Source organism: Patella vulgata, chromosome 2, assembly GCF_932274485.2.
Source record: "Patella vulgata chromosome 2, xgPatVulg1.2, whole genome shotgun sequence".
Lineage (NCBI taxonomy): Eukaryota > Metazoa > Mollusca > Gastropoda > Patellidae > Patella > Patella vulgata.
The window spans coordinates 70290623-70434801 of NC_065880.2; the positions used below are offsets into that span (position 1 = coordinate 70290623).

Genomic DNA, 144179 nt, shown 5'->3' on the forward strand with positions numbered 1-144179 from the left:
CAACACGGGATCTCCAATTTATCGAGCCACCGTCTTACTTGCTGCGCCACTGCGGCTCCACATAGACAAGAGGATGAGCTAATATCACCATATAGTAACTAATCATTGATAGGTGTTGTAGAAAGAATGCTGTTGGCATGTTTTGATGTCGCGTGGCACGAGCACCTATCGTCAACGATTTAGTTTGGCATCAACCGCAGTTACCTAGCAACCCTTTCCTATTCTTAATAACGCGCCATCGAAGAAACGGCTATATACATTACTAGTATACTAAATCAATTGCTACAGAATATTTGCTTTGCAAATTTACAAATTTTGTTGCAGTGCGTCTTACCGTCTTTAAATAATACACAGGAGGTAGGTGAATTTGTTTAATTAATAATTGGTCGCATTTTGATATTATTTATCGATGGACTTAGATATTGATCGATATTATTGTGCTAGAATCGGCAACCCCAACCGTGCGATGTCTAACTATAGATATAGATTAACCCTGCGAGATGCTTCACTAACACATAATACCTTGTCATTGTTGATAAATAAATACACCTACACAAATAATAAAATACAAAATATTTTACGTTATTCGGATAAAATACACATAGTTTTAACTATTTGTTGATATTTGTATTACATGCAATTGTTTGTTAGTTGTGATTTATCATACAATATGGTATGATATTTAAAGGGTGGCTTGTGTACATTCTTCGTTGTTAACATGGTTACAAGGGACAAAGATCACACGCATTCATGTCTGGACGGAAGAAATCAAGGCACATTGCGTAGGCTGATGTATAAATATTATGAATGTTTCGAAATTAGATTTTATGACAAAACAAATAAAATGTGGAAAAGGTCTAAATATCAATATTTTCAACCTTAAAATTTAATTTCTGTTGTCAGCATGGGGTATAAAAATTTAGTGCATTAAAATGATTGATGTCAGATGACCGAGAAAATCATTCGCGAGAGAGGTCATTTTGGGACTTGCGTGTTGGGTTCTTTAGCAGCGGGAGATAACTTTTGGTTAAGAAAAAAAATGTGGCTCATGTGGAGAATTTATTGGGAATCTCCCACTGGACTGAGTATTTTCACTACTTGGCTTTTACAAGTATTATTGCTCCGTTATTTTTGCTAATGTTAAAGATACATTATGGAAGATTCGATAACGAGTTGGCTGTTCTCACTATAATAGTTAAAAACTAGATAATGTAAAGGCAATTTGCTGAAAATTTCATTCAAATTGATCCACTATGAACCGAGAACTAAGCGGTTGTATTTTCCGCCTAGCCTCGATCATCATTACTAAAGCCAGTAATATAAACAGCATAGTATCGATTGTCCATTTAATCGTTAAATCGAGAAAGAAAGTTATGCAGTAAATCAGCTCATAATCCACTAAAGATCGCAGGCTAACATGGTCTGGATAGGTTAATTAATGTCTAATTAATAATTTAGATAACATTTCAGGCCTAAAGAAAGACCTGCAATAGACAGATTTAGCTCTTGCATAATGTATGTTTAATGCCCTGTAGCAAATCCTCCTATTTACTGAAAAGCCGTTGAAATCAACTTAAGGCAAAACGACCAAAAAAGAAGTCAAAATTTATCTAAATATATATGACTGGGTTCATATTAAATAGCATATTTGATGAATCGTTTTGATTTTTAATAGCCGTTATGAATCAGTCAATGTTCGTCTGGACAAAGATTTTGCGTCCCTTTATGGTTTAAGGGCATTTCATCTATAACCCCTATAAAGCAAGCCTGTGCCATCGTTAAGTTTCGCTGAAATCTTTTGATGGAGCTACTTTAATTTGACTTATTCAAAGAGATTATTTGCCGTGTATATTTAGATTTAGTTTTCTTAATTATATGTTAAATATCCAATTTGAGTATATTTTAGCGTGAATTAAGCCGTGGCAAATTTGATATCTCCCGAATAATGCAAATGACGCCCAAAGCCTTTAAAGTATAGACAAAGTAAATTTTAGCTTCGCGATAAAAACTACAAGTTACTAATTCCCTCAAGATCTTTTAAGTATGTGTCAACTTTCATCTTAATCCACATTTTTCAATAAAGTTTGGTAATTTCCATCCTATCTGAATTTATTCTCGGATCCTGTCTCCATTAACCCCGTTGGATTCCATTCGTTCATGATGCAGTCGAAAGAAATAACTCAGAAAGGAGGGGGAGCTTAATCGGATACAGACCACCGAAACAAATCCCTTCTATTTGTAGCCTTTTAATATACTATTCAAAAAAAGTAGGGGATATTTGATTTTTAAGTGTTATTAAAGTCACCTAATGAAACTGACGAAGAAACAAATGACAAAATGAAATGAAGTTCACATTCATCGATTTATTCCAAATGATCGTTAGACTAAGTAAGGCACAGACTGACCATTATAAGGGTAAAATGATACCCGGGGTCAAACAGCAAAGTTACCACAGCATCACAACCAAGTCAGTAACGGGTAAATCCTCCTCTGTTTGCCAAACAAGCATTGATCCGACGTGGCATACTCCTAATGAGACGTCTAAGGTCATTTTGGTCCAGATTGTCCCATTCCTGTTGCAACGCAGCAGCAAGTTCTTGGACATTGGCAGGACGTTGTTGACGTTGACGTAACCTCTGTCCAAGCATGTCCCAGACATGCTCGATGGGGGAGAGGTCGGGACTCAGTGCAGGCCAAGGTAATGTGGTGATGTTCTGTTGTTGGAGGTAACCTGTAACGATCCTGGCCCTGTGACATCTTGCGTTGTCATCCTGGAAGATGAAACGGCGGCCATGACGTCGTGCGAACGGCACAACATGGACTGCCAAGATGTTGTCCCGGTAGTACTGGCCTGTAACACGCCCTGCAACAACATGTAAAGCCGTTCTTCAAGCAACAGTGATGCCTCCCCACACCATAACAGAACCACCCCCAAATCGATCATGTCTGATGACGTTAACGTCTTGGAAACGCTCGTTTCGACGACGCCACACCCTCCTACGTCTGTCCAAAAAATCAACAGTGAACCTTGACTCATCTGAAAACATCACATTGCTCCAGCGTCGATTATCCCAGTGTTGACGATCCCTACACCAACGACGTCTTGCCTGAATGTGATGATCTCTCAAACAAGGGATCACGCGAGGACGTCGTGCGCGAAGGTGACCCCTATGCAGTCGATTCCGAATCGTCTGGCCACTCACTCTCACACCAGTGTCTGTTTGAAGACGAGCGCTGATCTGATTTGCTGTGATGACACGATTTCTCAAGGCCAAGGTACGGATAAATCGATCCTGGGCTTGAGTTGTCGCCCTTGGTCGACCTGAGCGTGGTCTGTCCTGTACAGATTGTGTATCACGGTATCTGGACCATAGCCTGCTTATGACAGACTGAGAAACATTTATCGTCCGCGCCACAACCGCCTGTGTTGTGCCGATCTGTAGCATGCCAAGGGCACGTAACCTTTCATTTTGGGTAAGCCGACGCATATCAAAATTTGTTTTCTGGTCACTAAAACAATTAAACTGATGTTTCCACCCTGGAATTCAATGCCACAATGACTGTAACATTCAAAGTCAGAGTCGTGCAAATCTTGGGTTGGACCCCCATGATGATCCCAAGCATCACCTGCATTCCATGCGGTAGCTATTGGTGCGTTTGGGCGTCACATGTAACTGGAAATGTTTCTTCTGTTAGGTTCTATAGTGACTTTTTTCGTAGTCATTTGCATATTTTAGTATTATGCCCCCAAAATCAAATATCCCCTACTTTTTTTGAATAGTATAGTATGCTACTTCCAGTTTGTGAATCCCAAGATATCCCGTGTGAACCCCATACTTGCTTTTGAGGTTGTCACTTTTTGCTCCATCTGTGACAGAAAGGAGTCAAACCAATAAGAATTTTGGAAAATCTTAAAGACGGTCAAATAGACGAGAATTAAAATCAGAAATGGATAAGTCAAAGGTGAACTGTTATTTGTGGTCCGCAAGTTGAATAACGATTACATATTTCCACTTTGGACTGCTGATGCCCCCTTTAATTATAAGATCATTACAGATGACAGCTAATGTCTATAATTTTTTTTAAAAATGGAAATTGTTATGACTCACGCAATGTCACCTAAGTAACCTTGTTGAATAACAATCTTAGAGTTTTCTTCCTCTTTTAGCGACAGTTTGATTGATTTAAAGGGGATATCTCTATAACTTATCATTGTAAAGTTAAGATAATAATAATAAGTTGACTGAATAGAATATTAGGATTGTCTTCAGCATTAGGTTGATTTTATTTTAATTTGTACTGCCCAGACACCCTTATTATGACCACGGTAATAGTTCATATGATTCACGGTTAAAATGTAAAATGAACTCTCCAATACCAGTTCGTTATTCGCTGGTTGATTAATGATCTATGGGGTTTTCGTCAGCTTTAGGTTGATACTTTATTTTTACTTGAGACTGTTGAGGTACTTTTCTTTTATTAAAGATGCATTATGTAAGAGTCAAATATGTCAGTTACAGGTCTTTCTCTGTCTTCAAATGTAAATTGGAACACCGCGGCCATTTATGAGTTTAACGATAAAACAGATAATCGAGACCGAGTCTCGGTTTTAAACTATCGTTACTACGATACTAAACAACAACCTAAGCTATACATTTTGTCAAAACTTGAAACCCTCATAACTTCGCACAGAAAAAAAGTAATTTGACTTGGATTTTCAATATATTCATGTTTCATGATCTATTATAACAAGAACGACCAGCTCCTTATTTATATCTTACATAATGCATCTTTAACATCATTACGAAGAATGACGAAAGTTTATTTGATTTAAAGTCTGGTAAATTACCGAATCATCTGACTGGCTCAGTATTCGTGATTTACTGGATGAAAAATGATCTGCGGTTTTCCTTCTTCTTAGTACGATAATTTTATTTTTACATTGGAGCGGTGTGGTATCTGTATTATCATCATTACGAAGAAAGACGGTGTTTTATTTCATTACAAGTGAATATAATTATCTTTGAGTTACCGTTGTAAATTATTAGTTTATCCCCAAGTCCTGTTTCATTATTTTTCATAGCACATGGAACACTGCAGTTGACTTACTTTTTGTTAGATTGAAATGTCAAGTGTCCCAGTCGGAGTTTATTTTATACCTTCACCTGTGCTCGGTGAATTCACAAAAATATCCCTAATGTTCTAACGTTTTATCTATTTCTGTGGTTCATGTATGTTTAGAACTAATCGCTTTGATCAAGTTAATACGTTTCAGAAGTATTAACGCGCCATTTTGGAACGTCAGGATATTTTAAGTACATCAAACGTACCCTATTTGTAGAACAGTTTTAAAAACGAGGATATTTTTGAGATCTTTTACTGTGATTTAATATGAAAACACGTCGAGAAAAGTGTTAAGCAAAAGCATCTATTATTGATCATCGACGCACCTACAGCCACCTTTGCAAAAACAAAAGCCATTTCGCTTCCTTGAAAATTAAATGAGATATTTAATCTAATTTTATATTTAATCGAATTAAAAAAAAAAAAAAAAAAATACTCGGTCATTATAGTCACGATAAACATAAAGACAAAATGTCGTTTACTAAAGGTTTTGTACACTATTTTTAAATTTCTTTGGCGGGTGTTAGGGACACAGTGCTTAAAAAAGGTTAATATATCGAACATGGTTCTGCCTTAAGCCTCGCAGTCCCCTACTCCGTCTCTGTTTGATAGGAAATAATTGATTCAGAAGTTTCGTGTGTTGTAATTTGAAGTAAACCGTGACAATTTTACCTCTTTGAAACCTCTAATTATTGTTGGACCATGAATTGGTCTCCAAGCGCTACTCATCGTGCTATTGTTGTTTAGTTCGACGCTCTTCGACAAAACATGAAACTGGGCATAATTCTTTTTTATATGATGTCAGAATTCTAAGATGGCGTCAAATAAGACACCATGCTCGGTTCCTGGTCCATTGTGTGTCCATTTTATGCTCGTACTTGCTGGAGTTAATATGGGATCAACCATGTACCTGCCTTAAACCGGAAATTGCAAATTTTCTAAGAAAGTCAAAACGTAATTATTATGTCTTTTGCTCAATAGGTTGTCAACTCACAATTATACGATCATAGGTGTCATTCTCACACTTAAAACTCATTTACACAGGAAATAATAACACAATTACCTCCAAATTACCTCCCTTGTTTTCTATTCTCCACCATGGAGTAGCTTTTTTCTAACGTTTGAAAATGAAGAGGAAAATGATATTTTTGCCAATTTCTCAGCTGGCAATAGTGAATTATAGGATTAATAGGATTATTCTTTAACAAGGTAGGACTGTTTATGGATACCATCTATTTTCAGGCTTTATTTTAATAAATTTTAAAAATATAACTTAAAAATTTGCAATTTCCACTTTAACATAGCAAAAGAAGGCGCAACACAGTTAATGCTACACATGGTCAAAATGCAGTTCAAGTTCACTTCAAATCCTCCATGGCCGTGTTCTAGAATGTTTGTGGGGTTTTTTTTGTTTGTTTTTGAACTCTTTTGGTACAAGAACTTGCACCACGATTGATGTAACATATTATCCGGGATTATAATGCATTTTAAAGAATTTGTATAAAATTGAAGATTTAAAAGGCAAATTAAAAGATCAAGGAAAAGGGTGATAAATTACGCATAAATGATTATGTAATGACATCGGGACTGTAGTAAAAAAACATTTTTTAAAAAGATATTAAAGGGTTTGTAGTTTGACAGGCTAAAACCGATTTGTGAGATTATTCGTTAAATAATGAACCAATATGTCAGTGTTTGGATGTACTTTTTTTACACGCCAATGATTGGTAAATATGCCTTTTGTGTATGTCATTGAGCACAACGATATCGCAACGGACCTTAAAGACTGTGCACAATTACAAAATAGGTCGATTTGCTAGATTATTTGCTAAATAATGAAAAATAATATGTGTCATGACCTCCGCTTGCCGCACCAATAAGTCAAAGACTCGATGCCAGTGACTGGTTAATCTGCCCTTTGTTTATGTCAAGGATATTACCACATATCCTATGGACTTTGTTCAATGACATGCTAAAACCATTTCCATTGGAAAAAAAGGAAATAAAACCGATTATTTGTTAAATAATGGAAAATAATATGTGCCAATGACTGGATGTACCTTATTACGTGCCATCGATTGGTTAATATGTCTTTTGTTTATGTCAATTATCGTTTGTCTTCATTAGTGAAGTATAAAGAATTATCTAGATTGTATCGAATTAAATTATAGCAGTATCAGTGGCCCCCAGCTCTGGTCTCCCAGACGGATTTTATAATATAATTATGACAGGAAGGATATAGTTAGAGATGATTTGATTAGATCTTGGTGTTCCGGTTACTTACTGTACAATTGATCGTGTATCACATGATGTCTTTATCCCGTATTTATGAAAATATTTGATGGTCTCTTTCATTTAATCAAAGGAAAGATAAAATGGTCTTTAGTTCTAGGCATTCAAATTCTCACAAAGAGAACTATGCAATTCACACACACATACTTAGAAGTCACGTTACAGTGCACGTTGACTTTGAGCACACGCAAAGTTGAATGGTCTTTTCCAGAAACAGGCATATTATGTAAGTCAACCATGCATGTCACACAAACATCAAATCTGATTGAAATTATCGGATAAACGTGAATATCTGGCCTATTTTAAACATACGTTATGCAAGGGCTAAATCTGCCTATTTCAGGTCTTTCTTTATGCCTGAAATGTTATCTAAATTATTAATTAGACATTGATTAAAGATACATTATCGGAGATAAGATAATGAGATGGCAGTTCTCGCTATAATAGTTAAAAACTAAATAGTGTAAAGGTAATTTGCTGAAAATTTCAGTCAAATTGATCCACTATGAGCCGAGAAAGAAGCGGGTGAAATTTTTGCATAGTCTCGGTCATCATTACTAAAATCATTAATATATACAGCATAGTCTCGATTATCCACTTTTATTGATTTAATTATCAATAGCCGTTAGCGGCATATAGGAATCTAATCCAGCCAACATCGAAGGCTAGCCTTGACATCGAGAGTTTATTATGGTCTGGATAAGTTAATTAATGTCTAATTGATAATTTAGATAATATTTCAGGCCTAAAGAAAGACTTGTAATAAGCAGATTTTGCTCTTGCATAATGCATGTTTAACTTATCCAGACCATAATCAACTCTCGACGCCATTGTTAGCCTGCGAGATTTAGTGGACTTGAATACATTTTGTGATGGATAATTCAAACAAAAATGGACAATCGACTTTGTTTATTATAGTACCAACGTTAGTAATGACGATCGATGCTAAGAAGAAAAGTTCCAGTGGCCAGTCCTTTTTACTTGAGACAAACACGGATGAAATATATATGGGGCGATAGCAGCCAAACTCTAAATAAAAAAAAATTCTTTACCATTTTGTTAGTGTATATCTACATGACAAATAATACACATTTCGATATTTATATGATTATTACCATTTCCTTTCGAAAAAGCCGACATATTAACAGCTTCGTTCACAATTTCACTTCCATCTTGTTGTTTTGATTTGAAGCTAATTAGTGTAGGTATCTTGTTGGCTTACTCTAATTTTTTCTGATCAAAAGGGCACAGGGACATGGCCGCATCAGTTGCTCTGGTTATGGCATGACAAATTCTAAATATGATTTAAATTAAACCACTTTTTTTGTAGACCACGTTGTCATATTATTTATTTTATTATGTAATAAATTGTTTTATTTTATGACGCTATGGGATTAAGGAGCATACCCCTATAATAAGCATTTAGTCACTGTGACGTCACTGGTGTTTGGGTAAATGTAGAGTGTATTGGATAATTGGCAATGCATTTTGTCAGGCCAGATCTATATTTGTGACTTTTAATGTAAAATGTAAGCACTAGCTTTAGGTTCATACCACTTATACATGGTCATTTGATGTTCTCTTTAATGATAAAATGAATAATTGACACGGGTCTACATTTCGGAAAAAATCAGAGTAGTCATCATACCGCCAATGCCCAAATAAATCGCTCGACAGTACCCTAAATTCGAGAAATACAACCAGCTTCAACAAATTGCTTTAAAAAACCAAAACCCAAATAGCAATGAAATTACTCAAGGATCTAAAACTTCGTGTATACATACATTATGGTCTCTGTATGAAATAGATACCGTGGTAAATGTTTTAATCTGTGTCTGTTCCTTGCTGCTATTTGATTATAATAACCAGAGATGTAGGCAAGGAAGAGAATCATGTTCTATACTGAATCTAGACTAATCAAGTATATATTATTATATTTATTTACATCGTGATAACCAATAAGATATTAAATAAGGTTTAACGTCCCAGTGTTCTGATCCCACTGGGCTAATGAAGACGGACATACACCATGCAATGGATAGCTAATAAGACTGCGAAATAAACATAACTCGCCTAATTAAAAACGTGCTTCAACAATTTTGAAGTTTGCATATTTTTGCCAACACACCCACCTTTTTGCGAATTCTGTAAGAACGATGGAACACCAAAATGTACACAATGCAAGAACAACGACACCTTACAAGATGCATAACGCAAGAACAACAATACATAACATTGAACATAAAGTAAGAACAATGACATAGTACAATATACAGAAGATAAGAACAATGTCATAGTACAATATACATAAAAAGAAAACATTGTCATGGTACAATATACATAAAGTAAGAAAATATACATAGAATAAGAACAATGTCATAGTACAATATACATAAAGAGGGAACCATGTCATAGAAGTTATTCATAAAAAAAGGGAATTTCATAGTATGATAATGATATACATAAAATAAGATTAATGGCATAGTACATTATACATAAAATAAGAAAAATGACATTACAATATACAAAATGTTAGAACGATTGCAGCCTTATTGTCTATAAAGCGCCATTTGTTGGGGATTTGTCTTTTCGACAATTGGCTGGAATAATACATGTTTATATAAGACCAATATCTATAAATCTGTAATTTGTGACTGTCGCTTCTCTGTCTGTCTGCCTGTCTGTTCAGGGTTGGCCGCCACAGTAGGACCGTCCGGAGAGTAACATAGGCGTGGTGGCGATGGACTACCACTTCCGCTTTTTTGAGTTATGACCCCAGGCTTTGGTTCCCTCTAGTGGCTTATATAATTACAGCATAATCTAGTCTGCAACACCACCCTAGGTGTAAGCGAACGTTTGGCCCGACGAACGAAGAAACCGGATAAATGTATACCGCCTCTAAAACCGATTAAGTTATTTCAGTCTGTGTTATATGTATTATAGATTTATATGTGGGTGTTGTTATTTGTCTAATACTTACTTTATATATTTACAGCATACGTAACACCTGGTTTATATTGTATATCATTTAGTAATATAAAATACAATATGTTTATAATGCAAGATCAAAATGTGTCAGGTCTTGATACGAATTATAGTCCCGTGTAGTTAAGTTCAAGAAAACGCTTAATTCGTGACAAGGACTTTGGTCGCACATCTAACGTCATGGTTTTAACCCACTGCTAAAGACCCCTGCTGCGTACACGCGATATATTTTTCTGATACAAGAAAGACTTGTAATAAGCAGATTTTGCTCTTGCATAATGCATGTTTAATCTGTTCACTCCGCACCACCACTCGCTCCCTACCCATGGCCTACATAGCTTTCTGAACAGGGTATAATAACATATATTAAGATCTATAAAACATGTAGATTACAGAAAACTCTATATAGCCACCTGTTACATCCTTGATTTGTGCTTTTTATGTCGATCACCTGGTTTCTATCATTGTTAACATGTTAGGAAGGGTCAATGAATATTTTGTCAAGTCAAGCGGCAAATTGGTGTATATATTAAATTATATTTTCTTCGTATTATTTCATATTTTGCAAGTACTTAAAGCGAGTGATCCTTATTTTAGCGATTTTTAAAGACCTTTAGCTACAATATTGGAATCTCTGAACGTAATATGAGTTTAAAAATGGAAATATTCCGTTCATTTACTATGATATGATGACATGAACGCTAATTCTTTTCAATCCGATTAAATCTAAGCTGCCAGATTATCTACCGTTGATATTTTATATATATTTTTTAAAAAAATTAAATGTTAAATAATGAATTCGGGTATTATAGAAGAAGAATTAGCGTGGATTAAGCCGTGAAAAGATAGACATTTTCCTAAAAATGCAAAAATGACAGTAAGCGGCTTTATAAGAGAGTTATTCGTTGTATTTTGTATAAATGTATATGTCGAGCTAGCCCTTTTGTTTCTGTGATAAACCTGACCTCGTTGAGAAGATGCCAGAGTTCAAGGTTTAAAATTCTGGGTAGATGTTGTGGAAATTTTGAAAAGTCTAATGTGAAATGTTAAATGACAAAAAGTAGATGTCAATTTACTCGATGTAATAGAGCTAATTCTTTATGTATAAAACACAAAAACTTTGGATTTGTCAGTATTACAAGATTTCTTTTTACATTTGACTTGGTCCAATTTACACGTAACATTCAACATTTGCAACATTGGAGATGTAAAAGCAATAACAACATAGCACTTTTGACCGAAATCCCCCGTCATAGTGTAACAGTCATTGGTTTAAAAGCAACAAGGTCAATAATATGTTCAATGCAATTTTGTTTGTTTAAACAGTTACTAGCAGACATAATCAGATACACGAAGAAAAGAAATATCATATCAAGCTAAACTAATGTCATTTACTAACTGATTTAGATAAAGAGCTGACCGTTATTGCTATAAATAGTACAGAAACAGATAAAGAATAAATGTGAAAATATTGAAAATTTCAGTCAAATTACCCTTTTCTGAGCGAAGTTATGGGTGTTTGATGTCTTGACAAGAAATAGCCGATTGTTAAGTACCATTGTCATGATGGTTATAAACGATGTCTCGATTGTCAGTCCTTTTTATTGAGTGGCGTCTATTTTAACGTCTATTATATGTCGCAGGTGGTCTAATCCATTCAATATTTCAGTCATCTGATTGTCTAGAGAGTTGAGCCTGTCTTGTGAATAAATGTCTAATTAATAGAAAGAAGGCCAGGAATAGGAAGATTTAGCTATTCCAAAATACATCTTTTACGTAGTTGAACCCCTAACTCAAAAGTGAGTGCATGAGGACCGCACCACACAGAGACAATTCCCATAAGACGAACCCGTGGACAAGACACAAAAACCACACATTGCAAACAATAAACAACTAACGTACATATAAAATCAAGTGAATGCTATCCAAAATCTTTGACATTAAAAAAATAGAACTACAATAATATTGGTTAATGGCCATCAATATTGATGTTTTTTTTTAAAAAAATAAAAATCACTTCCCGAATAGAAGTCAGAACATCCTGCTGAAAAGTGTGGAACATTTATTTATTTATCAGCTATTTAGGGTTTTATGATTTTTTCGGATTTGTGGGTTAATTCATAATATTAATAGATGAATTCCGATCTGTGCTACGTGTATCTATCTTTAGTAACATTTCTATATTTTGTAATAGTTTGTAATAGAATATATCCAAGTTTCACGTGTCGTACCAAAATGGGAAAAGTCAGTGATTTCTTTTTTAAACTATATTATGAAATCGAATTTTAGAAATCTAAGAATAGGTTTAATTTGGGTATTAAATTTAGTTCCTTGTAAAGTGCGCCTACGTTTTCATATGGAAGAATCTAATTTGACGCAAAGCTTTTGTTTTTTATCTGAAATCTTATTTTAAAAAAAAGTACCCATTTCTTTTAGACCGATTGTTCGTGCAGATGTTCTTAAAGACTCTTGTTATTCAAGTTCATGTGTAATCCATCTCATATATAATGCATATAAATGTACATAATAACTACCGTTATTAAAACTTAATACATTTTCAAATACAATAAATCACGCGTATTGAAAGATCGGATATGAAATGGAATGAGCGGTTTAACATCCCATGTGTCTGTACTTTGATAGACAGGCACACGCCATGCAGGTCGGTGTGTGTGTGTGAGTGGGTGTGTGGGTGTGTGTGTGTGCTAATGGTTAACGTTGAATCACATGGTCTGTCTTTTACGTGAATTCCAATATATACACGGGACCTCGGTTTTTCGTCTCATCCGAAGGACTAGACAGCTGCCCTTGTCAGGCCCTCCGTTCTGCACCACTGACAAGGGGACACCACGTCGGAAAATCTGGATGTACTTTCTCCGCCAATGCAGGGATCGAACACCCGACCTCCAGACTAGCGAGCCAGCGTCTTAACCACCTAGCCACTGTGGCTCCCTATTCGAATCCAACTGTCATCGGTTCTTTTACATGCATTCCAACGTGTACACGGGACTCCTGTGTCTCGTACCATCCAAGCGACTAGACATTGTTCCTTGCTAGACTCTCCGTCATGCACCATCGTTAATGGGAAACCACATTGGAAAGTCCCGGCTAACTTTTTCGGCCAACACCTGAATCTAAACCCGGATCGCTCCCATACACTGATCTGCGCTGTAGATTTAATATAAGGTGCGCCATTGTTCCGAATATTCTAGTTTCCTGCAACTTCTAAAGACTAACACATGTGCTTTAGATTATAAGGTCTGTCGTTGAGTCAAGTGGCGTGGCTTCCGGTTTCCACCAATGAGCGTAAGAAACTCATTAAAATAGATATATGCACCATATTTTAGTCAAGAAAGGACCTAGTCTTTAGTTGATAACATTTCGCTCACTGGTGTTTCTGAAATGCGAATGGTATAGATTCTGTGGCGTTATTCAAAGCACAACAAGTATAAACATGACACAACACAACATGTATAAACATAACTCAACACAACCTGTTTAAACATAACACAACACAACATGTATAAACATAATTAAACTGTTGATACTCTAGATAATTATGTTATTTGTATATCGATGGCTTGGAACACACCTGTACTATGTCCATTTTTAAGGTTTGAGAAAAAAACGTATTTTAAGATTTCAATAAGCTATAAAAAAGTAAGTTATCAGTGGATGTATATGGTTTCAGGAAAGGTTATTGCTTGAATCAATTCAAATAGGCTGATAGAGACGCACTTCAACTTAAGCACAGCATACAGCTGATTTTGGGATAAATGTGATCCACAATGACTTATGTCCGTACTTTTTTGTCAGAATAATTGCACAAAAGACTTATGTCCGGACATGGACTATGTGTGTTCTAAAGAAATATGTGGGTAGTGCACAACAAATGACTTATGTCCGTACTTTTTTGTTCAAATTGATGTACAAATGACTTATGTCCGCACTTTTTTGCCAGAATAAATGCACAAAAGACTTATGTCCGGACATGGACTATGTGTGCTCTAAAGAAATATGTGGGTAGTACATAACACTTATGGTTATTGTGCCTTTTCGACAGCTTTAAATTGTCAGGGGACTTGTATCTTTTTACACAACAAGCGCCCTGGAATAAGGATTTTTAATAATATCTAAAAATCTTATTTTCACCAAAAATGGACATAGTACAGTTGTGCTCTAAGCCATCGATATGTTTCTGAATGGTCTAACGCATGCAGTAACTAATACACAGCTTTTGAAGTTTACATTTCTAAAATGATACCATTAGCCAGAGCTTGTAGATTTTATGATGACTTCTTGGCTAGAAGTACACTGTTAATATGTAAACTACAAAACCATTTCTATTTAAAACTTTAGGTTCAATCTACGTGTACTTTCAAAAATTGTTATTTTCGTCAGCTAAATATTGTTGACTAATATTAATGTTTGTAAGACCTATGGATAGGCATAAGTGCGGAAAGTTTGGGGTAGTTGTTGAGCCAAACTTCCTCAATTTAACCAGGGCATTCATGAGCCAGTATTTTTGTTGTTGCTGCTGATTGACAGGCGAACCTAAAGTGTACTAGCCAATGAAAGCCTTCAATATAAACGAAATAGGTTATACGAATAAAGTATACGTCGTAAATACTGTATTTATGAATTACGATTACCGCATTGACGATCTGACCCTAGGTCATTGAAGCTACCCGATATATTGTGGTTACGAAGAACCTCTTCCGGTATAAAGTACTGTAGTTAATTTCACACAACATTTACATGATTCCATGTATTACAGTAGATCTAATAAACATGATTCCATGTATTACAGTAGACCTAAAACACGATTCCATGTATTACAGTAGACCTAATACATATGATTATATGTACATGTATTAGTGTAGACCTAATAAAGACGATTCCATGTACTACAGTAGACCTAATACATATTATTCTATGTATTATAGTAGACCTATACACATGATTCTATCATTACAGTACACCCAATAAATTGCAACCCCTCAATAGAGGAGGTGCGTGTGCAGAGAAGTCAGTGAATTCAGGTACAGTTTGCGATGAACAGCGGTACAGCCAACTGCCCGAATAGGCGCCTATTGGCATCGACCATGACATGACGGTGTAATATAGTATATTTTACAAAGTCATAGAACTTTGTAGCTATCTAAACTTTCCCTTTTTAGTTTTTCTGAAGAAACCAAGCATATCCTGTTCCAGCTCATTAAACGAAAATGTGACTATACTGTTATAGGAAAGGGTCCCATGTACAGGTTGGTGGTGTTCGTAAAAGATTCTCAGGAAGTCGGAATTCAATGAAAAGTTGGCCGAAACACCACTGTCCGGGTACTCCCCCCCCCCACGCCCCGCCCATTCCATTCCTATTATGACCATAATTCATGATTATTTGCCTGAGATTAAATAACAACCGGTGCACTGGTTGTAGGATAGTTATCTAACAACTATATACTATGTTATACATGTTTTACAAATATTGATGACAGGCATTATTCCCACGATAGGCCTATTTCTTTGCCTAGTAACCGTAAACTCGGTCACTAGATTATTAACCATAATGTTATATTGGCGCATATAAAGTCAAATAACATGTAATGTGGACAGAGACAAGCATTGTGTGACAAGCATTGTGTGACTTTTCTGTAACCTAGTTCAGGAATCGGTCAAAATGTTTGAACTAATCTGGGTCTAAAAGCAGATTGTCTCCGGGCAACAGATGTCGTTGAACTCTTATAATTTCCATTGCATGTCAGTAATAATATGTATGTCATCAAAAATATCATTTGGAAGTCATTATAGATTCAACAATTCTGTTGCCACGAACCTATATAACAATATCAGACGATACCATAACACGGCTAGGTTATATAAGTGCACAGACCGATATGTCGTCGTCTGCTGCAGCAGTTCTCAGCACACCGCCATATTATTGATTTTCGAACGTCAACATCTCAACTGCTACAAAGACCTGTACGTCGCGTTGAATGCCATTATTTACATCATTGTTTTCTAGCTGTGTACACGTCTTTGCACAGTACTTGATACATTTGATACAAAACAAACACGAAAATTGTTTCAAGATTTCAAACTAGTTTTATTTGGACCTTTTTTTTAACAAAGAAAACATTTTGGTTGACAGTAGGATCCTATCGATTTGCTATTGGTCAGTTACAGGCGAGTCCCTTAGTGAATATAATTATCTTAGCTTGACCCGGAGTGACTATTTTGATCGAAGCTAGAGCAGCTTTTGTAGACAGATGTACATTCTTTTGTAGATTAAGTACTATTTTTTCTAAAAAGCTAGTATGATGTGTTTATGAAGTATTTTGTTCACCTGTGTTGAAGAATAGCATGCGGATTTAATTTCTTGTTTTTAAGGAAGAAAAACATCATTTGCATTTAACAAGGTAATATTAATAATTTTTCACATTTTTACAGTCATGTATGTATATTGGAGAGGTCCATAAATTTTATTCGGTGCCCCGAGATTTTTTTTCCCCGAATGTTAAGTCATTTCGACCAGACTGTGTTAACAGGTTGCTCGTTTCATTGACAAATGCATGATCATCCTTAACCTCTCTACCTCTGTGCATAGAAATTTTTTTATCATGTAAGTTTATATGTTATGCCCGCAACGTCTGTAGTCGAAATATCCTAAGCCGAAACGTCATTTGCCGAAATGTCCTTTTCGAAAAGACCTGCTCTGAAACACAGTTAGCTATAACAAGTGAAGGGTGTCGATCGCTTATGCGACAGGGTACGTTTTCTCTCTACTTCCTTTGATATCACACCGAATTTTGTACTCGAGTAAAAATAATTACTAGCACGTGAGAAAAAACAATAACAAAGATCATGACAGTTTAAAAAGACGTTGGAAGATTATTTCATAAATGGACCCTTTGAAAATTGTTGCAATGAATGTTTTAAGACCTTTGGGATTATATATCGTTTGCTCTAAACATCATTTTTAGATTACATATCGTTTGCCCTATACATTATTTTGGATTACATATCATTTGCTCGACTAAACATTTTTTGGGGGATTACATATCGTTTGCATTAAACATTATTTTTGGGTGATATATCGTTTGCAATAAACATTATTTTTGGAATTACATATCGTTTGCAGAGGGTTTCTGGTCTATGTTGTTACAATGTTTTGATTGCATAGTAGTAGGACACTGTTTAGATTTTACTAGAATTACAATTTCGATTAAATTTGCCCAACATCGTTTTTTGATTAAATTGTATTCACATCGTTTTCTGAGTATATCGTGAAAATGCGACGATTTATTACTTCAATCAAGATATGTTTCAATGACATTTCTTTCTTGACATATAAATCATTATAAAAAGTCATAAGATCATTAGATTATAATTTTTTATATTATTAAACATACATTATGCAAGAAATAAATCTGCCTATTTCCCAGTCGGTGCAGAAAAGTAGGACGTTAAACCCCATTTCATTTCGCTTCATTTCTTCATTTTATCATTCGAAAATTTGATAAACTTTGATTTGATAAAGATGAGTTATTCTTAAGACAAAATCACTTAGTATATTATGCTAATTCATTTTTCACAAGAGACTAGTTCATACATTCGACCTCTGAAATTTGTCCATTTATCTATGTCCATTTACGTATAAGAATTCTTGTTATTTTCAGAATACCTTCTCATAACCTTTTATGGTACTATTATATTTGAATACAAAATTGACCCCATTCTTTGCAATTACCAATAAGAATATTGGTATAGAATTATCTTGATTCTTGACACTTATCATTTACTTTAATGATATAAAAAGTTTCCTTGACAACTGGATTCTTTCCTTGACACGACTTGTTAATACCTGATAACACGTTCTTGGTTCCATTGACGTATGACAGCCTTATTATCTAAGTTCATATTTCTCAATACATCATTGATATTTCTTAATGTTTTCTATAATAGGATTGCAGGAAAGAGTTCTGTATTGAAATGAACCTGCTGGCTCTAGGCCATCCTAGACGCGTATTACAATTCACCATTGTTGCTATATAATCTTATAAACTCATGACGCCAGTCTCCTTTGAATCAGGGGGTTAATATTCTGTATGCGAATTACCTTGGAATCTTGGAGTTCAGTTGAATGGCTAGGTGATTTTTCTAAGGCGTGACTTGGTGATTGAACTTTATAATGCATGACTCGGTGGTTAAACTTTGTAATGTATGGTCAGGTGACCAAACTTTATAATGTATGGTTAGGAGATTTTCTGGTGTATTGTAGGTGGTTCAACCCCATAATCTATGGTTAGGTGGCTAAACTTTATAATGTATCGTTAGCTGGTAAAAACTTTGTAATGTATGGTTATAGGTGGCTAAACTTTATAATGCATGGTTAGCTGGTTCAACTTTGTAATGTATGGTTAGGTGGTTAAACTTTATAATGTATGGTTAGCTGGTTCAACTTTATAATGTATGGTTAGCTGGTTAAACTTTATAATGCATGGTTGGGTGGTTAAACTGTATAAGATTTCTAGAAAAAATTTGACGTCACGTAAAACTATGCTTAGATATGGATTGGAAGAAAACGATGTGTATGGTTTCTGTTATGGTGACCTACATGTACATGGGCTACATGTCAGACTTCATTTATAACGTCTGTTAATGAAAAGAATGCAAAATTATTAGTGCACTGTATCTAAAAAAAAGCACGATATCGCCATTAATGAATAGAGGTGAGTTTTTTTCTACCCCTCCTACCTGTTCCCAACCTATGCCGGACTATACCTGTCATTCACGACGGGTCCGCCAGGGAAGTATTGAAGAAACATACCAAATTGAAGCGGACGTTTAGCTCGAAAAAAAGAATAATAATATTATTAATACATTTGGCAGTACTGAAAAAATCCTGGAGCTTTTGTGTATTTAGTATTGTGTGTTCATCAAGTTGTTTGAGTGAAATAATGGTGATTTCTGCGTGCCGAAATAATCTAACTAGGATGGCTCCCTCTCAACGGAATAACTTTAGTGTGCGTAGAATTTCTTTTTCCTGTTTTTTCTTAGGCGTAATTAGTACAGTTTTAATAGTTGTTATTAGTTCATTAAACAGGCATTATACAAGAGCTAACTCTGTCTATTGCAGGTATTTCTTTAGGCCTAAAGTGTTATATAAATTATTAATTAGACATTAATTAACTTACCCTCGATGCCATCGGGTGGCTGTGATTTAAATACGTTTTGGGATCGGTGCGGTTACCGTAAAAATGGATAATCGAGACTTTGTTTATTATCGTAACAACAGTATTAATGACAGTCGAGGTGAAGTAAATTGACTGAAACTTTCAGCATATTCTCTTTTTATTATCTATTTTAAAAAACCCCAACCTATTATAGCGAGAACTTTCAGCCCTTTATCTAATCTTACCTAAAGCCACTTTAAGTGTATAGCCTATAAAGCATTAAATAACGGTGTTATAGCGACGATGACGTCAATCCCGGGATGATTAACCCCATTTCTTCCTCAAGGATCTCAGAATTCTAATCAGCACTCTGAAAATGTATAACGATCCTCATGAATATCAAAAAATAAATTGAAAACGATTGGAATACTTTAGAAATTCTTGTTTCTTTTAGGAAATTACATTATATAACTTTTAAACTGTTTAAACCTTAACTTTAAAAATATGAAAATGAAGGACCAGTGGGAGATAAGTTGTAGTTATACTGGTTATTGTGAATATAAGGCTGTTTTATTTTGTATCAACTATTGATTGATATATCAGTACATAATAATAACGTAGGTGGTAACCATATATAAGTAGCAGATATATATAAGAAAATGGCATGTGTATATCGAATTTATATAAACGAAGAAAGTGTCGTTCACATATAGAAAATTAAATGTCTGTCCAAGTAATCCCTGTAAGATTCTAGGTCAGGAGTCGAGATGAGTTTTATTCGGGAAGAAATGGTGCTTTTTGAGGACTAAATTAGAACATCTAAAGTAGGGTCAACCTTTTGTAGCGCTGCGATAAATGAACACCAAACCCAAAAAGATTTTAACCATTTTATTGATTGTCTGGTTTTATTTTTGAAAACAGAATGTTTTGTTTTATTCTATGATGGCATGTAAAGTATCCCCACCCCAATCGTCTAAAAAAAACACAAATTTCGAAACACCTCACAAGACAATACTTTTTCAATTCGGTCCATCGAACAATGGTCTTACATTTTCGTAAATAATTCCTTAGGAGGAGATGAATTTATATTACATCCATCTTGTTTTCAGATCCTGTAATTATAATATATTGTATCTTTATAATATGTAAATATTTAATGAATAAGTAGTGATAAAATTGCCTTTGCTTTAAAATTGTGAAAAACCAAATCAAATTGATGTATAGCAATTTCATCTTTGAAACCTAGTAATCGTGTCATGTGAAACTGTCTAAAGTTAAATGTCTTAGGGTAAAATGAATATGGCAATAACACGAACATAACACGAACATAACACATCCATCAACCTCCATTTAATAGGGAAACAAAAAAAGTTCATATTTTTATAAACATAAGAAGACTTTAGTCTTCACATGATATCATGATCTAAATTTAATCTGTTTATCCTGATTGCACTGATTAATCGCTTTGGGTTAGATTACATGAAATTAGATAAATAGTCTTTTAATAAAGAATTACTTACGACATTAAGATAAGTAGGTTTGTCCAATTCATACATTAAACCCTTGATAATTGGATACGTAAATAACTGAAATTATAATAATGGTGGTTTAATGAAAAGCGAGTTTAACTTTTGAAAGAAGATTTCCATGGTTGACATTAACTGAATTACCTAATTTTAAAATTTAATCCATTTCCACAGTGTTAAGATATATAATATGATGTATTGACTACATTAGCCGACTTGTACTACGAGATTTGTTTGTAGATTCGGCTCGTTAAATTTACAAAAAGTAGTGACATAAATCGTGTACGAGGCATAGTGGCATAGTATTTCTGATACCAATCTCTATTTCAAATGTTAACATAGTTGGAACGTTTTGAGCATTTGTACTTTGTATCACAACATGGAACCTTCATTCGGTCGTTCGTTCATTCGTGGGATTTAAAGCTCGCTTCCATTGAGTGTGATATCGCAGTACATCATTGTAATATACATATTAGACTTTATAGGTTTTTCTTTTTCAATTTATAAAAACAAAAAAACCAACAAAAAAAAAACCCAACAAAAAACCCCAACAAACCCAAGGCCTACCAATCTTTGAGTATAATGTGTATAATATATTTCTTTTAATGACTTATAACCCGCTATTATTGCTCAAATGACTGTACTGAAACAATTCAATATAATACTTTTACTTAAACATACATTATGAAAGAGGTAAATCTGTCTATAGCAGGTCTTTCTTTGGGCCTGGAATGTTATCTAAGCTATTAATTAGACATTTATTAACATGGAAAGACCATAATCAACTCTCGATGCCATCTTATGTGTCCGATTTTAATTGAATTTGAATCCGTTGATGATTAAACGCAACAATGGATAATCGAGACTTTGTTAATCATCGTGACAGCGGTAACAATGACAATCGAGGGTACAGTGATTTTAAAATAAGGGTTTCTCGGCTTAGAGTGAGGCAATTTGACAGAAATTTTCAGCATATTCCATTTACATCATCTAGTTCTTAACTATTATCTAATCTTCCATAATGTATCCTTAAATGAACGATTTAAGAATATGTCTAATTACATTAATGTGAAAACTTAAACTTTGTAAGGCCATGGCGATTCCGTGCTGGAAGGGACTTAAAACTATCTGTTCGTGATAAAAGATTACAGGATTAGTGTAACTCCATGTTATTGCCGTTTTAGACCCGTTTTATCTCTCTTGTGTTTTGACAATACATTTTAAACAGAACAATCTGAACACGTAAATACCAGGTGGTCTGAATTAATAGTCACATTATATCTATTGACCAAAAGACTAGAATGTTAGACACATTTATTTATACCCTGTCCAAATTTTGTACAGGCTACGTCATGACGATAGCATTCTGTAACAGTTGGCCACAGTACACCATTAATTGCCACATTGACTACATAATGTTACTTCTCGTCGCTTTGTGTTTTCAGAATTGAACCTAAATTTAATATGCCATAACTTCTTTGCATTCTTAACTTAACCTGGCATTAATTTCCTATACATTAAAGGCTCAATACCACTCTTGTTGTAACTGAATAATATGTCTCAATCTTTATTCTGGTCAACAAATTGTACTATTTTAGAATATTTCAATTAATTGATGATACAAATTTCATCTTAACACACCTTATTTAAAAATTTTGAAAAATTCAACATAATGGTTTGAAACGTCTAACGTAAACCTTTTCAAATGAAACTTCGATTTAAAAATATTTTCGAACCCTCTGGACAAGTAAAATAGGATGTAATGGATAATTTACACAACAGGTAGGACACTTAAACATCTAGTACTGAGATATAGATATTATTTATTTTCTGGAGCTTTCAAGCCAGCAAGAGTGTTATTGTCCATTTAAAGAAAAGTAATATGCAAGAGGCAATTTTAAAATATCCCTTAGAATTCAAATTATTTAAAAAAAAAAAATCGTAAAAAGGAAAAAGAAATCCACCGATCTATTCACGTGGAACTGACATGATCAAATATCGTATTTGACATTCTTTTAACGACTTATATTTCTTTGATCCACCATTCATCGATTTAAGACATTTACTATGGTTCGAATATAGCTTATAACTTCCTTTTGACAAGATATTCCATGAATAGTTTCTATATTATTTGATCTCTTTCCATAATTAGTAATCTGCTTGATATTTTGTTTAAGATTAAAATTACCATAAGTAAATCTTATTTGGTTATTTATCTATGGCGTTTAAGATATTTTACTGAATGATGTAGATTGTAAGTATAAAAGCCGTTAATCATATCTGAATATTTCACGCTTATATGTACTCAAATTGATTATTTAACATTTGATTAACAAAACAAAACGAAAATATCAACGGAAGAAAATCTTTCGGCTTATCAATAAAGAGACGGTCCAAAGATTTGACCAACTGTAACACTATTTTAGTGATAACAGATATCAGTTTAGTAAATACAGCATTTATTTACAACGGGAACAGAATATCACACATCTACATAATTACAATAGCAATACAGGTACTTAAACTATAAAAGAACTAGTCTACGTCAGGAACACATCTAACAATATTAAATCCACCATTCTGCCACTCTGCCAAGGCAGCGGCTGAACTCTGGTGAGTCCATACGCCGGTCTCTGTCTCTTCTGCTCGGTCTGTGTTCGTTTCTAGTTGTCTTCAGTTATATACCTTCTGATCATAGATAAGCTCATGGTTATACATGCAATTGTCTCTTTTATCTCGTCATGGCATGCTTACTGACCAGTGCATATTCCTTTGAAGTCCTGCCGAGTGTTGCACATATGTGCAGCCCGTAAATGACACATTGAATTAATTACATGTTTAACTACAACACAGACAATCGTGATTTAAGAACAGTGCATACAGAGTTAAAAGGTCAATATTATATATATCATAAAGTTCTAAACACCTAGATGACCGTTCAGTTTGATGAAAGTTAAACAGTACTTTGTTACACAACAACTGGGCGCTGATGCCCAATTTTGAGAAATTTTTAAATACTTAACGGAATTGTAGTTTGCGGAGGATTTCAAATATCGCAAATATCGATCAGTGGTATCCGACAAAATAATAAACTTACCCGGCATCGTGCTTAGAATTTAGAAGCCGAAGGTGTTAGATCTCAATGGCGACCGAGAAACGAGAGAGAGAGAGAGAGAGAGAGGTTAATCGAAACCTCGACACTTGACCCAATGCGAACCTTAAGATATACAGCGCACGTCTTAGACCACCTGTCCCAGGATCTTTAGCTAACATGTTGTTGGCTTAGCGCAGATATAAGCTATATTTTGTTAAGTTATGACCCTGTAACTACTAAAGAAGATGTCGTGTAGGCTAAATCTTAAATCTGGCTAAGCTGCAAACTAAAATTCCCATATCTAATTTGGATGTAATTCAATGGACGTGACGAAGAAGATGTCGTGTTAATTGTAACAATGTAAATCCACCTGCTCATCTATTTTTATTTTATCTGTGAAATGTTCCTGATTATTACGATTATTGTGATATTTCATCAATGCTCATATCTTAACATGCTACGGCCTTTAAATAATTAATCTAACAGTTCCAATAATAATTTATTCATAACAGATGTGTGCATTACGAACCCAAACCATTCTTTGAAGACTACAAGTAGGAACCATTTATAAAAGCAATAACCCATTTTAGCATACTATGTCAGCTTAGCCTTCTATGTACAAGGAAGGCTGATATATACCCCCTCCCCCCTCCCCATCCCCCCCCCCCCCCAAAAAAAAACAAAACAAAAAAAACAAAAAACAAACCCTCAAAGAAAACGATAACGTGCAGGACAATACCCACGCGAGACCATGAAACCTTAACTGCAATGATCGATTAGTTACCCGCTCGCATTTGGAAACCCTAATGATAAAGGATTTGACTCTATCGACTCTGAATCATTTGATAACGGGAGTGAAATTACCAGCTCGGAGCTCAGATCCACAACCCAGTGACAGCGAACTTGATATACACAAAGAGAACCCAAACCCCAGATGATAACGCATTTGACATTACTAGTCACTAATACCCTAAATATAAAACATAATTCACTGAATTAAACATTTATTGTGGCTTTACGAATAAGAAGTACTTATACTATTATAGTGATTTTATTGATTGTATTTATAGTATTGTCAATAGTATTGTCACATGGGTCACGTGTTAAAATAGTCTTTCAAGCTGGTAATAATGAATTTAATATTCTGCAGTATTCATTTAAATATTCGTTTCGTTAAATGATCAGAAGGCTTCTCGCGACATATGTCCATTGATTAGGCAACAGTTCATGTCTTCAATTAACTTCGAGCTGCAACCTAAATACTTAACCTTCCATTTTGCATTTCGGTCACGCGCGGTATGTCAGCATATCGTGCACTACCAGTTAGCTTATAAGGTGTTAACTGTCGTAATAACCCGTTACCTAGGTAACAACAAGTTAATATTTCAACAATTACCATAATGACACTTTTTACCGCTATAAGTCACGCGCTCATATCGACCTCAAATTTCAGGAGTCGTTATATGGTTCCAAATCGTCTGCTTCATCCATTAGTCGACATCTTGTCTGTTGGTCCATTTTCAATAATTACGTGAGAGATGCGTGTTCATGAATTAATCAGGCTGAAAACCTAATTTGCTTCCTAATTATTCAAGGTATTGTGACTGATGGGCCACGAAACTATAACTCTGCAAATTCCTTCTGTTTTAATTCAATATTCATCAATCACGAACCACTTCCGTGTTTCAAATGCACTTGATTTGATCAAGGTTACAATGGTTTAATGTCCCACTTTTTTCTAATGTGGTGAATTGAAGTACGAAATATTATGGCATCCAGACCAGGAAAACCACAGAAATGTGTTTTGTCTTTGTACGATAAACCTATTTAAACACAACGGTATTTTTTACTCATTCAAATTCTGAAGTAGGGCAGGAAACCAAGCTATATGAATCCCCTCGACCATTTGAAGATTTGTAATGTAACACAAATGTGCGTAGAACTAACACAATGTTGTGTTGTTAAATATGGGCGCCTTAAAAAAAAACCACATACACACAAACGCGTGTCAAAGATATACACTGAACAAATACATGTAGTTGTAAATAGTTCCGTTATGTAACATGTCCAACGCTTGACCTTCCTCTATGAACCGACACGCGCTTGACATATCAATCTACCTGTAATTTAATGTATAGACCTACTGGTTTGTATTAAAATTATGTTTTCCTAGGCCAAATGTCGATCCAGCTGTGATTTACTTTAGGGGACCACCGATACGTAAAGTTGACCTTTAATTAAGGTACATGTAATTAAACAATAAAACAGGTCATACCTCGAAGGTTAGAAATTGAATATCGATGTTTAATGAGGTTGATAAATGATCATATACTATTCAAAAAAAGTAGGGGAAATTTGATTTTTAAGTGTTATTAAAGTCACCTAATGAAACTGACGAAGAAACAAATGACAAAATGAAATGAAGTTCACATTCATCGATTTATTCCAAATGATCGTTAGACTAAGTAAGGCACAGACTGACCATTATAAGGGTAAAATGATACCCGGGGTCAAACAGCAAAGTTACCACAGCATCACAACCAAGTCAGTAACGGGTAAATCCTCCTCTGTTTGCCAAACAAGCATTGATCCGACGTGGCATACTCCTAATGAGACGTCTAAGGTCATTTTGGTCCAGATTGTCCCATTCCTGTTGCAACGCAGCAGCAAGTTCTTGGACATTGGCAGGACGTTGTTGACGTTGACGTAACCTCTGTCCAAGCATGTCCCAGACATGCTCGATGGGGGAGAGGTCGGGACTCAGTGCTGGCCAAGGTAATGTGGTGATGTTCTGTTGTTGGAGGTAACCTGTAACGATCCTGGCCCTGTGACATCTTGCGTTGTCATCCTGGAAGATGAAACGGCGGCCATGACGTCGTGCGAACGGCACGACATGGACTGCCAAGATGTTGTCCCGGTAGTACTGGTCTGTAACACGCCCTGCAACAACATGTAAAGCCGTTCTTCCAGCAACAGTGATGCCTCCCCACACCATAACAGAACCACCCCCAAATCGATCATGTCTGATGACGTTAACGTCTTGGAAGCGCTCGTTTCGACGACGCCACACCCTCCTACGTCTGTCCAAAAAATCAACAGTGAACCTTGACTCATCTGAGAACATCACATTGCTCCAGCGTCGATTATCCCAGTGTTGACGATCCCTACACCAACGACGTCTTGCCTGAATGTGATGATCTCTCAAACAAGGGATCACGCGAGGACGTCGGGCGCGAAGGTGACCCCTATGCAGTCGATTCCGAATCGTCTGGCCACTCACTCTCACACCAGTGTCTGTTTGAAGGCGAGTGCTGATCTGATTTGCTGTGATGACACGATTTCTCAAGGCCAAGGTACGGATAAATCGATCCTGGGCTTGAGTTGTCGCCCTTGGTCGACCTGAGCGTGGTCTGTCCTGTACAGATTGTGTATCACGGTATCTGGACCATAGCCTGCTTATGACAGACTGAGAAACATTCATCGTCCGCGCCACAACCGCCTGTGTTGTGCCGATCTGTAGCATGCCAAGGGCACGTAACCTTTCATTTTGGGTAAGCCGACGCATATCAAAATTTGTTTTCTGGTCACCAAAAAAATTAAACTGATGTTTCCACCCTGGAATTCAATGCCACAATGACTGTAACATTCAAAGTCAGAGTCGTGTAAATCTTGTGTTGGACCCCCATGATGATCCCAAGCATCACCTGCATTCCATGCGGTAGCTATTGGTGCGTTTGGGCGTCACATGTAACTGGAAATGTTTCTTCTGTTAGGTTCTATAGTGACTTTTTTCGTAGTCATTTGCATATTTTAGTATTATGCCCCCAAAATCAAATATCCCCTACTTTTTTTGAATAGTATATAAGATCAGACATAAAATGTACCCTTAGATGTATTGATTAATCGATTTCAGCAATCGATAATATCGTTTATATTGATTATTTTCATATTTTTCATGATCGAGATCAGTGATTTATTAATGTTACAAACAGTTACTTGTTAGTTTACGGTCTGATTATTGACATAAATGTTGTTGCCAATACTAAACTGTGTTCTCTCAGTTGTGCCAGAAGCAATGACATCGTTACAAAAAGCAAGCATTTGCTAAAATATTAAACAGTTTTTAGATATTCAGACTAAGGAGACGTGTCTAAATTGGACCGTCTCGATTCTGTAAGTAATTTCCATTGTAGGTCCGAATTTAATTCATCACTTAATCCAATGCCGTTTGGCCTGTGGACAACGATGGATTTAAATTATAATAATTTGAATTGTTAGATAATATTTATAAATAATTGTTGTGTTAACTTTGTTTTATTTTCAGACGATGCGATATTTTGAGAAGATTCTTGAGGCTTTCTGTACAAAAGGTTGTAAAAAGTGTTGTGATTGCTGTTTCCAGGATGATAAAAAGGAAAACAAGATTGAGATACGACATTCTTTCCGTGATTCCATATTGGATTCTACCAGTAGTAACGCGGAAAGTCTGAGAAGTTTCCGTGAAAGAAACGACTCCGAAAACTCCCGAACAGATTCCGTGTCATCTTCGGGAACCCTTGATTATAAGAGATACCACACGACGCCAATTATTGACATGAAACCCATTGAGTTTTGGACGGCGAATAGAGAAAATGTCCAGCCAAAGACAAAGCGACGACTACCCAGTGAAAGTGAAATAAGCGTGGAAAATTTCCAAAGAGATTTGTATGAGATTTTACCGGAAGAATCGCCATGTTTGACTGACGAGCAGAAATTGGCACAGTATCAATTGGGTCAAATTCATTTTGGACTTCAATATGAAGTTTCCTCGAAGACTTTAGTAGTTAAGATTATCGAGGCTAAAGATTTACCGCCGCCATATTGTTTAGACGAGAACAAACAGGACATGTCTCATTCTAACCCTTACTGTAAAATATCGCTTCTACCTGATCAGAAGAATTCCCAACAGACGACAGTTCAGAGAAAAACACAAGATCCTATGTGGAACGAATATTTCTCGTTCGAAGTTTCGTATAAAGAGGTTCAAATGAGAACGTTAGAGATTTTAGTAAAAGACTTTGATAAATATTCGCGCCACTGTGTTATAGGACAGATTTATCTCCCCCTGAATAGTGTTAATTTGATTAAAGGTGGTCATATGTGGAAACCATTGATACCCGGAAGTCCGGTAAGTGTCTTGTAAAATGTGATTTATACCATCTTTTACCATAACTAAGTAGTTGTTAGCCATGTGGATTCCTTAAAAGAAAAGTGTTATTAGGTATTCTAGAAAGAGCGCCTGGTATTTGGAATTTGAAAAAAAACTGGACCGTAGCGTAGTGGTCCGGAGAAAATTTCCCGCGTAGTACATCACATGGTGTCAACCCGTCTTCATTTTCCCAGTCGGTGCAGAAAGGAGGACGTTAAATCACATTTCATGTCATTTCACTCATTTTAGTCATGTATTTACTTAAGAAATCGTCGTTTTTATACCAGAATAAAAAATCTCATTATTAGGCTATAAACGTAATTGAATTATGCCTTGTCTTATTAACAAATAGTTTCTTGTATAATTTAAGAACTCTTAAGTGATAATGTATGGGATAAAAGAAAAGAAATCAAGGAAGTAGGCCTCGTACCGCTAATTACGCGATGTTCTTAATCTGTTCATAACTTCAAATTAACCTAGATACAATGTTAAAAGTTTTTGTCGTCCATAGAAAGAAGTATTGCCGCTGGTATTTAAGACATTACAAACAGTGATAGATTAGACTCCATGACGAGAATTACTGAAACATGGATGACTGTGTTGAACTTAACCACGGTTATTCGTATTATACACTTTTATCATTCTTACACCGAAAGTGCAAAAAACAGAATAAAAGTTCAAAAGAATATTATTGTTAGAAATGACAGACGACTCCTTTGGTGATGCCAGATTAGAAGTCTCAGTATTCGATAATCCAATGGTCCAATGGCGGTAAGGTTACAGAACCGTCCGATTCTGAACAATTTCCAAAGCCAAAATGAGTTAACGGAAATATATTTTAGTGAATGAAACTCACTACATCTAGATAGCCACATTTATGACAAATTCCTAAAGAAATAATAATATTTGGCGGATTTAAATCTTAATCGTGTGAAGTCAACATTTTATTTAATAAATGCATGACGCAATTTATTTTTTGAAGAAATTGGTCTATTTAATACATGTATATATAATGGAAAATTCCTGACGACATGATTCTGTTTAATACATGTGTATATAATGGAAAATTCATGAAGACATTATATACTACAGAAGTTGATTTTTTTCTTGACAGCCAAAGAAGATTAATTTTTCAAAAATAGCTTTCTGATATATCTATAAATCACGATCTGTTTTGATAATAATCGTGTAGCGGAAATACTACAGTGTTTAAAAAATAAATCTAATAAATCAGCATTTTTACACGAATAATTAGCCCACTTATTGTAAGTTACATATTTATGGAAGAACATCAACACTACTATTAATACTAGGTTAAAGTAAAATGGAATTGGGTTTAATGCCCCACTGTTCTGCATGGACTGGGCTAATCCAGACAGGCATACGCCATAGTGTGCTAGGAGGGAACTTTTGCTCGGACACCGGCACTACGGCCTACTCTTACAGTATATCGAATTCCAACTGACAAAGGTCCTTTTACGTGCACGTCAATGTGGACATGGGACCGCGGGTCCCATCAAAACGACTAAAAACTAAGTTAAAATAAAAGTCAGAATTATGTCGTGACTTGCCCTCCATAAACATCGGTATGTGTTATTTTGAAGGACATATATTGCATTGTTCAAGCCATATGGGCGTCTTATTAAAAACATTTGATTTATGAAACAGATCATATTATGGAGATGAATAATATAAAATGAATCCCAATGACGGAGATACAGATTGAAGCCTTATATATTACGCTTACTACAAGGATTCTTTTAATATCTAGAATGTTTTTACGTGACCACACATCATTTCATTTAATATTTCACCGTGCTGAATTGGGTCTCCGTAATTAGCAATACCTAACACACACGGGCGATTTTCTCAGTCATTTTGTAAGCGATTTTTAATCTCTACCGAAATTGCTAAACAATAACTGCCCCTGTGCATGTCATTGCGACGTCGCTCTATAACCGTACACTAATCGCTGTGGCATCAAGCAATCTCTGTTTGGTCAATGCAAGCTAAAATATTATGTGATCTTCGAAAATGGCGGCTCCAGAATCTGTGCAAGTGTGATTTCTACGGCATTGTGGGTTGCCTAACAATAAACCGTGTGTTTTAAGCTGTAGGGAGGAGAACTGTTAGGGTTCCATTAACATCTATCAAATGTATTGGTATAAAAGAAAAGAGAATAGACCAACGTCCCGAACTCAGCAGAAACTAAACCCAAACATACGCTATATACTTTTAATAACTTCGACTTTTGTCTTGCAAGACTAAGCAATAATTTCGTTTAAGGCACGGTTGGTTTTCTCATGGTTAGCAATTTGCTGTATGTTTGTATTGCAGCTACCATTTGGTTTTTTTAAACATTGTTTAATTCTTACATAGTGTCTTACTTATGGAGTATTTTAATTGCAGGAACGTCAGGATCTTGGGGAAATCTTACTCTCCCTAAATTACCTACCCAGTGCTGGTAGACTCAATGTTGATATTATCAAAGGGAAACAACTCTTACAGTCTGAATTAGTTGGAGGTGCAGGTTAGTAGAAAACTTATAATTTCTATTTAGCTAGAAATATATTGCGCTGTAAACGGTCTTTCTGCGATTGTTATGCAAAACCAAAGCGCCATCTTTGGGAATGACCTGACCAGACGCAACCGACATGCAAAGATTCATAATGCATGAACTAAAAATTTCTAATCCATAATATTATCCAGAAAATCTTCTTATCATAAAATCCTCTTATATATTTAATCATAGTCTAGGAGTGTGTAATCACAGATAGGTCTATCTAATGTTTAGAGTACCATGCAGTAAATCTAAATCGTAAAATAGACAGTGGAATTAATTCACGTTTCTTTTGGTTTTTTGATTTTATTTTAGTATATCACGCTTTGTTTGCACACGAGACATTATGATTAAATACGATACAATCTAATAGTAAGTACAGCACAAAATTTACACAAAAACAAATACACGGACAAGACATCATACTCAGAAAAACACAAACAGACAAACAATTCAAAAAAAGTGAATGGATCCGGGGGGCTAGCCGTAAGCGTCCACTGCGCTGTACAGTCCCGGGTCTGTAGTGACACAGACTTCACTCATATTTGAAAACAATAAGGAATGCAACCCAAAGAAACCAGTGTGTAATGCCAGCATGAGTCATGATCTGTTATATGCCACAAGAAATACGAATACAAGCATATGTAATCGGTTGACATTGACTATGATTGATGTATATTACTCATTAATGCAACGCTCCTCGCCTTCAATAATAATTTAAAAAATCCAACCAAAATTACCCCCCCCCCCCAAAAAAAAAAAAAAAACCCCAAAAAACCCAAACAAACAAAACAAACAAACAAAAACCAAAACAACAACAAAATCCCAAGCAAACAAAACAAAAACCTAAACAAAAAAACAAAACAAAAAAGCCCCCACAAAAACAAACAAAAAAATAATAAAATAAAACAACAAATCAAAACAAAAAAAATAAGGAAACAATCCAACACATTCCAAAGCGACACCAAAATGCAATATGTAGCTTTCCGATTTAAAACAAAAAAGACTAATGATTTGTTAGTTATCATTCTTCTTAATGTCTACATTGACTAGAGATTTATTGGCCTTGGCATTTAAATCCCCATTGGTATATTTCGAAACCATAATCTACAAAACGTGTTGTTTGTTTTCACCCTTATACAAAACAAAAATTTAGCAGGGTCCATTATTAAAGTGCATTGTTAAGAATTGTAATAGTACAATAGAACCACACAACAGTAACAGAAAACAATGAACCAAGCCCGCGGATAAGACACACGCAATACGAACATTGCAAGCAATAACCAATAAGAGTACTACTATCAAATCAAGAGAATTGGTCCGGAGACCACCATTAAGCGTTCCCCACTGTGGTAAATAGTCCTGGGCCTGTGCATATCCATTAAAGAACAATATTGGTGTCAGCCATTATCACATTGTGATAGAACTGGTTAAACACGTTCCAATTATAATTTTAACATAAAGATTTGCCACGATAGATGCGTAACGAAGATTTGGTGAAACGGAAGTGACGCAAAAAATGGAAACACGCGCTATATAACTGAATGAGGTGACGAGCGATAATATATACACGGTCGAATTTCTGCTCACTGATAATTCCTTCGAAGACGAAAAGTTGTTATATGAGACTGCAGAGGATATCTGACAATTCAAAAAAATAATTGACTGTCACTAGATAAGAGAAAACTAAAAAAATCTAAAAAAATCCGTACATTACCATGTTTTTATCAAATATAGAAAAAAATAAAAACAAGTGACATTCAATTATTTTCGCTTTCGAGCGAAATATCAGTGGAATGTGTTTAACCAGTCCTATCACATAATATGTGATAATGGCTGACACCAATATTGTCCTTTATAATGACCAAACCTAGTTTTGTTTGAAATCGCATACGTATAACATACGTCATCAATGCTTTTTAGAATTTAAACATTCCCTAAAAAAATAAATTTGTTTAAATATCAATATTGCCCAAACACAAAATTACTTTCATTTGTTTTTTTTATTATGCATTTCAAATTATTTTAAAGTCTTGTAAACGGAAGTAAAGGAATATCAGTATTTTTTTTATTTCTATTGCTATGGTTTGGGATAACAAGGTCTTGTCTTGAACTGTAGAATTATACATTTATATATATTCTGAGGCTTTAATATCCATATTCTGTGAATTATTTCCAAGGTTAAGCGTAATGGATGTTTATTTTGTTGAGATTTTAATCGAAAACATCTGCTTGACTTATACGACCAATATCCTGGTCATGACATTCGGATTGCATAATTACCAACTTCCCTAATTGGCCTAGAGAATAAAAGCCCTTCTCAGCCAGACAGTGAGGTAATTAACTTGGCTTAGTTGTAGTTAGTCACCAAGAGGTGTAGGAATTAACAGAGACATTCAGTCTTTCCCGTCTCTCCAATCTTCTTGGCCACTGAGACCGATGAGCTACCGGTACCCGCTAATAAGCTTCCTTCACCACAGTAATTGATTTAGACACAAAATGTTGGTGACTTCAGCCCACGTACATGCCATAAATAACCTATAAACTGACCACAGGCTTGTTACTATGGTTACGTAGCAGGAATCGATAGCTCCATGTTGTGTCACGATGTTACAGGTGCTATATACACTTCCATTGTACTTTTTATATACCACATCAATGCATTTGTTTTCAGGCCAAGAAAACATTAATTATTTTTACAACAGATCAAATTTTCTCTTTTTGTAATAAACCAAATATATTAGAAATGTTTTGATGCGCTAAGTCAAAAATATTAAAAAAAAAATAATAATAATTTGCGCTAAAACAAAAATATTAGAAATGTTTTTTTTTCCTTATTAAATTGTATATTTCAAAGATATTCACAATACAATATTTACGAATTATCAATATTTTGTTTCAGTATATAGAAACACCAGGTTTGATAGATTCAAAACTACAATAAAAATAGAGTATTCTAGAATAGCACATTTTAAAGTGCGCACGACAGTCACCACCAAGACCGCTTCAGTGTACGCATACTCTGCACCGCGTATACACTCTTAAAGGAGCTAAACATGTTTCATTAGGAAATACAAAGATTCGATTGGGTTGATTTGATGTGTTATTTCGGTAAATTATTGTTCTTTCTAAAATAAATTATACGGAAGTTGTTTTGCTTACTCATTGTAGTTTCACTTTTCGTTTATCTTGTCGACAGTCGAACACAAAATCGTTTATATCTAACACGAGTTTTATCGATATACGTAAACTTCAAAGTCTTAAATTTTTTAATTTTGCATATTGAGGAGACCAGGTTTCTGAAAGTAATTTTTAAGCATTGTTCAGTAATTATAGAATTAAATGGAGATATACAGAAATGATAAGCGGGACTGAAGGTATATATCTGTAAGTCACGGCCATGAAGGTTAATTATGACGTAGTAACAGTAAATAAAAATAACGTATGAAAAATATGAATTAACACACCTTACGCAGATTCAAACTATGTAATTGTTTTGTAAGGGACCACAAGTATTACCGTGAATAACAATATCAATAATATGCGGAAAGGTAGACACCAACAAAAGAATACCACATTTTTAAATCAATCGGAAGATAACTTTAGCCAACGGATCGCCCATGTGATTTTATAAGTCATAAAAGGCAATAACTCTCAAATCAGTTAAAACCAACAGGTTTCATCGTCTCATGAATATAAACACTTTGCATAAGTTTCAAGTCAATTGTGTTGGAACTTTAGCGGCTGCAATATTTAGCATTTACTTTAGCCGCTATACTATGTTTAGCATTTACTTTAGCCTCTATACTATGTTTAGCATTTACTTTAGCCGCTACAATATTTACCATTTACTTTAGCCTCTATACAATGTTTACCATTTACTTTAGCCGCTACAATAGTTACCATTTATTTTAGCCGCTAAAATATTTACTTTAGCCGCTACAATATTTACCATTTACTTTAGTTTCTACAATAATTACCATTTAATTTAGTTTCTACAAAAATTACCATTTAATTTAGTCTCTACAATATTTACCATTTACTTTAACCGCAACAATATTTAACATTTAATTTAGCAGCAACAATATTTAACATTTACTTTAGACGCTACAATAATTACCATTTACTTTAGTCTCTACAATATTTACCATTTACTTTAGCCGCTACAATATTTACCATAATTTACTTTAACCGCAACAATATTTAACATTTACTTTAGCAGCAACAATATTTAACATTTACTTTAGCGTCATAATATTTAACATTTCTTTAGCCACTATAAAATGTTTATCATTTACTTAAGTCGGTAAAATATTTACCATTTACTTTAGCTGGTACAATATTTACCATTTACTTTAGCCGCTACAATATTTACTTGAGCCGCAACAATAATTACCATCATGAAAACTACCATGAATAGCAACGGCTATCGAAGATTATAACCATGAAAATACCGTTATAAAAAAACCCAATGTAGATACATGAATATTGAGTATGTATAACAATTACAGTATTTACCACTCACAAATAACAATAACAAAGAGCTATCAATCAATAATTATTATTCCGGGACGAGTAAATATGATGTTTTGGAAAACCGCATGGACGGCATGAAAAGACGTTTTAAAAATAATCATCTTGAGATGGTTAAGTATGAAGTATAAAGTATAAAGACGTGCATTGGAATTCATCTACATTAATATATTCATGATATTAGAAATAATGCTAATCCATGATAATCCGCCATCTAACTATATTAAGCAGCTATAAATCAAATTATACGACCTTCTCTTTGTTTACAGTTAATGACCTTGGGTATAAATTTAAAAGACAGGACCTTGACTTATTCCGTGGGCGACATATAAGATAGTTTGAATTGATATGTCCTAAGTATTGGCATGTGTGGGGTGGACTTAATGTTGATGTTGACAGGAAGCTGGATAAGCCGTCAATCTTCTCCACTGTTCACCAGTTAAGACGGATGTTATCGATCAAGCAAGCAATCAAACAGGATAAAATAGGTCTTTGATCATTAAACTCAAATGCCAGCACACCTTTGAAAAGTGCACCAATGGAATATCCTGTAATGGTGCTTAGATATTTACTTTTATACAGACCTGGCTATGATATTTAGTTGTGACCAAGGAATGAATTGAGTAGGGTTTAACTTCTGACTTTTCTACACTAACCGGATCAATGAAGAAGACTTGTGGCCAAAGGCTATTGGTGCAAGTTACTTCCACTAGATGACCTTCCATCACACATATTAAGTTTTCTAATACAGCCCTCTGACATTTAGTTTGGACCAAGAGCTTTGGTCTTCAGTTGGTATTGGTGTATACTGATTCCACTGTGATGACCTTTCATCACACATATTCCTCGCATATAACATTCCTTCTGTTATCCTGAGGGTAAACGGATTGGTGGTTGGATATGACGACCCTCTTTCCTGAATCAAAGCTTAAATGGACCTTATGTTAGATTAGATTCAATTTTATTCTAGCCTCGAACGTAGTGATAATAAACCAAGTCTCGATTATCCATTTTTACGTTAAATTATCCATCACAAAATGTATTCAAATCCACTAAAGATCTCAGGCTAACGACGGCATCGAGAGTTGATTATGGTCTGGATAAGTTAATTAATGTCTAATTAATAATTAGACATTTCAGGCCTAAAGAAAGACCAGCAATAGGCAGATTTAGCTCTTGTATAATGCATGTTTAATATTTCTTAATGTTTAGTAATGTTGAAGATTGTAGTGTTTATACACTCATGTTACATTTTAGAGCCAATTGTTTTATAAGCTGTTTCTATTTTCAGATCCACTTGTTAAAGTTACTTTGATACATTTTGAGAAACCAATCAAAACAAAGAAGACATCTATAAAAAGGAACACAATAGATCCGGTATTTAATGAATCAATCAGTTTTAATATAACTCCACAACAACTTGAAAACACCAGCCTCGTCATCAGTGTATGGCATCATCCATCAAAGAGCAAGGATGAGTTTGTTGGTAGAATTGTTATCGGCAAATATGGCACAGGTCCGCACGAATTCACTCATTGGGCAAGAATGCTCCAGGCCCAAAGGTCACCTGTGGCGCAGTGGCATTCACTGCGCTTGCGTCAAGAGTGTGACCAAGTATCGCCTGCGTCGATTGCCGTCCAGTAGGAGCTGGTTATTTCTGCAGTTAATGGTTATCAAATCATATAATTCCTATCGAGAGAGAGAGAGGGGGAAGAATTCTGCATTCTTACGTAACTGCTGAAAATGGCTGAGGTGGCGACTGTACTGTTCGTTCATATATTGCTTTAATAATATGAAATGCAACAATTTATATACAGAAGTCTTTTCAGGTACCTTATTAATAGAAGGATTTAAATATATGTAAAGAAACATATTGACGAACAAAAATAACTCAGTTATTTAAATGATATCATAACACTACGACAACAACAACAACATGTAAACACAATATAAAGATCTGGAAACGAATACTAAAAGTTACGACCCTTACGAATCTGATAAATTTGCTTCGATAGGTTCGACTTTGGATGATTATATCTTTGCACTACCTACTTTAAAAAAAAAATCATTCGAAAAAAGTAGAGCTTTAAATCATAGTAGGCAAAAATAATTCCAAAAAAGGGAGAGAACTCTTTTGTCATTAGAATTTTAATTAAGTATTTTTAAATAAAAAAATACAACTCTCATTGGACATAATATAGCAATAATGATATTATGAACCCCGAATTTAAAAACAACAGAAGATAGAAAGAAGGTCGCGTAGTAAATTAAGGAATATATTTCTTGTTATTGGTTATTGTTATCGAGAGAATGACAGAAGAATGAATGGAAGTATGATTGCTTTGGAAAAGAAAAACGTATCTACCCAAAGGGTAAACTCATTTGCAAATATAGATATAAAATAGATACTGATGTAAATAGAAATAATAATTCGTGGCTTTTGTAATATGTCACATAATTATTTTCTTAAATGTATAGGTTTTTCAAAAATAAATGTAATTTATATTATACTCCATTATGACGGTATATTATTTAATGTTATTAATTGTATATATATGTATTAGGGCTATTATCTTAACATAAGAAACACGCAAAAACATATTTTTCAAGGCACGTGTTTGTGGATTTGATATAATTAAAGATGTCAGTTTTATATATTATATAGTATACAATTATATGATTATTCAAGGCACTTGTTTGTGGATTGAATACAATTATACATGTCAGTTTTATATATTATACAAATACATTAATGTTTTGATATTAGAGATGTTTTTGTTTGTACATTGTGATTATACGGAATATGTTTTAATTTGAATGTAAATTGATGTATTGAATTCTATGTTCAGGTGTATTTATATATTATTGTTTGTTATTATGATCTGAATTGTTATGTAAATTATAATAAACGTTGTTATATTGTTATTCAATTATCGTAGTTAAAAGTTGATTTTAATATTACAAATAGGGCAAACACGATTTTAAAATTTAATGTGATTCTTGCTTATTCGAGTTAATATAGTTCATATATTCTTTATTGTCACTCCTGGTTCTGTTTTGTGATAAGGAAGTTATTTGACTAAAACGATAGACCCAATGTCTGTTACCACTGAACTTATATCATTTTGTCAAATAATATACTACAGTAATAGAAACACTATGGATTTCCCATATTATTTATGACTTTAAATATTTTCGAATTACATACTTCTAAAACCAAGAAGCTTTCATTAAAGCTTAAACCAACTAAAGTCAAATCTAGTACACCCGTTAATCAATCAACTGCATTTTTTTTTTTATAAACAATATGTTATTCATAAAACCAATTGAATTGGAGAACAGGCATGACCTATTTAACCTCTCATCTGCATTAACCTGAATATGAACAAAAAACTGGACAGTTATCAGGTTAGAGCGATAAGGTCATATAATTCGAACTTGTTAGTTAGGACTGTATAATCGATGATCCGGCATATATATCACGATAACAATCGGTCAATAAGAACGTGCTGTGAATTAGAAAGTTTGAATTACTATATTCATACTGATTGAATGCGAATTAATATTAGACATCTAGGGCAGTGTGAAACATGTGAATTAGACCAGTAGGTCCTTGGTTTTAGAAAAAAATGTTAATCTGGAAAAATTACATACATAGGCCTAGGATTATCAAAGTTATTCGTGTACTGACATATTGGGCATTGTTACTTCATACAAACAATTGAAATGGTGTGAAATTTCAGATTTGCACGTAGTATTAAAGGTGTATCTCCTGTTTCAAAATCCTTGTATCTAAGGGAGATGTCGGGTAGGATGGTCAAGTGGTCTAACGCGTGCGCTTCAGATCACCATGTCCTCCGATTTCCTCCCAATGGTAAAGGCCCAAACGTGCAATCGAATTATTGAACAAAAAGTACCAAATGACCCAGTTAGTGTTGAGTGCACGTTAAACCCCCATCTCTTATCTCTCTCTTGTATCTCAAAATAAAATCTGTTGTATAATAATTAATAATAAGACTTGAGTTGTTATGATAAAGATATGTATATATAATAACATGTTGTATATTATTGAACTATTGTTTTGTATATAAAGATTATTATGTTGTATTATATATATCTACTGTATATTTATAAGATGAATTATTTTGTAAAGCTTATCAAATTATTAAATATTTAGATTATTTATTTCGCCCATTGATTGTCAGGTCACTTTTGGTTTCTGTCAAATTACTTTGCCACAATTTTCCTGTTATGTGACTTTTTTTGCCAAAAGTATCGGTGATTCATAGATGATAAATATATTTAGATTTAAATAAAACAATAAAACATTCCCTTGAATTATTTATTTCTTACTGCTGTGGGGTTCAATGACGTGTGGTTGTATAGGGGTCACGGTGGATCGGCTGGTATGGCGCTGGTTTTACTAACCAGGATGTAACGGGTTGGTAAAATATGTTGCTCTGGATTTTCCACCCTAGTTTCCCCTTGTCTGTCCAGCAGGATGGAAGACATGCATGGAAAGGCGTTTAGTATTTCGGGTTGGAAAAAAAAAACCCAACAAAAAACCCCAAAACAACCGAGGTTCCCACGAGTAGTCATTGGCGTACATGTAAATGATTCCCTGGCAGTTAGAATTAGACGAAGAGTGGGCAAAAACGTCACTATTCGGGACAATTTCCCTTCATAGAATTTTTCGAAGAGGTTTCCGGAATTTTTCACCGTGATTAACCCTTCTGCGAAAAATAAAACTGAAATATGCTGTTCATTTATTTTGCCAAACCCCTACAAATTTTAATGGCTATATATGGATGATAGATTCTCTATCGATGTTTTTGTCAATGATGTCTAGAGATGATAGCATGCGTAGTTAAATAAAATAAAATGAAATGGGTTATAACACCATACTTATCTGTACCATCTGGAATAATGAAAACGGAGACAGCCGATCGCCAAAAACTCATTCAACGAAGAATGTTTTATAAATCAACAAGCTGTAGTTGTCATTGCCAGTGGTCGCACCGGTCGATTATGGTTTACTCCTGGGGATCTTTTAGGATTTACTACTGGGGAGAGAGAGCGAGGGAGGCAGGGAGGCTAACCCATATTCAATTTATCTTAATAATTTGCTTGCGCGTATGGTGTTTTTGCAGGGTGGGGGGGGGGGCAGAGGTCCCGAAGAACTTTCACGTACATGCTGGGCATCGAAACAAAGACTGATGACTCAATGACAGACATTTTGATCTAAAGCGCACGCGTTAGACCATTCGGCCCAATCCTCGGACTAATTTGGTCTTAAATACGAGATAAAGCGATCACATTTCCTGCTTTAGAAGTAGCTAAGTCTCTAACTCAACATCATCCAAAGTCTTTGACATTGAAAATACTCGTGAGTTATTTCTCAATTTAAATCAACATTCGTGTTGGGAAATGATAGGCTGCTGATATCCAATATTTAAGACAAAAAAATCATTTACCATTGGTACACGAATCGTGTACCATAATGGGTTTCTAACCTCGAAGAACGAGGCTAGTAGACATAGTCATGTCAAACAGTGACGCCATATTCTTATCTGAAAATGATGCGCAATAAATACTATCGGTGTAGACTGGAATAACCAGACGCCAGAGATTGCCATTCGATTGAGACTTATGGTGTGATTGGAATTGAATGCAAATCAGTTTGGAACAAATGACTCGAAGAACGAGGCTAGACATAGTCATGTCAAACAGTGACGCCATATTCTGATCTGAAAATGATGCGCAATAAATAATATCGGTGTAGATTGGAATAACCAGACGCTAGATTGCCATTCGATTGAAACTTATGGCGTATTTCGCCGAACAAAAATTCGATTTGAAATTAGAGTAAAAACGGAAATGATAGAAATTGAATGCAAATCAGTTTATATACATTCATATTATTACATTATTAAATACGTTGCTACCCATCTGTGTCCATTTCTAGGTCCCAAATATTAGCGATTTAGCTCCTTTAAATACATTATTAAAATATTAACATGCTTCCTTCCTTGTGGATCGAATAAAAAAATATTTATGTCTTATCTGCTCCTAGGTTAAGACGGAGAAAAATAACTTGAAGCACTATCACAATAATCGTACACCTTTATTTCCTTGATTTAAAAGCGTCCTGTATTTCTTTTAATAACATCTGAACGATTGGCTGAAATTATTCATAAAGCAGAACGTGAAATGCTTCCTTGAGAAAGTGATCCCTTGATCGATTCCCGAGTTAATTGCGGACTGATCGACCACCTTTTCGAAGAAACGAATATCTACTATTTCATTTTCATACAGAATTTTGTATTGTCTTTAAAAATACTAATAATTTTAAAATTGAATTGAGCATGACTAAAATCCTATCCGATAAAGGGAGAGTGGTCATTCTCTTTAATCAATTTGCTGGGTAATCGGGAGTTCTAGAATGCATCGAATTGTCTTTAAAAATGCTAATAATTTTAAAATTGAATTGAGTATGACTAAAATCCTATCCGATAAAGGGAGAGTGGTCATTCTCTTTAATCAATTTGCTGGGTAATCGGGAGTTCTAGAATGCATCGAATGAAGACGTTGCGGATCGTTTTGTAGTCATTATTTTAATTATATAATTCGAATCATCTATCTTTTCATCTTTTTTAACTGGTCTCTTACAGACCTCTTTATCTACAGTCTGAAATACAACAGACGGATAAAGTATAAACTGGTAATAATCTACAGTCTGAAATACAACAGATATGTAATGTGTAAACAGGTATTAATCTATCACTCAGTGTTCCCGCCACACAGGCTAATATTAAAGTAAATACTGACCCTGTCTCTGTATTAATATGTTTTCTTAATTTAATATTTCAAAATACAATGGCACATCTCTTACGGACAAAATTTGGCATAAGGAACTTCTCCTGTAATCTGGAAAAACCTAGTAAGTCAATTTTTTGTGAAAATTTAGTTAGACCCATATCTTTTTTCTCATTCACTGGAAAGACTTATAACTATCTTCATCTAAAAGACCAAAATAAAATTCGTTTTATATTCAGTAGCTTAATCCTACAAAACATTTTTCCTTTGTTTCTTAAATTTGTATTTAACAGAATTATTTAAGTTTTCCCAGATTACAAGAAACCTACACGACAAGCTTGGGATCGAAATCACTTGATTTAATGATACTTCTGAAGAAACAAAGAACACGTGTTAGACCATTCGATCCTATAATCAATTAAACTCAACAATTAGTACGTAGCTTATGATTTCCATATATAACACACTTAAATGAGTTTAATTTAGGCTGTTTAAGAATTGTGACTAAAATGGACTAAAATTATCAACTACCGGGCACACAATCATTTATATCGGTGAACCTAAAACTGTCAATTGCTATCTTAATTAAATCAACACCCGAGAATTTGAATGAAGCTTTCAATGTTTCAATAAAACACAATAATCTTTCAGAGAATATTATTATTGCGATATTTAGAGAATATTACTGCAGAAATGGCGATAATCTAAGGGTATATTAGATTGTTGTGGTATTTCATATGGTCAAAAGATATTGTCATTGAAATTTACGTATTGCGATATATTGATTTTGTTTCTAAGCTATTGCGGTTGCTATATAGGATACGACCACATTTTGTAATGGGTGGACGGAGGACAGGTTAAGTCGATAAGGCTCACTGTATAATGTTTCATACCGAACATGATAAAAAAATTGCTAATATCTGTAGCCTCTACCGGTTTTCGGTAAGAAGGTAATTTCCAAACAGAAGGTCTTCATCGCGTTCAGAAGGTAACTTAATATATCATATACTGATAACTTACCTCGGCTCGAACGAAATCCCCAGTAATTAAACTAACAGGATGATGTTTTAATACAGTATACAATTCTTCTACAGTCGTTGACGGTTTTAAAGAGATACAATCTCTCATTATATCAGCTTCACGATGTCCTATAGATACAGATTTACTAATTGATTTAAACGTATCTAGACAAGTTACAGGATAGGCATAGACAGGTTTCTTTAAACGCACTGCTTTACACAAAGCTTCGTGAACGTTAGTAGATCCATATCTAAAATATAATAAATTTAATTTGAGTAAAACATTATACTTACTAGTGAGATACTGGAAAATCTTTGTTCTACAACTTTAGATCACAATTATAAAGTCAGATTTGTACAGGAGGTCACTGGTGTTCAGTCAAATATGTAGGGAGGGTAATCGGGGTTTTACGCCAGCTCGATACAAACTAGGTCATTTTGGTACTAAAGGCAAATCTGGAGGAAAAACGTTCAAGAGTCAGACCTTCTTGCTCATATTTATTCATATAAAAAATCAGAACGTTAATAAACATCAGAGATAAGGCACAAATATCTCAGTCTAAAAGCACACCATCACAGATATCTCAGTCTCAAAGCACATCATCACAAATATCTCAGCCAGAACCCCAACCATCTCGAGTATCTCAGTATGAACCAACAACATTCCAAACTTATCAGCCTGAACGCACACCATCATAGCCCGTTCAGACGCTTAAGTTGAACTGGTTTAAAAAACCCGGGGATCGTTAAACCAGTTTAACTTAAGCGTCTGAACGCAAATGTGGGGCAAATAAACCAGTTTAAAAATCCCAGCTCGCGTCCCGTCTTTGAGAAGGCTTTTTATTTTAAACTGGTTCATCTTAGCCGTCTGAACGGGTTGCCTTAAAAACCCCGGCTCCAGCTGGCTTTGAGCATGCGCAGTACGCAGTAAGTTATATTCCTATGAAAATATCGGGGTCAGATAGTGCCAATGTTATCGAAAGCGTGGGAGAACCGAATAAAGAATATAAAGCTACCCATGCGTATTTAACTCTAACCTCCGACCGAAGAAGTCAGAATAGTTAAACTGGTTTGGCTACGTGTGAACGCAACACGATGCTGTCTTAAAAACCCCAGCGATTATGAACTGGTTTAAAAATAAGCGTCTGAGCGGGCTATTTAGTCTGATACACACCATCACAGATATTTCAATCTAAACCCACAAAATCATAAAGTGCCTAGTCTAAACCCCCCACCATCATAATGCACAAATCAACCAGTAATGGCCCTTATAGCCATTGCAAAATTCTATTATTTAACAAATCGCATTCTTACAGTAAAGGTAAATATTGTATACTCACCTATCTAGTACATTGTTTTGAATATTGCCAGCTCTAATTTTAACATCAATATTCACATTGTCTGGTACGGTTATCCTTTTTAACACTGTATCAAACACTAAGTTGCCTAATTTCATCTGGGCTTGAAGATACGATTCCGAGTCAGAACTTACCGGTATACACGGTAAATCTGGATATAACTCCTGAATTCTGGATTAGTAAAAAGTCAAATACATGTCCCATAGTTAAAGCTTTATTTAAAGATACATTCCCGCGTACAAACTTTGTGATTTGATGATATATTTGGACTAAAAACATATTCAAAGTAACCAATCTATCAAAAACTTGCTTCAATTCCCTCTCAAAACTTTGTATTCGCCGGGGATACCTATAGCTATAAGTAAGCTGTTGTTAGACGCAATGTCTGTCAACATAGCTTCATTGTGAGAGGGTCCATTTTTCAGAATGTATTTATCAGTGTACACATACTGTACATTTACCATACATATTGAGGCCTAAGTAAATTCTTAATTATTTCTGTCAACTTCTTTTTCCGCCGTTTAAATGCAGTCTTTTGTAGATTGACACCCCTCAATGTTCCCAAACCGCCTAACCATTTGATCAAGAAAATAACAACTGCTCCCTCACTTAAGCTGGCACACAATAAGCTGGTAGGTAACAGTCGGGTTGCCAGTTAGTGATACCCTGACATTTTTGCCCAGTGTGGTCTAGAGTGCCGCGCTTCGACCTCTAGCTGGCCGGTCACCTCTGGCTTGCGGCAGGATTTCGATCCCTGGTATGAGCGTATGTGGCTTGGAGATAGGGGCGCCTTCTCAACCTCGTGGGTTTACTCCCGGTACTCCGGTTTCCTCCCACAGGAAAGACCCCTGCGCGTGCGCTAAGATAATAAAAAAATTAGACTTGTCTGCGATATCACCTTCGGTGGAAGAGGACGTTAAACACTAAGAACAACAACATCTGGATACTCTGTTTTAATGGCATTTAGTAATTGAACTAGAGTATACAGGTCACAATTCTATGGAATACAATTACTGCTATAGCTTGATAATGACTAGAGAAGCCTAGTCGAAACGTCGCTCAGTAAAAAGCAGTAATTGTATTCCATAAAATTGTGACCTGTATAACATCTGGATAAGTGAAATTGACCAAAAGTATACCCCAAAACAACCCCGCTCAGTTATCAGTTATCCATATTGTTTTCTAATTTTTATGAAATCATTTAAATTTTGGATATGATGTGTAGAATATGTATATCTATATCATATCGTTCCTTGTTGGTCACTTTTTGCAATACTTTGGGCAATATATGTAATTGTATTTAGATATCAGTTATAAGTAAATTCTCACCTTTGTATATGTTCAGAAGATGTTGGTTTATCACATTTATTAAGTACCACTAGCATAGGAAATCGCAGATGTAAAAACTCGCTAACAAGGTTGTGTAAAACATCCTCTGTCCATTGATGTAAGACGGACAACTCTCTTAATAGAGGAACATAATTATAATCATTTCATGAAAAATAAAATTCTGGGCAAGCTGTTATAAATCTGTTTGACATATAAATTTTGACTTACAAATTTGAGTCATTTTCAAGTTGAATAAACAAATGTTTTACAGCTTTGAGAAGACAAATATTTAACATAAAACGCTTTTGTTAAAATCTTAAGGTAAAGGATTGAGGGCTTGACAAGTGCAGCGTCTAGTCGTTCAGATGAGACAAAAAACCGAGGTCCCGTGTAGACATTGGCATGCACGTAAAATAACCCTTCACAGTTAGAATTCGAAATAAGAGTAGGCCATAGTACGGCTGTCTGGGCAAAATTCTCCCCATATCACACTGTATCATGGCGTACATCCGCCCTGAATAAACTGTCGTCGATTGAGAAGAGTTTGACGTTAAACCACATTTCATTACATTTCTTGTTTATATTGCCTCGACATTACTATATTTCACCCCACGTTTCAATAGCTGTATGGTTTTACTGATAAATAATAAAGTACGTTTATCATATAAAACTTCCTTACTTCTCTGTTATTCCTGCTTGTTGAAATGCTTTAAAGATTAGAGATTTACTGGCATGATAACCAGTAAACATGTCAATTAATTTTTCTGGTTTTCTCCTAATATTATCCCACTTGACCATTATATTCTCATATATCCATTGACTGTAGACAAAATAAAGAAGTTTATCATAGACAAAATGTTTCACAATTTGGACTATTGAAAAAGTAAAGTTCAGGGTTAAAAATGATGGGTAGTACTGAGCATGGCGTCATCACCGTCATCTTTGAATTGTGACGTTATATAAAAATTCGATGGGCAATTGTCTAAGGAACAAGAACGCAAAGTTTCCTGTCGATCGTACTTACAATGGCGATGACGTGGGCACTATTCAAAGAGCGCTGCTCCCAAGGGGTCTATTTCCTGGTACAGAAATGTTCAGCAATAACATTAGGAAATGGGAATGCAGCACGGACCTGGGTCCATTAAACTGCAATGCAATCAATAGAATGACTTTCGTTTCGTTTTTGTAAGAAATGTAATTAATCAACATTACCTATTACTTAATTGCCATTAACCATTACTTGATGAATATATGGGCCAGTCAATTTAATTTGAGCAAATCATTTTAATACCACCACCCCCGGCAGCATACCGACTAGATTAGGTTGAAATATTTCATGCGGCTTTCAGTTTCAAAAAGTCGAAAATGTATACAGTTAACGGTCGGACCTAAAGACTAGGTGCAAGTGGTTTGACAAAACTAGATTTCAAGATTGTCCATAACGCATTTCCTGCAGCGCAAAGTCTACAATACTGACTTATAACCGCAGCCCCTATCCCCGACGCCGACTGGGATTTAGGGGTTGACTTACTGTAATTCATTTTGTATCCACGTGATATCTAAACTAGGATCATAATCTGTCGTTTCTTCACCTTTCTCATTAGTTTTACCAGATACATCTACTATATGTACTAATACATCGGCATCTAACAGATCATTCAAAAACCTACAGAAAATGATATCGGCATTTAATAGATCATTCAAAAATCTAAAGTACAACAACTAAGATATGGTCTGTGTCATTGCATCTTCACTTGAAGGCTTGATCTCACTTTAACTCCGTACATCTTATCAAGGCCTTCACGTAATACTCTACATTTTTCGTCACTAATTGCGATTGGTCTAGGACTCAACTCTGGACATCTCAGATTCCTCGATAGAAAATATTACCCCGAATACTAAGTTCCTACTTTCCAACTGAAATGAGTTTTCAACGAAAAAATAAAAAATCTTTCAACGGATCTAAACATATCTATTCCTGTACGTGTTTGTATCACGTGTCTATGGTTAAGGGAGATAACGTGCCTAACGGTTTGGGAGTGTCAGACTACTCTAGCAACGGCTAGATGTTTTAAAACTCGTAGTCGTTGCTTTAAGAACATGCTGTACTTGAATTACCCAAGCTGACGTCCTTATCTTGTTTGATCAGTTCTTTTTTAACTTCAACGGGAAGGTGGGTGGAGCTTGCAGGCTTGCAGCTGCCAAGAACAGAGCCACAGTCGTCACAGTTTATCAACCGTGAGCAACATTGGCTATTCTTGGAGATAATCGTAGAGAACCACATTGAACTTTTTTTTGCTTTATTGTAACACCGGAGGTATAATTCGCTAGAAGTCCTCACAGTTTGTCAACCGTGAGCAACATTGACTATTCTTAGGGAGAATCGGATTCAATCGGCAAGCGCTACCAATGATTTGAACAGGTGCTAGGAATATCTTCTTCAACGTCAAACATAACGTATTCTTAAAGTTACAATTTCATATTTTTAAGTTATATTTTTAAAATGCATTAAAATAAAGCCCTAAAATAGATGGTGTCTATAAACAGTACTACCTTGTTAAAAAATAATCCTATTAATCTTATAATTCACGATTGCCAGTTGAGGAATTGGCAAAAATATCATTTTCAACTTCAAATTCAAACGTCTGAAGATAGCTATTCCATGGTGGGGAATAGGAAACCAAGGGAGTTAATTGGGAGGTAATTGTGTTATTATTTCCGGTGCGAAGATTTTTAAGTGTGAGAAAGATAACCTTTGATCCTATAATAGTGAGGTGACAACCTATTGAGTAAAAGACATAGAAATAATTATGTTTTGACTTTCTTAGAAAATATGAAACGTATTAGTATCGTAGAAATAACAAATCGTACAAATATCGTTAATATTCTTAATTTTTTTTAAAGATTATTCGTGGTGTTTGTACAATTATTTTAAGAACCAAGTATTCCTGGCAGCTGCCGTAATGCACCGAAATGGACCTTAGCGCAACCCTGGGAAACAGCACACAATCGCATTGATGATGAAAAGCAATTAACACAAACAACCCAAAACGACAAAGAATGGTCAAGAATGCCAGCTTGGTGACAGTGCGAATAATCAGGGCTGAGGTACGGATATTTAAGGTTTCGCCATGGTACATAGCTTCAAGTAAAAGCAAATGTTGATCATTTGACTAATACTATCTGCAGATATAAAGTAGCGAGCCACTTCCCGATTGTTGTCACTTTTTATTAAGTTAGCGGACCTTTGGAAATGTAACGAGACAAACTGCTTAGCAAGCAATGAATCTAAACGTCCAAATCCATTATTGTAAGCAATATAATATACCTGTTTCCGCGACCCTTGCCTTGTGATGCTCCAGGTACAAGACCAGCTACATCTTTCAGGAGTACTGGTATATATCTATCGTTCTTGTGATTATGACCATGAGCTATATATATATAAGATATACAATTATCATTATCTTATGATTTTCCACAAAAGCAAGCGGATTCTTTGTTTTTTTTCTATCCGCATTGACGATGCCAAACATCAATCAGCTTGTCCTCCTGTTCCAACTTGATTTTATTATGATGAAGGGGGGCGATGATCCACCCGCTATTCTCACCACAGTAAATTTTAACACTGTATTTTAAAGTGACATTTTTATATACAAGAACTTTCTTTTTATGCTTTACCCTTTTATGCCTCCTCCATATGTAAATAATCTTAACCAAATGATCCTGTCCATTATATCATGTGTAATGTATTGGACGTTAAAATTGCAATAAACAACAACAATCATTATCATACAAATGCAAGTAGGCCTGGAAATAACGCACTAATGGGATTGTTCCGGGCATTTTGAAATTTGTATTATAAATCACTGAAGGATAACATAACAACTACCTGATGGAATGAGCCTGTCTCTGTATTAATGTGTTCTTAATTTAATATTTCAAAATACAATGGCACATCACGTACGGATAAAATTTGGCACATGGACCGGCTCCTGTAATCTGGTAAATTTTCGTCAAAACAGAGTTAAAGAACACGTGTTAGACCATTCCATCAATCAATCAATTAAACTCAACAATTAGTACGTAGCTTATGATTTCCATATATAACACACACTTAAATGGTTTTAATTTAGGCCGACCTGCCGTGTTATTAGTCTATACGATTAAACAGCTTGTAGGCCTGTTTAAGAATTGTGACTAAAATGGACTAAAATTATCAACTACCGGGCACACAATCATTTATATCGGTGAACCTAAAACTGTCAATTGCTATCTTAATTAAATCAACACCTTTAATTTCTACTCAATTCAAATCTGACGTATCCTTTTTAATTTTCCCCAATAAATCTCCTAAATTTCCAGTAATAGAAACTTCTTCACGTAATGCACAGAATTAGTATAACAGACCAAAAACGTAACAGAAACATACTAAATCGTGTGACCATGTACTTTACTTAAACAATTAGATCGCGGTGAAGGGTCGATACCCCCCCCCCCCCCCCACACACACACACAATATCATCAGATAAATGACAATTAAATGATTTTATCTATAAGACACGTGTTTGAAAAGTAAGTCAACGCGAAATCCCACCAGCAATCACACGGTTGCTAACAGTATTTTATGGCGCTCTTTGATCTCAGATTTCAAAGATGGCGCAGATCAAGGAAACCGGAAGTGAACATGTCACAGCCAGAGCTATGGATCAACAATTAAAAGAACGCATCGAAGTAAAGTTAACATAAAACCAAACTTACCTGCATTACATATATTGATATTATGGTTTTGACAAGGGCATGGTATAGAATAAAAAGCCCTGCCTATATTTGGTTCTATTGTGGTGAATGGATGGGCGCCAGTTTTAGCTAGATCTAAATTAGTTGCTGCATTAAAGAACGTAGATTTTCCTGCTGAAGGTTTACCCTGAAATCAAATTTTTTATTTTAACTTTATATATTTTAGGAATAATTTTAATTCAAACATCAAAGAACCATGACAACATTACCATATTCTAGCGGGGTGCCGTCAGCGGAACAGGCGGGGGTGGGGTGGGGGTGACGGCCTCGGGCATCCATTTATGGATCCATCCAATCACAGCGTGAGATTAGTTCTTCTTAATTTGGAAAGTCTATATGTTAACTTCCTTGTACAAACTTCCTTGTATAATGTTTATTTCATCTATTTTTACATGTTTGTCACACGTTTGAGTAGTAGACCGTATACCCTAGTATAAGCAGCTGTATGATTTTGTTTTCCGTTTAGGCAAATAAAACAATTTACCTGTGTTTACGGTTAACCGACCGACACTATGTTTTTTCTTTGGCCCAAATCTCCGACCCTAAACTTTTTTTTTACTCATTTCCCAGGTTCTATAAATCGGTCTTGGAGTAGTTTTGTGCAGACACTAAAACTTCGGTATAATAACAGTCCGAATCGCCATTATGTTACAGAACCTTACTCAGTAATTAAGTTAGAAATGCTAGTAGACTGCAAGTATCGATGTAGTTTATTAAGAGATTAATTTATTAGTTCACTTAATTAGTCTTATCTAATCTTAAGCCATAACTCCCACGAAACAAAAAAAAAAACAACAAAAAAAAAACCCCAACATACTTTCCAACCGCTCGACCCTAATTTTGTGGCCAACTAACCGTAAACACAGGTTCTTTTTTATTTGGCCCTATAGTTGATTTGAATCTATGGACAACCATGGAACTGTTCATTATTTTGAATACACATATACTCAACACGTCATAGTACTCTACTTTATTATGATAATTACTTATTTTGTGTGGAATTTTGATTGATCAGACAAAAATAAAATATAGTAATTTATAATATCAAACTCAAAACATGTAAACACAATAAAGACAAATTAGTGTATTAGTACGCGGATGTTACTAGGGAAACATACAAAGTAATTGGCGTTGTCATGGTAAAGTTGTATCAGATGTTTCACACATGTTTATATTTGTTTTGCGGAAATTATACGGGATTGTGTGGTTTTCTTCTATGAAGAACTAGAGCTGTGGCCTTTAAATTTGTTTATTGTTGAGTATGTTGTCTTTCTTTACATATTTATATATCAAATGAAATGGGGTTTATTAACGTCCTACGTTTCCGCACCGGCTGGGTTAAAGAAGACGGAGCACGCGCGATTCAGTGTGTTATTAGGGAAATTTTGCTCGGAGAGCGGCGCCACAGTCTACTCTTATTTCGAAATCCAATTATCACGGTTTCTTTCATGTTTTCGCTCAGTCCGAACGACTAGACGCTGTTCTTTGACAGAGCCCCCGTCCTGCATCACTAACAATAGGAAACCACTGGGACCGAACCCGAAACCTTACTCAGTGAGCTCTGTCGGCTCCTTTTAAACATATCTTCAATAGACTGCTTGATTTCGCTTTAACTTCGTACATCTTATCAAGCCCTTCACGTAATACCCTTCATTTCAATTGGCTACTTACCCAGCTGGTGGCCTCTCAGATTCCTCGATAGAAAATATTGCGAATACCAAGTCTCGCACTTTGTAGCTAAATTGTATACATGTAATAATCGAATTGCAACGTTCAAGGTTCGTTCAATGTCAAGGTTTTCGTGGGATTTGAGTCTCTTTGTGTCTCTGATTGAACAACGCTATTGTTCATGTGTCTGCAGTAAAGGGAGATAACGTGCCTGTAGATGTTGTAAAACTCGCGGTCGTTGCTTCAAGAACACGAGTGTCTCCCTATCACGGCCAGACACTATATTTTCATAATAATTTTAAAAATTTATAATATATACTTACCACTAATCCCAATATATAATCCCATTTACCACCCTGTGTTTTTACATCATAACATATTTTAACCGGTTTAGGTTTTATAGGCGATACTGGTTCTTCTACTACCTAATCAAAATAAAAGAAATGGAATGGAGTTTAAATCCTACTTTTCTGCACCGGGTTACTATACCATACAGAGTATTATGAGGGGAAATTTTGACAGGACAGCGACACCACGTCTTACTCGTATTTCGAATTCCAACTGTCAATCGTTCTTTTCGTACCATCCGAAAAACTACTTTACTTTAAACATATTTTATTGCCCCCCCCCCCCAATAAAAAAAAAGAAAAAAAGAGTAAATAAATAAACTAATAAATAACTAATAAAAGTCCTCTCCAATACATATATATATATTACATAAATGAACTTAAATGATATTAAATAAATAAACTAGTTCAAAGGATCTTGATCAATACAAAGCATGACTTGTGTAATTATTTCATATTGTAAATATTTACTGACATGAATGTTTAAGCTGATATACATATATGATCACATTCTGGAAAAGTGTCGTTAATGTATTTTTGCACGGCTATAAATATAGAACAATTTACGTCATAGTAAAGTGTTTCGTTCCCAAATTTTAATAATAATAGATCGACAGTGATCGGAACACCCATCAAGATCAAATTATTAATTTCACTGAACATCACAATACGCTTTAAAGGGGCAATAACACTCTTGCTGGCTTGAAAGCTCCAGAAAATAAATAATAATTCTATCTAAGTACTAGATGTTTAAGTGTCCTACCTGTTGTGTAAATTATCCATTACATCCTATTTCACTTGTCCAGAGGGTTCGAAAATATTTTTAAATCGAAGTTTCATTTGAAAAGGTTTACGTTAGACGTTTCAAACCATTATGTTGAATTTTTCAAATTTTTTAAATAAGGTGTGTTCAGATGAAATTTGTATCATCAATTAATTGAAATATTGTAAAATACATGTAGTACAATTTGTTGACCAGAATAAAGATTGGGACATATTATTCAGTTACAACAAGAGTGGTATTGAGCCTTTAAGATAAATCCTGCACAGTAAAACAAATAATGCTCTGCTTTTTCATTTACGTAACCACGTGAACAAATAGCATTTGAAACTAAATTTACATGATATAAATCAGAGTATAATGCACTGTACTAATGAAAAACTAGACAAAACAAACCACGTTGGAAAATCTTGGTAGTGTTTCGGCCAAATGTATGATGGTGTGGAAAGGACTTTATGGTTATAGCGACGGAAATGTTTCATAATGGTCATCAAACTGCTCGAGTGAAGCAGTCAAAGTCGCAATTTGCGATAAAAAAAGAGTTTTTCATCTTGTTGTTTCATAATGTGTATACCGGTAATTGTTTTAAAATTGGCCTACCCGAGAAATAAAGAAGTTATGTGTTTTCTTTTTATCACACATTTTGGACAGACAGAATATTCCATTTAATAATTAAGAATTATGATCCATTTTGGCGGAAAAAAATTGAAAGTCAGTCTGAGCTCTGGAGTGAAGTAAGAATAAAATCTCACATAGACCCATAGCGTACTACGGAAGCAACGTCTAGCGAATATATATATATATGTAGTAAGGGTATTTCATTGACACAAGGAAGTTCATCTACTAGAATATAAATAAACAGTTCCAAACAAGCGATATACTATACACCTTAGTAAGATTGCCGAGGACCATATATTATGCTGTATGTAATACTAACCGCCCCATTATCTTCTGATTGTGATACTTGAATATGTTCGTTTATCCAGTCCTGAGCATTATCAACTAAAGTAAAAATCATGGCCATACCAATATTTTCTTCAGCCTATAATAAAATATTAATAATTGGGTGGAAGTGGCTTTGAAATGAGACAAAAATTTATTATTGGTAGTAAAAGTCCTAAATATTCAATCAAGGCAATAATATTACGTTTCTTAATCCCAAATTGCATATTAAGTGGTACTGCTACATCTGTTGACTTAAAAGCCAAAAATCCAAACAAGATTATATTTCTTAAACCGTATTTTGCGAAAGAGAAGTTAACTAATGGTCGTGTTAGTGACAATACATAGTAATAATGGTCTACTGTTCTCCCAAACTAATTAGCAGTAAATATTCGCCTTGCCACTACAATCACTGAGAGGGATGACATAGACGTCAGTTAATTAACTCACAATATTAACTTTTTTTCCCAGAAAATTAAATTCTTTTAAATTATTAAGAAATAAAATAAAGGTGTTGAAGTATATCTAGATAAAAAAAAATATTTCCTATTTAGTGTGAATGGGTACATAAAATACGTAAACGGCACCAATTTTGCCAGGACCAGTTTGTGTTACTACGCCCGATGTAAACAATGCACGTGTTATCGACGCTGTAAAGTGCCACACTAGGCCTACACTGCATGTGAACGTAAAGGTCAGTTCTCTTGTACAGAGTTTTAAAAAAAGGCTTTCGCATTAGCTTTGAAAAACAGATTACTGTTCCCCTTGAAAGGTCATCGCTTTTAATGTTTGCAACCATTCTACTCCTCAATGCTCAATGCACAACCAACAAACAATCATGAATGATTATCGTTTTTTTTTGAAGAAATATTAGTGGAATGGATTAATTCACCAAGTTGAAATTGTTTAGTTGGGTGAACGCCGAAAGAAACTTGGCGAAAAATGTTTTCCCAAATGTTACCCGCGGTTATACTATTACCCGTTGAAGAAGGTGTGTTACTAGTTGTTGACACTCGTCATTGGATAAAATATTGGATCTCATTGGTATTTCAAGTATAGGTACAACACTTGGGTATGTAGTGGGCAATGTTATCTTTAACTGTAGAGAACCTGTTCAACAGAAACATATGAAACAGTATAATAAAGCGTAACAATAAACAGAGCGGTGTATCGATCTACGGCTCTAGAGTGTTCACACGGTGGACACGACTACGTATAAGTATCAATATGAATATCAAAGTGGCAACATATGGTCATATTAAATTCAAATAATCTATGTTTACCTAAGTATTCAAAATACTTACGCTAAACATTCCTTCAAATTTTATAAACTAGGTTATTCGGCACTATATTTCATTAATTCGGTTGCGCATAGGGGTCTTTAGCAGTGGGAGGAAACCGGATGACCAGGAGAATACTCACAATAATAGGCAGGTGTTCCTACGACGTGTCACGTAAATTCCTTGGATGAGACCACGGCATTGGACTCAGCAGTGACAGATTATGTGATCTAAAGCACATGCGTTATTCCACTCGGCCAACGACACCGCAACAGAGGTAGACAACAGGGTATCTTTAAGTCAAACATAACTTGTTTTGTTTATTAAGGAAATAAATCCAGATTCCCATCACTTACTAGGAAGAATAGCTTCAATATTAGATAAATGGACCATAAAGCATGGTGGATTTGATGTTATTTCTAAAAAATAAAAGAAAAATTCTTTGACAAAGATTATAAATACATTGTATACCCAAATAATGGACAATTTATTACAACCATATAATGGACAATTTATTATAATCATTTATCCACTATTACTGCATGTTTTTATAGTGAGATACATTCTAAACAGTTATAGCTTTAGAAACTATCGAAAATCAATAGGATTCGAACTCTTACATTACCAGTCAACATATTTATACAAATTTCAAAAGTTCTGATCATAATTCTCCCCTTTTCAGTTCTAGTTTGTCAAGGTTTAATTACAAAAGGGGTGGAAAACCAATGTTTTCTTCTTCCCATATGGCCATATAATCTATTCAAAATTTAAAAAAAAAAAAAATATCAGACATTCATAACAGCCTCTGGTATGTTAACAAGGTTTTCTCACGTAAGGGTGTAACTACTTAAGTCACTGAAAATAGATAGGTTTTATTACAGAAGGGGTATAACTCCAAAAGTGAATGTCGGAAATAGTGGAAAATCAACGTTTTCTCCTTCCCATAAGGCCATAATCTATTCAAAATTTAAAAAAATATGAGATATTCATAACTGCCATTGGTATGTTAACAAGGCTTCCTTACAAAGGGGTATATTTTACAGAAATCACTGAAAATAAATTAAACCTCAAAAGATTTAAATACAATTTCAAGTGTGTTAAAAGGGCTTCGCTACAAAGGGGTACAATCAACGAAATCCATGGACTTTTAAGATGGAAAATAGAAGTAATATCAAGTGTTCTAGGAAATTTAAGCATATACCCTGTCGTGCATGGCACCCGCTAGTAATAATTTGTATAAAATGAAATATACACGTACCTGTTAAATCATCTCCATAAATAGACTTTAAAGCCTCTATTTCTTCGGCTTGTTCTTCTAAATAACTAAACATTTAATTTATTTTTCACCTTGCTTTGTATATGAATATAGAAACGGTTTCAGGAATCAGACCTATATCTAAAAAAAAAAAGAATTAATAATGGACAAATTTGTAAACACGCCTCAACAAATACAATGGGATTTAACGTCCTACTCTTCTGCTGTAACCAAGATAATGACGATGTGCAGATTATGCCATACGGTGTTGGGATACTCGATTGGATGGCCGAATGATTAGCACGTACGCGCTATATCATAACGTCTGTCATTGAGTCAACTGGCGTGGTTTCGGTTCCTCGGTTGTACGTGACAAGGAGTAGGGTCACCTGTCCTACCTCGTGGGTTTTGTCCGGGTTCCTCCCACTGCTAAAAACACCTGCACGCAAGCGAATTATTGAAAAAAATTGAACCATATGTTAGTCCCGAAATGACCTAGTTTGTATCGAGTGGATGTTAAACTCTCTCTCCCTCTCTCTCTCTCTCTCTCTCTTTTCTCTCTTCTCTCTCTCTCTCTGTGCGTGGGTGGGTGACAGTTTTAGTTACGCTTCTGTGTTACCGGAAAAGAGAAAATGAGAAAAGTAGAAAAAGTCCTGTCATACTGACAGCCAATTCTTTTTTTGAACTATCAGATAGCCTATCCTCTCACCGTCCCATAATCATATAACAACTTTTCACCTTCGTCGCAATTATCAGTGAAATGAAATTCGATCGCGTGTCTGTTATCGCATGTTACTTCATTTAATTATATAGAAGGATAACTCGTGTTTATCATTTTTGTCGTCACTTCCCGTTTTTTATAGTGTTTGTTACACCTCTACCGTAGCAATGATCTCTGTGTTAAAATTATGTTTCGGATGTGTTTAATCAGTTCTGTCACATAAATTATGTAATAATGACTGACACCAATATTGTCCTTTAAGGCAATAAGAGAGAATTACTAGTCTGATCTCATCCTTCATAACTGGAGTTGTCTCGCTTTGATTATCTGTCGACTGCTCTAGTTTTGCCGTGTACATATATAACGATTCTTTCAATTACTCTCAGCTTTATAATAGCCATAGAGCGATGACGATTTATAAAGGCGATAGAATACAAAGTATAGGCCTACTTTTCAAAGATCGTTTCAAAAACAAAACTACCTACCTCAAGTGTATCTTTTAAATCATAGTTTAAGTTACACGTATTTCACAATTAACCGAAAGTACAGTTGTAGTCTTTTTCATTCAGACGTATTTTCGTCAATTCGTATTGAAGAGCGCAGCGTGTATCTGGATAATCAGGCACAAAGAGCTGTTGCTTCGGTCGACCATTATCGACTTATTGTAATGAGAGTTAATCATGGGAGGTTATTTATGTATACAGGTGACAGACCACCATTTATTTCCCCATTGACTTCAATGTTAATTCTGGCCTCTTTGCCCATCCCTAACTATTTCCCAAATTTTCGTTGGGCTGAATGCTTTTCACCAACAAATGATCATGTCTTTGCACTAAAATTTGCATGAGGTTGACAACCAAAATTTGGAGATACACAAACTTGAAGAAGCATACTAAAAACATGTAACTAGTTGCCGTACATATCATCGTCGCCAACCCGATTACTCCGTTATCCCTCCGCCTCAAAATCATTAATATTTACCAAAACCTGGCAGAAAATGTTAATTCAAACCCTCTTCGTCCATTCTAGACCAAAAAAATCAACAAAAAATGGGCATGCAGAGAGAGAATTGCTATAAATAATAAATAGACGAACTACAATGGTGAAATTTAAAGGGGGTATGCCTCCTATATGCTTTTATAAGTTCATATATCATCAAAATTCTTTTCTTTATAGCTTCACATTTATTTTTGCAACATTATTATAATACAGAATCAAAAAAAAAAAAATTAATAATAATTACTGCAGAAATGGTGGCCTGCCTCCATACACTGACTATAATTGGAAATTGATTTGTGCAAATTTTATTACACGTATGCTACTAGTTTCTGAGCATGTCTCCCAGATGACATTTTCATCATTCATTGGTAAAACTGTTAGAAATCAAAATAATTAATCAAGACGGAGATATTTGGGCTTTGTCAATGTGGTACTAGTAGGGCCTACCGTGTAGCACTATCAATAGTACCACACATAACAGACAAACCCGCGAACAAACCACAAAAATCACACAGACATTACAACCAATAAACAATAAACGTAGGCCTTTATATTAAATCCAGTGAATGGATCTGAAGCCAAGTGAGATTTAATCAAAATATTGAGTCCAAAAGGTTTGAGGTCTACAACACATATTTTTACCCCTTGGAAAGCCAAGTCTTAAGTTTTGTAACCTGTGCATATACCTGGGAGTGCCCCCCCCCCCCACTAACCCTCCCATATTTAATGGGAGTTAAAATTCAATGTCAATCCACAATTTTCTTGTAAACGTTTCATACTTAACACTTAATATTATTTATTGTAACCTATTATTGTTAATACCATTCATGTATCTTCACAGAAGTTTTTTGAATGAAGACTATATATATATAATAGTGATGGGTATTAGAATTAGACACGCTTTTACACCAGTAGTGTCATCTTTTACACCTAGTTACACACCTGCTAATTGATGACTATTGTATAATTTCTAACCACTGTCTATACTAAGAAACCGAATGCATGACTTATTATCGAGTACTTTAAATTATTAATATTGCGGGGCGCTATATTTAATGTTTGGTCATGTGGTGGTCCATATTCTCATATTCTATTCCAAATAACCAACAACAGATTAAGTTTTAGCTTTTACGTTGGTTTTTTTTTTTTTTTTTTTTTTTTAATCTGGCGAAATCCCTTTATTGATTGTTTACTTATTATGTCCGCTTTGCAATGTAATCATATACATTATATGAAATGGACTTCACCTCGATCTGTTCTTCCTCCAATCTGTTGTCCACAATCGTTTAGGGTCGTCCGATCGACTTGAAATTTATACACTTTATTGTTGTTTATTACTTTAAAAACAAAAATCATGTGTACTTTATTCTGGCTAAAGCTGTTCTACTCTATATTTGACATTTATACACATTGTTTATGTTCATGAGACGATGAACCCCATCTTGAACAATTTCCGATAACTCGAACTGCTATACCGATACATGATTTGTGTAATAAATGTCAGCATTAACAAGAACTATAAGCCAGTCAAATTTATTTATTTCTGATAATCACTTTATGGATTGTTACTGTTCATCATGTTTAGTGTTTTGTAAATAAATGCTTCTATAACCTACAGAATAATAGTGAAGGCCAAAACTTTTGAGGACTGCATGGACGACTTGTTTATCCAGCCACTGATACTACATCGTGGACTTTGTGAACTTATGCCCAACCCCACATGGGAACTCAAACCGAAAGTTGTATTTCTTCTGAAAAGTATCTACGGCTTCCCGATACTTGCACAGGACTGGTATAAAAGTTGACAAACGTTTTAACCCAGAATTAACCAATTTTATTCTCTTAAATATATCTGTGATTTCGCTTTTAAATAACAAGGAAACAAAGGGTTAATTCTTAACGACATGCGCGATAATTAACACCGTCATTATATATCATTGTGCAGTTTAGTCCATATGACAGTAATAATCTCACTGTCATTTATTTCCTGGTAAGTCACAATTAAATAATGAATGTACCGACTGTCGCACATGGGCAAAGTATGATTATTCTTTCTGGAACATTTCGCCATTGGGGGTATTGATTAAATTGATATTTACCATTAGGGAAATTCACTACCACGGCTTAAATTATGGATTATTTTTTGTACTTGGTACCCGCATTATCTGTTATGTATAGACCAATTATTATGTTATACAATCTTTATTTAGCTTTCTGAGCCGGTCAATTACTCAATTACGGGGAATTTTAATTTTGTAGTATTACGACCGGTTGTTGGTTGTGGACTTGACATGTCTAACGGGTGTATAGGCGAACTTGTTGGCGTACTTCGGTCATCTACTTCCGGTGATGTATTAACAGACGCTTTTGTATGTCGACTTACGACTTTTCTAACCCGGTTCGATGGAGTGAGATGCTTCGTACCACCCATACTTTTATGAACCACTTGGTTATAATGCCCAACTAGTCCAATAGGTGATTCACCCTTTTTGTCTCGTTTGTGGGAGTCCTTCATGCTGGCCATACATCTTTTTTGGCTGGCTTCATCAAGGTGGGCTGTAGCTTGCGTAATATCAATCGGGCACAGATCGGCAAATGGCAAGGTATGATATACAGCTATCTGAAACAAAAATAAATTTAAATCTTATTATTATTTTAATTTTTTTTGGTGTTTAATTTTATTTAACTTTATAACATTTGCCTATTGATTGTCTTTAAATGGGTAATACATTAAAATTTTTTCGTCTTTAATCAACCGTTAATCCTACTAATTGTTATATATAAATATATATACAACGTTTGAAAACGCTAATTCTTAAATTGATTGACTCTCAAAATAACGTCTGTTTACAGTAAGTGAAGTTAACAGAGATACAGAGATACGCAATTTACATTATTCAAATACCGCGACTTGAATCATTAGATATACTAAATGGATATATTTAACAATTAGTAAGATTAACGGCTGATATATATATCCATTTAATATATCTAACGATTATAATTAGTGTCTATTTTAGCAACGGCGAATGAGCTGGCATTAATGTTTTTAACCATTGCTTCATAAATATGCGATATCTTAACACCACACATATTCTCTTTACCTTTCGGCTTTATATATTTTAGCATTTTAATGTACTAGATTAATTTGGATAAATCGAAATGAAATGAAATGGGGATTATCAACCTACTGTTCTGCCCGGACAGCGGCACTACGGTCTAGTCTTTATATCGAATTCCATCTGTCAAGGGATGTTTTACGTGCGCGCCAATGTGTGGGGCCTCGGTTTTTCGTCCCATCCGAACGACTAGACAACTGTCCTCGTCAGGCATTCCGTCCTGCATCACTGACAAGGCGGGAAACACGCCGGAAAATCTGGATGAACTTTCTCGGCCAATGCAGGGATAGAACACCTGACCTCCAGACTAGCGAGCCAGCGTTTTACCCACTTAGCCACCGTGACCCCTGGATGAATTGAAACACTCTTCGCAGGTTTTCAGTAGCCTTTATATTTCGAATCGCGGTGGTTCGGTGAGTAAAACGATGGCTCGCTAACCAAGAAGTCTCGGGTTCCTCTTGTCTTTAGAAGGAAAGCGTCTAGTCGTTCGGATAGGGCCAAGAACCGAGGTCCCGTGTACACATTGGCGTGCACGTTAGCGAACCCTTGACAGATTCGAAAAAAGAGCAGCCCGTAGCGCCGCTGTCCGAGCAAAATAACCCTCATAGCACACTGTATGACGTACGGCTGTCTTCATTAGCCCAGTCTGTGCAAAAAAAGTAGGACCTTAAACCGCATTTCAGTTGGTCTCATAGTGTTCAGTAACCTTCATGTTAACAAATATTGTATTAAAACGACCTAGTTATATCAGCCATGCCAATATCGGTAATGTTATCAGTAATCAGATGTGAATATACGACTATTAGGGTCTCCAATCTCGGTTATGAGTATGAAATGTATGTAAATCCGACTCATTGAACGAAATTGTAAAGATAACTTTTCCCTAGACTCTGGAAGCTTCCCTTTGTCCTCTGATAACGTTCAGAAAATCATGTTAGACGTTTGCTTTTAGTGAACTGATTGACCTGAAATAAGTCTTTTCTATAGACTGTTAAGAGACACTGAATCAACGCTGTAAACAACCACGCAACTGTTCTAGAATGCTTTACTATATTGAGAAACTGTCTGTAGAACGGAAATTTTTCGAGATAAGAAAAATTCAGAATTTGAAAGTGTCTGGTATAACTGGTATTACTCACGACATTTACTGGCATATCTAATAGAAAACACCTATACATTTTAATCACACGTCACAATCCGAAGGGAATGAAAGGTGCTTGTCTTGCTCCATAAGACGCTAATATAGTTAAAGTCACTCTTCTTTCTTTAGAATAAACTAGCCGATAAGGATTGGATTATATTTGGATGTGTCTCTGGTTAGTTGCAGTACCCCAATGAATACTTTTACAAGCGCTGTGTTAAAATAAAATTGAATTATGCCAGGGCTTAATCAGATCGCTTATTGCAATTATACGAATCAGTGCCAAACCTGTTTGTCTAATATTTCTGTTTTGTTAATATACGGTGAGCAGATTTTCAATTTATCATTTCTTTGTTAAAACAAACAATATAATGGTCTATTAGGATCATGAATAAACAGCAACTTGTTTGCTTAATTTGAAGAATTTTGGAATAGCGCTATTCTGCTGGTTTTTATAATACAGAATGGTATTATATATATATATGTATAGATTAAGCGCATTCGTCTAATAGAATTGGTTATAGAGACTCCAAAATTTTAACGTTAAGATCTTTACTGTATGGATGATCCGTAATTACGATTTAAAGATTCCATGCGTTTTAGGTTTTGGATATAACCAACGTAAGTGCAATTTGAGATCCATGTCGCAAGTACAGTAGCATTTTATACTTTACCGAATTTGGGGTTTCTAAAATCTTGGGAAGTATTGGTGGCATTTTATGTCTAACTTGACGTTGATATGCTTTGCCCAATATGTTACTGGTTTCCTCCTCTTCTTTTGCTTTCATCACCAGTGATCCAAGATCATCTTTGTCTTGAAGATAATCAAACTGGGCCTTAAGACGAGCAAATCCTCGTTGTTTTACCGTAGCCATAGCCTTGCTCCAATAAGGTATCTTTCCTCCATTTAGCACTCGCATGGTTTTAGCAGACCCACACCGTCTGATATCCTTCGGAATTGTTCTCTTTATAGCTGAAGCTTTAATCATTTTGGGCAACTGTTTCCATCTTTCCCCAAATGTTCCAATGTATTTTCCACAGACGGTCCACAATCTGATGGCACAATCAGCACTGGCTGTAATAATTAGTTGCCTGTCATTGATATACTCCAAATCTCTGATTGCTTTTGTATGAGCTCTAAAGGAGTTCAAGATTAGCGGCTCTTTTAATGTCTCATCGGGATTGCTGGAGACAGGAGGTGGTCTCTTCAGCAATACCTCAGATTTTTCATCATTCAAAGTGTCATCTAATGAAAATTGTTTAAGGTAGGGAAATGTTTTAGTAAGTTTCTTAAAACGAGAGAAAGAGGCATCATCTGTTATTCGCCTTCTTATACAGTAATTGAAGATATCCCAAACTTTCACCACACCCATCGTATCTGCGGTTATTAGATAACGATTTTCCGAATCAACAACCATTGTATTGACACTGCTATCAGGTTTATGCGCTGCATTGAATTGACCGAGTAATCTGCCGCCTTGCGCCACCGACCAGAAGCGAACCCATCCTTCGGCACCCGATGCAACCAGAACTGCCGTATCTTTATCAGCATAGTTTCGAGTTTCTAAAAACAACATCTTTTCTATAGCTGCTTCGTAGTTCTTAGTCAAATTATCATATTCTTTGCGGCTGAAATGATGATCTTTTTTTTCATCAGCAAGATCACCATTTGAATTAAGTGCGACAAGTAGAGGGTGCTCAAAAGATTCTTCGGGTTTTACTGGATCTTTGTGTTCTGGTCTGTCTTCATCCTTTTGAGTTGGGTCCACAACTTCCATTTTTGATTTATTAAGAAATCCCCCAAACCGGACATTTCTTTGCTTTGACGCCGATGCCATCCTTTTGTGCATGCTACTATTTAAGATATATGGTGGCGACGGATCAAGCTCTCTTGTGGACTCTGATGAATCGATCCGTGACTCGTCATCGCATTTGTTATCGTAAACGGGTGTTTCTGTTTCTGCACCATCACCTCGATAATTGGATGCAATGAACGTGTAATCTTTATCACCTTTATGGGCATTGAGTCTGCAATAGGTGTGTCCAGTTTCTCTCAACCAAACTATGATCGTACCATCGTAACCACCAGTAGCAATCAGGTTTGGATTAAGATGAGCCATACACAGAATGTCTTCTTCATGTTTCTTTGGCCATAGTTTCAAAGTCTCAATGTCTTCGCCATCTCCATAAACACCAACGTACCTAAACCACCCGGTGATATAAAACTTTGTAGGAGTACAAATGATTCCTGTTACCATGGATGCCTCTGGCATTGAGAATTCTTGAAGCACGGCGCCAACATTAAAATTCCACACCTATCAAAGACATGAACGTATATATATTACTATGCATCACAAGAATAGCGCTGTCTTATCAAATGACATCAATCCACTGGAATCCTTTATTTGAAGAGCCAAGTCTTTCACTCAATATCATCCAGTCTTCGACATTGCAAACATGGCTTATTGGTCAATTTAAATCAACATTGATGTTGTTATCTTATCGTGAACAGATGGGCTTCTGATATCCAATATTTAAGACAAAATGAACATTTTAAAATCCACACACGAATCGTGTGCCAGAATGCTTCCGAGCGCCATTTGTATGAATCGACTCGATGAACGAGACTAAACATATCCCAAGCAAGAGAAAACTACAGGTGTTGACTGGAATAACCAGGCACAAAGACTGCCATTCAATTGGTACTCTTCGCGTATTTTGCCAAATATAACTGATTAGAAATTACAGTAAAATAGACACGATTGAATGTAAATCAAATTATATACATTCATATTACATTACTACATGCGTTACGACCCATTTGTGCCAAAGAATAGCGATTTATCTCCTTTAAAGTATACCTTTACTACTCCATGGAACGTTTATTTATTCAGAAAGATTCCTAAAGATATATAGTAAAATGTCTACCTTAACACTGCCATCCCGAGCACCTGTAAGAAGTCTTCTCAAAGGTGGATCAAAACACATGGCTGTTATTTCTAAAGGTGTTAGGAAGCCATCTTCCATGGCTGTATGAGCATTCACAAACTGCATCTGTTTTTCCCCGGTTTCGATATCCCAAACACTGATTACAGACTCTTCACAAGCACTCACAACAACCTGACAATAAAAATAGAGGAGGCTGATCAGACCGCTCCAATGCGTCTACCAACAGTAAGTTTAGATAGTTTTTAAAAATCCATTAATCTTTTTACAAGTTTTCAAACTAAAACCGTGAAATGGAAGATGACGCTTCCCAATGTCAAATTGTGCCCCGAAAAGATCGAAATTCATGATCCAATGAATTTGATATTCTTATCCTAAAATGAATGTTACAAGATTTTGTCAAGAACTTTGTCCTGTAACGTGTTGACAAGCTAAAGATCTAAATTTTTGTCTTAAGAAATTCTGAGAAAAAAAACCTCTGTCAATAACTCTGACCTTGTGGACGTACCAACGAACTGACGGCTAGACAAAATACGGATGCTGGACGGAGGTGACGAAAATATACGTCCAGATTAAATGTTCTTATCATATTACAGAAAACTCCAATTAGACAATATACCAGAAATCCAAAGCTGTTATCTCTTATGCCCCCACCCACCAATGCCCAAAACATACCCACACCATTCTCTTCCTATATATATATATATATATATTATATATATGACAGATTTGAAGAATTTTAAATTTACGTTTGGCGCTAATTTCTTCAAAATCTTTGATAAATATCACAGGCCAGTTACATCCTTTAAAATTAACAGTGGTCGGATATACATTAAGATATTTTGGTATGTGTTAGTTACACATCGAAATAAAACAACACATACGGTATTTATAATCCCTATAAAACATTTAAAAAATAATACCGCATTAGGTAATACATTTGCCAAAACAATGAATATTATTATTAGTTTACATTTTCGTGTTAATATAAGCTTACATAAAATAAACTTTTAATATATGTTGGGGTTTTTTTTTGTTTTTTTTTGGACTCGGGGGTCGGCGGGCGGGGGCACCGCGGGGTGGAGTGGGGGGTCCATCAGAGGATCCAATAGGGCTTGAACATTCTTTAAACCCGACCTTAAATATTGTGTTATACAGAATCTGTGCAACTGGTTTATTGTGCGATAAGATCTCAGCATGACGTTCATCTTCTTCTCGACTTTCTAATAAACCTATAAAAATAAGCATTCACGAGTTAATTCAAACTAACAAAGCACGTTCTTCTCAGTGGTTAATTGCAGCGGAATGGAGCTTTTGAGCGAGTATTGACAACTCTTAGTACTCGCCCACAAATTCGATTAACAATCCGACATTTATTTCACTACCGTATACAGAAGTCCAAATCGAGCTAATAGCAAAGACCCGTGTCGTACACGAAATAAGGCATGCTTAATATTTCTCAAAAATCACACAATGTATTCATTTTTGTTATGGTACTTTTGTATAATAGTAAGTACAGGAGGACCGCACTACACGAAAAACAAACCCGATAAGACAAAGCTGCGGACAAGACAAACTACACACCCATTGCAAGAAATAAACAACAAATATCAAATCAAATAACTATGTTTTATAGGCTACCTTCGGTCCATCAGATGCGTGGAAAGAGTGTAGACATCTTATGTTAGTGAAGTCAACATTTTCCGAAATAATTTAAAGTCAAAATGCAAATTGGTGGAGCTATGGGAGATTGTAACGTGTAATTCAAAATGGTTTCCTCCGACAATGATGTGTTTCAAGGCGGCAAACCTGTCTCAGTCGTTCCAATTAATTCAATTGTAAATGACATATACGACTGGAGAAATGACAGTTAGCTTATATAGTGTTCGTTTAATCACCTCGACAATTAAAAACTGAATGTGGCAAACTCAGTCTCTCGATTAGCTTAATTCGCAAAAGGAACTGATTTTAACCAACACTATATTTATATATTTTGCGAGACACGATAGTCTATAAAATAAGCCACTGGCTCGCTAACCACAGAGGCTCCAGGATTCGATCCCAGTGTTGAACAATAAGATTTCAGAGGCAGCGATATTACAAAATGGGGTGTAAGTGTGAAATTTTTTTGTTGTTTCGGATTCCCGTTTGGGGAAGTTAAATATTATAAAATAATTTTAAATCCATTTTCTTAGACAACATATTCCAAATAATCAGCAATTGATTATTTCTAACGACAGATTACATACCCATCGGTAACATTTTAAGTCAACGTTAGCCACGGAAATTTGACATTGCTCACGTTCTCATTGTGGAAGTTGGGATGGGGGTAAATTTAGTGTTGACTTACCTACCTAAATTGTTGGTCGCCAGTACCAGGTGCTGTAGACCCGGATTAAAGAATATCGTAGAAATAGGAAACGGGCCAAGAGATAGAATTCTGCCACTCAGGTGTTGGAGACAACTCTGATCTTTGAGATCGAAGACTCTGATTGTTTTACTCTTGTCGATGCTAACAACTTGATGTTTCTTGCCAACCAGCACAACATGGACCACGGGCTTCGTGTGTCCTTTTAGCAGAACAATACATTTGTTGTTAACGTATGGATTCCATATTCTCACAATATAGTCCATGCCCCCTGTAGCAATGATGTTCAGCTTGGGACAATAATCGAAAGCAAACAGACCCTTGTCGACTTTAAAATAGGCTGGAGATTTCTTTTTCAGGAAGTCGCCAAGATATAGTGACGTTGTACTCGACTGACAACAAGAGAGAAAACATCCAATTTCCGGTATGTAGGACATTTTTGAAACCCAGTCGTCATGAATACCAGCCAGCCGAAAGGCCTTGATGTTTGGGTAATGACCTTTCAACAGTTCAGCAAAACTGATTCTTTTTGCTACTTCCTGTTTGCTTGGTAAAGATCCAAATAAACCACTACCTCTTTGTATTTCAAAGTAAATACCACAACAGCATCCTTCAGTATCGCCCCAAACTAGCACAGATTGACTTTTGCTCTCCAAATCTGCCCAATAGTCCATAGTAGTTATGCAATTTTCTAATCCTGTAATAACATAACGTTTGACAAATTTTTTTGCCGTGATATCATAAAAGGCGATGTCTCTGTCCGTACTAGCCAAGGCTATCATATTGACGTTATAGATGCAACACATCTCGACAAACCATGGTTGTGTAGCTCTGTCTGGTGGTATGGGTATTGTATGGATTCTATTCAATCTTAATTCCATACTCCAAAATGTTACTATCCCATCTTTGCTGACTGTGACGTATTTTCCATTCGTGTAATCAAGTTTAGTCCATCTTTTATGCACGTGCGGAGAATAAATAACACGGACTATGTTATCGTGGTGTCGAGTTTGAATTTCTTTGACTTCTTTTGGAAAGGGTTTTTCTTTTAACATTTCTAACATTTGTGATTTTTCTTGGTATTCTAACAAATTGTAACTGACGTATTCTTCCCAATCGAGAGTTCCGTCACAGTTGGCGTCCATTTTCATAAACAACTTTTCAACCTCCTCTTCGTCGATTGGCTGAAATAGGTTTCAAAATAAACCATATGAATGAATGAATTGATGAATGAAATGAAGTTTAACGTCAATTCTTGCTAATGGAGACGGGAATAAGCAATGCAGTGTACATTCAATATTGAATTCCAACTGTCAAGCCAACGTGTACATGGGGGCTCGATCTTTCCTCACATCCGACTGACTAGATGCTGATCCGTGCTAGGAATGTCCCTTCTGCTCTATCGACAAAGGTAAAACCAGACCTCCTGGTGAGCTAGCCACCGCCTTACTCACTAAACCACCATGGTCCCTGTAAAGTGTAAATGAATGTTTCTGAAGCAACGACTGCGAGTTTTACAAAAACTTGACGTTGCTACACTGATCTGTAATTCCCGAACTTATAGCTACGTTATCTCCCTTTAACGCAGACACGCGAACGATAGCGTCCAATCAGAGTTTGTGACACAAACACACATAAATCAAACCTAGGGACCTCCACGAAAACCTTGACATTGAACGAACCTTGAACTTTGCAACTCGATTAATATCGCGGGTAGACATTTTAGCTGGAAAGCGCGGATCTTTGTATTCGCGATGATCGAGGAATCTGATAGGCCCCCAGCTGGGTCGGGAACCAATCGAAATTAGTGCCGAAATACATATGTATGCAGGGTATTACGTGAAGTGGTTGATACGATGTACGGAGTTAAAGCGAGATCAATCCTTCTATTGGTGATGCTGTAAACTATAAATATACAGTATACATTACAAAATATTAGTTCTTTCCTTGTATTTCATATGGGCTTATATAATGACTACTATCAGCACCCTTTTGTTGGATTACAGTTAAGAAAGGTAGTCATACCTGTTTTAATTTATAATTACCGGTACCGGACAATAATAATTGCCTACGGTACTGTCGAAATAAATACCAGATAGAAATTACGCGTAGCATTGTGACATATTATTTTAAAGTTTAAGCGAGTCGGTAGTATTATTAGCCATTATCCCGACCGCTCTTTCCTTTGTTGATATTTTGTTTCAATAATAATATGATAACATATATTACCGTCCACTATCAGATATATGCAGATAACAAGTAGTTGATATAGAGGTAAGAAACCTACAGTTATTTAAAAAGAGAGAAAACATTGAGATTTTAAATAAGAACCACCTTGTTTGATGTTCGTCTGAGAGCCTCTTTAAATTCGCTCATGCTAAGACCAGATTCACCATCTGAATCTGCATCTTTAAATATAGACTGTAGTCTAGCTAGTTTAACATTGGCAGCTATCTGTTCAGGAGTTGATTCAATCGACTGTTGAATTATATCACTATCACGCATTCCATATTCTCGACTATCTTTATGTTTATCCATTTGTGATGATGAGGAATCGGAGAAAAATAAAGACAAGCCCAATGACTTTGTGGATAGTGGTACTTTTTTTGCCGGTGACTTTCGGTTTTCTTCCCCAGAGGCCTCTTGGGTCGGCGGAGCTATCTGAACTGTTTTAGTCGCCATGCTTTCTCTTCTGTTTTTTTTTTTATCTACTTTAATTTAATAGCTTTTCACTTCAGTCTTCAAATTCGGGAACCATTTTTCATAGGAGCGCCATACTTGACAACTGTATCTAGTCACGTGATTCAGCAATGCGTCAGTCTATCTATGACGTCACAATCCAGATCACGTCATATACTATTGTAAATGACAAAATCCTATGAAAATGGGCGTGAAAGGGATGCACTACCAATGATTTCTACAAAAGCTAAGTAATATTTTACCACTGATTTCTATCAAGGGGAAATGATATTAAAAATATAGAACTTGGACGTTAACCTATTCGCATCCGCAGCTGACACAAATCTGCCTACCGGTTCCAAATCTCTGTAAATTCGTAACCTACAAAATTAAGTCCGACAGAAAACTAAGTATTATTATTATTATCACGCACTTCAAACGCACAACTGTCAAATAAATGTGCTCATGTGTGTGTGTGTGTGTGTGTGTGTGAGAGAGAGAGAGAGAGAGAGAGAGAGAGAGAGAGAGATGCGGTTTAACGTCCACTCGACACAAACTGTTTGTGGACTAACATGGTTTAATTTTATTTCAATAATTCGTTTGGGCGTAGGGGTCTTTAGCAGTGGGAGTAAACCGGAGGACCCGGAGAAAACCCACGAGGTTGGGTGTGCCCATGTGCGCTTTACAAAGACATATTATAGAACAAGACAATATCACATTTACACAATAAAATAAGGTTACTTGATAAACAAAAAAAAAAGACATTCGGATAAAATAGTATTAAAGTAGTTGTGTATAATGGTTAGAATCTACATTAACAGGGTCACTGGGTAAAGGCCCTTTTACATAAAAGTTTTTAGTTTAGTTTTAAATGTAGCAATACAGTGACATTGATAATTTGTTCCACGACAACAGTGCTTGTACATGACAGGTAGCCATATGACGATAGATTACTAGAGCACTGTATAAATAATGATGCATTGGAGACTATCGCAGATTTTTTTTGTGTGTTTTTGATATTCTAAAAACTCAGAAACATTAAAAGATAACTAACCTATTGTATTGTATTCTGTATGTTATTGGTAACCAGAGTAGAGCATATAAAACATATAATACTGCGGCCGAGGCTAGTTTTGATTTCCTTCGTACTCAAAGTGCTAATTAATCATGTAGATTCGTGTTTAAATGGAAAAAAGTCTACACGCCACCCTTATTATTTACGTTTTCTAAAATCCATCCCGCAAATCGCTAATGGCCTAACATTGACCCCCACCAGCACCCCCAGTGTAAATCAACAAATACCGTGGAAATGTTTTCTCCTTCATGCAGTATACACGAAGAGTCCAGTGAAATTGATTACCCATGTTATTATTTCGATACAAATTTGTCATTGCTTAAAAAGATTGCTTACGTTGATTACTGGTTGTGAAAGTAGCAGCAGTTATGTTTTATTATCTTCTGATCAATAGTGTTGCTGGAAGACAGCCAAAGTTCTTCCAATAATTTCTTCAATTAGCTAGATGACAGGCACATCATACACATGACGGTAATCAATAGATGGCCAAATATAATCCATCATAATATATGCCATCCACCTTTCTTTGAACGTTACCGAATAAAAATCCAGGGAAATATTATCGATGACTTCATTTAATGCGTCCTATTAGCGTGGTAGTCAGGAGCTTAAATTAGTTTAGCGAGAAAATGCCAAGAGATCTTGTGGTTCGTTAAAACTAATTTAACGATGCCACTAAACGCCCATATTTAACGTCTAACTTATAAGATATATACGATAAGGTTGCTGTCGGGGATGCCAATGACACACGAGTTTCACTAACATCTTCGGGTTAATCTTTTAGTTAGTCTCTACCCAACATCGATAGAAAATCAATGATAAGAAATCACATCTGCTTCTAAGTAGCCAATTTATGTAATCAAAAGCCGGTCCAGGCTTTCCATGGTTGCCGATAGTAAATTAAAGAGAGCAATTTAGCCAACTCTTGAAATTGAAGTATAAAGATTGCCGCCTCATGTTTAATGTCAACGTCACGAAATGTCTTGTCGAGTGTTGAACTGATTAAGGGTAAGTCACTTTTTATACATTGTTCAAGTCTTTTATTCATCAAGTTTTGGAGAATTTTAAAAATTTGTCTTTGAAAATGCACTTATTAATCAATTCAGAATCGTTATAGTAAACACCAGGCAACTGAACAAAGGGTTTGTCTTTGAAAATGCACTTATTAATCAATTCAGAATCGTTATAGTAAACTCCAGTCAACTGAACAAAGGGTCAATTATTATCCAGGGGATAAATGAAATGAAATGAAATGGGGTTTTACATCCTACTGCTCTTCGAAGCGAAAAAGAAATGAAACGGCTAATGTGAAGACGGGTTTACGACAGGCACTGCACTATAAATTAAGGAAACTGCCAATGATTCTTCTATTTGCACGCCAATGTGTAAACGTGACCTTGGTTTTTCGTCCCATTCGAACGACTAGACCCTGTCCTTGTCAGGTTTTCCGTCCTGCACCACTTATAAGAAGAACCCGTGCCGGAAGATCGGGAGCTAACCCAAGACCTTCTGGTTAGCGACCCAACGGCTTACTTATTAAAGCCACTAAACAGATGCAACATTTTACGTTATAAACAATTTTAGCTTAATAGGTATTAGTTTAACCTTGTCCGTTAATTAATGCCTAGGTCCTACTGTGGAAAAATTATCGGCGCTGTGGATCTAGATGAAAATGATCGCTGATTCAAAAAGAAATGTACTTTATGCAAAATCGAACCATGGAAAGGATGCGCTTTTCAACCGTAGCCCACATTTCGGCGAATATTAGGGGATACAACCCCGAGATCGGGAATGTGTAACCGAAAGGTCATCGAATGTTCGCCGAACATTCTCCGAGGACTCAGATACCCTCGAAGGATGCATCCCCGGCCTGCCTTCCTGACAAAAGGTCGGGAACACATTGGGAAAAATTTCAATGGTTCCACATGGCTGTTCCAGACGCCTCCCGAGGTTCATCAATTTTCATCGGTAGTACATTCTCGACTCAAAAAAGTGCCTAGTGTTACCTACGTAGGCATTACATACCGCCCCTATGTCTTGTCACGGATCTTCGCTGTTTATGTTTAATGAAAGTTTTTGTTAATAGAAAAACTCTCACAACTACGATGGATTCTTTCCATGGGGTGGGAGTGTGAAATTAATCTTTGGATTCATTTGTGATTTCAAAACGAGTACTCTCTAACCAGGTAAAAAAGCTCAGAACGCATTATATATTGGATAACGCAAGAAGGAAATAAAGAACTAATCCGTTCACTTGAGAGGTAATCAAGAATAACGCTCACAAAAATTTTAAAAGTTCTGAATCTTAGAATCGTGACATTGAAAATGATTTCTCTCCCATAAAATATGATTTCCGGTATTTCTATGTGTTTATCTTAAGACCATAGTTGTTATTATGATCCTGACGAATAGAAAGTAAACTCATTGACCGCCTTTCTAAAATTTATTTTACGCCACTTAAAGAAAATGCAATGGAATGGGGTTTAACCTACATTTCTGTACCAACCGGGCTAATGACGGAAATACGCCATGTATGGTGCTGTTGGGGAAAAAATAACCAGGACATCGGCGCTACGACCTACCCTTATTTCGAATTTCAGCTGTCTATGTTTCTTTTAGGTGCACGGGCCTCGGGTTTTCCTCCTATTCCTCCTTCTTTGTTAGACTCCTTTCTTCTCCTATTCGTGTTTAATCATCTTCCACCGAGGCGGATATCGGAGACAGGTTGTCTTATTTTAATTATCTTAGCACGGGTCAGGGGCCTTTCATGCGGAAGGAAACTGGAGTACCCGGAGTAAACCCACGAGATTGAGAAGATGACCCAACTCTCACATCATGGATCGAAACCACGACCGCAAGCCAGGGGGGACCGGTCTGTTAGAGCTCGAAGCGCGACACTCTAGACCACTGTTCTAAGTTAATCGCGCAAGTAGAGCCATGTTGTATCCGGACTATATTAATTTATTATAAAATTGACACTAATAAATTCGTTGTTAGTAACCTTTGAAAAAAAAGTAATATTTTGAAACCAAATTTAAAGAGCAAGTACATAATATTGTCAATACATGATTGTCGTTTACATTTCCAACTGCCATCTCCGGTATACATTTTATGAACAACTGATACCACTTTCCGTGTTTCTCTTGTTGATGTTCAACTGGCCCAGTAATAAATCAATGGCTAATGTGGATAGTACATCATGAACACGTGTCTTATGTCTAGATTTAAATTGCGCAATCGTTTCTGAACACTTTATCACAGCTTTTAAGTTATTCCACAATCGCGGACCATATACACTAAAAGCTCTATCCCCAAATGATTTTAATCTCGTTGATGGTATAAACAAGTCAGTGATAGTTTTAGTTACTGTTAGCATCGATTGTGTTTAACGTTTTGTTCTATTTCACAATTTCTAATTATAGGAATGCATTTATTCCAAAATTTCAAAAAAGAAAACGGTATTTTATGGAGTTTGCTCAATAATTGAATGCAAATTCTCTTATCACGAGTCAATTATATTCATTCTGTGTGAATAATAAAACGACATGTCAGAGTTGCTTTTTAAAATGGCGCAATTGAAATTTTCTGGGTTATCTATTTATTTAGCAAATTTAAAAGTTCAGAACCAAACGAAATTCAATACTGTTGGCAGTTTGTTAGGGAAAGAAAAATAAGAAATAAAATTAAACGTTTATACATTCTCCCTGGTTTCTGCAACATACAACATTTAATCGGATCTTGAGTAAAATACAAAAATACAGAAATCGCTTGAGTTCGAATAAACAACCTTCCAAAGAACCCAGCTGAATCGGTATTACCAATCGAACTAATATGTTTTTAGCTTAAAAAAACAACCATGGAATGAAAAGTAATTGTGACAGAAACGAAGTAAAATAGAACACATCTGGTTTAAGAAAAAGATTAAACTATTTTTTTTTAAAGTCATTATGTGATTTAAATAACGAGCTGTTTGTCCTTGCTAAAGTCGTTTAAAAAATAGACAATGAAAAATTAATATATTGAACATTTCAGTCAAATTACTTTAAGTACTTGAAGTTTTGACCAGAAAAAGCCTAATGGTCTCCAACGATTGCCGATTGACTTTCATGTTCTCGATTATCAAGTACCATTGGCACTGTAATAAACGAAGTCTCGATTTTTAGTCCTCAAACGGCAGCTGTTTTATCGTTTAACGCATTTATGACGGGTATTGTATAACCCACTCAATATCTAAGCCACCCGATTTCCTGGATGGTTTATTATGGCTTGTCATGTCAATAAAGTCTAAATAATAATTTATATAACATTTGAAACCATAATATCCTTACATAATACATCTCTAAAAGAGAAATATAAAGAAGCGACCAGCGTTTATAAAAATAATGATATACAAATGTATATATACAGACTTGTATTAGTCATTTGTTCGTACGAAGGAAACACTATAAGTGAGAAAATGAGTTTTATTGTGAAAGGCGACAGGTTTCCAGACAGAAGATAGAATCCAAAACTCACAATTAATGAGAAACCCATACAAAAAACCTCGAAAACATAATAATATTATGTTAATTAACACGATTCCAATGTCCTTGTACACTAAATTGTAATAAATCCGAACAGAAACACATTAAGTTGGAAAATTATATACACTTAGGGATATATAGGTTGTTTTTTTGTATTTAGATGTCTCTCAATAGATAATAGATGTAATTTATTGTGCAAGGTCACATAGGTTTCCAGACAGAAGAGGTAATTCAAAACTAATAATCGGATCCGAAACCTTATATTATATCAACGTTATTTCCAAATCCATGTATATACACTTATATTATATTTTGGTGTTTTAATTTTTCTCTATAGATATAATAGATGTAATTTAAGTATAAATTATTTATTTAACCTTTCTGTTTTCAGACAAACTGACATTAACTTGTGAAGAAAGATCTGTTCAACATGTCAACAGTCTACATTTAATGTGGATTGTTAGGGTCATTAAATGAAATCTAAGATAACATAAGGATTAGATGGATTCTAAACAACAATAATTTTACAAAAGGGAATAAGCAATCTTCTGAGACGTAGGCGTCTTTCTTGTTCGCGCTCTTCATCAGAAACGCAATTTATTGTTCCTGAGCCGAAGTATTTTATTCAGCTCTGTAGAAGTCTAAAGACAGTAGAAAATTCCAACCCCGTTATACTTACACTTAGCAATGCGCCAGTGGAAGTTAATGATAAGGTTTAAGTGTCTTTAGGCTAAGAAAAAGCGATATGTCATTTAAACAGGAATAGTTACCACCCAAAACAACGACGAGTAGATCACGAAAAGGCGAATAAATTCGATAACGTAATCATTTGGTGCTGTAGAGTTCTGATCACGACGGTATATCCGTAATCATTTATAGTCCTATTATAGAGATTATCAACAGCACGACTAGGACCAAAAAACGAAGTTTTTATAACTTTACGCCCGGACTACCACGCAGATCATCGTCGTTTGTGTAACACCGTCAATGTTACCGCTTCGTGTAATAGTGATAAGTAACCACTGAAATGGATTGTGTTGTTGTGACAACATTTCAGCTATGATCGATGTGGTTAGATAAGATTTCTATAATGCTTTCACTTCATTAGTTTAGGAAGGTGTTTAATCTATAAATAAACGGTGATATTGACGTTGTAACACAGAACTCATAAACACACAGTTCGATATTCATAGGTGTTCATCCCGCCTTTGATATTGCAACAGCTTATTGGATTTTAACTGCACAAAAATTGAATGAATTATCGAAATAGACATAGATAATGTTCAAAGCCAAATCAACCTATACGGTTTTATCGTTTGGTAATAGCGACATCAAGCTTGATCGGTTTGGGTCGATCTATCATTTTGAAACATCACACGTTTGAAAGACTTCAAAATCTTGAACCGTATGGTTTGTGGATAAGAAATCCGAAATTAAGTGAGCATTCATCAAGTTGTGTTAGGAAAGGACAGACGGGTTTAGAAGTATAGATTTTTCTAACTAGTGTTGTGATCCCTACACTATATGGATTATAACAATCATGGATGCAGCAATTAAAACAAAGGATGACAATGGTGATTGTACCCTGATTATCGACACAAAAAAGGCATCTTTTCCAACAGCTAACAATAAGTATTATAAACATGATACTATAGTAAACTTATATAATGATATTAAGATATATGATCAGGTAGCAGCATCTCAGGCCGAGCAAGTAAGTATACAGATAAATAATAATAATTATTTTATTTATGCGTTTTTTCACCATTATTATGTTGCTCACGGGGGTAAGGCGCTGGCTCACTAACCGTGTGGTCCCGGGTTTAATCCCGATGTTAGCCAAGGGAATTCTTTGGGATTTTTCCCGCTTGGTTTTCCATTGTCAGCGGTGCAGGGAACATCCTACAGTCGTTCGGGTGGGACGAAAAATCGAGGTGAGATAAACGTTCCCTCATAGCACACTGCATGATGTATATCCATTTCCATTATCCCGGCAGGTGGATAAGGTAGGACAGTAAAGTCTTTTTGGTTTCATTTTATCAATCCTGGTTACTACTTTTCTCAACTCGAGTGATATACCCTTATATTTATAGGGAGGTTGGATGGCTGAATGGTTAGCACGTGCGCGCTGTATCGTAAAGTCTGTCATTAAGTCAACTGGCGTGGTTTCGAATCCCCGGTTGTACGTGACAAGGAGTAGGGTCGCCTGTCTAACCTCGTGGGTTTTGTCCGGGTCCTCCGGTTTCCCCCCACTGCTAAAGCCCCCTACGCGCAAGCGAATTATTGAAATAAAATTAAACCATATGTTAGTCCCGAAATGACCTAGTTTGTGTCGAGTGGACGTTAAACCCCATCTCTCTCTCTCTCTCTCTATGTCTCTCATATTTATATCGCAGGCAAAAAAACATAACGTAACATCCAATACATTATACATGATATTATGGACTAGTTGATTTCATTTAAAAAAGAATAAAAACATAAAAATAGCGCATCATAATGTCAAATGTTAATGTAGTACATCATAACAAAATAATAATAATAAATAAAAATGAAACGAGTTTCACATCCGACATTGGGGACTAAAGAGTTTGCCAATCAAGAAAGTCCAGATTTGAGTAATGGGAACAAAAACAAAAACAAGAAATAACAACCAAAAAAACAAAACAAAACAAAATACATGTTTTCTGCTATCTATGTTCATTTATTATTAATTTCTACGTGTTTGATAATAATATATCGGTCTGTTTTCAACTGTGCGAATTTTCAGTATGTTTTGTCTCAAAAAGTCCGTAAGTAACGTTAATGTATTCAAAAAACAATAACAAAACAATAGATAAAATGAGATAAATGCATGAATATGTCTGAATAACAAACGTTTTTTTTAAAAAGAAAAATAGATACAGATTCTGCGGTAAATAGGATTGAATCTTCCCTCAAGTCGACGTAAAATGACAGGATTGGTTTGGCTTGTGACAAAAGCTAAATTTGTGGATTTGATTGAATTTTACACATTATTTATTGATTTGGTTGAGTTTTCACATTATTTGGTTTTGTGTTGAACAGTCGACAAATTCAACTAAAAAGTAAACAAACCTAATTCAACACTTTAGTAAAACACACCAGATTTACAGAATTAAACACATAAGTAAAAACACCAGATTTACAGAATTTAACACTTTAGTAAAAACACACATATTAGTAAAAACACCAGATTTACTCAAATTAACACTTTAGTAAAAACAACAGATCTACTCATTTTAATACTTTAGTAAAAACAACAAATCTACCCAATTTATCACTTTAGTACAAACAACAGATTTACCCAAGTTAACACGTTAGTAAAACACACCAGACTTACTCAATTAATAAAACACATTAATAAAACACACCAGGTTTACCAAATTGTAGTCCTTTAAATTCTAAACTAACTAAACTAACTAGTCAATAATTGCAAACCTTATTTGAGTTATAACAAATGTCCCATTTGAAATGATTTACTCAAGAATACTAGAAATATGTTGGCCAAATATGAATTTTAACTGCGATATCACTTCTGTGGAAGCAGACGTTAAAGCACCAGGTACTAGTGGTGAATTTTAACTCAGATGTTGTCAGTATGTAATTGGACCCTACAGTGTATGACTCTTATTTATTATTTTTATACGAGTCTCGACAATAAATGACTGACATTGATTAAAATTGTTTTAGTGTGAGCCCTATATAGGCCTATTCAACACACGGCATCTGTTACAACCTTTATGTTCGTCAGCACAGTGATAGACTAAGAAGGAGCTTGCGAGTATTGTATTTTCGGGAGCCTCTACAGCAGTTAACGTAGGTTGGAGATTAGTGTGTATGTGTGTGTGTATGGGTGTGTGTGTGTGTGTGTGGGGGGGGGGGGGCTTTCTAGTTTTGTTGAATTTTTTATGAATTGGTAAGACTGCCACGTGCTAAATTTGTACATAAGCTAGGAATGTCGCAATTTATTCCAGAAAGAACCATCTACAGTTTTATTTTTTCAAAAAGTTACTCGCACCCGGGGGAGAGACCACATCCGGACCCCTAGATTGGTGGTCCATTGTGTGACCAGGCTCAGGGAGCACCGACCCTAAGTCCATCCCCGCGTCTGCTCCATTTTAGGACTACATATTTTCGAAATTAATCTTTACTTACCTAACATATAGGTATCGATAAAAAAAATTATTAACGCGTTCATTAACTATAGTTGAATATCGCTTTCGTCATCAACAGTAATTGAACAAATTAAGAGATATATTATGAGATATTTTATTCATGAGATACAATCCTCATTGTTGTGACGCATTTTGTCATGTTATTGCGTAATCTAGATTGACACGGAATAAAGGCCAAGTTATAATATCGACTACAATCGGAAAATAATGTCAAACATCGACTATAGGTATACTATCTTGGACATATAATGCCATAGTAGTGCATTATGCTTTAGGAGGTGTTCGTTGTGAACAGCATGATGTTACAGTATGAAGGTCAACGACTTCACTGGGTTATTTAGTTTAAGGGAGTACAATGGAATATTACTCTATTCTTCGGAACCTTATGCAGGTCAACGACTTCACTGGGTTATTTAGTTTAAGGGAATATGACTCTATTGTTCTGAACACTAAAATAGACGAAAATTTATCTAAAGGCATATATTTATGTAATATGAATGTATCTAAAGTGATTTATATTGATTTTGTAAGAAAGAAAAAAAAATGATGTTCAGTGAACTCCCTGAACTGCCCAAACTGAACGACAGTCGTGTACGCCTGCTTAGACCATTCTATGCGGTTTTTTTATCGTGATTTGGTCATTTCTGAATCGGTGAGTTAATTCCGCATTGTCTTGTAGGGTGTGTATTTCTTTATTCATTACAAATGGTTTTTAAAATGTGAATTCGCAGTAATGTTCTTGATAATTGCTATTAAATCAAGGTCTGTGGCAATTTATTTAGATAAGAAATCTCGCATTTATTCGGGGAAAAAATGCGTCAGCAAGAATGGGAGATCTTTTTTTGAAACTACACAGTATTTAACAAAATGGATAATTTCCCATGCATGGAAACATCTAATATGCCATCAAGCCGCCAGTCTTCCATTAACGTGAACAAACGTTTTTAAGCTTTCATTCGCAAATCTATGTTGCTAAATTCTGGCTAAGAGGCACTTGAGATTAGTAATATGTGACATTTAAACTTCCGGTTAATTTTTTATGTGATGCACACAACGCTCTTAGGACACGTTCATTATGTTTTAGTACCGTGTGATGAGTTTAGAAGAGGGTTCCAGCAAATGTAATAGCAAATTCTGTGTTAAACTTTCTGGCACCCTCTCACTGTTATTACTTGGACATTGTGTTTAGAATATCAAGTATCGTTATAGAAGATTATATTCCATTCCAAACGTTAAATCAAAGTGCTTGGTTATGGTATTCTTTTGTTATTTGACTCCCTGGCTCTCTAACATGGAGGTCAAGTGTTCCATCCTTGTGTTGAAAGGAAAAATTCATCGGGATTATCCGGTGAAGATATGCAGAGCGGGGGGGGGGGGGCTTGCAAGGTTCAGCGTATGTCGTTCGGATGGGACAAAAAAACGAGATCCTGTGTACACGTTGGTGCTCATGAAATAGGAATCCTTAACAGTTGGAAGAGTAGGCCGTAGCGCCGCAAAATTTCGTCCCTCATAGCACATTGCATGGCGTATGACCGAATTCATTAGCCCAGTCGGGGCAGAACATTTCATTTCATTTCCTGTAAACCGGAAGTATTCACCCCACTCACACCATGTCTTTTAAAACCCGTCTTCATTGTCCCAGTCGGTGCAGAAAAGTAGGACCTTAAACCCCATTTCATTTCATCAATTAAATCCATTGTGGTCTTTAAGGTCTCGCGATTTGTGTAAAGGCACCCAAAATGCTATCTTTGTCTATAATGATAATAACCATATTAGATGACCTACAATCAATACATTCTAATGTTAAATGCGTGTCTTTTTATAAATAAGTACGGCAATCGATAAACTAGGATCAAAATGCACGTTTCATAATTATACGTACATAACTAACGTTCGAAAACTAAATGGTAGCGTGTTCATAATAGTGATAGCCCCCCCCCCTCCCTGGTTACTACTTTTCTCAACTCGAATGATATACCCTTATATTTATATCGCAGGCAAAAAAACATAACGTAACATCCAATACATTATAGATCATATTATGGACTAGTTGATTTAATTTAAAAAAGAATAAAAACATAAAAATAGCGCATCATAATGTCAAATGTCAAATGTTAATGTAGTACATCATAACAAAATAATAATAATAAATAAAAAATAAAACGAGTTTCACATCCGACATCGGGGACTAAACAGTTTGCCAATCAAGAAAGTCCAGATTTGAGTAATGGGGACAAAAACAAAAACAAAAAATAACAACCAAAAAAACAAAACAAAATACCGCTCATGAATAAGATATAAGATTTAGTGACATGTTTTCTGCTATCTATGTTCATTTATTATTAATGTCTACGTGTTTGATAATATATCGGTCTGTTTTCAACTGTGTGAATTTTCAGTATGTTTTGTCTCAAAAAGTCCGTAAGTAACGTTAATGTATTCAAAAACAATAACAAAACAATAGATACAATGAGATAAATGCATGAATATGTCTGAATAACAAACGTTTTTTTTAAGAGAAATAGATACAGATTCTGGGGTAAATAAGATTGAATCTTCCCTCAAGTCGACGTAAAATGACAGGATTCGTTTGGCTTGTGACAAAAGCTAAATTTGTGGATTTGATTGAAATTTTACACATTATTTATTGATTTGGTTGAGTTTTCACATTATTTGGTTTTGTGTTGAACAGTCGACAAATTCAACTAAAAATCAAAACTTAACTAAGTAAACAAACCTACTACCGCTTAATCGTTCGAAACAAAACTTTAGAAATTATCTAAAACATACCAGATTTATCCAATTCAACACTTAAACACACCAGATTTACCTAATTCAACACTTTAGTAAAACACACCAGATTTACAGAATTTAACACATAAGTAAAAACACCAGATTTACAGAATTTAACACTTTAGTAATAACACGCCAGATTTACTCAATTAAACATATTAGTAAAAACACCAGATTTACTCAATTTAAGACTTTACAGATCTACTCATTTAACACTTTAGTTAAAACAATAGATCTATCCAATTTAACACTTTAGTAAAAACAACAGATCTACTCGATTTAACACTTTAGTAAAAACAACAGATCTAACCAATTTAACACTTTAGTACAAACAACAGATTTACCCAAGTTAACACGTTAGTAAAACACACCCAGCCCCCCCCCCCCTCAATATTTTGACCGCAAGTACCCTTTTCTCCAGGTTGTTGCACGCAAGTAACTATTCTATTAAAAACAAAAAGGCTTGAATTTAACATAGAAGTGAGTAGAAGTGAGACTTCTAGAACGAAGACTTTCAGAAGAAGAAATCCCTGCTATGCTCTATACTGTTCCCAGGGTTAAGAGGGTCGCGATTAGATAACTGAACGGTCGATCTTTATTTCAAGTCCATCTCATGTCTGTTGTATCTATGACATATTAGGTAATTAGAAAAACGACAGGATAGTTTTATTTATAATACTCTTTCCTTGTGCCCCTTATCCATCAAATAATTCACTGCTATGGCCAGTTGAAACAAACGGTTGCCATGCAAGATATGCCCACATTTTGTAAGAAATGGACGGGGAAGAGGCAAAATCAAAAGGGCTATCCTATCATTCAAGATCATTTGATCCTTAACATATTTAAGGTCCATCAGAATGGGACAACAATGGTAGCCCCCCCCCCCCCCACGCCTAGAGTGCCTACAAAATCCGTACATATTTCAGATTTTGCGTTAAAAGCAGGGGCTATAGCTCTAGAATGTAAGGTCGGATGCTACCAAAGTCGAACTGATCCAAGAACTTTTGATCCTTAACACACAGTTGAAGTTCATAGTGAAAGGTACACAAACTTCATTCATATTTTAAAACATTTTGTGTAAAAGGCAGGGGCAGATGCGCAAGCAAATGGAACCCACCCATGAACTGGTGATACTATTTTTAAGTTTCATCCAAATCGGATAAAATTGTGACCTCTAGATGGTCCACAACCTAGGTATTACATGATTTTATTATACTATTTTCGAAAAGGATGGTGGCTATTTGACGGGGAAGTTTCGGTCCGATTTTGCGGAAATAATTATTGTGTAACGGTGATATATTTTAACAGTTTTGAAAATAAGATACCCAGGGCCCGTAACCTAAAAACGTTATATTTTCTACAATCAGGGGATCTGAATCCAGAAAGTTACGGTCCAATACGAGCCAATATCGAAGAAACCCAGATCTTTGGGATATAAATATATATTTTAAATTTCATCAAAATTGGATAAAAAATTCGAACCGCTGGATGGTCTACAACCTGGGTTTTACGATCAGATCCTAATGTTAAAGCTACTGGCAGATTTCGACATGGTCACGACATGTAAACAGGGTTAGGGCAAGTGATTGTTGCAGAGGATTGTGAGTTAGGGTAAGGGCTAGATCTTTGGCTAGGGTTTGCGCTAGCCCTGTTTACATCTCGTGACATTGGCGAAATCTGCAGGTGGCCTTAATATTTAGATCTAAACTTAGCTCGGTCTCATTTTCAGGAAATGTGAACGCAACTGTAATTATGGTGATATATTCGAATGCCTTTTAAATCGGATAAAAATTGTAACCTCTAGAGGGACCACAAGCTAAAAACGCGATTTTTCGTACAATCACGGACTATAATCCAGAAAATTACAATCAGATATGCGCGAATATGGAAAGGAACCAAACATTTCAAGTTTCATCAAAATTGGATGAAAATTGTGACCTCTAGAGTGTCCATAAGCTAAAAATATTATTTTTCGTACAATCAGAGGTCCAATCCATGACGTTACGGTCCAATACATGCCAATTTCGAAAGAAACCGAGATCTTTAGGAGATAGACCTATATTTCAAGTCTCGTCAATTTCGGATGACCTGCTATAATTGAATGTTTTTTTTTACAATCAAATAAAAATTGTTACTTCTACTGGGTCCACGGTTCGTAAAATCAGGGGCCATAATCCAGGAAGTGACGGTCCTATATACGCCAATATCGAAAGGAACCGAGATCTTTCGGTAATAAACGTACGTAAGTTTCATCATGCATTATGCATATGTTTGTCAAGTTCAGCATCACAGGAATAAACCATGGTAAGGGAGTTAAAAATGAAATAAAATTCCACTTCATTGCTGAGTAATTTTATTAGGAGCAGTATTGTAATTTCGAGAGCCTCTACAGCAGTTAACGTAGGTTGGAGATTAGTGTGGGGGGGTGGGGGTGGGGGTGGGGGGCTTTCTAGTTTTCATTTTTTTATGAATTGGTAAGACTGCGACGTGCTAAATTTGTACATAAGCTAGGAATGTCGCGATATATCCCAGAAAGAACCATCTACAGTTTTATTTTTTCAAAAAGTTACTCGCACCCGGGGGAGAGACCACATCCGGACCCCTAGATTGGTGGTCCATTGCGGGACCAGACTCAGGGAGCACCGACCCTAAGTCCATCCCCGCGTCTGCTCCATTTTAGGACTACATATTTTCGAAATTAATCTTTACTTACCTAACATATAGGTATCGATAAAAAAATTATTAACGCGTTCATTAACTATAGTTGAATATCGCTTTCGTCATCAATAGTAATTGAAGAAATTATGAGATATTTTATTCATGAGATACAATCCTCATTGTTGTGACGCATTTTGTCAAGTTATTGCGTAATCTAGATTGACACGGTATAAAGGCCAAGTTATAATATCGACTACAATAGGAAAATAATGTCAAACATCGACTATTTGTATACTATCTTGGACATTAGTGCATTATGCTTTAGGGGGTGTCGTTGTGAACAGCATGATGTTACAGTATGAAAGTCAATGACTTTACTGGAATTATTTAGTTTAAGGGAGTACAATTAAAGGGAATATGACTCTATTCTTCGGAACATTAAAATAGACGAAAATTTATCTAAAGGCATATATTTATGTAATATGAATGTATCTAAAGTTATTTATATTGATTTTGTAAGAAAAAAAAAAAAATGATGTTCAGTGAACTCCCTGAACTGCCCAAACTGAACGACAGTCGTGTACGCCTGCTTAGACCATTCTATGCGTTTTTTTTATCGTGATTTTGTCATTTCTGAATCGGTGAGTTAATTCCGCATTGTCTTGTAGGGTGTGTATTTCTTTATTCATTACAAATGATTTTTAAAATGTGAATTCGCAGTAATGTTCTTGATAATTGCTATTAAATCAAGGTCTGTGGCAATTTATTTAGATAAGAAATCTCGCATTTATTCGTGGAAAAACTGCGTCAGCAAGAATGGAAGATCTATTTTTGAAACTACACAGTGTTTAAAAAAATGGATATTTTCCCATGCATGGAAACATCTAATATGCCATCAAGCCGCCAGTCTTCCATTAACGTGAACAAACGTTTTTAAGCTTTCATTCGCAAATCTCTGTTGCTAAACTCTGGCTAAGAGGCACTTGAGATTAGTAATATGTGACATTTACACTTCCGGTTAATTTTTTATATGATGCACACAACGCTCTTAGTATTAGGACACGTTCATTATGTTTTAGTACCGTGTGATGAGTTTAGAAGAGGGTTCCAGCAAATGTAATAGCAAATTCTGTGTTAAACTTTCTGGCACCCTCTCACTGTTATTACTTGGACATTGTGTTTAGAATATCAAGTATCGTTATAGAAGATTATATTCCATTCCAAACGTTAAATCAAAGTGCTTGGTTATGGTATACTTTTGTTATATTGACTCCCTGTTCTTTTGGACTCACGAAAGGAAGCAACGGTGACTCAATAAGTAAGACTTTGGCTCTCTAACATGGAGGTCAAGTGTTCCATCCTTGTGTTGAAAGGAAAAATTCATCGGGATATTACGGCGTGGTTCCCCCAGTCAGATGTGCAGAGCGGGGGGGGGGGGGGCTTGTTGCAAGGTTCAGCGTATGTCGTTCGGATGGGACAAAAAAACGAGACCCTGTGTACAAGTTGGTGCTCATGAAATAGGCACCCTTAACAGTTGGAAGAGTAGGCCGTAGCGCCGCAAAATTTCGTCCCTCATAGCACATTGCATGGCGTATGACCGTCTTCATTAGCCCAGCATACGAGCAGAACAGTAGGACGTTAAACCCCATTTCATTTCATTTCATTAGCCCAGTCGGGGCAGAACATTTCATTTCGTTTCCAGTAAACCGGAAGTATTCACCCCACTCACACCATGTCATTTAAAATCCATCTTCATTGCCCCAGTCGGTGCAGAAAAGTAGGACCTTAAACCCCATTTCATTTCATCAATTAAAACCATTGTGGCCTTTAAGGTCTCTCGATTTGTGTAAAGGTACCCAAAATGCTATCTTTGTCTATAATGATAATAGCCATATTAGATGACCTATAATCAATACATTGTAATATTAAATGCGTGTCTTTTTATAAATAAGACCTGCAATCGATAAACTAGGATCAAAATGCACGTTTCATAATACGTACGTAACTAACGTTCGAAAACTAAATGGTAGCGTGTTCATAATAGTGATAGACCCCCCCCCCCCCCCAAACATGCGAGCCCCCCCAAACATAATACTCTTATGATTACTCAAATTTAAGAATTATTTATGTCTAAAAATAAAAAACAATGTCAATATAATTTTGGACTGTATCGAGTTAATAATATTTCAAGTAAAGCATATTGCTATTATTTTATCTTGGGCTCTGCAAGTATTGACTGAAAATGTATCGAACCTTGGTTGTAAATATGCCCGTCCTCGTCAACAACACTCGCCAGTCAATTAAATCAGTATGATGTTTGTTTTAATAGCATATCTTCAACAATGACATTATTGTTATCAATATCTTTAACAGTATTAGGATTCACAGCAACAGCAAGTGTAAAAACTTTAAATCAATACAAAATCAAAGTTTATATAATATTTCTCGCTATAAATCTATTTGTATACGCCCATTTATTAATGTGGTCGTATATTGCCGTCATCTTTGCCTTTCGTATGTCCGTAAAACTTTATTTCTTCGTATATCGTCGCCCCTGTCTGTCCGTCTACAATTTGTTTGTGGACACTCTACAGGCCACAATTCATATCCGATTTTGACAAAAGATGATCTCGGGTCCTTTCGATACATGATTATACGTTTTTAGCAGGTGGTCCCTCTAAAGGTCACAATTTTTATCCGATTTAAAAAAAAACAAAAAAACGTTTGAATATATCACCGTTACGCCCTAATGAAGGTTGACTTCGAATTTCGTGAAAATCGGACCAAAACTGCCGGACAAAATGGCCGCCCCACATATGCAAATAGTGTAAAATATATGGTATGTCAAGGTTGTGGACCCTCTAGAGGCCACAATTTTGATCCGATTTTAAAAAACTTTAAGTTTATGTTTATATCACACAGATTTAGTTTACTTTCTATAATCGCACATATCCGAACGTAACTTCTTAGATTATAGCCCCTGATTGTCCGAAAAATCGCATTTTTAGCTTGTGGACCCGCTAGAAGTCACAATTTGAATTCAAATTTTCAAATAGTTTAAATATATCACCATTACACATAAATGGAGGTTGAGTTCGAATTTCGTACAAATCTGACCCAAACTGCCATACAAATTGGACACTCCTACGCTAATAGTGTAAAAGTTTGTAATACCAAGGTTGTGGACACTCTAGAACTCACAATTTTTATCCGATTTTAATGAAACTTGAATTGAAATGTATGATTATAATCCAAAGATCGTGGTTCCTTTCGATATTTGCGTATATTGAACTGTAGGTCATAATTTTTATCCGATTTTAAAAAAACGTTTAAACGTATCACCATTATATCGTGATGGCGGTTAGGTCGAATTTCGTGAAAATCAGACCGAAACTGCCTGACAAAATGGCAGCAAATAGTGTAAAACTATATGTAAAACCAATAGTTATTTGATTTGAATGAAACATAAAATATGTCTTTATATCCCATATATCTGAGCACATTTCAGACCAAAACTTCCTTGATTATGACCCCCTTGTTGTACGAAAAATCGCCTTTTTGTAGCTTGTTCTCTACCATATAGCTGGTTGAATTTGTTTTTGGAAGCGGGATTTTTTCAATAGCGTTATTGCCTCTGTCATAGAAACCTTTTAATCGCTCTGCTGGTAAGAGTTTTTTTTCCAAACATTTTCATTCTTCTCCGTGACTATACAACCTAGAATTTATTTGCGTGGTCCAAACCGTGACTTAGTGTTTATGTGAATAAATTCATGACAACCGAGTTTAAAGTTTTATGTTTCACCATTGGTGCATACCATGGCTGCAGCTGACGTGCGCCTGGGGTATTTAAATATCAAATTACGGAAATGCATTTTAGCCCCGTATTCACGCACCGCATTTCAGTGGTCATGTTTACACTGTGTATTCATCCAAAGACAGCTGCCTTAATGAAATATTTTATCAAGGAGCCACAGCTCGATATAATGTTGTAGGACAATGTACGGTAAAGCTGTTATAATGCCTTGGCTTTACGATATTTACCATCATACAACCACATAACAAGAAAATACGGCATTAGAATTACCTCCGATAAAGGCGCTAAATCTCTATTCTTTTGAACCTACAAAGGACGCAAACAGGGGCGGATTGGGCCATCGGGCCATCGGGCCATCGCCCGAAGGGCCGGTCGGACAAAAAATGAAAAAAATAATTTTGTCCAATTCGTCAAAATAACCTATTTCTGCTGAACATTATATGGGGTTGGGTGGGGGAGGGGTATTGGACCGGCCATGGAGCTATGATGATCATGTTGTATGTGGCCGGTGGCTTTAACGGGCCGCCACGCCATCAGTGGAGTCTGGAATGGGCTAGTATAACAGACTTTCTGGGCCGGGTGTGCTGGGTGTGGGCCGGGTGTGCTGGGTGTGGGCCGGAATTCGGAATCCTGCATTTCTTAATGAAAATATTCCTACTTTTTCAATATCTCTAACTGGTTAATCAAATGGTCAAAATTTTCTCAACTAGTCCCATTTTTAACCAGTTAAATACTCTTGACGATACAATGATGATACGTTACTTAATAATATGACGATATGATAATTTCACAGGTTGATGGTTGTAAATTACTTGCAGGTCGGGGTTTGGGCCTAAATTAATCGATTTATGAGATATATTATTTGACAGAGATTATAATCAGATATGCCACCAAATCGCATATTTGAGGTTCATTTTTCAAAATTTTCCCGACGGAGAGTCCCCGGACCCCCCGTCCGGGCTCCGCGGTCAGTAAAAGGGGGCCGCTCCGACACGGGAGCCCGGGCCGGTTCCCGGCCCCAATCCGCCCCTGGGCGCAAATGGGTCAAAAAGTACTTATTAATGCACTATTCTATGAATGTATATAAACTGATTTACATTCATTTTAAAATTTTTATTGTAATTTCTACTCAGTTATGATGGGCTAAATCCGTGGGCAATCCAAATTGAACTGTAGTCGCTCGTGTCGAGTCAGTCTACATTGGGAGTACTGTTTGAAATTGCACTTACGCGGTAACGTTTTTCCTCGTTTATCAAGGGAACCCCGAATGCATACAGTGCACATTGTCGTGTAGACCTCTACTGGATTTAAAGTTGGATATCAGAAGCCGATATTTTCACTATTCTCACAAAAGTGCTTCTTTAATTATAGCCCCCTTCATTGAAATGAGTTCAATTAGAATGAGCAAATTATTGTAGAGTTATTGTCCCTGTCATCGAACCCTGTATACATTTTCTAGGTAAACGCTTTTGGTTCAAACTGTCATAATGATGTTATTACAATTTTGACGTGGTGTTTTGATAATAGCAGAAATGCTGCCCCTTGATAAACATGGTACAAATGATGTTATTACAATTAGGACGTGGTGTTTTGATAATAGCAGAAATGCTGCCCCTTGATAAACATGGTACAAACTTATTATTAAATCAGTATTTTGTTTTGCTTTTAACAACTGTACTGATTGTTTAATTAATCAGACTAAGTTCCAGATTGCATTAAACATGCATTTTAAATCTGCCTATTGCACTTGCAGGTCTTTCTTTAGGCCTGAAATTATTGATTAGACATTGATTAACTTATCCAGACCATAATCAACTCTCGATGCCATCGTTAGCCATCGATCTTTAGTGGATTTTAAACACTTTTTGATGCATAATTTAACGCAAAAGTGGATAATCGAAACTTTGTGTATTATAGTATCAGCGTTAGTACTGATGATCGAGGCTAGCCTAAAATTGAATCGTTAATATCTCGGTTCAGAGTAAAGCAATTTGAATGAAATGTTCAGCATTTTCTGTTTTTACTATCTATTTTATAACTATTATAGCGAGAACTGTCAGCTATCTAATTTACTTAATGTCCCTTGAAGTATACATAAAAGTTTTATTTACCTACCGAGCGACTTAGCGGCCGATGGTCGTATCTTCGTTGTCTGACAACCTATTTGTTTCTTCCAAACGGTAAAAATAAATGACTAATTGTTTAAATTAATCAGAACGTGTTTGCATTTCAGCGCTTTGTTTTTGATATGTTAATGAATTTAGTCTGCAAGTAGTTTGTAAAATAAGCTTATGATTTATAGAGAAATAAAGTTGAAAGAGAATTTAAATCAAGCAGTTTATTGATATTTCTATTCAAGTACGTTTGGGATGAGGATGAAGTTACGATAAGAAATTTCTATTCCGGAGTCAGACCGATAGATCAATAGTTGCTTATAACTTCTGTTTGTTGATTGCGATATGTGTCATTTGCAGAACTTGCCGAGGTATACATATGGAAATATCCTAGATTCAACTGATTGAAAGAACAACTAAAATGGCTTGACCCGACAGACGTTTGACAATTTTATGTAAAAACTACCAAGCTTCACTTATACATGACCGTACTTTTGAATTTTTCCTTTTGCTCTTACAATTACAGTTACAATGATATTTCTAAATTTAATATATTGACATGTTTGTTACCTAGTGTTGTCTCAAATTTAACATTTAGGATTCGATAAATTAAAATTATAAATGAATTGTTTATTGAAATTTACTAATTGGATGTACTCTTACAAAAAAGCCTGTCGGACTTAGATGTATGAACACGTACAACCCGTTACATTCGATTTTATTGGATTAGGTTGCTCTAGTGAAATCATAAGGTCAGTCATTGAGTCAAGTGGCGAGTTTTCAACCCTCCCCTCTTTGTACGTGACAAAGAGTAGGGTCGCCTGTCAAACCTCGTGGGTATTCCCCGGGTCCCCAGGTTCCCTCCCACTACTAAAGACCCCGAGCGAATTATTAAAATAAAATGAAACCATACGTTTGTCCCAAAATGACCTAGTTTTTGTCGAGTGTACGTTAAACCCCATTTATCCCTCTCCGCTAACGGCACTGCGACAAACCCTGAATAAATCTCTGGGTTAGTGTTCTTTAATACACGATTACATGTGAACAAAGCAAATACCATCGTTGCTTCGATGTTCCCGGATAGAAAAGAATTATCGTTCAGACGTCGACGTAAAATCAAAGGACAGCAGTCTGAACATTTGATGACTAATAGGTTGGGAATGATGCATTTTGATAATTTGTGACCAATTTGCTCTTTGAAAAGATTATTTTTGCTTTCATTCTAGAATAATTTGATAATTTTTTACCAATATGCTCTTTGAAAAGATTGATTTTGCTTCATTCTGGAATATTGTACCTTTAGTTAACAGAAAGCCACCTTTTTACATGTTTTACTTTCTAGGGCTGGGGATGGGGGGGGGGGAAAGATCTGTCTTTGTACGTGAAAAGGAGAAGGGTCGCCTGTCCAAAATCATGGGTATTTCTCTAGGTCCTCCACTCCCCGCCCTCCACTGCTAAAAATCCCTACGCGTATGTGAATTATTGAAATAAAATGGAACCATAATATTACTATGTTAGTCCGGATATCAAGATCATTTTCACAGCCTTTACAAATACAGTTTTGTTCACTTTTATTGTAAGCCGAACCTTTGTCATGTATTATGTGTCAGGAAATTACATGGTTTTGTTGTATCACATCACGAAAACGTGTTAGTACCGCTTCGAATGCATCAGATTATTTGACACGAACCCTTTTTCTTACATAATTATCTGTTCAACTGTAAGTGATTCGGATATTGATTACAATTCAATTGTAAATAACTAAATTGTGATCTTGTTGGGAAAGCTTTTAGCCCGATAATTTCAATTAAGTCGATTCAGTGAATAGGATAGTATTTTGAAAGCGCATTTGTCATCCCAGACATTATTTAATATGAAAATCGTGCTTTTAAAAGAAAAAGCGGGGGTTGGGGTAAGAAAACTGATAAGTATTTATCAACATTGGAATCTTGAGAACTTGTCATTGATTTGTAATGTATTGGTTATTTTTGTCGGGTATATTTTTGTGCCATGACGTCACAGGGGCCAAGTAAACATGAACTGTTAATTTCTTGAACTATATGTAGTTGGAGTAACGAACGAAAATAGATTGTTCTAGGGTATGATGAAATGTAATTATTAAGGCTTCATCCATTACTAATTGTGGAAATAAAATGTGATTATTGATCAAGTTTGACGTACTTCAAGAAAGATAGTCAGGCATTTAACCCTTCTGTCGGATATACATATACCGGATAGATTTAGAAAGTTTAGATGTGGAGATGGGTATACCCACACTTTCGTTTACAATGGTTTCGCTTGTGGGGCTGGGTATAGCAACCCGGTTTTGTTTACAGTAGTGTCGCCATTCTGAACATCTGAGACACGCTACCTGCGAAGAAGTATCTCAGACACAGTCAGTAGACATGATATCCATATCACGTGATCGACACATCACAGGTCATGACATTGGCGTCAATGGGTCATGAGGTCAACATTGTAAACAATAGGTTTATCTTCAGCATTGTGTCCGTTGCACCCATAAAGACTATATAATTCGTACAGTCCCAACATGTTCTCTCTTCTTCCAATGATTTTTTCACAAAAATAACATCTACAACTCATAGAATTGACGTTGTCTTCAATGACAGCGTCTGCGAGGGTTGTTCATAGAGGCCGCCATATTGCACTATTTTGTTCAGATATACACAATCAATTCTGTTGATGTTTTTAGCGTTGGGATTGACTAATAGTTAACGTGTTTCAGTTCTAAAACAAATATTTTAAACTTTAACGCAAATTTAGAAAATAGCCAAATTCTGGCTTGGATTACTAAGCAAAATGGCCATTCACTCTATACGTGCGAAAAAAAAGCTAGCCACCAATTAATTTTCGTACGTTAGTTACGTACGTAGTGTCGCGTGTGCAGCTCGGTATACCTACTCTTTTATTTACAGTAGTGCCGCGTGTAGAGCTGGATATACCAATCCTTTTATTTACAGTAGTGTCGCGTGTGGAGTTGGGTATACCATCACTTTTGTTTACAGTAGTGTCGCGTGTGGAGCTGGGTATACCAATCCCTTTATTTACAGTAATGTCGCGTGCGGAGCTGGATATACCATCCATTTTGTTTACAGTAGTGTCGCGTGTGGAGCTGGGTATACCAACCCTTTTATTTACAGTAGTGTCGAGTATGGAGCTGGGTATACCAACCCCTTTATTTACAGTATTGTAGCCTGTGGAGCTGAGTATACTAACCCTTTTGTTTACAGTAGTGTCGCATGTGGAGCTGGGTATACCAACCCTTTTGTTTACAGTAGTGTCGCATGTGGAGCTGGGTATACCAACCCTTTTGTTTACAGTTGTGTCGCATGTATTGCTCCCTTCAAGAACACCTGTTATTACCCCTATTCATCAATTTTGACTACTGCTAATGGTTTGATTGTCCCTGACATATTTCTTCATAATTGAAAAGAAAGGCATATATATATAGACTGGTAAACTACTTGTAAAAAGCACAGACATTTTTTCTGTTTTGCGAACAAAGAATGTTTATATAAAAATATATATCGAGTTTAATTTCCATTGAGGTTACCAAGGTTTATAAACGAGTTCAGTTCAAAGAGTTTATAGGTATTCTTGAAATAAGCAGGTACGCTTCTGGTGTATTGTTCCGGTGACGTGACGAGTTATCGCATTTTTGTTTGCCTACCTTTTGTGTTCTACACTGTAAAAAATATCAATTTTTTATGTGGCCGAATTCCGTAATTTAACACCTTTTTTCTGTTAATCGATGGATTTTTTGGAGAAATTGTGTTAATAGTGTGAACTATTTCTTCAAATTACGTATAAAAATTATATAAAAATATGTTTTAATGCTGCGTGTGTTAAGATTGTAATATCTGGTAATCAAGCACGCTTAAATCCGGATAGTACAACCGGTTGGCCAGTGTAATTCGGTTTGTCTCTATGGCAGAGTCTACCTGCGAATTGATAATACCGCAAACTTACATCTGAAAGCCTCCAATCACTGACGAGTAGCGGTTTGTGATACCTTGCTCTCGATTCTTATATTAGCAAAAGGAGGTTACGTTTAAAGATTATCTGCGTTATCACTTCGGTAGAAGCGGACGTTAAATAAAGCTATTTCACGCACGCATATAAAGTCAATGGTTAATTCAATGAAATTTTTATCACCTTCATCATCGTCAGGAAACAAAATTTACCAGGTTTTTTTTTTCTGTATTTGAAAATGGAATTTCTGTTAATTGAGGGAATTTCTGTAAATTACAGGAAAAACAAATACGGATAAAATTTTCCTGGTAATTTTTGTTTCCGGAATTTTTTACGTTTTTTCACGGAAATTTTTGTTACAGTGTACAGGAAAACTGGTTCTGACAAACCATGCTTAGTACTATACTTTTTACTTAGTGACTTCTGTGGACATAATATGTTCACCATTTACAAAAAGTCAGAGGTCTGACATTGAATTTAACGCGGTTTAAAAACCAACAAAAAAATTCGATGTGTTGTTAACTGTCGTGACGACTACTCACAGTTTTGTTTTCCCTTCTTTATCATTGTTATTCTGAGTGGGATTTTTGTAATATTTGGTAAAAATGTTCCGAAGAAAAAGAGATGAAAGGAAAAGGCCGTGTATAAAACTATTCCGTTGACATTTTAAATCCTCTCTATAAAAGTCGTAATTAAATTTCAAGTTATTTTATGATGACCTACATAGAAAGTTGAAAGAGAATTTGAATCAAGGCAGTTTATTAGTTTCTCTATTAAAGCACGTCTGGGATGACGATGAAGTTATGATAAGAAATTTCTATTCAGGATTCAGACCGATAGATCAATAGTCGCTTATTAAAGTCTGTACGTTATTCCTCACAGAGAGGTCCCAGATGCAACTGGTAGAAATAGCAATTTAAATAACTTTACCGGAGAGCGACATCGGCCCATTTTTTGTTATGTTGTTATCATAATGATGTTATGATTTTAAAATGTCATTGATATTAAATTTAGCTTATTTCTACTGTGATAATCTTCCAAATTTCTGTTACTTAGTGCGAGAGACAGTGGTAAAGAACAGCCATATGCTTATAATGAGATAATCTATCAATGACAACTGATTTCATTATGTAGTCTTTATATACATTCTTTTATTCAATATTATTTGAACTGAATTTAGTATAAATTGTTTAGGTTTTTGTCTGTGATATCACCCTAGGTGGAAGCGGGCGTAAAACCCCGACTAGAAGAAGAATGATATAAATGAGATGAGCTCTAGAAGCTTATACCAGAGAAGGGTTTCTCGTATATCTAGTATTTTGATACAATTGTATTATGCTAAAATAAAATGTTGAATTTAGATCGTTTTTCATTTCTGTAAACTCAAACTATGGCATATTTCGAAAGCGGTTTGATTTCGTTTGTGAGGTAGTTCTGAATCGCTTGGCATAAAAATTAGTTGTTTATAACAATGTTCGATGAAACGTGATCCGTTCCAGATTGTATTAGTGCCATCTTAAATAGACATTATGCAAGAGCTAAATCTGCCTATTGCAAATTAACTTACCAAGACCATAATCAACTCTCATGCCATCGGATATTCTAAATTTTAAATAGATTTAAATATGTTGATGATTTAACGTAAAATGGATAATCCAAACTTTTATTTATAATCGTAACAACGGTAGCAATGACAATTGAGGCTACGCTGTAATTGTATCGGTGATAATTCGGCTCAGAGTGAAGTATTTTGACGGAAATTTTTAACATATTATATGTTTTTAAACTATTATAGCGAAAACTGTCAGCTCTTTATCTAATCTCACATAATTCTCCTTTAAGTATGGATGCTGGTAGTACCATTTCTTAATTGTAAGCATCACACATAAACATTAACCGCAAACAAGACACTACGTTCTAGTATGGCTTATGACTCCATTCACCGAGAATAAAATGTTTACATTTCAATTAAAGCCAATTTCACGCCAAAGCAGTGATGCGTGACGGCTGAAGCTCAGTTAAAAACTTATAAGATTTATATTTTGGGATCACTTCGAGTAGCTACCAAAACTTGAGATAAAACTCGACCCAGCTCCCAAACTAATACATGCACTAATCTAATTTATCAGTTTTGCTGTTTGACTGTTCGTCAATAATGATTGATGTTATTTTGTTAAAATTGTATTATCTGCTGTATTGTTAAGTTCCTGATAAAGTCAGAGATGATCTCCAATTTTCGTAACCAACACGATCAAACACTATATAAGCAGTGAATAATACATTCGGGAATTGCCAGCAAGTTTCTGTGCACTGTTTTGAAAAGGAATGGATGATTAGGTGTTGCAACAGAAAGGTCAATCACCTAACAAGTGGTGTGTCTTGAGCAGTTGAAACGACAACGAGCCAGTGAATTTATATATCTGTATTTCGTTCCGGCTAACTACCTCTTTGATAGTTATCTGAAGTCTGATTTGAGCCACTGAGATTCGCTAAAACAATTATTTTTTGTCAAAAAAGGCATCTTTTCATTCGTTAAATGGGGGGCCAAGTCGGGTCATTCCAACACCAAGTTCATAAAGATGCTATTGGACCTTACTGTAGTGCCAATATAAAACACATGAAAGTAAAATAAAACAAGAACATATGAACTTGAATGATGGCAGTACTTCGACAACTGCTTCATATTAAAGGAGAACTGCGGCAGTTTTTTTTTATAATTTATTCATTATCTGGTGTTAAAATAGTTTAAACAATGCACAATTCCATTTAATGGATAATTCGAACTGATGAAGATTTTTAAAATATTTTATTTATTAACTAATATTAAAATAGCTTCTATAATTCACAACCTTATATGCAAAATTTTCGACTTTAATTAGCAAATTAAGCCACCAGTTGTAAAATCATAAGATAATCCATCTGATTTGCTTCGCTTCGTTTTTTGATACTTTTGATAGCCTTCACTTCATGTAATATATCCATGATAACCGGTTTATTTATGCCCCCGTCAGACCGGGGTGGCGTCCTTACTGCGCTGCTGCGACCGTACGGCGACCAGAAAATGCACAAGGTCGCCGGCAAACGTGAACACAACGGGCGAAAATGTCCCCAAAAACTACAAACTTGAAAAAAAAGTCGTATTCTCATAGTTATACAGTTCAGATCGCAGAACCTTGGCGTTTGCTTTGAACATGCTCAACACGATAGCTGGCGTTTCCACTACGCTTATGGCGATCTTAACGCACTCTAAAACTATTTTCCATCGCCGTAGCAGCGAAGTAAGGACGCTACCCCGGTCTGACGGGGGTATTATTAGGAAAACTTGCCGCTTTTAGAAAGAAGTTCTCAAAACTGCGTCGTAAATAGGATAAACTTGAAAGAAAAACAGCTTCAGACTTTGAAATCTTTGTATGTTAAAACATTCTTTAAATGCGTCGTCCCAATGGCGGACTTCGTCATACAGCCGAGGCTAGATGTAGGGTACTGGAATCTGCTGAGGTTTGGCCGAGTGGGCGCGAGATATGAATGGGGTCGGACTAACCAGGCTTTCCCCTACCTTATAAAAACATGGTAATGCACGGACTTTTTTTCTGTTTTTCTTTCGTGTTCTCTTATCCACTGGCAGTCAATTCTTTTTATAAATTGTAAGATATCCTCTCACAGTCTCACACAACAACTTTTAGTCTTCAAAGGAATTATTAGTGAGCAGAAATTCGCCCATGTATCTGTTATCAGTCGGCACTTCAGCCAGTTATATAGAGGTATGTCTCGTGTTTTCCTTTGGCGTTCGTCACTTCCGATTCAGGAATCTTGTATAACTCAGCTATCGTAGCAATGATCTCTGAGTTAAAATTATATTTGGAACGTGTTTAATTAGTTCTATCACATATGTGATAATGACTGGCACCAATATTGTCCTTTAATAAGTAATTTACATATGAATGAGTAATATATAGAAAAACACTAAAACAATAAAAAGTTCTCGTATAACAAAAAAAAAACCCCAAAAAACAAACACCCCCCCCCCCCCAAAAAAAAACGAATCGTATTATGATCTGTGTTTTAATCAGATTGTGTAATCTCGAAGCGACATGTTTACGGAACACGATGAATAGCTATTATAGCAAGAGTGTGTGGTTTGGTTGGTTCAGAAATAGGGCGTACCAGTTATTCGGATGATGTCATAAACAAATGATTGGAAGCTGTAGACAATGCAGGATATGATTACTCTTTCCAAAACACATAAACCACAATTCTCATTTATTTCGGAAGTTCACATAGCTACGAATTTTCAATTCTTTATAATTATGATTTAAGCTAAGGTGATTTGTTTAATATTCCTCTCATTAAGGACTACCATTTTGATACTAATTCTACATCATCCTCTATTATTTTGTTAGGTGATTCAGGGATATGCTCAATTTACATTTATTCTTTCGCGTTATGATAAAGTGTTATCACTAAAATTCCATCAGAATACTCGATGAAGTTCGAATGCGACTTATTAAGAATCTATTAGTTCTACGGAAAGTGATTAGGAAAAGTAACTGCAGGTAATTCCATTCTAAAATAAATGCACTGAGATCTTGTTGGGAAAAGCTTTTGGCGTGATCACTTCAATTACATCGATTCCGCAATTTTCCACGTAACTGATAGTGTATCAGGCTGTAATTGCTGTTCTAACGAACAAAAATGAATTGTTGTAGAAGATAATGAAATGTTTCATTTCCGTAACTAATGGCCAAGAAAGCAAAAAGAACATGGCTCCGTCAGTCAAAGATCACAGAAATAAAACCTTACTCTTCTTTTAGGGCTTATAATCGGGATAAATTACTGGTACTCTAGTGGAGGTTAAAGGAACATTTAAATAGACATGTTAAGATGGGAATTATGCAAGATTTACTTGAGATTTTGTAGAGAAACTGGTTAATCAATAAATGAATGAATGAACTGGGGTTTTGCGTCCCCCTTTTATGCACCAACCGGGTAATGAAGACCGGCCATATACGTCGTACATTGTGCTGAAACTAAAATGTTCCTCGAACAGCAACTGAATTCCAACCAACAAGGGTTCTTTAAATGCAAGCCAAGGTGTACACTGGACCTTGGTTTTTCATCCTATCCGAAAAAATAGACACTGTTCGTTGTCAGGTCCAACTGACAAGGGGAAGCCACACCTTAACTTTCTAGTCTAGGCCAACAGCTGGTATCGTACCCCGGAACCCTTGGCTAGTCGACGAACAGTTTGTTGTCAGACATGAGTCCAGCGACTTTTAATCTTTCTGTGTGGAGCATGGGTTGTTGCTTTCGATTATGTTAGATTTCAAATTATGTATATTTGACATCAGAAAATATCACGATATCAGAAAATCCAAACACAAAACGACTGTTCTACATCGACTAGGCTAATGAAGACGGGGGCCTATTAAAATTGGAAACAGTCTTTGACGTGAATACAATAGTCGCACACCATTATGTGATTACGTGACAGCAGTATGTCAATGGGAAAATATTGATAGGTCTAATATTAACGTTAACTCAGCCAAAGCTAAGTCGTATATAATTTTATCTTTATTTTAATAATTGACTTGCGCGCAGGGTGCTTGAGCAATGGAAGGAAACCAGACGACCTGCAGAAAGTCCAGACCGACATGATCTAAAGCGCACCCAACCCACTTTATACTTTACTGCTTTTGTCATTACGATGAAGTCAACAAATGTATGTATGTTTACTAAAGGTACGAGTTTCTATCTTTTATCCGATAACCTGACCTGGACAGGCAACATTCCTTGTCTCGTACAACCAGGGAATCGAAACCACGCCCGTTGACCCAATGACAGACCTTATGACACAGCGCGCACGCGCTAACCATTCCGCCATCCACCCCCCCCCCCCAGAAAGGAAATGAATTCGAATGCCAGTAAAAGCCTGATTATACAGACTCCATGAAGGTTTTCATTTGAGTAAGAAGGGGAAAAAAACGTTTTGGATCACACTTCTGAATCTATTCTTGAGATTCAAGCTTTTCTCGTATTTATACGAAAATAAAATGCTTCAGTAAGAGTGAGAGATGTATTTCAGAAGCCATATAGTGTTCAACAAAGTTGATATGTTTCCATAGAAACACCTTTCTTCGCATCAAGTGGATTTTCCATTAACTTTGACAAGTTATATAAAAGATTTCAATCGGAAGCCTTTATACAGAAAACCTGGTTGAGGTGCACTCGAAATAAAGAAGTCGTGACATTAAAACTTCCGTTGTATTGTGTAGGTGACTTGCAGAGATCTTTTAACAGCATGACTTAGTACGTTGTCGTGACTTTTAAAATTGCTCCCAGCAAATGTTAAAAGAGGATTCTGTTTCCAGCGTTAAAAAAAGAGTACTTGATACAAGTATGATTACACGAAACATCTTTATTAAAAATGCTATGGCTGGGTGGAAAGTGACGAATAGGTTTCTTCGTGTAGGAAGGATTCAGCCCACTATCAATATTTCCTGGTTCAAAGTATCTTGGCATTTCAAATCTACTATGAACCTATAAAGACACCCACGACTCTCTAATAATAATACCAGACAAAATAGACTTATGATCGATAAAGGATAATCAAAATCCTCATTTACGAATGGCAAATCCGTGTTACAGTGTGTGGACATGACCATTATCTAAGTGACAGACATATCATTAACAAAGGATCAGCACCCAAACCGTTTGAATTATGACACACTATTGTATTGAGTATATTCGTCCTGGTGCACTACACCTCACCGATACCCCTTTGCAACACTCAAGTAATTAAACCACTGAATCCATTTCAGGGAAATGAAGTCTATGATTATTTAATTTAACGTCAGGTCTTCATCACAGACTACATGCACACCTTGCCTCGCGTACGACACTTTTTTTCTTTGTGGAGCCGAGAGGGGGGGGGGCTATATTATTATTCTACCCGAGCAAGTAAGCAACAGTTAAATGGCAGTGTGATTTCTAAGATCGTTTGCGACATTTCTTTTACATTAAAAACATAACGATTCGTGTATGACGGGGATTTGAGTGAAAAGTCAGTGCTATGTTGTTAGTGCTATTACATGTCCAATGTTGCAAATGTTGAATGTAATGTGTAAATTGGACGAAGTCAAAAGTAAAAAATCCTGTAATACTGACAAATACATCGTGTAAAATGACATCTACTTTTTGTCATTAAACATTTCACAACAAGCCGAAGTCCATCTACCCAGAACTTTCAACACTGAACTCTGACATCTTCTCATTTGACACTCGCCCTATGTATTGTACCCTTCGACATGTCTTGTGTATCGTAACACAGAACAAGTAATGGAATTAGCCAGTATGCAAATTAGTTCACACGGTACCTATTTTTAATCACGCGAGATCTAAGGTGTATGACTGTCTCTTTTTGGTGCTGTCATCTTTTGCATTATAATGCTATCCTGTTTATAAATTATATAATACCCATCCATGGGCCATTGTTCATTCTTCTCCTTTTATTTGTTGAGCCATTATATTTTGTATTATGTATACTTATCATGAAGGGCAGGATGGTTGTTGTGGCAACTTTTTATGTCCACATTGCTCATGGACTGTCGCACACGTTCACACAAAACCCTGGCGACTTCAGAGTAAAATTATTCGTAGGAAAGTCTATGAATTCTACGAACAATCTCTTGTGTTATATGCGGAAGCCGAGGTATTTTACTTTTCCTTCTTTATGTAGAAAAAAAATCATGAAATCAACACCCGGTTGCAGGTCTCATGCCGGGGGGAATTCCCTGCTTGAAAATTATGTTTTCTTCACGCGAGATGTCACGTGATTAAAAAATTTGCATACTGGCCAATTTCATGTCGTGAGTTCTGTGTTACGATGTAAATGTGAAAGGTTGAACGGTACAATACATAGTCCGCGTGTCATATGAGAAGATGTGAGAGTTCAGTGTTTAAAGATCTGACAAAACGTAGATGTCAATTTACACGATGTATTTGTCAGTATTACAATATTTTGTTAAATTTGACGTCCTTCAATTTACACATTACATTCAACATTTGCAACATTGGACATGTAATAGCACTAACAACATAGCACTGACTTTTGACTCAAATCCCCCGTCATATTCGTGAAGCAATAGTTTATTTAATAAAAGCAATAAAGAATGTAATGTAATACATTTCAGAATGAATCTTTTTTCCTCTGTATCGGTGGAAACAACATGGCCATTCACAACAAAATAACTTGCCTACTTAGAGAATGCTATATATCGCCACTTTGCTTTCTGTGCGATAAAATTGAATCTAAGCCGCTTGTAAAAAGTCAAGAAGTTTCATTGAATGTGGTGAACATTCTACAGACAAATGTAATTTGCTAGGAACCGTGATTTGAATTTCAATATAGTTTGTAAAATATGATTTGTAGAGAAAGAAAGTTGAAAGAGAATTTGAATCAATATGTTTTATTAGTTGCGCTATTAAACTGTGTCTGTGATGAACGATGCGGGGTTACGATAAGATCTTTCTATTCATCTGTATAGAGTTGTGCAATTATTAAGGTTTTTATCATTTATGGAACTTGTTGCTCCGGGGAATGAATACAGGAAATTCCTAGATGCATCTTGTTGAAAGCGAAATTAGGATAACTTGAGCAGACAGGCGTATTTATGATTGGGAATTGATAGTTTTCTTTTAAGAAAAAAACTTTGGCTTCTGAAATTCGGTGTAGCGGCTTAACTCGGTACCCGGTTCTGTTTGGTGTCTTATTTATTAGTTGCATACATAAAGGAAATTAACCGTGGCATTAAAATGATATATAGATAATACATTATTTATCGGGGAGTCGCGGTTGCTCAGTGGGTAAGACGCTGGCTCGCTACCCAGGAAACGGGGGTCCGGTGCGTTGGCCGAAAAAGTTCACCCGGATTTTCCGGCACGGTTATCCCTTGTCAGCCTAGCAGGACGCAGGGCCTGGCATAAACAGTGTCTAGTCGTTCACATTGGCTTGCACGTAAAAGAACCTTTGACAGTTGGAATTCGATATAAGATTAGGCTGTAGTGCCGCTGTCCGGGCAACATTTCCCTCATAGAACACTGTATGGAATATCCCCTTCTTTATTGGCCCAATCGGTGTAGAAAAGTAGGGCTTTGAACCCAATTTCATTTCAGACTACTCATCAGACCCAAGTAGGCCTATAAGTAAAACAAGAAATATGTGTAAATAAATAAGACATATAAAATCAAAGTTTTATATGAATAATAAATAGTTGCGTTGTTATAACAAAAGCTTAATATAGACAAAGACAAACTGAGAAACTACATGACAAATATTAATCCTCGTAAACAAGGAACCGAGCCAAACCGTGAAAACGATTCAAAATCATCACGCTGTATATTACATGTACAACATCTAGCCGTTGCTCCAATACTCAACAATTCCCGAACTTTTGCGCTAGTTGTGTTTACACGTGACTAATTAGCATTGTCAAATCAGAGGTAGTGGCACATAACACACTGTAAACAAGTATGGCGGCCTCCATAGAAAAAGAAATAGACAAGTTTACAGCCTTTGTTGATCAGCCATGATTTCCAGCAACCTTGACATTGATCGAACCTTGAACTTTGCAACTCGATTGTCACTTGTAGACATTTTAGCTAGAAGCGCGAGACTTGATAATCGTAACGATATTTTTAACGAAGGATTCTGATAGGATCACAAGCTGGGCTTATACCCAATCGAAATGAATGCTAAAATATGCGGGGTATTACGTGAAGGGCTTTATAAGATGTACGTAGTTAAGGTGAGATCTTGTCTGCGATATCACCTCGGTGGAAGCGGACGTAAAATACAACTAACTCATCATCAAGGTGAGATCAAACCTTCTATTGAAGGTGTGTTTATTAGTGCCTCGTCACTAATCAGAGTGAGGATTGGGTATACACGTCACCACATTTTATTTGACAGTTTGACAAAGCAAATATCGTTCGTCCGATTAACCAGATTTTACCTTCCTTGTCAAGATTACCCTTTCATGATAGTTTGAAATTTTATTTCTGTTGAAATAACCGGAAAATGACCAAATGGCTTCGAATGTTTGTTGTACTTTTTTTTTATAAATGTAATATGTAGAAATATATAAAACTATTTTTACCGAAGGCGAATGTAAAGGCGGGTATGTGAATTTCTGTCTCGTTTTTATTCAGTCATTCGACTTGTATATACTTGTTTATGATGTCTTATTAAGAGAAGTCAGAAGAAATAAGCACACGAATAATCGGATTAATTCCTGGAATCACAGTCACTAATCTTATTGTTAAAAATAATCACTATAACCGGCCGTTTCTGTTGGCATGTAAGCACGTGCTTATCACTTATTTTTGGCCCATCTTCATTAACCTAGTTGGTGCAGAAAAGTAAGAGATTAAACCCCATTGCATTTCATTTCTGATTTTGAACAACGTATATGACATTTCTGAGCTGTATTTACGATAAAACTTTAAAAAAATATATCGCAAACCACAATTGAAAAGTTGAAGATAACGCAGAATAATCATTAAAATAAAAATAATATTGAGTCAACATTACAGGAACGGCTGATACCGAAGATGACAAATCAGACTGGCTTTGGATGTATGAGCATTTATCAGATGTTTTATTTACGATATAATTTATTTTTTCAATATCGCAAACCACAATTGAAAGAGAGAGAGAGAGAAATGGGGTTTAACGTCCATTCGACACAGACTAGGTCATTTCGGGACTAACATATGGTTTAATTTTATTTCAATAATTCGCTTGCGCGTTGGGGTCTATAGCAGTTGGAGGAAACCGAGGTTGGACAGACAACCCTACTCCTTGTCACGTACAACCGGGGATTCGAAACCACGCCAGTTGACTCAGAGAGAGAGAGAGAGAAATGGGGTTTAATGTCCACTCGACACAAAGTATATAATTTCGGGACTAACACATGGTTCAATTTTATTTAAAAAATTCGCTTGCGCGTAGGGGTCTTTAGCAGTGGGAGGAAACCGGAGGACCCGGAGAAAACCCACGAGGTTGGACAGGCAACCCTACTCCTTGTCAAGTACAACCGGGGATTCGAAACCACGCCAGTTGACTCAATGGCAGGCCTCGTGATACAGCGTGCACATGCCCAGTTGACTCAATGACAGACCTTATGATACAGCGCGCGCACGTGCTAACCATTTGGCCATCCACCCCACCCCCCGCCACAATTGAAAAGTTCAAGTTAACACAGACCACAAACCGTATTTAAAAAAACCCCATTGACTGTCAACATTCCAGGAACGGTTGGTAAAGAAGATAAAAATAATCTGGTTGGTTTTGGATGTTTGCCCGTGTATCAGATGTTTTATTTGGGGTTTACAACCGTGTCTCTAATTTACAACATCTAATATAGTCAAAGATTAATGTCACGAGAGAAATTAGATTACATGAGTTAATTAACGCCAAGAACTCAAGCAGTAAAATTAAGATTCCAGTAAACGAAGGAAACAGAGCGAAAAGTCTAGTTTAGACAATTAAATATATAATAATGTTAGATTACTACACACAACTAGTGTCACTATTACACTCAATCAATATTCTTGTTAAAAATACCACTGATCTTTGTTGATTTATAGGGAATGAAATGGCTTTAACATTCTGCACCGATTGGACTAATAAAGACGAGAATCTTTAAAGGGGCTAAACCTCTTGAGTAATGTTAAACCAGATGTATTATTTCTATTGCGCTAAAACAACCCTTCTAGGTATCAATGTGACCACATTGATATGTATTAAAGATATGGGAGATTAGGTATCGAGTTGGCAGTTCTCACTATAATAGTTAAAAACTAGATAATGTAAAGGTAATTTGCTGAAAATTTCATTCAAATTGATCCACTATGAATCGAGAACTAAGCGACTGAAATTTCCCCCTAGCCTCGGTCATCATTACTAAAGTCAGTACAATAAACAGCATAGTCTCGATTATCCAATCGAGAAGGAAAGTTATGCAGTAAATCGGCTCACAATCCACTAAAGATCGCAGGCTAGCGCTGCCAGCTAGTGTTGATTATGGCCTGGATAGGTTAATTAATGTCTAATTAATGATTTAGATAACATTTCAGGCCTAAAGAAAGACCTGTAATAGACAGATTTAGCTCTTGCATAATATATGTTTAATATATTCTTTAGGTTTCAATTTTAAGGACATTTTGTAATGAATGACACCACGTAAATACAAGTTTAACTAAACTATAAGTGAATATCGTGTGATACAAACCATCTTCCGAAAAATACCCATGTGGTCAGACTTTATATCCCCCCCCCCCAAAAAAAAAAGGACAAAAGGACTTGAAAAATCCTGAGGGGTTTTGTCGGCCCACACTAGAAGTCGCATCAGGGACCCCCCCCCCCCACACACACACACCCTACTCCCCACACACCCTACTCACACACCCTACTGATCCATTAACGCAAACCTCTCTAAATAAGACCCAGCTTCTTAATACCGCAAGACCTAAGCAATTTGTGGAATAAATATTATGATATTGATTATTTTGTCTGTTAAATTTTGCAGGTTGATGATTGCTTGGAGATGGAAGTAAAAGATGATCTACTGAAGGATACCAGTACCAACCACCGTGTATTTCGTCGCCCAGTTTTACTCATCGCCATCTTAATTATAGCAGTCGCCATCTTTATTTTGTGTCCCTTTCTACAGCTGGCCACAGAATCTCACAAAGAGTCGTCAAGTGAGGATAATGACACGTGGATTACGGAACGAAGAGACGCGGGAATGACGGGTAATTTTGTGCAGATAGACAATTTGTGGGATGGGCAGCCGCTTTAGAATTGCCCGTTAAAAAAGTTATTTTAAACCTGATAAACACAATTTCCTATCTCTTTATAATACAGTGCTCGACAATCTGTGACGAAATCGCGCAATTTCGATCTAAGCAGCTAATAACTGTGAAACGAAATCCCCTTTTGCGCAGCGAACCCTTTAATTAAGAACCTATATATCAAACACTGATCTGTCATTAATAGAGGATTAAGTGTTAACTTTTTTCTGACGATAAATTATAGTGTGTGGTTGATCTTTGTCAAAACTTATCTGTTTAAAATCCGACAATAAATTAGGACTTGAGCATCATGTCGGATAGATTATTGGTAAACGCATAAAGTGCGAGGCCCCCCACCCATTTGTGATTTCAGCTGACAGTAGTGTGTTACACCAGTGTATATAAAACAAGGATGATGTATGGTCAATGTCAACTCTGTTACCAACACAGAATTATGGCGATGATAAAACCTCATGTCTTCATTGGTTACGGTCTCCGACTAGTAATCCACTGCCATTGACTTCAATGTTAAATTTATGTCATGGTATTGAACATTCTGATGATCTTGCTCTTTTATAATTTATAACCCCAAAGAGCCCAATGCTGACTGGGGTTGACCATCTCGATTTTTTGCTACGACTGTATAAATGAACCTATAGCCTGTGACGTCATTTATGTATGTGATTTCTGTAATCGTTTACTTCCTGGTCCGTTCGCCTCCAAAGTCATAACTAATTACAAAAACCTCCAGGAGAACCAACGTCCTATACGTTGCCACCGGAAAAGCCAGGAAGTGGGGACTAAGGAAGTAAGTCTGTCTTCGTGCTCACAGGCAAATCGACATAATTTCAAAACAAGTTCCCGCAAATTGAATAGCATAATTTATGACATATCATTATTGAGGCGATGTTTATTAATTTCAAATTCTTTTTCGTATTTTGTAATATATTCTTTTGTTATTCAGATAAACCCTAAGAAACACATTTCATTGATATTGAATCTCCCGTTTGTATATTTACGAATCGAATCCCCCTTTTGATTGGGTTGAGAAGTATTTCATTGATATTGAATCGTCTGTTTGAATAGGTTTGAATTATACGGTGCACAATTAATCCATTGATATTGAATTGCACTATCGAATATTTTCGAATAATGGGTTGTAAAAAAAATCAGACACGAGATGATCGCAATCCTTATAGTGTTATTGTTTGTTTTCATTTCATTTACATTAATCGAAACAATTAGTTATGTGAATAAACATTCATTGGAGAGGACATTTCTGTTATTCGGGAATCCATGTCATTATTTAGATTTTATCTCACACCCATTTAATGGTTACAAAACCCGGAAGAAGACTTTAAATTTAATTTCTAATCACTTTGATTGTAAAGTCAACTTTACTGACCGGTGTTTCTTTGAATTTATTAAAATTATTATATTTAAAAACTGTGTTTTAAATTAACTTCTATTTATTATCTAGCATTAAAATAGTTTCAAAACATGCTGATCGTTTACTCTTTGTAAGTGACTTTATTAGAGGAGGGAACCACGGTGGCACATCAGGTCCCGGGTTCACTCCCTGTGTTGGCTGAGGAAGTTCCTTGAGACCTCTCGACGTGGTTTCACCATGTCAGTGTTACATGGCGGAGGGTCTGGCAAGGAACAGTGTCTAACCGTTCGGATGGGACGAAAAAACGAAGTCCCGTGTACACATTGGGGTGTACCTAAAACACCCCTTCGCAGTTGGAATTAGAAATAAGAGTAGGCCGTAGTATCGCTGCCCGGGAGAAATATCCCCGATAAGTCAGTGCAGAAAGTAGGACGATAAACCCCATTTTATTTCTACTGGAGGAAGTTAAAATTACCGTACGCATAAACATAAAATATTACGAAATAAAACTATATATATATATATAAAAAAAACAACAAAAAAACAACAGCGGTTACATTTGTATACTTGTTTTTGATCTCTATGATCTGAGATTTCTATACATGCTCTGAACCATTGATGTTGTGTTTTGAATAGATGAGACAGAATGTTTGATAGGTGATGTATTATTAAAACCCGACATGTCTATCTTATTTGTTCGTGCTAATTAGTCCTAATCAGCATCCCATCCCATGTTTGTTGGGTTCAACTTTACCTTTTCTGCACGTGCCAAGAATACATTTAGGAAAATCTGATTTAATTTTCATGGAAAGGTTGTCATAACATCAACTAAACCAACCGAGACACGTCAACCCAAAACCTAATTCAACTAAAACATCCGACACATGTCCGCCCAAAGTCTAATTCAACTAAACCAACCGAGACGTGTCAACCCAAAGTTTAATTCAACTAAATCAACAGAAACATGTCAACCCAAAGTCAAATTCAGCTAAACCAACCGAGACATGTCAACCCTAAGTTTAATTCAACTAAATCAACCGAGACATGTCAACAAAAAGTCTAATTCAACTAAACCGAACGAGAAATGTCAACCCAAAGTCTAATTCAACTACACCAAACGAGACATGTCAACCCAAAGTCTAATTCACTTAAAGCAACCGAGACATGTCACCCAACGTGTAATGCACCTAAAGCAACCGAAGCATGTCACCAATGCGTCTAATAAAGCAGTCGAGACATGTCAACCCAAAGTCTAATTTGCCTAAAGCAACCGAGACATGTCAACCCGGATTCTAATTCAATGAAGATGAAAGCTACCGAGAAATGTCACCAATGAGCCTAAAGCAACTGAGACATGTCAACCCAGGGTCTAAATTCACATTCACAAATATCAAAATAAAGTATAGAATTGGGATTATCTGATCTGATTAGTGATAGGACAAGCTCTTAACGGATATAACTAAACTTCAGTTTCCAAAGTTGCAACTACTTTTTAGTTTCATTCTTTGCTTACTGTGTCGACACAGTACCATAAAAATTTGAACGACGAGCTGCCATCCCCCAAAACATATCACCACATCAAATAAAATTTTATTTTTAGACTAAAATCAAAAACATATAAATATTTTAAAAGTTGAGTGAATCCCAAGACCTTCCACTACAATACAGTATGTGTTATCGACTGAAACATAATTCCAATATCAGACATGCTAGTCTAATTAAAGATAACATATTGTGATAATTAAGTCCATAACATGATTATTTTTGACACAAATTTCAATAATAAATGATGTTCTTGGTAAGATATGAAAACCAGTACAATATCTAATCAATAAGAAGATCAATTTTGCCGATGAAACAGATTTGTTCGTTACAACATATGGCATATTCAATAAAGTTTGATAGTCGAACTCCCTAGGATATAATTTTGCAGAGATTTTAGGACGTGGTAAGTAAACCTTTTCTTTATAAATTTCGCGACCCTACACAGGGAGTAGCACAGAGAGAGAAAAATTGGATTTAACTTCCACGCGACACAAACCACAACATTTCGAGACCAACATTTTATTTCAATAATTCGATTGAGTGCATGGGTCTTCAGCAGGCCCTCATACTAAACTTAGGCTGTCTGTCTACACTTAGCTCCGCTTGAGAGCATGCAGCCACTAAGCTAGTTGACCGACATATTTAGTCCTAAATCGACGAGTTTAGTTGAAAACACTAATTATACTTCGGGAATTTTGTTGAGTTTTTATTCTGCTTCCATTTAATAAAATTAAAAAAGTTTATTTAGTGTTTGTGTGTATGGAAAATGTGAAACGGAGTAGAAACGCTTTACAAAACAGTATACTAATATTTGGATATGGCGGTCATTTAGTGCAGAGATCTATTCTCAAGCAATAAAGTAGATCGGTCTCTGTTTGTAGAATGGCAGGCACTCTGTCATGCACCATTGACAAGGGGGGGGGGGGAACCCAAAACTCGAACATTGGACCTCCAGGTGGGCGAGCCAACGTCTCACTCGCTGACCACCGGGCTTTCCTATAATAACAAGCGTTAACATACACAATGATGATACTATGATCACAAGCTTTATTATAATACATAAAATTTGCACCTTATTATGGATCAATGAGATTTAAACTGACAATCAAAATAATAATATGATTTATAGCCTTGACACCAGTTTAACGTTTTGGGGTGACATAAAACCCTTCTTAATTTGAAACAGGAAGTGTTTATCTCTTAATTGTAGCACAAATCTGATAGGTCTTCGATTCCCATCGGCCGATAACATGTAATAAAATGTTTTACAATAGTTGGCAACAGGTGTAGTTGTAATGTCATTGTAACAATAACACTATTTATACATGTACATATTATACCATACGGTATAATATATTATCGTCCAAATCAATATATTAAATATAACATTATTTTATCGTGTTTTCTATAGGAATTTCTACGGTTATCTTTTTTCCCAGTCTTCAGTTTCTTGTTAATACTAACTTCTATGAAGTTGTTACACGTGTACAATGAATTTATAAATTAAAAATTCAGCCAACAGTTAACAGATAATGAAAATGACTTTCCAGCAACAGAAATTTAACGAGGGAGAGAGAGAGGGGGGAGAGAGTGAGAGAGAGGGAGAGGTTTAACGTCCAAACTAGGTTATTTCGGGACTGACACGTGGTTCAATTTTATTTCAATTACTCGCTTGTGCGTAGGGGTCTTTAGCAGTGGGAGGAAACCGGAGGACCCGGAGAAATGCCACGAGGTTGGACAGGCGACCCTACTCGTTGTCACATACAACAGGAGAATCGAAACCACGCCAGTTGACTGAAAAACAGGCCTTATGATACAGCGCGCACGCGCTAACCGTTCGGCCATCCACCTCCCTACAGTTAACAAACGACGCGTTAGCAGCAAGATAACGACTAGTTAGAGTTTAACGGATCGTTAAAATAACGGAGTTTTGAAAAAACGGTCCCTGTTCTCCTCTTATCAAATTTCACATACATTACTATCAGCCCATTAACTACACTTGACTGTGCCATCCAAAGCAAGTACGCCGATCGTGATTGTATGAGATGTTGTGTAGTTTTATGGAACAGACTTCTCATAGAAACATTGAACACTTTTAAGTCACGGTTCAAGGTATTAATTTTCAAACAAATATATGACTAGCGCACTTGAGCAGATTACTGGCAATAATGCCCTCTACAAATTCATAATTTATTATTATTAATTTATTATAAACTTGTTCAGAAACGCAGATTCGTCCAAATACAGATCTATATTTTGTTACGTTTTTTTTTTCATACTTTCGATGGCCTATATACATGAAGATCTGACCAGATGTAAAGGGGTCATAAAAGCGGCTTTTTGACCCTATGACGTTAGACATTGATTAATTAATCAGCGTTGACGTTTCTAGTGGTTTACTGCATGACTGGATTTATTGCATGTATATCATATATAGTAACAATGAATCTATAAATGTTGAATAATGTGTTTTTAAGTATGAGCATTTATTTTGACATTTGAGCAGTCAAAAACTCCGTTACAATATACAACTTCTTTACAAAATACAATAATCAAATAAGGCCCCGGTTTCCTTCCACTGCTAAAGACCCCTACGCGCAATGGAATTATTGAAGTAAAATTGAACCATGTGTTAGTTCCGAAATGACCTAGTTTATGTCGAGTGGAAGTAAAATTCTCATCTACCTCTCTCCCTCTCTCTCTCTCTTAATATAAGAATTAACACCATTCTACTTGAGAAATGTGGTTGATAAACTGTCGATGGCTGTATTTGTAACATTACGCGTTTACCTCATGCAAAGATGGGGGACGATCTTTCTTCCGAATTATTAGCAGTATTGCTACTTTATTTAAACTATCGTTAAGAAGTAAAGTCAATTTCTTCTTGGTTGGACAATAAGTCTTAATACGGACTGCTACTATTCTATAGCCGCCATATTGGACAGAATTATCCTAAGGCTTAATGCTATATTTTTTTCAGGTTTGTTCGGTGAAAATGAAGAAAAAATACGGAACACTCTGGCTTCTTCTTATTGGAATTGTATTATACACATGTCTTCAAATATATTTAATTGGTAGTTTTTGTTCTACTGACGACTTTATTGGAAAAGTGCAAAGGTTTGATACCAAACAGAGTTTGGAATATAAGTTTGCTGAGTATAAGTTTCCTGATTCCATACCACGTGATGTATTGGAGCTTGAGCGACGAAAGGTCCCCAATATATTTTACTACGTTTTTTGTAGCCGTGTTCGTAACCATACTTTTACTTTTCACCATTATCTAAGTGTAATTAGCGTATGGCGCAATTTTGAACCGGATGCTATAGAGATCAATTATAAAGGGGCGATAATTCAAGACAAGTATAATATCTGGTTGGATGAATTAAAACTCAAAATACCATCCTTAATAGTCAAAGAAATGCCAGATTACTGGATGATGAACGACGGATGTGCTTCTTCTTATGGAATAGCTGCATTACGTGATAGAGGCGGGGTTTTTGTGTCATCAGGTGTTGTTTTAACCAAACATTCATTATTGCACATGGACACCCAATTTTCTCTTATTGTCGACTATACTAATAACATCAAAGTTGTGTTTAGTACTCTTCAACATCCTGATCTGAATTATATTAAAATTGATTCTGCACTTCGTTATGTAAATCCCAATAAGAACTTTAGCAGTATAACGAACATCTGTGACGAGTATAAGAACAAAAGTTTTGAATATAGCCGATCACATTGTATGGTAGTTATTTCTAGTTTACTGCCTAAAGATTTATTTGCAGCGAAGAACAGTCAAGATAATTATTTGTATCATCTGTATACAGGTAAAAGAACTGTAAGGAGGAGTAATGATACGCAAGTAATCAGTGAAAACTGTGATGTAGATGTGCCATATGTGAAACACATTCCCAAAATAGTGCATTATATATGGTTTCATTCTGTAAAGCTGACATATGCGATGTATCTTAGTTTAATTAGCACGCTGTACATAGTGCAGCCCGACAAGATCTATATTCACAGCGACCTTCACATTCACGGGGACTACTGGGAAAAATTAAAAAACAATTCCAAAATTATTCTAGTATATCGCGAATCCCCTAGAACCATATTTGGACATAAGGTTAAGTACTCAACTCATGGAAGTGATATCGTTCGAGCAGATATTCTATTCAAATATGGCGGTGTATATCTCGATTGGGACGCCATCTGGCTTAAGCCTATCGATGATCTCCTTACTTCCGGTTTTCCTGCCATAGCAAACTACGATCACATGGTGGCTACTGTGACATTTCCAAGGCAGATTAATCTGGGCGTCGCCATGGCAAAACCTCGTTCTAAATTTATTCAAAAATGGCAAGAGGCATTTGTGAATTATAAAAGCGATGATTTTTATTACAATGCACTACAATTGCCATATCAAATATTTGAGAGAAACCCAGAGTTATTGCATATTGAAGACAGGTTACAGGTGATGTGTTTACGTTTGAAATGTCATCCAATTTTTCACAAGGACCATCGGGATTGGACACGTGAACAGCCATTCGATTGGCACCACGTATATGCAATTCATTTCACCTATCCAGACCCTCCAGAGTTCAAATCTGAATCCGTTTTGCTCAAATCCACAGGGATGTTTGCAGATATTGGGCGCCGTGTTTTATCCAAGTCTCCTGGTATAGAGGATTAGGTTTTGTAACTGCTACAATAAAAGAGTTTAACAACCACTCGATGAAAACTGGGTCAATATTATTTCAATAATTTGCTTTCGCGTTAAGTGTCTTTTGCATTGGGGGTGGGGCAGAGGACACATGCTGGGAATCGAAAACACGCAACTTAACTCAATGACAGACTTGCTACCTAAAACTTTATTTTGATCTAAATCCAACACACAGGGTAAGACAGATACGCTAGCCACCAGATTCTTCGTTATACTATCTTTTATCCAACTATCAAAAGTCGGTGGCAACACGTTCATTACCCAATAGCTTCCAGCGAGTGTCGTCAAGATACGGTCATAAATGTCTGATTCTAGTAATAAACAAATATTGAACAAGAAGATAATAGAAGAGAAGGCCAGCGGCGATTAGATCGCAAATGGCGCTAACACCACGGGCTAATTACTCATCGTTAACCCACTGATAACTATCTATTCCTGAAAATCTAATGACAATCTCAAAGCCGTAGAATGGGTTGCGGGTACGGCAACAGTCTTTATACAAGGAATCCTAATCACTATTAGTCCTCGTTCTACTATTAAAAGCAGTGGTATTTATAAAAAACATAACATGATACAACTCTATGCGCATAGAATACAATTTCCATTTATTACTGAGCGGCGTTTCGACGAGGATTCTCTTGTCTTTATCAAGGATTCACTAACTAGGAGATCTGGGGTTCACCTCCAGTGCTGGCCGAGAAAGTTTCCCCGGAATTGCCCAGCGTGGTTTTCCCGTGTCAGTGGTGCAGGGAGGAGGGCATGGCAAGTGAGGAATTGTCTAGTCGTGGGGATAGGGCTAAAAACCAGGGTCTTGTGTACACGGCGACGGGCACATAAAAGAAACTTGACAGTTCGAACTCGAAATAAAAGTATGCCGTAGCACCGCTGTCCGGGCAAAATTTCCCTCATAGCGCCCTGCATGCTACAAAAAATAGGACGTTAAACCCTATTACATTAGATTTTATCAAGTGAGAGAGGGAGAAATGGGGTTTAACGTCCACTCGACACAAACTAGGTCATTTCGGGACTAACATATGGTTTAATTTTATTTCAATAATCCGTGCGCGTAGGGGTCTTTAACAGTGGGAGGAAACCGGAGGACCCGGAGAAAACCCACGAGATTGGACAGGCGACCCTACTCCTTATCACGTACAACCGGGGATTCGAAACCACGCCAGTTGACTCAATGACAGGCCTTATGATACAGCACGCACGTGCTAATCATTCGGCCATCCAACCCCCCATTTTATCAAATATAAGATTCGATTGGGTCTGTAACCGGAACTGGTAATCTGGAACATAGATTTAGTTTCGTAATTCAAGATGATTTTGTATTCACTGTTCAAATCACTTGTCAACTCTAATATTAGCTAGATGATATTTTATAGCTGTAACCCCCCCCCCCCAAAAAAAAAAGAAAATACAAAAACTCCACTGTTCTTCTAATATTTCACAGTTGAGATATTTAACATTCATAGTTGTTGGATAAAAACATTTATTTAAGTATTTTATTTAACTGGAAATGAAATAAAAACGTCCTACTGTTCTGCTCCTAAACTGGGCTAATGACGACGGGCATACGCCATACAGTGTGCTATGAGGGAAATTTTGCCCGGGCAGCGGCGCTACGGCCTACTCTTATATCGAATTCCAACTGCCAAGGGATCTTTTATGTGCACGCCAATATGTACACGGGACCTCGGTTTTCCGCCCCAATCCCATCCGAACAACTAGATAGCTGTCCTTGGCAGGCCCTCCGTCCTGCATCCCTGACAAGGGGAAACCACGCCGGAAAATCTGGATGAACTTTCTCGGCCAATGCAGGGATCGAACACCCGACCTACAGGCTAGCGAGCCAGCGTCTTACCTACTCAGCCACGGAAATAAAAACGAAATGGGGTTTAACGTCTTATTCTTTTGCATCAAGCGTACTAATGTAGGCGACTATACACCGTGCAGTTTTAACCTACTCCTCGCATTGCAACTGTCAAGGTTTTTTTTTTACATTCCCGCCAACCGTGACTCTATATCTAATCGGTTGTCTGGAATATAAGATTGGGTAAATTCATTTGATGGACCTCTTTTTAATCCGGTAGATTCTAAGCAGTGAGATTACTACGCGTTTATCAATAATCAATTAATGTGAGTACACACTAGCGTGGATTCGGCCATTAAAAGTTAGATATAGTCCGAAAAATACAGACAACAGCTTTAATTGTAACATGGTCGGGAAATCTTCCTTTGTTCTTTTCGTTGAATAAACAGATTGTTTTCCCGCTTGTAGATTGGGTGGAACTTAACCGTGCATTAACTAGACATGTTCAAAGTTATTGCACTCTTTTGCTGGTTTACACTAGTTTTAGTAGAAATCATATAGAGAAGTGGGGTGGGTTTTCTGTGCAATAACACCGTGCATATTGAGCAGGTGTCAATCTTACAAGTCATTTATAGCACGCTTCATTCGTTAACAGGTTTAACATCTCGACCTGCGGTCTCGATGTTTAAACCTGTTAACTCATGAAAGCCGTGCTATAAATATATCTTAGACCAAGCTATTTTCTTGTAACTTCACATAATGCTATTGATAAAGGCAGTACCTGACTATAATCCCGAATGGTGACAATGCGAAGAGATGAGGAAAAAGAAATGGTTTAGATTGTTAAGCAATCTCGCATGAAATCGGAAAAATATTAGAATATGTTCAAGTTATACTTTACTAGAAGCAACCCGGATGTTCATGGTACAAAAAATAAGGCTGGTCCGAGCGATGGGCTGAAATCGAGTCCTACTATTACGTCAGTTAATGTCGCACTTTAGCGATTAGGGTGTCTTCGCGTGACCCCACTCGTTAAATTTACGTTATATGTAGAATAACATTCAAGTCTGTTAAGGGCTTGACCGTTTTTTTTTTTTGGGGGGGGGGGGGGGGCGTCACTACCACTAATTTCTGTATGTCGCAATTCTTAAGAATCGTTGTTTCTCCGGTCATAAATCGTAACTGAACCTTCCTATTAGTTTGTGATTATCGACATTTAAAAATTGTATAAAGCAAGGAGTCTATAGGATGTTGATTTTCTGTCTGTTTCTATACTTGCTTCAAAAATCTGATTTAAAGATGCATTATGTAAGATTATATGAAAAATGAATACGTTGAAAATTTCAGTCAAATTACTTTATTACATTACTATTGCTGAGGTAATAAACAAAGTCTCGATTATCCATTTTAACGTTAAATTATTAAATGGCGAGAGGATTCTAATCCATTCAATATGCACTGTCATGTGCATAAATACCTGATTAATAATTTATATAACATTTGAAGCCTAAAAATAGACCTGCAGATTTAGCTTTTACATCTTTAATATTCAGAAAAGTAGAACTTCAACTAAAATAAGCCCAGTGCATAATATTGATTTTCTAGAGGTTTTGAACCTTTTTGAAGAGTTCCTGATTATGCCGTTTTAAATTCTGTAACATGTCATTGAGATTCTTATGCTAGAATAACCTGGACATGTTTGTCAATCTTTTACAATAAATCGACCATCATTATGTCTTCCCCCATATCTCCACACAAAAGGATAGATCACAATTTCATGTTTAGACACTACAATTCTGAAACTATCGGTCATACATATCACCATAACTAACCTCTTAACTATGTTATACTCTATATCATGAATATTCTTCAAAAACATAAGTCTAGAATCAAAAACGTTAACAACAGAGTTAACAGACTGGTTATGGTTATACGTATGACTCCGTTCATATAAACGACTCATCCTCGGTATTCCCAGTGATATCGTTCCGTTTCGTTATACTCCACTATAACCATAGTCCATTCACGGGTTTTTCACGAATTCAAATTGTCTGACAATGATGGTAGCTTGATTGTACGAACCAATCAAAAACAGTTTACATGCCAGTTTACGCAATCTGGTTAAAATACAGATCTATATTTCGTTTCGTTATTTTATACTTTCGATGGCCTACACTACATAAATATCCGACCAGTTGTTTTGGAAGGTCGCGTCAGAGGTCATACTAGCGGCTTTTGACTATGACGTCAGCCATTTGATTAACCAATCAGCATTCATGTTTCTAGTGGATTACCCACAGTTCCGTGCACCTCACGTCAAGAGCTCGCCGTAACAGACCGTTTCATTGGCTAATTCCTCACATCATTCAGAACACGTCGATGATCCTAGTGTAGTAAAGATCTGTGTTTTAATCAGATTGCAGTTTATGTTCACCACAACAATCGTAGTTGCAATAAAATGCGAGTTACTTCTCTTCGCCCACTCGATTGTTCTATAAAAACTTGATTATATGACCCCCCCCCCCCCCAACGTGAATGTACCCAGTGTATTGTGGAGTAGGATGGAACGATACCACTGGGGATACCGAGGATGACAAACGACTACTCGAGAAAAGATTAAGAGTGGGAAAACAAGAGAAGAATCGGCATTATATAGTCGATGGGATCCGCCTCCCATATAGTTTTAAAACTTCCTATATCGCAAAATTATTTTTGACCCCCCCCCCTCCTCCCAAAGAAAACAAACCCCAAAAAAGCAAAACAAAACAAAAGCAACCTAACCCACAATTGTAAGAATGAAGACCATTTAAATAGATGTGCTACTTTAGATAACGTATTGCTCGATCCTTAGGCCCTTCGTGGTACAATTTAATAATAAATAATAATAATTCTCAATTATTGCGCTTTTCAAGTTTTAACAAATTCATTCACCACTGACAAGCATAAGGCAGTGGAAAAGATGAGTTTTAAGCTGAGATTTGAAAATGTCTACAGTCTTGGCTAGATTAACTGACAGGGGTAGTGAATTCCATAGAAAAGGGGTCGATTGTGCAAATGAACGGTGGTCTATCTCAAGAATGGCAGCTGGGGCCGTCAATAGATTTTTATTTGCGTTATGATAGTCTATCTTCCAAGATATTAATGAATGAACAAGAACTTCAGCACTTCCTTGAGTCAGGTATTTTTTGATTTTACTTATTCTGTGTAGATGACAAAAAGGTAGTCAGATTTAATATAGACAGTGAGTGACATATTTGAGTCCAAGATGGCGCTGATGATTTTTGCTGTAGGAGTAGACGTGATATGTTCTTTTTGAAAAGTTAGAGTAGTAGAATCAATCATTTTTAGTTGTTTTTTTGTACCTATTATCCAAAATTTTGTTTTGTCAGGATTCATGTTTAAAAAGAGAGTTAACACACATCTATGAATTTCATCCAAACAAACTTCTACGGAATGTTTTAAAATGAGTTGTTTTTTAGTTTCAAAACTCATATTGATCTGTGTATCGTATGCATGCATACAAATGAAATTTTAGTCCAAACCGCTCAGAAATTTCATTTAGTGGTTTAGTGAAGACTATAAACAGTGCAGGCCCTAACGCTGAACCATGTGGTTCACCACAGAGCATTGGAAGGGAATCTGATAATGAACCATGGATATTAACAGTTTCGCCTGAACAGATATGATCGAAACCATTCAAGCGTCACTCCACGAACACCTATTTCTTCTTCAAGAGTTATTAGTAAGTCGTTCGTATCGAGAGTGTCAAAAGCAGCTGATGAGTCAAGAAGGGTTAGAAAAACGCATTGTTGTCGGTCTACAGATTAGACAATATCACTTGTTATTTTAATCATTGCTGTTTCGGTACGATGGTAAGGCTTATACGCAGATTAAAATATGTTGTTGAGGGAATTACTTTCAATGTGGTCAAGTAGCTGGATAAGTACACAATTGTCAATCAGCTTTGCGATATAGATGAGATTGCTAACTGGTCTGTAGTTTTTCCAGGGGATCTGGGAATACCACTCTCCAAAGAGCTGTTTAAAATCTAACAGATGATATGTAGAAATAAATCAATGTGAGTTTTTAACAGTCATGTTGGAACTTCCGAGATGAGATCAAAATGATCTAGAGATGCGGATGTGGTAAGATTTGTTAAGATTATGTCTTGGGTATTTCTGATTTTATGTTACTGTTTCGGCAACAACGGTGGCTAGGTGAGTGGGTGATCACGGTAGACAAGTTCTCATGACACATATATAGAATCCCGACTGTCCAGGGCAGAAAGGAACATTTGGAACTGTGCAGAATAAACCAAGGCATAGTCATTTACACATTGGAGCTCACTAACAGAACCCCCGGAACAGCTGGAAATCGAAGTCGGTAGACTTAGCACTATACACATAATCATATCAATACAAAAGAATGTCTCGAGATGTCATGAGCATTGTGCTAACCAGATATTCCATTCCATTCTATTTGTATTCAGTATTCGATGTAATTAAAATTAACAACACCTGATACTTGTACTTCTACATAACAGTTTCTGGAGGTGACATCCTACGGTAAATAATCCAAATTTAAATTCTGCCTTCCGGTCTCCATTGTATTTTCTCCTTAACTCTTATGATCATGGCCACCATCCGTCTTCTCTCATGTAGTGAAATGTATTGGCATAGACTATTAGTTGTTGATTAACCCTTGGCTTTGGCAATTACAAACATGAAACCCTCTTACATATTTACTAATCAAATTAACCAGCAAGAGAAAATGAGAAACTGAGGATTTATTAGTCCATATTGGCAGTTTACTGCATCCTCAAACTAACCCATGCTAAGGGGAATAACTCTAATTAAGAAAGCACCTTCTTCTCTCCAGTGGTTGAGGAATCGCCATTCATTATTTTAACAATTATCATAGGAATTGTCTTTGAAAAAGGCGGAGATAATTATAATTTGTTTTAGAGCAACTACCAACACAAATCTCCGTTTTCTGGATAAACATCTTCTAATTTAAAACCTACGCCGTTTCTCTGAAATAAATGACTTGTTAGTGAAATAACTTACTAGAGTTGGCTGTTTTAAATCTCAACTAAAAAATTGTGGCATTATTATATTATGGTTGTTGAGGACAACGAAGAGAGGGGCGTGTATGACCACCGATCACCACAGACATGGCGGTCCATATTAAAATATAAATCTCTCAACAAGATTTGGTTTCTAACATAAAAGGGTGTTTCTCATAAAAATCATACAATTAGAATGCTAACCTTCACCGTCTGCAGATCGGTCTTCTTTTTTATACAGCAAACAACGGTAATTGGAGTATTTTCTAAACGGAAATTTAATCAGCATCCATATTGACATTTTGAGACATTCTTTTGTATTGATACGATTACGTGTACAATGCTAAGTAAGATAATTTGTCTACTGATTTCGATTTCCAGCTGTTCCAGGGGTTCTGTTAGTGAGCGTCAATGTGTAAATGACGATGCCTTGGTTTATTATGCACAGTTTAATTGACAGCCTCATGGGCGCCATTCTAGCTCGGCCTGACAAATTCCAAATGTTCCTCTCGGACCATGACGGAATTCGATTCCAGGAGAGCCGACATTCTAGTACTATTGTGACATAACTTCGAATTAAGGGAGGGGCGGTAAATGCCTTTTGTTATTCTCTTGATTCATCGCATAATTGAAGATATGAAATTAATATCTTCTTTTCACTGGTTTCATATCAAAAGCATATCATATATAGACACAGGACATTCATTAATTCCTTATATTCTGGTTAATAATAATCTTACTCTCCGTCTATCTTTCCCCCCTCTGGATGGGAAGTTTGGTTGACTTGTTGGTGTAGAATCGAAAAAAAAACCCTTTGAATTTTCATTTACTGTCAGGTTTTACTGAATATTCAAGATTTTGAGGCCGAGGGATAGCATATAGCAGGGGCGGATCTAGGAATTTTGAAAAGGGGGGGGGGGGCGCTGCAAAATGAAGGCATTGACCGCGGAGACGGGGCACGCCGCTGATGGGGGGGGGGGGGGTCCCAAGAAAATTATCCGTCATTTCCTTGCATCTGTAGCCATTCCAAGAGCTATTTCCCAGACTGGTGTGTTTGAGTCGATGGTTTGAGTCATTTGGGATCCCTACAACGGGTTGGGAACGGACATATTTGGGTCTAAGAAAAGGCACTTTCAGCCGTAAAAAAGGGCACTGTCGAAAATTGGTCGGGGCGCGCGCCCCTCGCGCTCCCCATTGAATCCGCCTCTGTATAGTTACGAGGTTGCATATGTACTAGTTACTACTTCCATGGCGAACCCCATACATGCTTTTTTTTTAGCAAGAGGTTATCACGTGTTGCTCCAACTGTAGTAGAAAGCGTTTAACCCAACGAATATTTTGGGGAAAAGTTAGAGCTGGTCAAAGAGACAGAAATTAACATTATAGTCAATGGGGGAATATAACTGGTGTACTGTGGCCGTCCGAATGTAGAGCGAAAGTTATTTTTAGTCTTTGTCTCTTTTTTTCCCCCTTTTGCATGGCGATTTTCGTTAACTTTGTGGTGTAGAATCGAAGAAAAGGGTTTGAAAATACATTTTCTGCCAGGTTTGGGTGAATATTTATGATTTTGAGCGGAAGGATACAAGAGTTGAGATGTTGGTTAGGTTGGAATGTAGGGCCGAAAATTGCATGTTTACTTATCTCTACTTCCAGCTTGTGTATGTTAAGTTTTCCATGGTGAACCTCATATGTGCTTTTGGGCAAGAGGTTGCCACATGTTGCTCCATCTGTGGTTGAAAGTGTTGTAACCAACGAAAATTTGGGGAAAAGTTAGAGCCGGTCTAAGAGACGAGAATTAACATTAAAGTCAATAGGGAAATCATTAGTGATCCTTAGCCTATTTTCCTTAACGTTATATACTGAAGTTATTCCCCTTTTAACGGTATCTCTATTATTGAACCGCACGGCAGTCACCTCACCGGCAAATCCAAATCAAACTATTATATCAAATATATGATAAGTCAGTCAAGCCCGAGTCATGTAAGTTCGGGCGCTAGACTCGGTCAAATGCAGAATATTATCCTAGCATGAAATTCCGGTATAGATCTTTTAGTCAGTTGGAATACAATGTTCCCACCAACTTTCAAACGTTACCATAGAAAATTACATTGCGGTGGTTTCGAAATAACAGGCGTTATACTGTATTGCAATCAGCCTAATTCATGTTCAATTATACCAAGTGTCTGCTTATGGTACCATATATCTAAAGAAACCAGAGTATGCCACCAGTTTGAATTCTCTAGCAAATTGGAGCCATTAGACCACAACTACGACATTTCTGAAACTAATTACGGTGTAAGTGGTCGAGTGGTATAGCGCTTTAGATCATAAGGTGTGTCAAATAGTAAAGTGTATGTGGTTTCGAGTCCAGGCATGTACGTATTAAGGAGTAGGGTCACATGCGTAGCCTCGTGGGCATTTTGCCAGAACTACTAGCTGGTTAATATCGCTGCGCGCAAGAGATTTACTATGTTAATCCCGTTTCTGCCACCACAGGTACACACTACTTATTAAACTACGTTAGAAATCGCGCACAATGGCACAAATAATTTAGACAATATTTTATTTATTACAAATCTACTTATGTTTCTAATTGATATTTGTAATGTTTTCAAATAAGTTTTGTGACATAAGCATGAACTCTGACCTTTTGATCACGCGAAATGTCTATACAGGGGCGGGTTCCCGAGACAATGTATCTTTTTTTTTGGGGGGGGGGGGTCTTGGTAACGTTTGAGAAATACATGGTGTCTATCGCCAATTTAGAGTATATCTGGTTTAACCAGAGGTCATTTTGACAAAACACAGAAACTGGGATTTTACATAAAACCATACGCATGTTGCCATCATCGTCTCCAAATTACGTAGGCATGCTTACACACTGGACACTTTGTTCGAACTCGGGTGTTCAAGTTACTGATCGACCTGTAATGTGTTGTTTTAGCACGTGCACAGGTGATCATTTGAGGAAAAGTAGGAGTTCATATAAATGAACACCCCACATACTAACCCGGTGATTCAAAACAGATCACGCATTTTCGTTATTTTGTTAGAAATAACAAGAAACACCGTGTTAATTAAAAAAGATAAATACATCTAGTTAAAACAATAAATAAATGTTTTTTCAATGTAGATTGTGAAATAGTATCATTAGTTAGAAAACGCATCCAATAGTATAAGGAACAAATACACAAAACCTAGCGAACCGGGATAAATTTCTGTTTGGTCATGTTTTAGATAATGTAATCTTGTAAAATACCTTTCCTACATCATCCAATCTGGTTAAAACACAGATCCTATTTCGTTTCGTTTTTATAGTTCAAAATTTCGTTTTACTTGTCTTTACTACACTTGGATCTGGAAGAGTTGTTATTTAAAGGACAATATTCGTGCAGTCATTATCACATATGTGGTAGAACTAATTAAACACGTTCCAAATATAATTTTAACACAGAGATCATTGCTACGATAGCTGAGTAATACAGGTTTCCTGAATCGGAAGTGACGAACGCCAAAGGAAAACACAACGCGTCCCTCTATATAACTGACTGAAGTGACGAGTGATAACAGATACATGGGCGAATTTCTGCTCACTAATAATTCCTTGCAAGACCAAAAGTTGTTGTGTGACACTGTGAGAGGATATCTGACAATTCATAAAAAGAATTGACTGCCACTAGATAAGAGAACACGAAAGAAAAACAGAAAAAGTCCGTGCATTACCATGTTTTTATAAGGTATAGAATAAATATAAACAAGGGAATGTATTTTTCTCGTGTTCTCTTATCTAATGACATTCAATTACTTTATTGAATTGTCAGGTATCTTCTTACAGTCCCGTATAACAACTTTTGGTCTTCGAAGGAATTATTAGTGAGCAGAAATTCGGCCGTGTATCTGTTATCACTCGTCACATCAGTCAGTTATATAGAGGCATGACTTGTGTTTTCCTTTGGAAACCTGTATTACTCAGCTATCGTAGCAATGATCTCTGTGTTAAAATTATATTTGGAATGTGTTTAACCAGCTCTTTCACATATGTGATAATGAGTGGCACCAATATTGTCCTTTAACTCGTGTTCTGAATGGTGTCAGGGATAAGCCAATGAAAGGGTCTGTTACGGCGAGCTTTAGGCGGTCTTTTGACCCCTGACGTGACCTATCGCTATAACTTGTCAGATCTTCATGTAGTGTAAGCCATTGAAAGTATAAAAAACAAACGAAATATAGATCTGTATTTTAATCATATTGTACATCATCGCACATGCTATTTTTTCGCCCACTTTTAGTTTGTTGTGTGGCTGACAATTCGTGAATGTAAAACGTATTCACACCAAATTGATATTACATTATTCATTGGCCTGTTGTGGATTTTAAAGATAGATTGCCAGGAAACGAAACATACACCCACGACAGCCAAGTCGTCCGGCAGTCAATAAGGGGTGTCGCATATTTATTTCTTTTGTCGGTAAGGAGAGAGAAATGGGGTTTAACGTCCACTCGACACAAACTAGGTCATTTCAGGACTGACATGGTTCAATTTTATTTTCAAAAATTCGCTTGCGAGTAGGGGTCTTTAGCAGTGGGAGGAGGCCGGAGGACAGGCTACCATACTCCTTGTCACGTACAACCAGGGAATCGAAACCATGCCAGTTGACTCAATGACACACCTTATGATACAACGCGCACGCGTTAACCTTTCGTCATCGAACCCCTCTTGTCGGTAAGAAAAACATTTACAACACACTAAAATATAATTACGAATAACAAACCCATTAAGTAATTGTCATATTTCTTTGGCCTCTAATTCTGCCCTATATTGACGTTGAGTACTAAAAACATTAAATATCAAGGGCAATAAATCTGGAAGTCATTATCGGAAATCATTGAAAATCAATAGGATTCTTCGTCTCATGACCATAATTGTTTAGCCTCCAGTGCGTGGACACCGGACGGGAGCCACGACAATATACGGCCTATGTTGGCATATAAAAAGTGCCGAAAACAGGAAATCAACAAATAGGCTTAAAATACATTTATCCATATACCAATCCAGATTTCTTAAAATTGTATTTCAAAAACCTGACATTGGAATGATCTGATTTATATGCATCGTAAATAAACAGGTATACACATATTCAGGTTACTGACCCACTCCCCAATCTGCTGAGTAAACAACAATATATTATGACGTGTAAAATAATGTATTGATACTTGTTATAGACGAATCGGTAAAATTATTTTGTGTGATAAAGGGCCTGTGATAAACTTGCGTCTCTCTCGTATCCGCCCATTTTCATTGACTCATTCAACTTCTTAAAAGAATCCAGTGTGTAAGTCAGTTATCGACCTTCGACTCTCGGGGTCAAGTAAGATGAACACCCGAGTTCGCGCAATTGAACACTTCGAACGCTGACGCATTCTCAGTGTACAACCTTGCGCGAGCTCGGGTGTTCATCTAACTTGAACCCCTCTGTCTCAGTCAATAACCCTTACTTACATACTGAGATTTTTAAGGAGAAATATTTAATACCCTGTTTGACGTCAATTTTTATTATAAATTGATACGATCACATTGTGATTCAATTTCATTGATGCAAAGCATTAATTGTGATATCACATATCTGCTTGCCCTTTTAAAATGGTAGCATTTCAGTAGCAGTCTCATTCCACGAAGAAACTTTTAAGTCCGCACCATCCAACCCCAGTACCTCCTATAACTACTTTAAGCTTACTTTTAATCCAACTTTTAATGTATATGTATCATTGTTACTTTGAAACTTTTGTATAATTGTTCCCCATCTTAGATGGGATTAGACACTTATTTCTACAGGAATCATTTTCAATTACCCTTGTAAACTTATCAGGGGTCGTAGTCCCATGCAGATCTACTTACTCTGATATAAGACCGCAGTCTTATTTCTATCCTCTGTAACTGGGAAATGAGCCGTTAGTAGAAAGATTTTGTCAGTTATCACTATACAATATTGTTCTTTATTCATTATTACTTCTTAATCTTTTTACACTTCTTATTTGGGTTCACCCCGGGTAGAATTGAATCAATCTTACCGTTGTGGAATATCAAGTACTTGTAGAGAGTACACGACCTTGTTTTGCCAAAATGTTGAATCTTAATAAAAAAAATATTGTAATGAACGGTTTTGTTTTGTGTTACAAATTAATACATAATTAATGTCTATTTTGTGATCATGTAATTTATGTACATGACATCAATATCTTATATTAACATGATTATGTATTAGACGTATACATGACATTATATAAACATGATCATGTAATACGCATGCATTGCATTCATGATCATGTATTACACGTACATGGCATTAATATCTGACATTAACACGATTGTGTATTACACGTACATGACATTAATATCTTATATATAAACATGATTATGTATTACACTTGCATGATATTAATATCTTATACAAGTATGAACATGTATTACAGTATTAAAATATTAACATATATACATACATGACGTTAATATCTTATATAAACATTCAAAATGTCTTGAGGTTTTAAAGTTAAACTACATAGATGCTGCTTCAGATTAGCTTCTTTCGTCATTGCCAAATCTTACTATCAACCCATGACGCAAGTTATGTAGCTAAAAAAACCCTGAGCATTTTATGGTATAACAGACAGATGGTAATGTAAGATACGATTTAAAGGCACACGAATTCTGACCAACATGTAATAATTTAACGTTCTCCAAACCCCACAATTAATGCTTTCAATCGTGCGATTGTCTTATTTTACTGTTCCCAAAATGTCAACCATATTATGTTACCCATGTATATTTTGACCTAGCGTGATCTATCCAATGATTAGAATCTGGTCAATGAAATGGTCAATCAGCCCGATCGTTAAATAACAAACGCATTGAGAAAGTGTTGAACGGGTTTGTTTTTACGTCGCCAACATGTTCCCACAAATTTCTCCTGTGTGATGGCTTTAACAAATCAAAGGACAATTAAAAATAACAAACGAAACATATAGTACTTTAAATTGCCCAATGGTGATATAACACAACAGATTGGTATGGTTATTTGAATAAATATCAACACCTAATCTGTTCTTTAAAATTCCATTTCGAAATGAAAGACCCCTGCGCCACGACCCAGTCAGAGAGCTTGGCATTGCGAAATACACAAGTTGTCTTTATTGCTTACTCGCCCTCATTAACCTAGATGGTGCACTGAATTAGCACGTAAACCCCATTTTCATTAACTTAATTTGCCAAGGTAGATACCATTTAATTTAATGCTGAAATTAAGGATAATGCTTATATTTAAAATAAAAACAACATTGTCAGCTTTTCGCTGCCTTCGTAGAGGTTATGTAAGAGTAAGATGGAAATTTCATTTTGTATCTGGATAATTCGTATGCGAATTTCCAGTAATGAATTGTATTTGATTAAAGAATTTCATTATTATACAGTCCTATTATTTCTGTTAAGTTATTTTTCTCAGGCGTCTATTCCCATATGTTTATGTCATTAAAAATCGTAAATAAAACATAAAAATAGATTTGCTCGTTACACTGTGAAATTGGGTATTATAAGAGTAAATATAACAGTTGCAGTTGTACAACAATACAATGTATTTTAGTAGATATGCTATCCTTGCAACTAAATCTAAAGAGATTATAACTTTCCCAAAAAGGGCACTTTGTTCCATTTGAAAATCCCGGCAAATACCATTTTTTCGGAGAAAATGATAAAGATTAATTTGGAATTTGGTATTTTACACCCACATTGTCTTCTTGCGTTCTTTCCATTCCGAGTGCAATACAGGGTCTCAATCTACTGTTTTCTCTTCTTCCAATGAAACGTTAATGGCCCGGGTTTCTTCTGGAAGTCTTCAGCACCTTGAAATCTAGACCAAATTTTAAAAATTGACCTTGCATGTTACGATCCAATTAATTCTATTACATGAATTGTCAATATGGGGCCATAGTGACTCAGTACGTAAGGGTCACTAACCAGGGGGTCCTGGGTTGGATCCCGATGTTGGCTGAGAAAGTTCCCAGTGATTTTCTCATTGTCAGTGGTTCACAACGGAGCGTCTGCAAGGAACAATGTCTAGTCGTTCGGATGTAAACCAAGGTCATGTTCACACCTTGTATGCACATAAAGGACTCTTGACGGGTGGAATTCCATTACTATCCAGGCTGGAGCAGAAAAGTAGCATGTTAAACCCCATTCCATTCATTCAGTAAGTACCATTCATTCAGTTAGTACCATCAATAATGAACTTTTGTAACTATCTATACTAATATTTGTGACTGTCGTTTGATTGTCTGTTTGTTCAGGGTTGGTGGTTACACTAGGGCTGTCCCGAGGCTTAAATGTGATGTATATAGGGGTAGCTCGGACAGGGGGTTAACATAAGCCTAGTGGCGATGGATTACGACTTCCGATTTCCGATCCATGGCTATACTTATTCCATGTGCAAAATGGTCTAAGATGTAACGCATAGAATCACTGTTTATTCTTTCTAGAACACAATACCACGTTATTTTTTGCTTTAAAGAATCCATATAAAACTCTTTAGGAATACTATTTTGTCTTGCGGTTTGTTAATTAACAGCAGCGGTCCTTGTTTTTTGTTGTTTTTTTTTTGCTGAGATGACGTATAAATATTGCTCGTTTTGGGGGTGATAATAGATTTGGTGTGTAATATCTGGTAATTAAGAACGGTCTTTCACCTGTCAGTGAGTACAAGTATCTATCAACAATATAATATGCTAAAGGCTTGTAAATAATGAACACATACCACGCATCCTAATATCAGTTAACTAAATTAAATTAAATAAGGTTTAACGTCCTACGTTACGGCGCCAGCTGGGCTAATGAAGATTGGCAAACACAATGCAGAAACTGTCCTTCAAATTCCAGCTGTAAAGGGTTCTTAAATGCCAAGAACCTAGGTACCTTTACATCGACATGGTCTTTAGTTCTTTCCGTTCTTGGTTCTGCATACAGTTTCAGTACATACATTAATGCATATTCTGTCTGAAACATAAATCTCTTTTTTCCAGATGACGTAAATGTTTATACTGTGGGACCGTGTATATTATAGTGGTTCATTCTTTGAAAAACGTTTAGAACCCATACCCTAGTAACCCGTGGCAGTCACAGTGGCGCGCTGAGTATGACGCTGGCTTAGATTGTTTCTCTGCATTATCCAGCCTGGTTTGCTAACAAGGGGAAACGAAGCTGAAAAATCACCATGAACGTTCGTGGCCAACACCGGAATCGAACCGGAACTATCTGGTCAGCAGTACAGTGCAGTATGGGATACAAGATACAATAAGCAAAATACAGCTTGTCGGTAGTTGTGCATACCTACACCCACGTGAAGATATTTATTGAAATCTGAAACTACACCTTTAAAGATATTGTGACAAAGAAGAGGGACGAAATATCTGATTAAATCCCAAACATCAATACCTGACGTAGATAATACCCATATTTATTATAATAGCAAATTCCAATGTAAGGTATTTCATATGTAAAAATATAAACATCCAGACATTGCCAGAATAACAAATTATCTTAATAGCAGATTTTAAAAAAAGGTTTGGTTTATTTATTCTTTTTTTTTACAACATTTAAAAACGTTAGTTATAGGTAAAATGAAAAGGGGTTTAACGTCCTATACAGTTCTGCACCAGTCGGGCTAATGAAGATGGGTATACGCCATGCAAGGGAAATTCCACCTGCCAATGGTTCTTTAATGTGCACGACATCGTGTACGTTCCTTGCCATTCCCGCAATTCTGCACCACTGAAGCATCATGAGGCTAACATCGAGATCGAACGTGTGACCCCCAAGCTAGTGAACCAGGGCATTCCACACTTGGCTACCGTACTGGCTATCGGGAGAGAGAAAAGAAAATTAAATGAAATCGGGGTATAACGTCCTACTTGGGTGCTTCGACTTGGCTAATGAAGATGGGGAAAATAAGGGTAACGAATCACAAAATAAGCATGATGTTCTTATCGCGAGCGACTGTATCTGGAAAACTTCAAAATTCAAGAACAATTGACTGGATTACTAATCCTCCAGTAGATTAATTTGGGTTAACATCGCACTTCATTAGCATCCCTGAAACAACTTTACAAATGAGATTTTTCAGTTCCACTAATTACAAAGTTATGTGGGTTGAATTTCTATTTCGTTTGCTCAATTCACAACAAACAGACAATAAGTAAAAAATTAGTATTTCTTTATGGCTGTTTTGTAATAATACAAAACAAAACAGAATATGAATTCCAGACATTTCTTGCATTATTAATATTGCTGATTACAAAACCACAATCCTATTTCTAAACAAAATATTTGAAATGGTTTTCTAGATTTTTTACAGGAATATTTGCCACAGTTTAAATCTTACGTGATTGGATTTTGTTTATGTCTATTGGCGTAATTTGTTTTTTCTTATAGAATACAGATCTTTTCACGGTGCTTTTTTGAAAATAAAACTTCCCACAAAAATAATTATCAGTCTAGTCGTCATTTGGGGCACTTTGAATATTGTAAAAATTAAATCTTTAAAGGAAATATCGGTCCAAACATGGTTCACTTCCGTCCAGTATTTACAAAGATGAAATGAAAATTCCGTTACACTCGGAATACTTTGCAGACCAAGAAATTCATTTTGGTCAAAGCGGCCCATGTCCAAAACGATCATATACCAAAGCGGTTAAATTCGCGCTTAAGTCAAAACGGTCAAAAATTCCTTGGAATTTATGTTTAATATATATTATTGGATTCATCTTCTATATATATATATTTGTGACTGTCGTTTGTCTGTCTGTCTGTTCGGGGTTGGCGGCTACACTAGGTCTGCCCCGAGTCTGAAATTTGGGGTATAGGGGTAGCTCGGACCGGGGAGTAACATAGGCCAGGTGGCGTTAGTCTACCACTTCCGGTTTCGGAGTTATGACCCCCGAGCGAAGCCGGTCTGTTCGGGGTTGGCGGCTACAGTAGGTCTGCCCCGAGTCTGAAATTTGGGGTATAGGGGTAGCTCGGACCGGGGAGTAACATAGACCAGGTGGCGTTAGTCTACCACTTCCGGTTTCGGAGTTATGACCCCCGAGCGAAGCCGGGTATCCTGCTAGTAATAAATAATGTTCGTTTTGATTTTTTATGGCCGTTGTGACCAATCGATGATCTTTTTGACTAAACCTTATGACCGTTTTGGCCAAAATTTACGACTGTTTTTGGTTTAAGGCCGTTTTGTTTGTAATACATATAACAAGCCAGTGTCATCTATAATTTAGCCAAAATTATTTTCTATTTGTTTCGTTCTAATGTTGATCTATTAAACTGATAGACTGCGTGACAAAATGTCAACCCACGCTGTACATACTTAAAACTTCGATGTAACTTTGAACACTACCATATATAAGTACATTGAGAAAGTAATCGCTGTTTATCGGTGTATAAATTGTATGTTAGCCGTTGATTCAGACTTTTAGTATCCCGCGCCGAACGAAGTTAGGAAGGGATATTGAAATGGGATCCGTCCGTCCCGATTTCGTTTCCGGGGTATATCCCATAAACCGTTAACGATATCTTTATGAAACTTTGTATACACCTCAACTTATTATAGTTGTTGTGCCTTTTGCTAATTTGGAATTTCACAGATTTAATAATTTTTGTGTTTCCATGAAAACAAATTTAATGTACAATTTTGTTGCCGGAGCTTATCTCATAAACAGATAAAAGATATATTTTTTGAAACTTTGTATTGTACACGCATTAACCTATATCAATAGTTGTGCCGTTTGCTAGTGAGGAATTTCTTAGATTTATATTTTTTCTGTTTTCATGACAACAAATTTTAATTAGTTTTTGGTGTAGAATTTTGTTTCCCGAGCGTATCTCATAAACTATTCAATATATTTTCATGAAACTTTGCACAACCATCAACCTATTATAGTAGTTGTCCCTTTTGCTAATTTGGAATTTCTTTTATGACGTTCATTTTATGATACCCGGGTTGAGTACGAGGATGTGCATTTTCCTATTAGCTTAAGCAGAGATAAGCAATTTGACATGATTCTAATTGAGTGAGCGTGATAAAACGTTACCTAGACTGAGTGAGAAATGGAATAGGATTTAACGCACCGCTTTTCTGCACAGACCGGGCTAGGTAGGACATTTTGCGTGGGCAATGACGCTACTGCCTAGTCTTATTTCAATTTCTAATTGTCAAGGGTTCCTTAAAACCACATCGGAAAACTGCATAATCTTTGAATCAACAGAAATATAGATTTATTTCTCGGGGAAAATTTTGTGATACGAGCATATGACAATGACAAAATCTGGTAGAATATTGCCGGATGTATTAAATCCTTGAAAGACTGTATAATAACTAGAAAATAACTCATAGTGGCCATCTTGGATATTTAAAGCCCCACCACGAATGCCAGGGTGGCATCATCCGTATTCTGAATCTACATATATCGAAGACACAAACTAGTTAATTTCGGGACTATTACAATAATTCGCTGGCGCGTAGGGGTCTTTAGCAGTGGGAGGAAACGGGGGGACCCGGAGAAAACCCACGAGGTTGGACATGCGACCCTACTCCTTGCCACGTACAACCGGGGAATCGAAACCACGCCAGTTGACTAAATGACATACCTTATGATACAGCGCCCCCCCCCCCTTAACCCTTCAATAAAAAAATAGGTGGATTAGATTCCGAATCTACACATACTAAGGATATATAATCCATCAGAAACAGTAGGTGGACTGAATTTCCATGTTTGTCGACCTCCTGTCGGACTGATATTATATCTTTAATGATATTAACGAATACGAAATGAGCTATTGTGGGGGTAAAGACCGCATAATAACCAGAAATGCCTTCTGGTGGCCACCTTGGATAATTAGGCGTCATCCATAAAAGAAAAAAACCAACAACATTAGTTAGACTATATTTTGAGATGTGTCGACATGCTGTCGGGCGTATATTATATCCTTGAAGAAATAAACGTAATAAGAAACGAGATGTTGTGAAAGGAAAGAAAAGACTTGTAATTATAAACTCGGAAATGTAATATACGTCCGTAAGAAACCTCAAATGTTCTGATAAACATGGATAAAATTGCATTCTGCTTTCCGTTAGCGATAACTGTCAAATATACATATAAACACAAACGATATATTTCCCTATTAACTGTCTCGATTGGTTATTGATAACTTGATAAATATTTAAATAATTTCATTTATTGATAAATTGTTATGTCCCATTGTCAGTTTAAATTATAAATTTAATAAATTGAAAGGTGCAAGGGCGGATAATATAATCTCTATTTAATAGTTCAATACAAGAAAAAAGTTTTCCATTTCGAATTTGCCCAGGGGTTTTATTTTACCCAGTAATCACGATGTTGGAATTCCAGATTCAAACTGATTGTATTTGCTAATAAATTGTGACGGATATTGAATATGAATATGCCAAGGTCCCAACTGCTGGATATAAACATTAAGCAAAATAAGCCGGCGCTTAGGGCATCGTGGCGATGAGGGCACCAGAGAATATCTGCTTTGTTCGATGCCAAATTTAAAATATTTAATCTAAAAATTAATTAAGAACTTCCAATTAGTTTTTCATAGTTTTTGTCTTTTCCTACTGTAACCTGTTTTGTCGCAATTAATAATGACGTGTATAATACCCCAGACCATGTGCTTAAAATATATATGGGGGCACCAAAATTTTTTTAAGTGCGTAGGGCCTCTGTGGGTCTAAATCCGGCCCTGCAATGTCGATACGATTAAGTTAACTTTTAGAATCAAGTTAACATATTAAACGATTTATACCGAGAAACAATCATGATATTGCACTGGATTGGGACTTTGATATTATATATTTTTCTTTTAATACTTTCTTTTGTCACATGGGTCTTTAACAGTGGAAGAAAACCGGCTTTCTGCAACTCTTTCACAATATCTGAAATATTAAAATTAATTTTACAGAACAGTACGAAGTAAACACGAATTTATTTCCCTTATTATTTTGATAGTAATCATGATTTTTATGTATTTCCCATGCTACCCACGATCTGTTGGTGGTAAAGTCAAAGAAATAACCCAGTGATCTTCTAAAGTTTGTAGCCGTTATGAGTTTCATACACACATATACCACAAGAGAAAATATTATCGAAATATTCAAACCATGGCAAAGTGGGTGAGGCTTGCCTCATTAAACAGGATATCACGGGTTTTACCACTTTGACGGCCGGAACGTTCCTCGGGACAGAAGGGATGGACTGGCAAGGAAAAGTTTGTCGTCTTTGTTGCAGAAAAGTAAGACGTTGAATTCCATTTTACATTCTTTAATTAGAATATATGCATTATGATAAATAAAAATTAGGAGCAACAAAAATCAACCTTACAGAAAGTGAGCTTCGTACAAAGGTCAGTATAAAGCACCATATTTATGATAATCGATATCGAAGTTGGCTGTTCGTGAATTTAAATCTTAATAAATGATGATTGGTGGAGATCACCCCTAGTTATTTATCGTCTATTAATATAATAAAATGACAGTAAGAAGGATGGAATTGAATTTTCAAGTCTTCATAATGTTTGTTATAAAACTAACTACATTAATTCTTGATAAATGATCTCGCGTAGACGTCCCATCGGATATAATTGGTATAAAGTAAAGCTGAGTTTTTGCACATTTATGATAATTCTGGTTTAAGATGGTGTGACTAGACTATAATTCTATTTAACGTCACTGTAAAGAGATACAGGTTTTATTGTCGATATGAAACTACTCAAAATTGTTCGAATTTTGAAATAACTTAAATGAATTGAAGTAGGGTTTAATGTCTTGTCTTTCTGTACCAGTAAATTGTCGCTGGCCCGACCTTCTGCCCTGTCCCACTGACAAGGGGGAACAACATCGGAAAATTGAGTTAATGAAGATATCCACTGTAATACTATAGGACTTCTTTCTTTTTGCGTTTGTTTCTTCGTGATCGTAACAAAACTACAACATAAAATAGTTTTACAACTTTATTGCTAAGCTGTAATGGGTTTGCGGGTTCCTCGTTCTCAATACTAATGGCTGCTAGGAATTTCTGAATGAGCCTTGATCCAACTTGCTCTACACCCTAATTTGATGGATATTTTGACAATGATTATGATTTAACTAAAATATCACTGTTTTTTTTATGTATAACTATATATTCACGTTCATTAAGTATGCGTGATTTGACTCTATAGACAGAGTGAAGAAACAAGTTTTCAAAGAACCAAAATTGTCTCAACGACCAAAGTGTTACACTACACATCATGCAGTGGGCTGCTTTAGGGAAATAAATTCCCGGCGCTCCAACATATAATCTTATTCAATTTTAAACTGTCAGGGGATATTTTTACGTACTGTCAATGGTACGTAAATGGATAGCTATTGTAGTAGGGCAAACATGTCCTTTTCGGGTACGACAGTACATCCAAATAAACTTTACAGTGTATCAATAATAGTGCACAAAAGAAAGAAGACCAAGCATAACATAATATGTAAAGTTCACTGGGGAACTCGGGAATAGACTGGTCGGTGATAACAGAAGAATTAAGCCATTGGTAAATAATTAATTAATAACAAATTGACACCCACCAAAGTTATTTGACTGTTAATACTTTCTAATGGAACACTTAATACCTAATTAACAATAGACACGATTTGTACTCACTTTTATGGCACTTGGGGGTATTAGAAAACTTTATCTAATCCCTAGAAAGATTTATCGTATACATTTCTTTATTAGTTTTGGCCACCTTAATCAATTGGTATCAGGTTGGAATTGAAATGAAAATATTAATCACTGTCACATTTATAAGTGAATCACACAAAGGGTGAAACTAAAAGTTAGTTATAAATGAAATGAACAGAAAAAAAAACGGGGTTTAACGTCCTATAGGACTGCTCCGAACTGGACTAATGAAGAAGGGCATACGTCATACAGTGTGCTATGAGGGAAAATTTGCCCGGACAGCGGCACTACGGCCTACTCTTATATCGAATTCCAACTGTCAAGGGATCTTTTACGTACACGATAATATGTACACGTGACCTCGGTTTTTCGTCCCATCCGAACGACTAGACAGATGTACTTGTCAGACCCTCCGTCCTGCATCACTGATAAGGGGGAACAACGCCGGAAATCTGGCAGATGTGAACAGTTTGGAAATGAAATGAAATGGGGTTTAACGTCCTACTGTTCTGCTCCTATACTGGGCTAATGAAGACGGGCATACGCCATACAGTGTGCTATTAGGGAAATTTTGCCCGGGCAGCGGCACTATCGCCTACTTTTATATCGAATTCCAACTGGCAAGGGATCTTTTACGTACACGCCAATGTGTACACGTGACCTCGGTTTTTCGTCCCATCCGAACGACTAGACAGATGTACTTGTCAGGCCCTCCGTCCTGCATCATTGATAAGGGGGAACAACGCCGGAAATCTGGCTAAACTTTCTCGGCCAATGCAGGGATCGAACACCCGACCTCCAGGCTAGCGAGCCAGCGTCTTACCCACTTAGCCACCGTGACCCCCGTGCAAAGTGGGAGGGGACAGTAGCTTTGGTGTATAGTGAGGAGATAAATTAGATACTTTTACCTTGGTTTCAAGTCATCAACCTATCAGAAGGTATATAAGGGTCATGTGATACAGCTGGCTATCAAAATGGAAGCAAAGGTAGAGGTGACCACGAACGAGAACATAATGAACCAACATTTTGAAACAATTAATGATGCCAAGAACATTTCCCTGTCAATTTGTTGTTGTTTTACCCCACGCTTCATCATACACGTAAGGTCTATCAGGGGTTGGATTTGAAAGTTGTCGCTCAGATCCGAGTGGAACGTTGGCGCAGTGGTTCTACGAATTACAAGAAATAGACAGCAGGCAAAGTATACATTTCTAATGTGGATTCCATCCACGATTTCTGTTTATTCTCACTTTGACAATTTTTTCACAAATGGTCGATTCATAAGAATTTTAAAACTAATTATCAGGATGACATTTTTTTCTAAACGTCAATTATACAATTTATTACAAATACAATTTATTACAAATTGTTGATTAAGAAGAATTTTAACACTAATTTTCGGACTGGAAATGTTTCTAAACGTCAATTATATTTTGGTAGATAATATCGAGATGAAGTGGTGTTTATACGTCTATCACTGCTGATATTAAACGTCAGATTAACACTTTACTTCGCTCACTAAGAAAGTTGAATTAAAACACTAGGTTTGTATAAATCAAATTACCTGAAACCATTCAAGGATTTATGGTAGGCTACCAAGTCTACTATTCTATAATATCCGGAAATAATTTATCGACAATCAGTCGCATACAATATAAAGTGTTACCAGCGCATTTGTGGGCACACCCTTCCTCGTGTATGGCAGTCGATAATCTTCATAGTTCACCAAAACAAACAATACACAACCCCAAAGATGCTTCAAACGACCAAGACACGAGATTTAAAACTGAACGTTTAGTTTAATATAATTTAGAACGTAGAGGGTTGCCAAGTTTTTCAAACACTTTCAAAGCATTATTATTTATGCTAGGTTCCCATATCAGGTCGTAGCATATATATATTGAGATCAGTCTTAGCATTCGTGTTGATCGTATCGAAACGTAGCAGATCGTGGACTCAATAGGAACGATCGTATCGTAACGCATCGTACGACAGTGGGAACCTAGCATTAACTTCGCTGTATATAGCCCGGCGCCACACACTGTCATTTTGGCTACGATTACGTCTGATAGCCTGCAATACGACAAAATCAGGATGTCTGCGATACGATTTCTGCTAAAGCCCATTTGTCATATTATGCACGGTTTGATTCGAGTCGCCACAGTTTGTCAACCGAATGCAATTTTGAATAAATTTGGTTGTACGAATGTTTTGGTCTCGATGTCTTTCAAGCCGTGGTCAACCCCTGGCGTCCGATGCTCGATCGCGTTGTTGCGCAGTCAGTATACGTGCCAATTTATACAATGTTCATGGGCTTTGCGCAATAGTTTACGTTCGTCCACTAGAGAATATTAAAGCTAGGTTCCTACTATCACAATTTGCGCTACGATTGAAAAAGTGGTTTTAATCGTAGAGTAATAGTGATGATCCTATTAGGTCGTATCATCTATTACGGTCAGCCTTAGCAATCGTGTTGATCGTATCGAAACGTACCCGAACATATCTGCACGTTCCAAATCGGGGACTCAATAGGGAAAATTCTATCGTAACGCATCGCACGACAGTACGAACCTAACATAAGACAGTTGTCAGAAATACGATACCGATACGATTTCTCCCTACGATTGTACTATATATACGACTGAAACGATATGATACGATTACCTCCGATCACCCATATTTCTGAAGCAATGGCCCTAGAAATCCCTCTCTGGCCATTGCTGGATTGGCTTCTGATACTTGAGCTTTTGTAGCACCATGGGCCTTCTTTCAGACCTGTAGAGTGGACGTTTTCAAACCGGTCGCCACATCCTACGTACGACCCACGCATCTTTTCCTACTACATATCTTAGTAGCCATGTGATCGTCTAGAATTTGTCTCTAGCTGTCTTTGCTTCTCCTTCACGTTGTGTATTTACTTTTTAATATCTCAGTTAGTTAAGACGTTTGTCTTACCAGGAATAACAATGCAACAGTTCGTTTTTACATTTTATATATCATATAGCTTCTTTCATATGGTACAATGCATAATAGATTAAAGTCATTCTCAAACACTAGCCATCCAGACTCGATGGGTGAGTCTGCTGATATAAATTGCTACATCTTTTCCCTTCTGGAATCAAGCTGCTGTCTGGCGATAGCTCACAAATATGATAGTTTTGTGACTTGGGTTTTGACGTTCAATTATCCAATTGGTCAAAAAATATGATGTAAATAATCAAAGAGATTGGTCAATTTAGGCTAATGACGTCGAAACTCACCCGTATATGGAAAATGGAAATATACCGAAGAAACTTCCCACAAGATATATGTTATCAACCTAGCATTGAATGTTTAGCACATGATGGCTCTTTTTAATATAACAATGACATTCATTCACTAAGTTGATTTAAGTACATACTACATATATGTGAATCTAATAACTTGCCAAAGATATTAATTAATACAATATAAAGCCATCATTTTTCTATATTCCTTGTCTATAAATTTGAAAACAAAGTCGCAACAACAATAATTCTACACTTTTCAGGGAGTGCGTCTATTCTTCCCGTTCAATCAAATCTATCCCAAGTACAGCAACATGACAGCCCTTCGTTTAATCTAGGGTATTTCCTAAAACTTTGGACAGTGATTTTAGGTTTTAAAAACGGTGAAAGTATTCTTCATCTCTAAACAGTATTGTTTACATTCTATCTGTGTTGATAACCTCGTTTGTCACGCAGTTAGTTTTTCTGCAATATTCTGCTATGCACTGGTTAATTGGGCATAATAAAATCGTGAGTCATGACGTAACGTTATGTAAACATAATATTTGGTC

At 36.1% G+C, this 144179-nt stretch overlaps 4 protein-coding genes and 1 long non-coding RNA gene across 7 annotated transcripts; 3 read left to right on the forward strand and 2 right to left on the reverse strand.

Moving 5' to 3' along the window:
- Positions 1-241: 241 nt before the first annotated feature.
- Positions 242-40808, forward strand: LOC126810604 (synaptotagmin-17). 2 transcript variants are annotated; one of them, XM_050535768.2, is made up of 4 exons: positions 242-357; positions 28522-29364; positions 31795-31915; positions 37770-40808. In XM_050535768.2, exons 2-4 carry the CDS (start codon positions 28525-28527, stop codon positions 38120-38122), a joined length of 1314 nt encoding a protein of 437 aa, XP_050391725.1. In that variant the 5' UTR covers positions 242-357; positions 28522-28524; the 3' UTR covers positions 38123-40808. The 2 variants fall into 2 exon arrangements, with proteins under 2 accessions (XP_050391725.1, XP_050391724.1); XM_050535767.2 differs by lacking the exon at positions 242-357 and adding an exon at positions 16464-16820.
- Positions 40809-42421: 1613 nt separating this feature from the next.
- LOC126810593 (uncharacterized) lies at positions 42422-59405 on the reverse strand. Of its 2 annotated transcripts, none has more exons than XM_050535748.1 (14): positions 59277-59405; positions 58074-58211; positions 57172-57234; positions 56515-56645; positions 55531-55635; positions 53789-53890; positions 51759-51924; positions 50329-50431; positions 48532-48666; positions 47680-47820; positions 47001-47135; positions 45654-45842; positions 44315-44564; positions 42422-43166 (listed from the first exon to the last, which is right to left on the reverse strand). In XM_050535748.1, the coding sequence occupies exons 2-14, from the start codon at positions 58144-58146 to the stop codon at positions 43044-43046; spliced, it is 1716 nt and encodes a 571-aa protein (XP_050391705.1). In that variant the 5' UTR covers positions 58147-58211; positions 59277-59405; the 3' UTR covers positions 42422-43043. The 2 variants fall into 2 exon arrangements, with proteins under 2 accessions (XP_050391705.1, XP_050391706.1); XM_050535749.1 differs by lacking the exon at positions 42422-43166 and adding an exon at positions 44608-44769 and having other exon boundaries at positions 44315-44442.
- A 2509-nt stretch (positions 59406-61914) lies between these two features.
- On the reverse strand, positions 61915-76494 carry LOC126812561 (WD repeat-containing protein on Y chromosome-like). The gene is made up of 8 exons (XM_050539017.1): positions 76343-76494; positions 71699-71828; positions 69351-70548; positions 68134-68228; positions 66979-67170; positions 66046-66365; positions 64725-65679; positions 61915-62410 (listed from the first exon to the last, which is right to left on the reverse strand). Exons 1-8 carry the CDS (start codon positions 76492-76494, stop codon positions 62018-62020), a joined length of 3435 nt encoding a protein of 1144 aa, XP_050394974.1. The 3' UTR covers positions 61915-62017.
- Positions 76495-79564: 3070 nt separating this feature from the next.
- On the forward strand, positions 79565-111559 carry LOC126810613 (uncharacterized). Its single transcript, XR_007675272.1, has 2 exons — positions 79565-79647; positions 109794-111559. It is a non-coding gene; the product is annotated as an uncharacterized LOC126810613 (long non-coding RNA).
- Positions 111560-115979: 4420 nt separating this feature from the next.
- LOC126810594 (uncharacterized) lies at positions 115980-117683 on the forward strand. Its single transcript, XM_050535750.2, has one exon. It carries the CDS (start codon positions 115989-115991, stop codon positions 117681-117683), a length of 1695 nt encoding a protein of 564 aa, XP_050391707.1. The 5' UTR covers positions 115980-115988.
- The last annotated feature ends 26496 nt before the right edge of the window (positions 117684-144179 follow it).

Bases quoted from the DNA above. Each gene is read 5' to 3' on its own strand.
- LOC126810604 (XM_050535768.2), top strand. From the start codon at position 28,525: ATGCGATATTTTGAGAAGATTCTTGAGGCTTTCTGTACAAAAGGTTGT. The intron at 29,365-31,794 runs GTAAGTGTCTTG...TTTTAATTGCAG, and splicing joins CATTGATACCCGGAAGTCCG to GAACGTCAGGATCTTGGGGA. The intron at 31,916-37,769 runs GTTAGTAGAAAA...TTCTATTTTCAG, and splicing joins TGAATTAGTTGGAGGTGCAG to ATCCACTTGTTAAAGTTACT.
- LOC126810593 (XM_050535748.1), bottom strand. From the start codon at position 58,146: ATGTTTAGTTATTTAGAAGAACAAGCCGAAGAAATAGAGGCTTTAAAG. The intron at 50,432-51,758 runs GTAAGTTTGGTT...ATATATATATAG, and splicing joins TATCAATATATGTAATGCAG to CTCATGGTCATAATCACAAG. The intron at 44,565-45,653 runs GTGAGTATACAA...ATTATATTTTAG, and splicing joins CAAAACAATGTACTAGATAG to ATATGGATCTACTAACGTTC.
- LOC126812561 (XM_050539017.1), bottom strand. From the start codon at position 76,494: ATGCTAACAGTAACTAAAACTATCACTGACTTGTTTATACCATCAACG. The intron at 66,366-66,978 runs GTAGACATTTTA...TGTCTTTGATAG, and splicing joins CTCGGGATGGCAGTGTTAAG to GTGTGGAATTTTAATGTTGG. The intron at 65,680-66,045 runs GTTCATTGCATC...TCATCATTTCAG, and splicing joins AAAGGTGATAAAGATTACAC to CCGCAAAGAATATGATAATT.
- LOC126810594 (XM_050535750.2), top strand. From the start codon at position 115,989: ATGAAGAAAAAATACGGAACACTCTGGCTTCTTCTTATTGGAATTGTA.